Source organism: Anopheles ziemanni, chromosome 3 (assembly GCF_943734765.1).
Source record: "Anopheles ziemanni chromosome 3, idAnoZiCoDA_A2_x.2, whole genome shotgun sequence".
NCBI classification, from domain to species: Eukaryota; Metazoa; Arthropoda; class Insecta; order Diptera; family Culicidae; genus Anopheles; species Anopheles ziemanni.
Genome location: NC_080706.1, coordinates 49878878 through 50017585, shown reverse-complemented (window position 1 = coordinate 50017585; position 138708 = coordinate 49878878). Strand labels below are relative to the sequence as shown.

The window sequence follows — 138708 nt, the reverse complement described above, 5'->3', positions numbered from 1 at the left end:
AAAAAAGGGCTCTGCAGCAGGAAGATAATTAAATCCCTGCCCCGGTTCGTGCACTTCAAACGAGCAGCCGGCGTTTGAGCGACCGTCTGTCGGATTTGCACAATGTATCGTTCCGTCGGCGATTAGTGATCGTGAGTTACGTGCGTGTCAAGTGCAGAGCTGTGGGGAAAAATTATGCTTAATCCACTTGTGCAAATATTCCACCGGCCGAAGGGCAAAACTCGGTCCGTGTTCCATGTGCCGGTTCCGTACTTGGTTCGTTTACGAAGGATCACCCCTAAGCCCGCCTGGAATGTGGCAAATCCAGCGGCAGCAGAAATTATGCCGGACAGAAGTACCTTCCGCAGATGACCGTCTGATTTCCCCGGCGCGGGAAATGGGTGGGTGGAGCTAATGGGGGAAAAAAGGGTGAATCTCACGCCCGGCATGGTGGGAATATAAATAATAAAAAAATATGGATATATCTGGATGGCAGCAGTGGCAGACATTAAGATGAGAAACAGGAGCCAACGCGGCTCGGGTAAGATGGATAGATATGAAGGGATCCCGGATCCCGGGATTAGAATAAATTCCATTTAAGCATCCCACACCGGGCGAGCCCCGTTGCGTTCCGATTCTACATCCATCTATTTTGCAATCAAGCGAGAATGTGTGTGTGTGTTTCTGTGTGTGAGGATATATGCCCATCCAGCTCCAGCGGCTTGTCTTTCACTAGCATTTTTGCGCAGCAGCCTCTCCCTATCAGTCGACTGCTTCCATCACGCGTTATAACATTCTCGATGAGTTGAGAGCCATGTGCATGTGTGTGTGTATGTGTGTGCATGGACGCTGTGTGCAGTGGAAAAATAATATCCTCGAGCGTTATTATTTAATCACCGGGAGCTTCGAAATGTTTCGGAAAGATATCTCATGTGGCATACTTCAGTTCGCTGGAAAAACGACTCCCTCCGTCCATGGTGGTTCCGGTTGGCCCCTGAATGGGGGAGGGGGGTGGCAAGATTTTGGCAGGGATGATTAGTTGCACTCGAGAACGAACGAAAAAAGAGACCAACAGTTGGGAAAAAGGGGCTCCACTGCGTGCGGCTTGGTGAAGCATTTAATTTATATAAATATAGATACATCCTTTCGTCAGTGAGTAAGTTGCTCGTTTCAGCCGACTCGTGGGACGTCGTTTTTCCTGGAAGGTTGCTGCAACGATGGTGATGGGCATGAGGAAAACCGCCGTCGAAACCAGTGGCCTCGGCGTCGAGATAGAACTTTACCCCGCACTAATCCGGACGGTGGATGGTCACGTGCGGAACTAATGAAACAAGAGATCATCGGTTCAAATTTCGGCAAAGTTCCCGAGAATCTTCGATGCGCTGAGTGTGTGTGTGTGTAGGAAAATGTTTGTGTACATAGCAGGGAAGCGGAGAGTTCTAACTTCACATTGGACAATTGAGTGTGCTGAGGGGGGAAAAAAGAATACCGGAAGTTTTCCACCGAAGGATGCAGCTGGAAAAAGGCGTCCGCGCGGTTTCGGCTTAGATCCTGTGGTGTGCAGCCTTTTTGGTCGCGAGCCGTTTGTCTTAGTGGGAGTTCGGCAGACACAAAACGGCGCACCGGTGCTTTAATATTCGGCGACTTACAGAAGTTCACAGACGTGAGGGCGGGGAGAATGGCTAGGTTTATTATTTTGCTTTTCCGCACTGGGCACTCCAACAAACGGTGCTCAATGGAAATAAAGTCCCCTGGAAGAACTGAGCCGGCCACGGACCAGTTTCGGGAGCGAGGAAATAAAAATCGGCTCCATAAAACAAATCGCCAACTGAAAACCGAAGTACGAAGAGGGAAAGCAGTGCACAAGAGAGGTGAATAAAATTGGTTTCGATTCGTGTAAGAATCCTCCGATCGCATTCGCGGAAAAGCTCTTGATAGTTCGACCAACTGAAGGGGTGAGATTGTGGAGGGAAATTTCTGCACTACCGTGTGGATTTCTGGATGTCAATGAGTTGGAAAAGTTTTTTTTCCGCAACCGTTCCGAGACGTCCTCGATCGGACACGTGCGCGCTAGGATAGAATTGAATTAATTCCGCCCCAATGCGGGGGGTAATGTACCAGACATCTGGCATGTTCAGTCGTTGGGTGTGAAATCGTGCAAGAATCATTATTTATTTCGACAGAAGACTCTTTTCACATGAGAACATGAGATTTTATTCACGGTGATGTCTACGAAATATTGTTTATAAGTGGTGTAAAATACTCTGATATGGAATAGGTTTAAGTACTATCATAGGTTATGTGTTGAATGAAGCCTGGAAAAATGAAAAAGTTATTCATAAAGTTATAGTCGTACTTCGTCGTGAAAAAAAAAATTAAAACAAGAAGACATTTAAAATATAAATATGATGATTTTTTTCTAAGAACTATTGGAACCATCCATTATAATGATCGTAAACTTTATGCTTTAAACAAAATACCAACATTTAAAAAGCTGTACAAAATTCAATACACTTGTGCCGTATCCTTTTTGCAATTCCACTTTTTGTTCCACCATCGATAGCACTCGACCTTCCGTGCATCTTTCAACGGTGGACGTATCTTCAAGTGCTTTCGACGAAAAGATTTCGGCTCAGCGTAATAAGAAAAACGAACATAATTTAGAACTTTAGATAGGATTGCACTGAACGGCCACCATTCTTTCTCCCGCACACAGACACATTCAGTGCCCGAACGGCCTTCCGCTAGTGGGAAAAGACATAAATTCTCACCATATCGAGCACCGCGACAACAGTTTCCAACCGTTGGGCACGCGCTAAGACGAACGCAACTGAACCGGAAGCAGCGGCAGCAGCGCTTAGATTGGCCTCTTAAGACTCTCGCTCGGAGGCGCCAATGGCGTTCGGGACGGCCACGCACGGGGGGTTGGAGTGCACGGGTTCGTGGAAGACTTTAATGGAACGATTTTCGTTTTTAATTAAATCGCATTATTTTATTGTTGGGAAATGTGGGGCTGCGAAACTGCACGCTGGCTCGACTGACACCGGGAAAGTGCTGCAAAGAAAACCTCCGGGGAAGCAAAAGAAGTGTCCGGGGGAGAAAACAAAAACAGAACAAAATGAAACAAAAAAAAATGCTGAAACTGTAATCTTCTTTAATTAAATGAAATCTAATTTAACGATTCTCGTAGCATCGGAGAAACTGGGGAGAAAAAAGTTGTCAACGAATCGCAATGAATCGCGCGCCCAACGATGTCTCCATTTAGTGGCGCTGGAATGCCCGAATGATATGCTCGAGAGGTGTCTGCCTTTTCCGGTCCGTGTCGCTGCTGCAGAAATGGGGGGGATATTTTTATGTCTCCACGACCCAGTGGTACGACGTTCGGTTGGATCGAGTAGTAGAGGGCGGAAGTGACTGCTTTCAAGTGGTGATAATTGAATGCAATAATTGTTGCCCACAATGTTTATCACCATCACGAGGAGGAAAAATAATACACGGAGAAAGGAGCGAAAGAATCGAACCAGGTGTGCCAAATGGGAGGCCATTTGATCTTCTTAATCGAAAACACCCCATCCATCACCGGTTCGGTATCGACGGGAAAATAATCATCGGAAGGCGAAAGCCGTGGCTGTATGCACTTTGCTGGCGGCCCCCTTCATTAGGTGGATCCGTTAGATTAACTCATCGCAGCGGGAGCGGTTCGCAACCACGACGATCCAATGTTGCCGCTGACGATGGTCATGGTGTCCTGATTGATGCACTACGTTGGCCAACGGTCCCATCGATGCGGTCGGTGCTGTGTGAGGTGAATACAGTGTCGGTGTCAGATGGTCACTTTTAGGACCCGCGGGGCGGCGAGAGCCGGCTTTAGCCCGCGGTGTTAAGTGACGCTCGGATTGCAGGGATAACCGAACCGGAATCGACTCTTATCGGCTCCCGCCCGACACACAACGTGCAAATGGGACCGAGCCCTGAGGGTGGGGCTGGCTGGGAACGGTGGGAACATTTTCAAATAAAATCGAGAAAGATAAATGATGCCTCGTTTATCAACGAAACCTGCTGCGGCGAGGCGTGGCGAGGAGGACGCTGTGGCTATCGTGGAATGTGCCTCGTGAAATGTGGCTCAGCTTCTGTGCAACGCTGTGCCTGGCTGGTCCATCCGTGCCTTGAAAAGCGTCGGTTTTCTGGTCCATTTTGTGTTTGTTTGCCTTATTCTCAATCCCCATCCGCCCCCCACCCAACTCGCCCTTAAAGAAGGGGATTTTTATGCTCTTCACTTTACTGCCACTGGTCGAAACGGAGGCTCAAGGAAAGTTCGGACTTCCGGGAAGCAGTTCTACAAACCGCAAATGGTGACGGCGTTGGCTTTCAACTCCTCCCACAGCTTCCCGGACTGGGAGTGTTGCGGCAGGGGGGTAGGTAGTGAACATCGAGTATTTTCCCCCACACGCGGTACAATGTTGAACCACAGGAATAAGATTAATGAATGTTTAATGAATTGTTTTATTGCATGGTAATCGTGTGATAACGTCTTTCAATTGCCGGATGGCATCTGGAAGCCATGAGAGGGGTGGAAGCCTGAAGCAAACAGAAAAAATGAAGGAAAACGACGATCGTAATCATTGGGATGCTGGTATGGTTTTACCGGAAACAGATACCGTTTTGGAAGCAGGGTGCTGTTCGCTGCCTATCGGTCATTAGAGTTTGTTTTATTGTTTGTCATCCTTACACGGTCTCAAAGAAGGAATCAAATGTCACAAATTTTCCATTCTATTGTAAAGAAAATCATGTGTATTAAATGTCAAATTAGGCTTGACAATTTGACCGAAATGCGAAACTAAATAGTTTATTTTTGATTTAACTAAAATCAGCCCTTTTTTAGCATTAATTGTTCTCGCGATAATCGCTTGAACTCTTTTATGTGCGTTGAATTTTCATTTTACTGCAAGTGATGCTGGCTTTCCCACGTTGTGATTACTTTTTATCTTCTTTTTTTTCATTTTTTCTTAACTCCTTTTTTCTAGTTCGTCTATTATCCGTTTGTTGTGTACTTTAATCTTGCGTACTAGCAAACTTATTTTTGCTACGCGTTGCGATGACAGTTCTTTACTGGTACAGTAAACAAATGCCCTATAAACGTCAACAAACAATTCGAGCGTAAATAGTGTAATATTAGAAATTTCGGTTTCTTTAAGCATTTTTATCGTGATTTTTTCGTTAATCTTGCTATTTATGTTTTATTTCTGTTATTTCATTCTATTTGTAATTTCTGCAGAGGAAAACTTCCTTTTTATAGTTTGCCCAACTGACAGGTATCATTTCACGATGGAGCCGCCTGGTGTTTTGTAGATTTGATATGAAACCGCTCACCTTTCCCTCACATCCAATTTTCCTTGTTCAATACGTGTATCGAAATGATAACAGCTATGACGAGGAAGCCCGATTCGGTGAGCTTGCTGACAGGTGTATCGCAGCCATAATAATAGCTATTAGTCGAGGGAGCGATGCCATGTTGAAGGTGGGATTATGTTCGCCATCGGTGATATACACCATTGCTACCGATAACGGTTGTGCCGAGCAATCAACAAAGGAAACAACGAAGTAGTCAGGTGAGGGAGGGAAGCAGCGTAAATACAGACGAAGCTTGTCAACAGTCTATTGTAGTGGCAGGTGGAAAAGTGGCAGCCGTAAACCGATACACGGGTACTTATGGATTTCGTTCTGAATATTACGCAGGCATTCGGCGTGTGTAGGATTTTACCGGAAGAGGTCAGAAACTATCCCTATCTCGTTAAAGAATCCAGGATAATGGTTCGATCGATGGTTTCTTCTTGACTAGATCAGAAAGATAATTGCCCGTCTAACGGATACCAGGCTTTCTTTGCTACTCCTTCGGTTTCGGCCAACCCAGAATGCTTCTTTTGGATCGGGATAAGAGGCTTAAAAATGCCGTTTCTTATAAGCTTTGCTCTTTGCATCTTATACTCTTTGAGTGAATTATGGCATGAAAACCAATTGAGTAACATCTTAGTCATTACATAATGAGTGAGATTATAGGAACATTGATAGTAGAAAGGTTTTTTTTATTTAGCTGCATTTAATCTGTCTATGATTTTGTTGTAATATTTTTCAATATCCGATTTAATAACTTATACATTATTTTGGTGTAACAACAGTTCTTTGTTTTTCTTCTTTGAATAGCCAATTTAACACCGGTCAAAGTATCAAGAGCTTATTTATTCTCTGTTATTTAATTTTGAGCCCATGTTTCCAATTTCCATGCGGCAGTTCCAATTTGTGGAAAGGTGTCAAAGCGACACTTACTCGCAACGATTTTTTTTGCAATCTGAAGAGCTCCAACAAGCTTAAAAAATCTGCTTTCAAATAAAGTTCTGCTGCGTTTTTGCTTCCCCGTCAACGTCATAAGAGAAGCAGTCTTCACAAGTCCTAAAAGCTACAACCAACCTTCGTTTTCGGAGCACTTAAATCGGTTGTTTTCGAAGAAAACACTAAATGTCATAACAGTTTTAATTTTAATTGCTTTCGGATGGCGCTGATTCGGTGCGGTTTCGTACCGACTCGACCGCAATCTTCAAGCGGGTGTTGTATGGTCACGTGCTTCACCTCGGAGTGAGTGCCGTCAGGTGGAAACAGCCTACGACAGCCGGCTGGCAGTGGTGACGGAAAGTGGAAAAGTTTCCGCTCGACTTCGCGAAACGATTCTTGTTCCAATTTACGGTTGGCATCGGGTGGCTCCCCTCCGGATGGCCCGTGTTCGGCCACGGGTTGGGCCAATTGTCGAGCAATACCTGAAGCAATACGCGTGAATTGTGATTACAGCTGCGCCCGGCGGAAAGTGAACGGGGAAGGACAAGGGGCCTGGTGACTTCGAAGAGGCCTGTACAACGACAAAAGCGTGGTACCATTATTGTGCACCCCCGATAAGACTCGCCCTAAGCCCGGTAGCAGACGAGGTTCGCAAGGCGTTCGAATAACATACGGGAATTAGATATAAGTCGTCGTAATGACATAAACACAAACACGCACGCTGCGGCCTACACGAGGAGCTCTAATAAACACTTTGGCGGACTGGGGCAGGATATAATCTTCTTACGCCCACTGCCGTGACCTTTACGTTGGAAGCCGACGAGCGATAAGATGAGAAGTGGGTCGGCAAAGAATCGATAGGATGGGTTGGCGGAGGGGTTTAAGCGGTCGAGAAACCGGGGCGTAAGCCTTACGAGCAATTAAATCACAAGAGCCCAACAGGCAATCAAGAGTCGAACGCTTAACCGGGGGGAAAAAACGATGGTCAGAACGGTTGAGTAGCTTTAAGGGGCTTACTATGCTGGTATGAAGCATCGTACTGTTACCTGAAACTTTTATACAGTGATCTTTGGTGTACAGTTTAAGTGCTATTAACGCATGTCTTGAATGTATGCAATTTATAATTAAAGCCAATAGCTCTTACCAGCCTTTGTCCGTTCATGAAGCATCGAGTTCTGGGATAGGAAGAGTTGTTAATACTAATCGGTTTTCCACACTGGAGTCTATCTCAAGAATTAAACGTATCGATCCCGGAATGTACAAATCAATCGTTTGTATTGTCTGTTATAAGCTGACGCCTATGAGTCAATATCTCGCATACCGGATAGCCACAAGAGCCGCCAATTAACGCCATCTTTGTACAACCGATCATCGATCAAAGCTTCCAGTTTAATGAGGTTGGTATCTTTGGGATCTTTGAGTCAATTATGAAATAAAAAAGAATGCATATATTTCGTCAGAAAATGTTTTTGGAAATCTGGATTTTGTACAGAGTTTTGTTTTATTGTATGATTGACCAGTTCTAGGGCGTTAATAAAAAAAACTGTCTAGCTCATAGCACTAGCTTACTTTACTATACAATCCACTGGGGTGACATGATACACTTTTCATAATGCTAAACTAATAGTTACGACTCTCGCTGTAATAAGAGTTCGGTTGAATCTTATCTTGGCTGTGTTTTATTCTTTGATTCACTCTGATATCGATTTGTTGGAAGTAATTCAAGGGGGTTGGATCAAATATCTTTAAAATATGGAAATGGCGCAGCTAGAGGGCTTCGATCCGATTTCGATCCGATAACGGTTTGCGATGAAAATTAACTGTACAACGCATCGACGATGCCATCGCTGATCACCGGTTTTGCAAATCAGGGAATCCACTTTCCACGGCCTCTTCATGGTGGCTCCAGCAAGCGATAGGTATAAAGGCAATGAAAGCGTTTGTGCTCCGGCGGAAATCATAACCATCGTGCTATCCGTGGCACTTTTGCACTTCCTTAGCGGGAAAGAACGCGGCACGCACATCAAAAGGAATAATTCAGGGATGGCGGGAGTGTTGTAGGGAAGGAAATTGTGAAGGTGGGGTAGGAGATCAACAACAACAAAATAAGAAAAAGCTCCCATTCCGTTCGCACGACGCACTGATGATGACTTTCTACCGTAACGAATCCCATCATTGCATGAGTTCATAAAACCATTCCGGGAGAAAATAACAAAATCACATAATGATGTTCAAATTAACTTTGTACGCGCAGTTTTGCAAGCAAGGCGAGAAAAGGCTCTGGAAAAAAAGAGGGAGAATCAACTCGACGGGGATAAGTATGAGCAAAATGAGTGTACGATTGGAACATTAAATCTGGACAAGCGGATGTTGAGAATGCTCCGGAAACTTTAAGTATCGTTGACGAACTTGCGTCACAGTTTGATGGTTTTTATGAAATAAATAAAAACTGATTGAATCAAGGAAGTTAACCGGTCGGTTGCGCGGCTGAGCGAAGTAATATTTATGTTTTTCGGTCAGTAACACAATTTTCTCGCTGTGGTCTAGTCAAAGGGAGAACATATTTTCATCTCCGATTGGTTTGTTTGGTAACAGATTGTGTTTTTTTATTTGACGAAGAGATCCAAAGCGGCATTTGCGAGAAGCTTTATTTGATTGTAGGAAAAGGTTTCCGGAATCTGTGTTTCTTTTATTTGTATAAGATATTCCCGGAACATTCCCTTGGGTAGGCTTGGGTCAATAATCTCTTGACTTTCGAGTTGGTCAACCCCCCCGCCATTCCAGAGTCAATACGTTACGGTTGAGTTCATTCTGAAAGCCCGGTTAAAGGGCCTACCTACACTGAACAAACGTTGTTGAAGATTTCGATAGTACAAAACCCATCCATGCTCACCGGCCGCCCCCTTTCGCTGGCCATCCTGGTTGGATATTAATAGAAAGCGATTGGAGGCATCGACGAAAAACAACTACGAACCCTTTTAATAATCCTTTGATTACCTTCGCGTCGAGGTGAAGCTGACGGCAGATAACGGCTGCGAATGGCGCTGAGTAAGCCGTTACAGCCTCGGGCGTTGGGCTGTCCGAGCAGGACTGAGTTGGTCCTGGACGGGAGATAACCAATTCCGTCGAGGAATCTCGGCTTAGAATATCTGAAGAACCATTTATCAGCCCGAGGTGCGGTTTACGGTGAGCTTCCTGGAATTGCTATTTCGCATCCTTCGCTTCATCCGTGATTTGCAGGTGAATCCGGCGAAAGTTTCTAAAGCACGAGCTTTGCAGAGCAGGAAACAGTTCTGGACAAAATACACAAAGTGTTGTTGATCCTGGTGTAAAATATGTTCTGAAATAGATTCCACACATCTGTTTATCAGTTTTAGCTAGAAGATCAAAACATTTTATTGTACGAAATCGTAAAAGTGTTTTTAGTCTGTCTTAAATATCTCATCGAGTATCTGTTTTGAGTTATTTCGCAACATATGAAGCGGAATGGTTTTTCGGCTGGTTATGCCCTCCCTCGATACTTCCCCCGATGGTGATTTTCTTTCCATCCGTTGTTCGGAATCATCTGAAGCATGATGAGGATTTCGGTAGGGAACGAAAAAATCTCCATAAATCTTGCATCCATCAAGAAACATCAGACCTGCTTGGAACACATTGCCCAACCGGTTGGGTTCTTTTTTTTTTGCTTGCTACCTGGCAATGGAAGCATCCGAACCGACAATATTTTGGGGGTTTTGTTTACCACTTTTTGCCCTAATCCACACCTTTTTTTTGCATTATTCTGTCAGCCCACCGCAACGGCGTGTGGCCATGTTCGGCATCTTAAGCACGCGTGCTGGCAAACCGTCTGCGGAGGGAACGAGAAGATGAACGTTCACACGCGAAGACTCACTGTGTTTTTCACTTTTTCGATGAAAAGATCTAAACGTGCCCTCTTTAAATCCTTTACACATTGGGTTGGAAGATTTCCGGGTTCTTAAAAACGTTTCCAAGCAGAAGGTGGATCCGCTGCTGGAGTAGCAAGCAGCCGGCTGGAGGAAGCGATATCGTTTAAAATTCAATTTATCATCGTCAAAATTGATTTTCTCCGGGTACGCACTTCCCACCGGTGAGGCGACGTACGATTTGGCCGGCAGGAACTTTGAATTTTCCCGAACTAGTGGGAGGAAACCAATTCTCGCTCGTCGTTTATCGTACGAGGAGCTGGTTGCTTTCTTTTTCAACGTCAATTTTTGGCCAGCTCCGATCTTGCGGGCCTGAGATGGATTTTTATGTGACATCTCCGCGCCGGTTCGAGAACACCGGGTCCGATTGTCATCAGGAGCGGGTAGGAATGTTAATAAGAAAGGGAAGGCACGCGACGCGAGCGAAGGTGGGAGGAATAATATGAGAATCTCCTTTTGTCATTTATTATTTCGCCAGCATTATTATGCGGCGGGTGGGTACGGTGGCGGCTTGTGATGGTTGTCTTGTCAGCGCCCGGCAAACATTGTGTGCCAGGTTGGTTTCGTCCGAATCGCCGTCGGACGTCGACATATTGAGTGACACGCAACATTGTTGCCATGCCCGCTGGCCGAGGGGCGATACCAACTTCCCAACACGGGTGCCGTAGGCAGGAGGTTGGTGGTAGCGGCGAAGCTTAACGGATCCCCCGTTCGAGTGGCGGATGTTACGCTTGCTGTCCCATAATTCGACATTGAAGCGATTAAACTTTCCTGGACATATGGAAGCGCGGCTGTCCAGCGAAACGGATGTGCGGATTCCTGTGGATTAACAGTATGTGTCGAAATTATATGATGGTTTCTTTTCACTAACTGTTACGAATATCAACCTCAGATCATTCATCAGATGAACATTATTACATTGATGCATAATAATTGAAAAAATATAATAGTAGACCTAACGGCCTAGTAGAGAAGATAACAAGCTGGTTTATAAAGGAACCTAATGTTATTAAAATATAACCGAAATTAAGAAATGTTCCAGTACATGAATGACATGAGAATATCACATAAACAACTGTTTGAAACAGTTTAATGTGTTAAACTTTATCCAAAACTTCAGGAACGTCAATACAGAGCTAAATTTTTACCAACATATTTGTTTCATCGTTGTCCAGCTTGTAGTTCAACATGTCCTTGGTCTAGGCTACCCAGCATAAATTGAAGGTTTCTTTTTCAAATTCCTCTACATTAAACTGACCACTCAGCATCTCCGGAGCCTCCTGCATCCCTCCATCATGCGTGAGGCCAGTATTAGACGGAGACGGAGCCACTCGCTAGCCGAAATGTATGACGATCATCTCCGAGGGGTTGAGGGATGATAACGCGGAACGGCGGGAAGAGAGGGGAAGATCGGTCGAGGCCGTGTCCTCGGTGAAGGAATCTGAATTTTAAATCACTCGCAATGTCGCATCTTTTCGGGCCACCGCCGGGGGTATTTTGGAAAAATGAGAACCACATTTACATAAAATATATTATCCTTCCCTTTTGTTGAGCGCTCGGTTCTCGGACTCATGCGGGTACGGGGTAGGGTTGGGGGTCTTGCACGTGACGCTAGTGTATCGGTGGCCTGGTTTGGTTTGCTTTTTTGTGTTTTGTTTTTTTTCCTCAACATTCCTTCACTCCGCACTTTCGTTTTCCGTTTTTGCATGTTTGCTTTTTATGGTGCCTTTTTGTGTGAAAAAAATAAATAAAGTTGATGACAGACTTTACCCGACAAATGTCTACGATCATCTTTGAAGCATCACCCGGATTTTGCACAAGTGGAGTGAAGTGGTATGAATAAACTAAATGATCTTCAGTATCGGCATAATCGCTTTATTCTATTTGTTGAAAGCCCACTATCATCCTTAAAGCAATATTGTTGAAAGAGAGAGAGGCAGAGAGTGACTTTCTGTTTCTGATGAAGTTACTTTTATTAAAACTTGTCAGTTTCGAATGTGCTGGGCAATTTTATGCCAATTGAATCATAATAATAATTATTAAATATCGCATAGTTAAATTCCGCACCGTAGCAAACATAAAATTCCACTTTGAGTGCTGTATAAACATATTACTTTTTTAAATTGTTACAACCCTTTCCGTTCGATCAGTTTAAAAATAATACCGCCTGCAGCTCCGGTACCCCCTCCGGTTCTCGTATTTTCCCATACCGTCGCAGCATGTCGATGCAAAATTCAATTGATCTCCGCCAGAGCATAAAAGAACAATACTCTACGTGACGTCGACGAAAAGATGCAAAGCGCTTTGATGTGGTTAGCCTTTGGGCAGCCTCGTCGATATGCATCATGGCAACCGGTTACCAACGAACCATTCGTGGACCATCACACGCTGGGTTGGTCGATGTCGATGCAATTGGCATTGGCTTGCGTTTCGCCTACCGGCCGAGGGTGTTTTTCCTCAAATTTTTCCGGAACGGAGTGGAGTATCAAGTTCGCAGTTTCGGGGCAGAAAAATTATGAGTTTCATTTATGTCCGGAAAGGTTTATATTTTGGGAAATTAGGAAACCAACTTTAATAAATCTATGGTTGCCTTGGATTATATAAAAAAAAAACAATTAAATGAAAGCTTGTTAGGAAAGTTAAACAACGATTAAGCGAAATAAATTTGAGAAATATTCATTCAAAAATATCCATAAAATCGTTTCCTTGCATGTATCTTCTAAAGCTACACCGATAAGAAGTGAAGCAATGATCCTTAATTTTTCATATTTTCTGTAAATAATATATCAGAAAGGAAAACATCAACCGTGCAGTGCAAAACGGAAAGCAAATATTGACCATCGTAGAGGTAAGTAATTTGAATAACAAAAGGTAGCGGACGTGGGACTAAATGTGGGATGAGCTGTTGTGGAGCGGACCGGAAGCACGGTTTTTCCTTCCCATCACATTGCACGATAGCAAGGCTGGAGGAGAGAGTGAGAGGGTGACTGGGCAAGAGGCATGAAAGATGACTACAAATTCACCGTAATGGGATGCGATCTGATATGGGGCTCCTAGGAGCCCGATGTTTGCCGAGCCTTGTTTTTCTGTGGTAATATTGAAACACATACCGTTGTAAACGACGATAAAGCAGATATGATGAGAGTGTAGGAGAGGTAGGCAGACAGAGATACTAGCCGCAAGGCGCATCACCGGGAGGGAACGAGATTTCTGGGGAAGAAAATTGAGCCATCATGTGTTAAATGGGCTCCAAGGATGGCGGGAGGGTAGTTCTTCCGAAATGTTTGTTTCTTTTGCGTATTTTTTATTCACTCGCACACACACACACACATACACACCATCGAGCCAACCAATGGCCCTAGCGTGACGGGAACTATTTTTTCATTAGCATCAAATGCCATCTGGGTGGCACAGGGCTACGGCGAGATACGCGACGTAAACGTCGAACATCTGGCAGGTCGAGTCATATCTGTCGCAAATTGCTCCCTGATTGCCGTGGAGTGTTTTCCATCGGAAAGGAATAAAAGAACGGTTGCGTACTGCCCGGAACAGGATGGTGTTTTCTTTTCCATTCCCATATTGACTCCAAGCGAAACATCACAATAACGGTGGAGCCGGTGTGTCGCGTTGTGTTGCCCGATGAATAATGCTTGTTTGGTGCGTCATATGGGCTGTTGTTGTTTTTGCGATGATGATGATGATGATGATTTCGTAGAAAATTGTTGTTGTGACGTCCGCTACATCCAAAGCATTTATTTTGTGTTCAAATATCACTAAACAAGTTTGTTTTCGAGTAAATTGCTATTTAATTATATTATTAACCAAGTGGTTTGCATGATTTGTATTTATTTATTTATGTGTATGTTATAAAATAAAAAAAAATTAAGACCGACTTGAAAAGGTGGGGAAAATGTGAGAAATTTACGACCATCTCCAAATCAGCCATTTCTTGCTCAGCCCGACTTTAGTTATATCGTTTTAAGCAGACTGCTCGCAGCAATTAAACGAGGCCAATTTTAAAACCATGCAAATTTGCGCTCGTTTTAAAATGTGAAAATAACACGGGAAGAAATAAAACTGCAACGAAAGTATGGGTAAAATCAGCCTAATTAATTCCTAACCTTTTACGGGCCTATCACCCTTATACTTTTTTGTGGTTTCGTATTAGGTTAGAAGATTTTTTGTGCGATTGTTTGTTTCAAAAATATGTGCGTCATGATAACATTACAAAAAATGAAAAAGGACTTAAAAAAAATCAAGGTTCGTAACAAAAAGTTTAACCCTTCCAAGATGGTGCTTTAAACCTCGGCGGGAAGATTTGTAAACTAAATTTAATTACTCGATTTTTTCTTCAACCCTTCCCATGTTCACTTACTGGGAAGGTTTGTTTCGAAAAGCGTTAAACATCAATTCTCGTTGTCTTTGTTAGGGCACAACTGAAAGGGCATGTTTTTCGCATCTTTCGTAGCGTTTGTAACCCGAACGAAAAGGGCCGCTTGCTGTGCCTTGGCAGTGCACTCGAGGAATGAAAAGCGGGCTCCAGCTCGTTGGATTCAATTAAGTGGTTCGACGGACAAAGCCGTCTTTGGCTACGGCATGTAATGTTTTTTTTTGACCACCCCCACCGGAACCTTTGCCGACGAGCTCGGGGTTTCCGGTTGCGTTACGAGTTTGACCCAAGCGGCGGGTCGACAAGGGTGGGATCAGATTTTCCCGCTTAAGGCCCATCCTAAGGCCTTGAGGGCGTCGTTTTGGTGAAAGCTAAATCCCGGTACAAGCGTTAGTTGGAAAGCGACACAAGCAGACGATCGGGATGGGAAGAGAGCGTCGGAGAACCGGAAAATAAAAACAATCAGCTAAAACGAACCGGCCAAATTCCGATCTCGGATGAAAGTGCTTTAATTTTGTCTTATTCTCTAAGACGTACAAGTGTGTGTGTGTGTGCGCCCCGAATTCCTTTCAAAAGCCTTTGCGCTTCGTCGCGTGTCATTTTCGGAGATTTGGCCGTAAGTCCCTGGCAGCAATGTCGGTTGCCTTGGTCATTCGGCAACGATGATTTTACGATACGAAAGGAGAAATAAAACAAAACAAGTAAGAAAGCCGCGCCACCAGCGATGGAAGTCGACGAATTTTTGCTAATTCTCTTCGGCATCAATTTAATTTAGTAAAACTGGAAGCAATGGAATTTTGATTGGGTCTTAATGTGTTAACAGTGTATTAGTAGGAACATTCTGGTGGGATTTTGCAGTCATTGTCGTTGCTTTACATGGTGCGCCATGGAAAAAGGGAGAATCCCTGACAAATTCTTCATTGAACTTCAATGTTATTTCGTCATCTTTGGGCAGCATTTAGGCTCGGTAGAAAGATAATTTAGTTAAGGTCAAGCTAATAGCTTAATATTGGCATTAGATTAAAAGAAAACGTAGCCTCCAGCAAATGGGGCACTGAAATTGATTCAAATTTGATTATAATCATTGATTTCAAAATGTCTCTTAGCAGCGGTAAACTTTTAACATCAATGTGTGGAAATAAACTAGGAATAATATAGATATAGTCGACTCTCGATAATTCAAACGTTCGATAATTCGAAACTCTCGATAATTCGAAGTATATCAGTAGTCCCTTGGAAAACTCTCACTATTTCGAATAAAAACAATACGATTTGGTACACTCGATAAAGCGAAGTAAAATTCGAAGCTAGGTTGCTCTCTTCACGCGATAATTCGAAGCTGTACCCACTCAACTCGCAATAATTCGAAGTTCTGAGCAAGTTGAAACGTAATAGAATGCGTCACATTGCGAGTGCCCTGTAAAGCAAGCAAAGGAAAGGAAAGGAAGATATAAGAGGATATCTGCTTTGTAGGAAGGTGCACAAAGAAAAAAAAGGTGGGTAAAGGCATAGCGTAAATCAATACACGCATACTTATTTCCAGTTCATAACTCAGCAACCGTTGCTGCTTATTTCCTACCACTCTTGATAATTCGAACTCTCGATAAATCGAACTTTTTTCTGGGTCCCTCCAACTTCGAATTATCGAGAGTCGACTGTATTTCATTTAATTTCCAAAACTATTTTGGATTAGCCAGTGAAGTGAATCAATAAAATACTAGATGACAAACAAAACAAAACGAAGCATGAAAATGTGAAGGGAATTCTATCCCACTTTTCAAATTGTTGAGTTTTGTAAAGTTTGTAGCTTAACATCACACCGTATTGGTAAATAAGACTTGACATTGATGTCAAAATAGTATGTCATGCTGCATTTCGGAATATTAGAACCTACTTATAACGAAAAATCGTGGATTGTTTATCAACATTAGAATATCATCAGTCAGACGGCGAAGGAAACGTTGATAGATCACTGTCCACACGTGCACGCCTAACGATCGTGAACGGCTGCACACACGTGCCGTCTGCAGTGACACCCAGTAATGGCGAAGTGTGGTTTCCCTTCCGAGCATCCTCCTGCTCGGCTGAGGCTCATCATCATCATCATCAGATCGGTGCCAGGGGTATTTTTTGCACCACCGGCATCTGGTCTGGTCATGTATCTCGGCGAATTGAATCGACTTCGAGCAACGAGCTGTCGGGACGTTCACCAGTTCGCCAGTTCATTATTTTAGGTAGGCGACCGTCGGGGGCTCCACGCCCCGGGAATGGTGGGCCTCAACTCTTCATCTTTCCCACGAGCAGTACACACACTGCTCCCAAGAGGAGCCGGGAAAGCTGCGGGAAAAACATACGCATACGGTCCTTCGCACGCTCGCAAAACGGCAAAGCTCATTCTTTTTCCCTTATTACCGGCCATTATTCGCTTTCATCTCTTGCCGTCTCGCAGGACGACATTCGGTGAGTGTGTGCGAGTGGGGTATGGGGTGATTCCGTCGCGTTCTGCGGAAAATAAATGGCATTATAAGTATGTAATTTAAAATGAAATAAAGTTTCGGGCCGCATGCTCGTCGTACGGGGATGCGGGTTTTTTTTTTGTTCCCTTTGAAACACAGGGACGCGTTGAGCGGAAGTGGTGGTGGTGGAAGAGTGGGTCAATTTTCCAAGACCCAACGCCGGTTGGCTCGGTGCCGACGACTCGACTTGGAACCGTTTGTACACCAACCCGAGGGCCTAAAAACCCCAAAATTGAGTATGTCCGCACGACGCACTTATGAGCTTTTGCTCGGCGAAAGCACACACACACACACACACACACACACACACACACACACACACACACACACACACACACACACACACACACACATACGAAGGTGAAATTCAATTCCATCTTCTTTATTTTCCCCTGCCTTACCTCCGGATGTTCTGGCTGATGAAGTTGTGCCTCCCAAGGAACGGTGAATGCCGAGTTCGTTGTGAATGGAGTTTCCAGCGGGCGGACTGTTGCAAACTTCGCCGGAGGTTCGACGACGAAACCGGGGTGCAAAAGTTGTTAAAAACATTCCTCAGCAGGAAGTTAAAACAGTCCCTCGTAGGTATCGGTGCGCCGGTACGAACATGGGGGTCTCGTTACTGTTATTGTTTTGCTTTGGCCGCTCCCTTTGAAATGCAACACAAATCATCTGCATTTGCTCGTGCTCGACAAACATGCAGCTGTTGAGGGTAATGAGCTCCGGAGTGGGATCCAATTGTTGGGTTGGTTTGTTTGAAAAAAGTTTGCGAAGTAAATGAAGCAAAGGTTCGTAGAAGGCAAAGGGAAGACACGTACATACTGTTTGTCAGGGCGTTTGGAGTTGTTAAAGAGTTTTCAAAAGGCAGATGATACCGAAGTTCGCCTCATTCTAAAAACGTAGCACAAAAGATCTTTAAAGAATGATCAATCAAAAGTTGGGAACCCCCGGAGATTGGGCTAAATTTTTTAATCTTTCATCATACGTTGACGAAATTGACTTCATGCCGTTTTGGGGGCGGATCTAAAGCCCCGCTTGAAGCGCCCGGTGAGTGTCTCCACTCACCATTTTCGACTAATCCCAAAGGCTAACGAACGATGTGTCCGACACCAGCCACCAGTATTAATCAGCATACCGGCGAGATTTTGGCTTTAGTCCTGCCGCAGACGAGGTACGAGACCCCGAAGGTGATGCCCACGTAACCGAATCTCCATGTCATTAGTTCTGACTATGGTGCCGAAGAGGGCGGTACGGTGTAGGGTTACTTTTCGACCGTTTTCGTAGGAAACATGTGGCAGCTTTCTTCCTTCGGAGCACATGAATCTCGTGGTGGGATCAAACGCATAAGGACGCGGATGGTGGAATGAGATGAGTCAAGGCATCGACCGCATGGAAACGGGCAGAAGGGCCATGTGTCTAACCGAAACCGACCAGCTTAAAGGTGAGGCGGGACCGATACGTGAGGGATATTTGCTCCGGAAGATTTCACCCCCTGAACGGCATGGAAACCACACCGACTGCCAGAAGGAGCTAACGAGAGGAGAACTCAAATCGAGCATAATTTATGTAAATAGTGCGAGATTAGTCTGGAGGTCTTTTGATGGAGTGCGGGTTGGGAAGGGGGAGATAGACGAACCTAGGTGACAGGCCACGGTACTCCCCGGTCGGTCGATGTCGCGAGGCTTAATGGCAATGGGGCCGGATCCGGTACGGAGATCTCTGGTTTTTTGTTGGGAAAAGTCGAAGCGTTGTTACTACGCACCTAGGAAACGTCTTGACGCCACGCTGAGTGGGATGTTCTCGGTTCGGTGTCTTCCCCAAAAACCTATTTGAAGGAACGTACGCGAAAGCCAATAAAATAGCTCTCACGTGTCCCGGGGAGTTACCATGACGAAGAAGTTACCGTCATTTTTCACCTGGCCGACTTTAAATCCACTCTGTCGAAGTGAAATGGTGCTGAAAGGATCCGATCGCGCTCGCCGAAACATATGACTTCTGGCCGTGGGGTTTGCGTTTGAAAGCCAACGAGGACGCCGAGTGGACAGTTGAGAGGGAGAGAGCGAGCGAGCGAGACGGTGTTGATGATGGTTCCAGCGTGATGGTGGATTTAAATTTAAATTTCTCGCCTGATTTACGACATTTGCGAGTGGTTCAATAGAATCGCGGGCTCCGGGAAACTTTTTCCCATTTCCCGTGAACAAAAGCCTGGCTGACATTAGAGCATCGATCGAAGTTCCGAGGGATTCCCGTCTGGTACTTTCCTTCCTTGAATCGGTTGGTGTGTCGTGCGAAAATGGATAGAGATTCTGCAGAATCCTTTTGGAGGCAGCAATTCTTCGACGAGGACGTTTCGCCGGAAATGCATCGCCACCAAATCCAAATCGATGCATTATTACTGGATCTTACGAGTATTATTGACATTCGGCGTTGATGGATGAATGGCACTGGGAGCACCCGGCCGATGTCCGTGTAGAAGCAGCCACCGTTTGACCGAAGATGTTCCAAAAAGCGATCCATCGGCGCAAACCGGCGCATCTCTTTGGGGCTGATTTACAGACGGAATTCCTTCACGAACGTTCGCCTTGACGCGACCGACTTTTCGGTGTCGGGTTTTCGCCAGTGTTTCTAACTAGAATTCGACCGACGCGGACCACCATCACCCACGTCTGCGACGAAGCTCCACGCGATCGGCACTCGTTACGAATTCAACGGATGTGCAATGTGTGAATTTCAATTTAATCGAAAAACGGAAAGATTTATTTCCCCGTGGCCATAGGCGGACACCGAATGGTGCCAATCCGTTTGATGTGTTGGTGGTGCTTTGCGATTTGACTTTCTTTTCTCCCCGAATATCCAATGCTCGTGCTCGAGAATCCGGTTGAATGAATTTGCGAGATTTAGATCCCGGCTTGTTTCCACTGTTTCCTCTATGTTTGTTTTCCAAATGATCACCATTTCGAAAAGCTTTTCGACGAGATTATCCAACGAAATCAATCCGAGTGTCGTAGGACATTACATTTAGAAAACTTGCAATGAAGTATGCATTATTTACTGTGCAAACTTGTTTTGTTACCTTCTAGGACTATATGAGACAGCTTTTAATATTTTTAAAGAAATCACAGTCAAAATATCTTCTTCAGTTTTCATATTTGAATTCATCTTTCAATGAACACAGCTCTATAAAATATAAAAAAAAAACCTTTTTCGCCCTGAACTTTCCTTAGTCCCTAGAATACGTTATTGGATTGAAACACTTCGTCAAGAGAATCAACAGAACAGTGCTAGCAAAAGGTCAAAAAGTAAACTCAGAAGTACAAAACTTCAGGTACGTGCTGCAGTGTCTATGAAGTATAGACAAATTGGAAAACGTATTTACAATGTTGATCCGGTTTGGTTAGATTTGCTCTTGTTAAAAGAAAAATGTAGATAAAAATCTGAAATATATGACTTTTCTATCAAGCAAGACAACCACACACCTATAAGTGAAGAATGAAACGACAAATAGACACAATTGGATGTTTTTAAGAATTGTGTTTTACCACAAAGCATTCATCAAAAACCACAATTAAAACGGTAACAGTTTTCTTAATAAAATGTCATCTTCCACTTTCCCACATACCGACCATGCAGGAGAAACTGAATCATATTTCAGTACAATTAGGTTTACGGTTCATGATAGTGACATATTTTCCCAGACTTGGACATTCTTGGTTAGTTTCAAAAAGGGTTCGTCCGCCTACAACCCGCTCGTGAGCCTACGTGAACGGTGTGCGAAAATGACGAAAGAAAACTGGTGGAAAAACTTTCTCACTTGCAGCTTGCACCGCTTGCCATTTTCCAGGGCGGTCCGTTGAACATTCTCTAATTACTTGTGAAAAGTAATTAAGATAAATACAGTTGTCCTAGTCGAACTGGCCCTCGTGACATACTGTGGATTCGTCACCTTTCGGTGTGTCGAGTTTGGGAGGTAAGAAGCTAGTCAACCTACCCTCTTCCAGTTTTTCGTCTTGGTTTCTGTTACTTGATTACCGATCTGTGAGGTAGAAAAAAATACGTACTTAGCGTCGTCAAACATTCTGAAAACTTTCGACCAACACTTTTCAGCTTGCGTTTGGACACCTGAAACATGGGATGGGTCTGTTTGTGTGTAAAAAGAACGTTCCAGCTCACTTCCAATTAGTCGAACAAGTGCTCGTTTTGGAAAGCGGAATCGAAGGCATGTGCGTGCCGTTGTAGTAATTAGTTGCTTCCAACACTTCTGCCGGATATGCCTTCATTAGGTTCGGCTCGTGTTTGCTCGACCACGGTGATACGCACTTCGATTGCGTGAGCGATTCGCGCTGTTTGAGCATCCGATTTGTTTTGGCTGCCCGATTTGGCTTGGTGGTGGTCTTTTTGTTACCCTTCCGACAGGTGAGTCGGTGGGCATCGACCGCCTATGGAATGCAGGCTCAGGGTTTTATGCAAATTTATTCACTTACTACAAGTGGACGGGACTCGGGATGGGGTGAGGAGGATGATTAGATGCACTGGTGGTCCCACATGATTTGATTTACCGTTCAGCCTCATCGCTGCACTGGGCCGCGGTTAGTAACGGACTGTTTGTTATCGGTGTAGTTAGAACAAATAATTTATACTGTTCATTAAATGAAACCATACTGCCTGCAGGGGTAGGACGGGTCCGGGAAATTCGTATCGCTTGATTTGCAAAAATGTTTCCGGTGGAACATTCCAATGCCAGTCGGTGCCGGCCTTTTCGGTGTCGGTTGAGCATTAGCAGATTTGATGCATGTATCAGAACTGTACACTCCAGCGCATTGCTGGGGCGGGATTGTTTTTCCTTGCATCCGGACACGCGGTCCGTTACAGGGTCGGCACTCATTTCCGGGCTCGCGCGCTCACTCTGTTCCGGGCACAAACTAACAAAGTAGCCCCCAGGTGGGTAGGGCCAACTTTCCGGTTCGTGTCGGGAAATGAAATAGTGCACCAATCGACCAAGGCACACGTACACACACACACTTGCGTGCACATGAAACCGTTTGCGAAGGGAGAGAAAGTGGACCCGGTGGTGCACTCTCATAAATTAATTGACGCGAAATGCTGGATCGTTTGTGCATTTCGCGAAGATTCGTCCGAGTGGAGCTACATTTTCCTGCCAAACATGTGCAATATATTCCGATAGGCCCTTGGCTGGTGCTATGGTTTAATTGAACAAACATTTGATAATTTTAAAATAAACCTGGCGATAATAATCAACGATGTATGTTAGATTATTTAAACCATGTAATACCTGCTAGGTAGTCCAAGTTTAATGGAACACATATTTGCTCATTTTAACAGTTACCTGATGACAACAACCAGCGATGCACGTTTCGTTACTAATACAAAGAAATTATTTTCGGAAAACCATAATTTTATTGTAACTGAGATAAAAGGTTTGATTTCTGAAGGTAATGTTTGCATTAAAAAAGAAAATAGACAAATTTTCGTCGGCGATAAAATAGACTTACCAAGCTAAGTTAACATCGTTTTAGTACTTTTAAAAAACATTCCGACAGTCTGTAAGGCGGTCTTACGGTTCCTTGGCCGAACCTTAAGCGATAGCTGACAAAACCAGTGATGTAGGGAAGTTCTTCAGTTGTTGTGTGGTCTTCTGGGTTTTAAAATACTGAAAAAGGTACTACCTTTAAGAGTTGTGAATGTTGTTTTTCGATTGGTTGTAGTTGAGAGGCAAAAGGAGGGTTAGCAGTAACATGCAACGTGTGGGTCACGTTGTCGCAATTTTACGAAAACATATTTAACAGGAGGTCTGAGCCATGTAGTTTGAGTAAGTGGTCTCAATCGAGCCATCTGCATAACAATGTCAATCTTTTCTAAGTTTTTCTCAACTATAAAAACACATAAAAAGGCACACAACATCAAACAAGTTCGTTCCACGATGAAGCTGGAAGGTTTAATGTTTTGGCCACGCAGATTTAATTTTATTGATACAGTTGTCAAACTTGTTTCAAACAAATGCCACTCGTTATTTTGCTTTCAAGAGAAAGTTGCTAGCGTTTTCCGTTTTTGCATGAAAATTAGTTAAAATTTTTCTATTTTTGTTAATGCAAACGATACTGCAATTCAAATAAAAAGTTTATTTTGCTGAAATATGTTACTGAACGAAACTTTTATCGTGCTGCTGAAAAAAAATATTAATACGATTAATAGGTGTGTTCAAACTTTTTTATTATCCCGTTGAGGAGATATTTTGTTAATAATTGTGATTACCTGGGTGGATTGTTCCTCCAAAATCGTGGCCAATTTTGACATAATGCTTTCACTAATGTTCTTGAAACTATTTTTATTACGCTTAACGATGAATCTGTGTATACTTTTTATTTGTTTTCTTTTGCTTTTTAAAGTGTAGTTTAACAAACCAATCCTTTCAGTTGCTAATTGCTCCATGAACTAATTTAAACAAACGGTTATAAACATTTTACTCGCCTCATTTGCGATGCCACCCAACGCCCTCGTTCCGTTTCGCCCTTGTTGACCGATTCCTAGCGACCACATTGACTGACAGATTCTCGGCTCCACTGCGGGTAATGGGTTCGGTTTTCGGAATAATTTAATTGATCGTAATCAGACCGTCGGTTCCTTCGGTGAGCTCCACTGGTGGCAACCGCGGTGCATCCGTGGACTAGCAAGAGCGTCCCGGGGCATGCATCAATCTCGTGCCGCGTTCGATCGGTGGATTGTTCCGTTTCCGTTGGCTTGTCAAGCCGTTACGAAGCTCAACCGCTCCGGCTGGGCTGCCATCGCGATCGATGCACTTTTATGCGCACCCGGGTCCTTTGCCGAAGCGAAAGCGAGTGCATTCGGTGGCACAGAAAAGGGAAATGGAACGCGGTGGAAAATCGGGACTGAAAGTGGCAGCTGCTTGCGCGGCCCGGACGGCGTACGATGTGATTTAGCGTGAATTTAATTAAATTATTCAAAACTGTTTACAAAAACCGTCCCTGCCGCTCGCCCTGCCTGCCTGGACCCTTCGTCTCTGGGGCGCTCGAGCAGAGCTTTACAAATGAACTGACGCTGACGAGAAAGTTGTGGAAAGTGTCTATTGCGAAGAGTTTATACACAATGCACAATGGCGCTTTCACTGTTCGTTTCACCCGCCAAACGCACCCCCGCCCTGTTGTATCATATTTCATTTCATTCTGTCCTCACGCTTCACCTCCGCCCAAATGCTCTCGTTCCAACCGCGAACCTGACGTTCGTTTCCATTCACTCCCATCGTCCTTTCTTCCACCCTCGGTTCGGTACGTGAGCTTTGCGGTTTGGCATCCAATTTTGATGGGGCATGTGTGTGACGTTTTATTATATCGATGATTGTAATGAAGTTTCTAATTAAGTTTTATTGATTTACTGCGCACCGGCGGCGCAAGCTGCGAGTAGGGACTGCGGCCTCATGTTAGGTACGATTCGGATTGGCCTCAACGAGGCAAATGTTTTAAAGCCTAAATTAGGCAACAAACACACGCCCCGAGCGGGCATTCGCTGGGATGGTTCGCGGGGAAGGAAGTCGAAAGGGTGGAAAAAGAGGGACTACGAGCAGATTGGCGTTTAATTTAATAGTGTCATAGATTAAAATAATTCATTACACCGCCGAAACGCCAGCACGCACGAAACGGATGTTCCCGACGCTGCGGTTTGTTTCCGCTGTTTATGTTGACATTGGATCGGTTTTTGGGTGGCGTTCGGGTGGCGTTTGTTTGCTGAAAGCTGTTGATTGCGAACTGACATCCTGGTGTCAATGTTTGGCTACAGCGCAAACCATTGCTGAGGATAAATAAATTTAAAAAAATAAAAGAAAAACGTAACCGGATGCAAGAGCAATCAGAAGCCAAGCTGTGGAGTATCTGTTGCTTTGTTTGTACCACTGTTGCAATATTTTGATTTGGTCAACTTATTGACTAGAGTAGATAAATTTGTGCATAAATTTGTGAAGAAGTAAAAAAAGCAAAATGAATAAAACAAAAATGTGTTGAAACAGAAGACATAAAATAGTTCAATTAAAATTAGACGCTTTAGTGTTAAAACCGACCTGAACGATTACGAATAAATGGTTACAAATGCTTCATCGAAGTAAACTGTTTCATGAACGCATCTTTCAAAATGTCGCTTAAAACCCTAGCTTGGTTGATTTTTGCGTTACGCTTCTCTTCCACAAAATAATGCGATGTTATTCAGTTTAGTTTCTCGCAAAAAATAATTGTTTTGCTGTTGTGTAGCTATTTTGTGAATAGTTTTCTGACTTTATGAGAATTATTTGATCACTTTCGATTATTTTCTTGTGTGTTTGAGTTGTATAAAAGAGACATTAAGTATATATGATGTTACCTTGTATCACAACGCCCTGTTTAAAAACCAGCATTAAAGAAACTTTAAGAGAATTGAAACAAAGATGTTACAATAATTTCAGCTTTGAAAATATGTCATGAGCAAAACTAAGAGCTTTATATAGTAAGCAATATTATTTATGCTCCAATTAAGACGAAAGAGGATTTGAAGATAGGAACTTTACTTACTTCTTATCAAACTAATACGAACAACTTGTTGGCTAAAACTGGGTTGAAATCAAAAAAATACTTTAAAGATCTTTTCACTGTAGCGTGTTGTTTAAGGTTGGTGTTTCTTTTTCAGTTTTTAAATAGTTTCAACTCACTCCATTGAGTGCCAACTCGTGTCTCGTGGACGTGGACCCGTGGTAATAGTCCTTATGTTGAAACACGCGCTAGGACTTGTTATCCCCAGGCAACGGGTTGGAAAAGCTAAAGGGCTGAAAAAGGGCCCTGGACAACGAGACGTGCGGCCTGCTTTGGGTCGATCGAGTCTAAGATGGAGGTTTGCGGCAAGGTAGCGGGCTACTCCCTTGGAGACGTGAATTCCATTACCGGTGACAACGGTAATGTCTGCCGCGTTGCTATCTTGTGAGCTTATAATTTCGTGCCTCTTTCACATCCCGCATCCTCCGGAAGGCGTTCAACCAAGGGGAGCTCGATCATGGCCTTTCGGGTGGGAGGAAAACTTTGATGTGAAAATTAATTGCATCATACCACGTACTTTTTGCACCACGTGAGGCGGGACGGATGGAGATAGGTTCCTCCGGTTTCCAGCGTAGATAGGACGAAACTAACAGTGTCTTAATCATGTGTCTCGATCGGAAAACGTTGGTTGTTTGCCGAGCTGCAGCAACCTCCTTGCGCCAAGGAGACACAATCGAGCACCGGAGAAGAACGAGTGATTTCTTATCCCCAAGCCGTGCTATTCTTACCCACCTTCCAACAGGCACATCGTGGCTGGACCTTACGGATAAGGTTTAATTAGATTTTGAAGTTAGTACCGTCATCATCACCATCACCGAGCCAAGGGGTTTCGGCAAAGCATCTGAAACGCATCATCCTTCCTTGGGACTTGCAGTTTGCACCCGTCCCCGGGTGACCCGGGCGATAAATCAGCCATCTTCCAATCAGGGAGGCAGGCCATAAGGAATGCAGGAAAATCCCATTTCCCAGTCTATCGACTCGCCACTCGTCACTTTCACTAGCCCAGTCTTTTTCCCGCTCGTGTGAAAATGGATACCCGTTTCGTTAGCAGCCCTTAATAAACTTAGAGCGTCAAACGAAGCGACAGATTAATGTTTTTAATTATAAAGCAATTAGAAGGCGCCCTGGCAGGCACCATACCGTCCCACACCGGCGTCCCATTGGCCAGCGCTGCTGTTCATAATTGGCTAATATTGTTTATCAACCGCCACCGTTTGTCATAATTTCTTCCGTACCGGTCAAAGGGCAGATTGTCTACGGCGGGCTTATGAGAGAGTGTTCGGTGAAATGTTGTCGGTTTCGATAACGGGAAGCTTTTCATTAGGTCACTATTTATGGAGTTAGGGTGGTTTCTTTTAGCGCATTGAAGGTTTTGAAGGAAGCATTCATTTTTAGAAGATAAATAATATACAAATAAACTTCAAAAGTGGTTGTTCAAACTCATTTGATAAAATTAATTTATATATTGTAGGGATCGATTATAAGGTAACAGAAAGACAAGGATTAGTTAAAGAAAAAAGGAAGGAAGAGGAAGCTTTGAATTACAGTATGCCCCAATGATATGTAAATCAGGGAAGATCCCAAGCGAGTTGAAAATTTATAATAAGAACAGGTGAATAAGTACAGTTTGAAATTCAAAACGAGGCGAATTAGCGAGCGAAAAGATAGGGAAAATGAGAAAAAAAGACAGGAATTATGAACACAAGCAGCTCGTCTTGGAATCGTTAGTCTAGTGCAGGGGTCGGCAAAGTGCGGCCCGCGGGCCAAATCCGGCCCGCCAAATGATTTTATCCGTCCCGTAAATATATTTTAGTGCTTCATACTAAAAACCCATCCCAATTTTTATCGGATTTGTTCACGATGTCATTTTTATTTTCTTTCCAAAGATGTTAATTGTTTAACGAGGTGTTACTGTTATATGTTCATCGACAACATTTTAAATATTTTATCTTTTACCACTTTTTATGCAACTTTGCTATTTACAAAGTTCCACGCTCCATTACAAAGAGTATTACTTTGAAAACATTGAAGCATCGTTTAATTATCCGGCCCGCGCCTTCGGTTTCTCTTTAATCATCTGGCCCTTTTTGGAAAACGTGTACCGATCCCTGGTCTAGTGGTGTAGAATTATTTAAAAAAAGGAATAATAACAGAGTTACTAGTGATTTAAAAATATAGTAATAACTAATAACAAAAATAACATAACAAAACAATAAGACTTATAAAAGGAAATTTATCGATAAACAAGTAAATCTGATGCATGACAATTTGATCTGTTCTAAAACTCCATAAAAAGTGTCTATCATTCCTTCATTGTTTTCTTCCGAATAAAAGTTTTCCTCAGTCGATAAAACCATGTGTATCTTCCATGTCGGTATGTTTATATGATTAATTGCGAGGACCATCTTCATCCCGACCGGCATAATGCTTAGCCTCAAATCAATAACCGAACCACGAACCCGGGGTACGCTCCGTTATTCCGTAACATCCTTCGTCAAAACAACGGGGAAAAGTTTTTCAGAAAAGCCACCACTAGCACCAATTAATCATTGATAAGCGAATAAATCTGCTCGGACATCACGGCTCGGATTGCGTCAGTAGATTTCCACCCCACCCAAACCTCCATTCCACTTCCGGGGTTTCCTCTTTGCTTGTCTCCAAACGTGACGGAAAGTAGTTTCGGTTTTCGGTCGCACGTTTCCCGAAAGTGAGGCATGATTAATTTGTACCGTTACCCAGGCCGAGGGGGAGAGGGGTGGGGGTTGTTCGGTTCCCATTCTAATTCCGGGTGATTGGAAAAACGAGAGCAGGACGAAAGAGGGTATTGTATTTTCACTCTCGGAAAACCTGCCGGGTAAAAGTTGGTACCGATAATCGCCACTTCGGATTCGGTTTTCAAGCGTACCAAAAATGATCCAATCAGTCCATTAGATGTTGTTGGTGGACCAGACTGTCCCCGAGAGAAGGAAACTTGATGGAAAACTTTGATAGCAGGGAACTTCCTTATGGTTGCAATTGAATATCTTTCTCTCTTTCTTTCTTTTTACCAAGTAAAACGGAGCAAAGCAATAATGCCCAAAACAAACATGCGGTCGGCAGAAGCGGATTCCACCGAGTAAATCCCACCCAGGACCACCTTTATTGGTCCCTGGCGTAAACACGGACGACAACATCGAATGCAACGCTTCGGCAGACGCTCATCTCCGGCCCGACCAGGGCCGGCACAAGGAAGCACCGCGGAATGGGAAGCTCATTAGTATTCCTTCGTTTGACAGTCCTGAAAAATTACTTCCTAGATTTACAGTCCCCGATTGCCAGACCAGCAGCTTCCCGACTCAACTCGACACATCCCTCGTCAACGCGGGTCTGCGGGAGACGATCCCGCTTGCGCTCGAGATCCCTTGTCCGCTTTTTTTTGCCACCGATAGAGGCGTGGACACCCGGCACCCTCGCATCGGTGGAAGACAAGTCAAACGGAGATCAAACGCCAACGCAAACAGTCATCACCAGGCGTTCGCCTCGTCAGTCGGAGCCGCGTGTTGTACGGCCAGGGCGAGTGCCAACCTCCATCCCAGCAATGGTTTCCAATGGTGTGAAAAATCCATCGATCGAGCAAGCTTTCGTCACCGCCGGAAGCGCTCTTTTCTTGTTTTTCCTCCACCATTCGAAACCGGGTCTCTCGTTCTAGTTTGTATTTTTATGCAAATTATTTGATTTATGAGCTTTTCATTAATCAAAAAATACCCATCGAACCCCTTTTTCAATCCATCTACCAGACAAAAACCCCGGATCCGGGAGGGAGTGTCAGGTTCACGTAGCGATTGATGATGATTTCCATAGTAGTAACCTTTTGTGGTCTCCGTGTCTTTAGCCCACCGTCCGCTTCACTGCCTGCCGATCTCTTCAAGCTTTAGGGGGCCGTTCTTCGGGTATTGTTAGAATGCAGGGAAAAATGGGTCGATTTGCATTTCATTGCTGCAAACGATTTATCCACCTGCTATCGCCACAAGAAGAGGTGAATGCGTTTTTCCTCCTTCTTCTTCCCTTCTTCCCAATGGGTTGATGATTGCAACGGGCGATTGCTTTGCGAGAATGAGTCAATTTGCGGTATCTTGAAGAACACTTCTGACTTTTCCTTTCAGTTTCCCTGCTCTGAGCCCTTTTGTGCAGCCAATCAATCACAATGCAGTTCATTTCTTGTGGTTACAAGTAAAGCGGACGAAGCGGTTCATGGGCGGTCGCAATCAAACTGCTTCAGTGGAAACGATCTTGATCGGAACTGTCCTAAAATAGACGGGTTTCGGTTTTTAGCACTCCTGCTCAAGTCGCAATTCCTGAAATTCTTCCACTCATCGACTTGAGTATTTCGCTAATGGCTTTGATTGTTCGCAAAAATGCCTTTCCTATATTTTAAGGGAATGTAAAAAGTGGCCCAAGGAGTAGATGATTCTGAAGCTTCTCCTCGAGACGATGCTACTCGGTTTTGCTCGGTTGATTGATGAAACGGGTTCAAGTTTCCAGTTACTTTACGGTTCGATTTGCCAGTTACTTGCACTCAGGCCGAATCGTTTTTTTTTATTAACTCAACTCTAAGTGTAAGTTCTCGAACGGTACGAATTGGCCCCGACTAGCCGGGTGGGAAAGTAAATTTAATAGATATACGCCGAAATGGAGCTCGAGATTGCCGTTTGTTTTGGACAGAGCGAGCGAACGAGTGCAAAAGAGTGTAAATTTATTCCATTCCATTGATCCCGGAAGATGGCACGCGTATGGAGGTGGAGCTTTGTGGAAATGGTCGGGTCGGCTTTCCTCGGAAGTGAAATCCATCCCATCACCATCGAGTGAGCGGAAGTAATCGAAAGATAATCATAACTTTCACCTAAAATTCATGTGCAGCATAAAACCACATCCGCACGGAGCACGCAGAGGCTCATTCATCTAGGATTGGCACAGTTTAGTTGAGCCATGTCCAATAAAGCTCGTTCGCCTTTCGCCCGGTTGTCTGCAGGATCAAGGAGAAGGCTGTTGGAACGTTAAACCAGCTTGGGGGTTGGTGTGAGGGGTTGAGGACTTACCCGTTCTACGCGCGTTCTGGTTTGATGGTAGATGATGATATTTTTATAGATTTCCTGCAACGAGCTAGAGAAATTCCCTGATGTGCCAGGAGGATATGGAATTCTTTCAACACGAGAGGGACACGATTGCTTTCCGGATAATACCGACATCGGCTTAGGGAGGATTTCGATTTATCAACTTTCGTTTAGTTTCTTGTTCAATTTGTTTTATTTTCGGCTCTTTTCCTTCTTCTTTCCCCTTCTTCACACACTCACACACATACTCAGACAGACTGGCTCAGTGGCCGTAGTTCACATTTGATCGGGTTTTGTTGTGCATCCACTTCATGGTCTTCCTCTTTTTCGTTATTTGGTTTGTTGTTTTGTTTTATTTCATAACCTGCCGAGCCAGTTTCCACCCATTACCACCACCGGTACCGGCTGACACGTGCTCGGAAAATGAAAAGACGGGCTTAACTATTCTGAATTCGTCGGCTTGTGCTGTTTTTTCTTGAACTCTGGGAGTTATGTGTCTGGATGAATGTATTTCCGTGTATGTTTGTGTACTTGTGTATGTTTATACTATTAATTGAATGATCAGTTGTTCTTTTTTTCTGCTTCTGAAACTACATTTTTACCTACTGTTGCATGTGTGTGTTTTCACTCTTCTTAGCAGGTTTTCATGAACCGAGTGTTTCGGGATGTATTGTTAGGCATTTGCTATTTTCATTGTTCATTGTGACATTGCTATAACAAACCAAACATTATTTTGCATGATTTTGGAGGAAACCTTTACGTTGTGTCTCGAACATTTTGTCACGCTCTGAATCTGATAAATTTTGGAAAAAAAAAAACAAAAGATATGTAGTTTCTTTTGGAATTTCGTCTGGTTCCCTAGTATCGGCTAACGGCTGGGAATAGAAAAACAATACCTTTTGAGCAGGAGTTGGTTGTGAACAGTTTAATATAGTCTATGTTTTAACAATCACTGGTGTCGGATGGCTATAAAATGTTTCTGTGGCTTTACAACTGCTTATGGGTTTATTTATTGTGAGATCATTTTCTACTTTCATTCCGTTTTATCGTTACACGATGCGGTGATTTTTCTTATGATTTCTATATAATTTCTTAAACTCATCCAAAGAAGCACAGGCGCGTTACTTAAAAAGGTTTTGTGAGGCGCAATGGAATGTTTCCGTTTTCTCCTTAGTCTTTCGTCTGCTTTATGGTTCTAGATAGATCAAAAAGGGGCAAACAGCAACAACAGGTCGAACCACAGTTGATCGTTCAATGGCGATCATCGTTAGACGGATTTAGAAAGTTCAAAACAAAAATACTTATCATTAGTTTTAATGAACTTGCGGGCAACAATAATAAAGTCAAACGGGTATTGCTGTCGTTATCCTCGTGAGAAGCCCCGCAGATTGGAGTCGTGGGTTTTGTTTTATGTACGTTTGTTTCCAGTGTTGATATCGATAATGGTGCCTTGATTACGTTTCCTCCATGAGAGTTTCGTTAAACTGATGAGTGTATATGTATGTCTGCAATGTGTTGATGAGCAATGATATGTGTTGCAGCGCACATTCGTTCCGTATGGCTTACCAGTAGCATATCTCACGGCTTTATTCCCGCCGAACCCCTCACCAAATCGATAATAAACGATTTAATAAATTTCTTCACTCATGCAGCTACCACACCACCGTCTAAAATCCCAAAAGTATATGCTCGTTTTCCTTCGTTTGTATTATACATGTGAATCTCTCTCTCTTTCTTTCTCTCTCTCAGTGCTCCTTCCGTTTTGTTGGTTAGTTGTAGTTTGGATGCTTTTTTATATATTTTAATGTTTTTCCATTATGTATGTATATATTTACACACAGCAGCGGGCCCCCCCTCACCGAACGTGGTGCCTCGAACTGTTTGTGTTGAATGGGTTTTTTTCTTTACTTTTTATTGCTAACATTGTCACTAAGAATCCTTTATCAGTAGAAGTTATTGTTGTTGCTTTCTTACGTTTACTTTCATTTCCGGCGAACATATGTATAGATTTCAGTGTTTAGGTTTCTTTTGTTATTTTCTTTTTCGAATCGTTTGTCTCTTTTTCTGTTTGTTTGTTTGTTTGTTTGTTTATTTTTCTGTTTTTTTTCCATTTCCTAACATGTCGATAGTATAACAGATCAGAGCTTAGCGTTACTTATACAATCAATCTACTTCACTACTCCGATGCAACCGGTTCGATACACTTTACCCGCTCAGTACTCAAGTACCGGCCCATGGCTGCATAATGGTTATGACGCATCGAACTACTGCCTCACCAGATTAACATTGTCCCTAAACTATCTTCACATCTCGTTTCACAAATTGCATTGTACAGTAAAGCAGCGATGAGTCCATGTGGTTGTATTTCTTTTGCTTTTGTCATGCTCAATTGTTGAAATCTGCTTTTCTGTGTTGTAATGTGATCTGGTGGTTGGTGTACATGTTGCTGTGTCAAAGTCTGGCTGCGGTCAGTACGATACTGTCATATTAACTGTGTGTTGTAGGTGCACGTGCACTTCTTTTCCCCCCCTCGGATGGTCTGTGTGTTGTTTGTGTGTTGTTTATGTTGTGTTTGTTTTTTTAAGGAAGACATATTTTTATATGATTGTGAAATCATACACTTCGTGCATACCGCGTTTCCGAGTTTTTAGTTCTCTCGATCATTTTTCATCTCACCTCGTCAAGGGGTACCCTTTCCATGTTCGTCGAATCCCGCCAGTCACAAGCTCATTATTGCACTAGCACACAGATTGCTCATTCATACATACACGGCGGCGTACATGTAAGCCGGGTTGCACACACTTCACACACTCCCACACGCACTCACTACAAAGCACATTCACGTTAATGCGGAGGACTGCACAAGTACGCCACAAAATGGGAATGAGGACGATGCATGGAAATCATAGAGCAAGTGTAGAACCGAAGACGAAACGCATTGCCTAACAACCTCTATATTTCTTCTTACCATTTAACTACTAACAACACAACTCTAGTTGAACGCTATTGTCTCTACTACTACACTGGTACACGGTACACTTGGACTTGGTTTTTCCCCCACCTTTTTGGGGGAAAGAATGGTTGCCATAATAGCATAGCATTGGATTCTATCAATCCCACGGCTTGGCTAACGATATGTGTAAGCTTTCGCGGTTCGGTCCGTTCCGTTCGCGTTTGCATGTGGCAACAGTTTGGTTCTGTTTTAGTTCTGGCAAGCAGCGGGAATGGTTCTGGCTCAGCCCCTCTTGCGTCAAAGCAAAACGTTTCCTCATAACCGATTTTAAAGATAATTTTTTTCTAATAAAATACCATCAGACATCTGCTCAACAAGCCACTCAGCAAATTCGGAGCACATGGTAACAATCCTATCATACTCTGATGGGGGGTTTGAGACAACGCTCGTCCTCTGGAGTGGTTGATCTTGTTAGCACTCGTTGACGGGATCGAGAAAGTGTCAATCGACGCGGTGGGTTCGCATCCGTCCCGACGCTGCACTGTTGTGTCGTTTTCTCTTGGCAAGGATCATGTCCAAGCTTCCTTCCCCCCTCGGGAGCAGCATTTCTGGGGATCGATGTTTTCGAATCCAATCGACGGAGCGAAGCGGAGAGGAAAAAAATAGAATGATGGTGAAAAAAGAAGGCAATCCAATAACACTGCCCCTCGGTCGCCTAAGGTGTGTGTCGTACAAAGGCTATAAAAATCCTTCCCAAACGAAGTCTTCCCCGGAGAAGAACTTGGTGTCGAAGTGCAAATCGTCCACCATCCGTTCTGCGTGGTGACTCAACACAAAAAAAGAGGGAAAGAAAACCTGCACGGTTGTGAAACGGTTGTTCCACCGTCATTGCGTCTTTCGCGGGAATATTCCGGGCCATTTTTTTTTTACCTTGGTGCTTCGCTCAAATTCAAAACCAGGGATTCAGGCGTACTGGAGCGATTCCTGGAACCATCGACCGTTTCCGAGAGCGACCGGGGAAAATGTGATTGGTACTACAATCGTACAATGGGAGGCAAAAAAGGAAGACCCTTTCAAATCCCTTGCCAAACATTCCGCGAATTTAGGAGTACCATCGCTGGACAGGCAGGATGAGTCGTTGGCAAATTCCTCCCGTTGGCGCCGGTTTGAAGCGTCCAGCCTGCGGTATGAATAATAGCCATTATCAACGGATGTCCAATTCTCAAATTATCGATTCTTTCTGCTGGGGGTGATTTATGTCCCTACTCCGAACAGCGCCCCGGTCGGCAACAGCCGTGTGTATGGCAACTGTAGATTATTCTGTTTGTTGTTTCACCGTTGTTGTGTCCTTCGAAAGAAAACAAAAAAACCAACCTCCATCCAAACCATGGGAGAATGCACTTCGCTGCTGGATCAGTTGGTGGGTTCGCGTTTGATCCACCATTAGACGATCCCGGTTGCGAACCAGAGACCCGTGTCCATGATATGGACCGTGCTTGCGTACTCTTGAAGCTACCCGCTGGGAATGGTGATCGAAAACAGAAACAGCGAGCGAACCGGTCGGTACAAAAACAAACCGAAGGACACAAAGCGCGTGGGGTACGTTGATGAATTCCCACCGGAACTGACACGGTCGGTCTGGGACGGGACCGGCACACAACGACCGACATTTAGTCGAGTGGCCCACTATCGGTCGTTCCGCTTGTGTGCACTTTTCCACCCACTGTTGGGGCGAAACAAATGCATTAGATTTGTTTCAAGTTTTATTTCCCCACTGTGCCGAGTAACAGCCGATACGGTGCAAGTTGTCCGGGTGGCGTGTGCTTGCGAGTATTTTGCGCCGACACACGTTCTGATTTGAAGACCCAAAACGCTTCTTAAATGTCTTATTTTACCATGATGGGGCATGAGTTTGTTTTTCGATTCCACACAACCGGTTCCTACTCTTCGATCCTTTTCTCATCGACCCAATGTATGGTTAGGAATACTGTTATTTGACAGTACTCACATGACTGTTGCCCAACATGTTACTAAAAATAATTGAAAAATTATTTTAAATTCGAATCATATTAACATAGCAAGGCAATGTTTTTGTTATTCTCAGGAAAATCGAATTTTAATAAAGGTCGTATCGCATTTAAATTACTTATGAAAATTCGTCAATTCCGCGTTCGACACAACTGAAGCATTGTTGTATGAAGATTGCTTAAGGTAAAAACATATATGAGGAATCGTTTGATTTGTTACTATTTTCCGCGACATTCGCAGACCCATTCAAATATTATTAGTTCAATGTAACACTGCGTACCTACCACATCCTTGTGCAAAGCCAAACAAAATTATGATTTATGCTTTTCGGCTCAAGATTTCTCATCACCTGCTGAACCGGTTTGATTCCGGTTACTTAACCTTTCCGATTCACTCGCTAACAAATACAGTCGCACTCAACTACACTCACGCATTCAATCATTCACACTTGCACAAACACACACACAAATCACTTACAGAAAGGATCACCGGCTACTAAGATGCTTACGGGCAACCGAAACACTCCCCATGTCATTAGCTCTGATGCGAAGCAAACGTCCTTTAAACTATCAAACACAACCCATTCATCCTTTACCTACAAGCAGTCCTTCGATCGGTGACATTTACACACACGCACACACATACCGGGTTCATTTTCAAATGTCGCTTAGTTGCGTCCCGAGTTGCGTCCGTAGTTCAAGCCCTTCCACGCGAATTGGTATACCAAGCCCACTGTGCACAGTGCTACACCCCATGGACTGGAGCACGGACAGTTCATGTCATCGTCGGACGACGTATGTTCTATTCTGTTCGTGAGTGAGGTACTGTAAGTAGTTTTGGGAAAGAGGAAATGATAGCGTAACAGTGGATTTGGTATGGTTTTAAGATGTAGCAATTTGTGTAATCAGCGCGATTAGTAGTTTCGCAGTAGTAGGCGTATAAGTAGTGGTGTATTGATAGTACTAGTAATGTAGTAATAATAAAAGCATGACTAATAGCACCTTTCGAGAGCATGTCAAATGTGATTCGATTCAATTGTTGGGTTTGGTTTGGTTTTTAATGCTTTGATTTGATTTATTCTTACAATACTTATTATACCGGTGATGTCTCCGATTCCTCCTCCTTCGGGAGCATATCTCAAAGTCAAAGGAACTCAAACAGATATTCAACGGGTTACTTGGAGGATCCCGCAGGAGCCTTGAAGGTAAACTACCATCTTACACACGTACACTGCGCTACTCGTCGATGGAGGGCGAGGATGGAATATCTGAAGTGATGCTCGGTGAATGGTTGATGAGCATGGTAGTGGAATAGGGAGACGACACAACTCGACACACGTCGGTGGCGTTTTACGACGATGGTGTCGAACGTCACGTAACTGCCCTCGGAACGGCTGGCCACGGTTGGTGCGGGCGCAACCATCGGACGGTCGGGGGTAGCAGGGTCCCGCAGAGGGTGAGCAGGACCGTCAGCACACCGGTACCGATGCTGACCGCCACGGTGGGGGTCGCGTGCCGCCGTCCATGACTCACTTCCGGCCACACGATCTGCACCTCGGCCATCTTGAAAATGCTGAGCAACCGATGGGCGGACAGCTCCACGTACTGCGTGTTGATCTGGTGACTGATCGTCTCCAGGATGCGGGTGCACTGGTCCTGATACCGTGGAGTAGATGGAAATAGATGGCACGTCGTTAGCAATAGCCCAGGGGTTTTTCCACGGGAGAGCTTCTTACCTTTTCCAGCTTAAGCAGCTGCATCGATGTGAGCTTCGGGTCGAGCGGCAGCCTTATCGATAGGATGATGTTTTCTTCAGTGATATTGAACAGTGTTAATGTACATTGTGTCTGGAAAGAGGGATGGAAAGGACCCGTTATACTTTTTGACGCCCTCATGAACTGTGTAGCTCCGAGCTTACCGAATTGTCAATATGATGCTGAACGTACTGCTGGAGGGCACGTACGGCATCCTGTACTCCTAAGTTAGTGTGCGGTCTTAACAGTGCTTCGTCGGTTGAACTATAACCTAGTAAAAGAAAGATGCCACCTGCAGGAGAGGGTAAATGTTTGGTCAGTTTCAGGGGTTCTAAAGCGGCAGACTGCAAGTTGGGAGTTCGTACCTGGTAGCTGATATTCACCCGGCGGAGGTCGCATACAGATGAACCGCCCCGAGTAGCAGAGGCATCGACCCCGGAATGCCTGGTACGCCGGTGCGGCGTGGCTGTAGTACGCCAGCGCTGTCCGGCACGGTGCCAACGGAACGCACAGCGCGTGACAGCTGAGGGTCAGTGAGTCTCCACCCCCGCACGTGCAGAGTTCGCTGCACTCTGCATCGTCGAGGATGTACAGCTGAAGGGAAAGAAAGACACGCACGTTACACTTAGGCACTATTTGAGACTTTCAAGGTGAGAAACCTACCCTACGGCTTTTACCCTCCGCGATGAGCTGATCCGGCTGGTGGGACCTCTGGACTACGCAATATCCTGCAAAAGACAAATAGGTTCTTTACCCTCGTTGTTCTTCGAGCTCCCAACACCACGCGAACTTACGGATCGGAACCGGCGTAGTCGTGGGTTCAGTCGTAGTCGTTGTGACGGTCGTCGGTGGAAGCGTCTCCATCTCCGTCACTTCCGTGCTGGGCACGTGCAGAACTTGTTCGTCTGGTTTTTGGTAGATTTTGTTGTGGACCTCCTCCTCGTCGTCCCCATCCGGTTCGACCGGTGGAGGTTGGTAGCGGGACTTGCCGGTGTTCGACCGATCGTACTCATCCGGCTGCTGCGGCCGATGTGGCTGCAAGTCTGTCCGTTCGATGAGCTCGTTCTTGTGGAGCAACGTTTCCGGTCGGGTGTCGGGAGTTTCGACGTAGTTCGTCTCGATCGTATGCACCTCGGTCGGCTTCGGGCGATACTGAACGGAAGGGAAGGTTAGAGTTAGAGGTCGGTTTTGCAGTCGAACAGTTTGTTGGGCCTACCACTGGTTTTGGTTTTGTGGGGGGTTGCGTCGGGGGTAGGGTAATACGAGTGGTTCTCATCGTGGTGGTCGTGGTGGTGGTGGTGGTGGTTGCCATCGTCGTGGTTGTCGTAAGCAACCCCAGCTCCGCCAACCGCTTCAGATGAAAGTCCTTCTGCGATTCAACTGGTTTTGTGGGAGTCAAAAAGAACAGAGGGCAGTGTTTGATGAAATGTTCTTGTCTGCTCTGCACCGTGAAAGCACTCACCAACACAAGGATTGAGCCAGAGAAGCCGCTGCCAGCCGAGACAGTCGTACAGCTGCTGCATGTCGGAGCCCTGGCAGGCGCAGGTCGTCCTCAGCGGGGTGCCCAGAATGCCAAGCATAGCCTGCCTGCAAGCGCTCGTCTTTCCGGCACACTTCTTGGTCACACTGTCCACCGCGCAGGACTGCTCGAACACCTCCAGCCGGGCGCGGCAGTCTTCATCCTCCCGGCACAGCTCGGCGACCGCATGGCACGCCGGTGGCGCATTGTACGTCACCCCGTTGCCGGCCTGCGATGAAGACTGCTGGGCGAGACTCTCCGGCGGCCGCTGGGCACAAACGGGGTGCAGCTTTTCCTGGGCGCTCATGCACATGTCGTGCCGGTTGGGCGTTTTTCTGCTCGACGCAAGCCATACCACCAGGGTGAGCGTGAAAGGAAAGAGATAGAGGCAGAGACGGTAAGGTCCCGAGTCGTTCAGCCAGCTGACGACAGGTGCCAGCCTGTACCTGCACAAGCAGAACGCAATGTCCAGACTCAGATCGTCGTGGATGCTCTTGTAGAAGCTCTGCAGGGACTCCATGCAGGCGTTCCGGTTGCACCGGTGCTGGTCGCAGTGCATCATCACCGTCTTGAGCGCGGACGAGCAGACCTGATCGTCCCGGCAGGAGTGCAGCGCCAGATGGCAGGTACTTTGGAAATGAATAAAACTCATCTCCGCCTCCTTCTCCTCGATATCGTCGGACCCGACTGTGGGAAAATAGGCAATAGGGTGGTTCAGAACACGTTTGGAACCAGAACGCTAAATCTGGAAATCTGGCTACAAAAACACTCTCGGTCGGTAATCATCTGCACCGGAACCTGGGTCTTTCGTTTGGGTTTCTGTTAGCGTCGTTGTCAAAAATTGGTCAGGTGTATAGTAGGCTATGGGTCGTCTTTGGAAAAGTATTGCACCGCGTGTATAGTACGGAGTGTGTTCGTGTTTTCCCAGAAGTAAAAAATTTCCCACCCCCAATATTTAATTACAAAATGGAGCACACCGTTGGAATGGAGAAAAATGGAAGAAAAAAGTTTGACGAAGGACAATCAGAGAACGCTGCTGAGTAGAAATGAGATGAAACATACAAAGGTAGTAAAAGAGAAAAAGAAGGAGCTAGAGAGAGAGAGAGAGCGAAAAATGTAACAAAGAGAAAGTGCGAGAGCGAGAAAGAGTTATGACTTGAAGTATGACTTCCGCCTTTGACGATTGCTGATAGACGATCGTGATGAGTGTGTGTGTGTGTGTGTGTGGAGGGAAACGAAAATCGAATATAACAATGCAAAGGGGCGCTGAAACATGATGGAGAGAAGATGGCACAACCGAGCATGGCGGAGTGAGAAACACGACCAGTGGCGGGCGGTCAGGTTCGCACACGCAGTAATCCTTCGAGAGCTTCAGTAGGCGTTGCGAGGTAAGTTTTGATTCAGTTACAATGGTCACCTTCGCGTAGGCGGGAAGGTGGTAAGCGTGGAAACAAGATCTATATAACCTATACGCTAAAACAACGGTAAACAAGGCTAAGAAACACAGGCTAATATATATAATAACAAACGATAACAACAAGGCAAAATGCGAAACGACTAAACTAGCATAGAAGCTTCTCTAAAGTGCAGATTAGTTTGTAAATGATGAAGCGTATGAATGATCGTTGTTGATGGCTTGGTTTTGATTATTCAGTGGATCTTTAAGCATGACTTCGCATCAATTTAGTTTACATATTTTTAAGTTCGCTATTGTTCACCCCTTTTAAATGTTGACACCCCACATGAAACCTCATCACAACAGACGGGTACCAGTCTATTTTTAATGCATTCATTCCTCTACAACTGTTGCATAACTCAGCCGACGGCAACGGAGATGCACTTGGGAGGATGCCAGTGTCGGCAAAGTTTCCCACCAAACACAACAACAATGCTGTATAATCAATTTAAAGCCAATCGCTTTAATTGCCATTAAACCAAGAGGCTGAGTGGTAGAACGGGCGATCAAGTTCTTGTGGCAACCGGCAAGCTTCACGACCCGCCGAATCGCAAGCGAAGCAGCCAAAGCAAAGACGTCTGTGTCCCCTCTTACTCCACCTCCCCCATTCTCTTCACACTAACGTCCTTTTTCACACCCTCGATTTTCTCAACCCCGCCGGGGCGTTAGGGTGGAAAAATATTAATAAATAAAACATAAATCTGAAATTTAGCTGCAAATTGTTTGACGAAATGGAACGGGGACGACCTCTGGTGCACAGCTGGGCTTAGGTTAGGCAAGGAGAAGCCGAAGAAAAAGGTAGAGCGAGACAGAGAGATAGAGGGAGAATGAGAGAGTGGGAGCATTTGGGATGTTTGAGTGGAAGAAATTGGATGGAAGCGGTCGTTGGAGATTCGCAACGTTAATGGCTGTTCCGACGGCAGCGTGGAAAATCGCTCGCATTAGGAGGCAATGGTGCTTGAGGAAGGCTGGATGGGTGGGGTCGGGAAGGGGGGGGGGGGGGGATGAGTTCAGCGTCGACGGGAAACGGAACACCATGCGGACGCAGCTGACGTTTCCGCGAAACGACGGATGACGATAATTTGCAAGTCGTCTGCGAAACCCGACTCGACGAAAGCGGAAACCGGCTGGCGGTCGATCTTGCGAGCTTTCGAAGCAACTTTGCAGGCATATGAGGGTGTGGCTGAGTGTGTGTCCGTGTGTGTATGCGAGTGAATGCTTGTGACGTGTGCGTGCGCTGGTCAAGAATTTCCACCAGCGTGGCAGATGTGGGTGGACGCTCTGCGGAAGCGAGGCGGTGGAAGGAAAATCAACTAGCTCCGGAGGGCAGCGGTGGATGGAAAACCAGACCGGGCGACGCAGCAGCACTTTGCTCTAATGCGAAAAGTATGCACGGATAGGCAACAGGCCGGGAGGTGAGCGTGAGGGTAAAAGCTGAGCGGGAAAAGAAACCCGAACGCGGCCAGTGTAGATCGCGAGCGTGCGAACGAGGAGCGGAAAAACGGAAACGTGGCAACGTTGGGTGACAATTTTAATGAGGAGAAAATTAAAAACTCAATAAATAAATTTGCATTCAAATCCGCGACCGCAATTCTCCCGCGCCTGAAGTGGACGAACAGCGGGCAAAGCTAGTCGGTGGTTTTTCTTTTGCACAGTGGGATGAAACTGCAATCACCTTCGCACAGAAAAGAGCTGCTCCTTTCTCGGGAATGTTTCGGTTAGGAGTTTAATTAAATTAAAAGGCAAAAAACAACCAATTATAAGTCGCTTAAAGTGTTCTCAGGTAAAGATTCCCTGCCTCGAGGAACAAAATTGGTATGCAAATTGAAACGAATACAAAGTCAAAAACCTGACGTCTTCCGTACGGGAAATCAGTAGACAGTCGGCTTCATACTGCTTTTTTGGCTAAAAGCATGTTTGATGAAAAAAGGCATTCATGTTTTATCCATAATATTTTATTCAAGTTGTGTTTAATGGCGTTTAAAAGAATATTTTTCTGAGGAAGTGCTCGTTTTGCAGGGAATATATTCAAATGAAATATATATTTGAATATATTCAAATGAAAAATCAGATCATTCTGATGTAATGGTGCAACTTGAAACGCTAAAACTTCTTCCAAAAAAACGCGCAAAAACATGTTCATTCGAGTGTTTTTAAGGTTGGCATATTTATGCCTTCTAGAACAAACACACAACCAACCAGCAAATCCGCCCCATTTCGATACTAGACTCGGAAACAATAAATATAGGATTTGGATGTAACGAAATAAACTGAGTAACGTTTTGCCACCGAGCAGACTTTTTTCATCCCCATCCAAAGTCCTTCGCCTTCCAGCAGCGCTAGCAATCAATAAAAGCTTGCGAAATAAAATTATCGTAAATCATGGCTCCGGGGGGGCAGACAACAGCGCAACTGACTCGAAAGCGAACCGGAAAAGCCGCCGTACGCGGTCGACGATAATAAAAACATTACCGGAAGGCAAATTTTCTTACCCGTCAGGGTAAACGTGTACAGCCATATCCTGAAGACAAATTTACAGCTGCTGAACTTGCTCGGTTTCCCTTAACCGGAGGTGAGGGAGAGCAAAAACCAAAACTACAAAAAGTCGGGCCGTATGACCGCGGAGTGCCCGGAAACCATCGCCAAACTGTGGTTGGCGATGTAAAACGTCCCCGTGTGTTGCAGACGTGGTGGCGTACTTTGACTTGGTCACCGGACGTTCTTTTGAGCAATGTCTGGATAGTTTTTTGTTCGCTTATGCAATCGATTGACTAAAGTACTTAAAACGGAAGGTTGCCGCTTGTACGGTCTGAGATTCAAAGAGTTATTTACGATACGAGGGAACATATCAAATAACCTAAATTGAGAGATCCACCTATAATCGTTATTTTATATTCAAAAGTCATTTGGAATTGCAAAAGCTTATTGTTAAAGTACCTATAATCTTTACAGTTGACTTAATTTATTTGCACTGCAATTAAAATATAAAAAATACGGTATAGTATAAGCATTATTTCTGCTTTCAAAACTTGATTCTTTTAGTTTTCATGTCAAACTTCAATTTCTAAAAAAATATGTTGTACCTCTCATTTTTCACTCACTTCATTTTTCATCTCACTTTTCACTTTCATAATGTTTATATTATCTGTATTTTCAGGAATCGTTTGGATTCTCTTTTGATATTACTAACAACTTGATTTATTTGTTTCTGTTTCAACGATTCATCATTTGCATGTGCACAGGCCGAGAGCTTCTATGTAGTATCTAAGAGTACAAAAACAAAAACGAAAAAATGCGCAAGTCTCATTTTACAGTGATTTCTTTTGCCTGTATCAAAACTAAACTCATAAGAAATAAAGATTTAGTTTCTTACTACATAAAAATTCACATTCAGTTTGCCTCGTTTACGAAAATTCCAAAAAATGCTACCTTCACGCAATCCACGGGTTTCCCTAGGGAGGAAAATAAAATAATAGTTCACAAAATACCCGCACACGAAAGTAAACAATTAACGGAAAGGCTGTACTGCAATCGTAAGGTGTTCTTTGGCTGGATGCAAAAAGTGTGTTGAAGTGTTTTAGGTGTTTTTAAAGATAAAATAAAATAAACGAATCCATACTGAACGGAAAATGCAAAACCAAACAGTTAAAAGATCTACCCAAGGAAACTTACCTTCCCAACACAGAAAATGACTAATTGTTTGTGTTGTAATGGAAAATGGAGCTGTTTTATGCTGTGTGCCACGTTAACGCAACCCTGTGGGCATGGAAAGCTCGCGGGGTTCGGTGCTCACCCCAGTATGAATGCTTAACGAACACAACTCACTTCGGCGACACCGCCATCACTTTGCTCGGGTGCTTCGTTCCATTTCCAACGCCCGATTTTCCATTGTTTGTGTTTCTCGATCGAAGGAAAACTGTTTATCACTGGCTTGATGCGCTCTATCTACACTGGGCACGCGAAAGGTATTATTCACTCACAAGGGACAACAAAAATCGTCCCTCTTCACCGGCGAACGGAAGGCCCGCGCAGGTGATGCCATAACCACGAAGGAGCGGGGCCACGTACCAAACACTGAATCAACAGATCATCGCCGGATTAACGGAATGGTAATGGGAATGCCTGCTCACTGAACTCTGGTGGCATCCACCCGGGTATGGGACACGTTCCGGGGAAAACCACAACGCGATGCGCGCGGATCATGGAGAAAACGTCATTCAAGTAACACGGCTGACGGGCCTCACGGCGGATTTCCGTAATGAAGAAACCGCCGAAGCCCGCTGGGGACATGTTTCGGTCTGTGCCGGGAAGGGAGGATCAAATAAAAATATCAACATTTAAAATTATTCCAATGAACCTGAACAAGCATCCCGATTCGACAAATAAACCCCTCGACGCGTGGGTATATGGTCTGTGTATGTGTGTGTGTGAGCGTGTGTAAGAGGGAGAGAAAGAGAGAGAGGAACAGAGATTTTGTTTGTACACTGAACCACACATCAAGGACTCGAACGTGTTCCGAGTAGAGCAGACCGAAATAAATTGTGGATGAAATTCGAGCGAAACGGAGATCGCATAAGAGGGAAAATAAATTAAGACAGGAAATATAAATATATATTCGTTGATCCTGCTCCACGCTCCAGCGCACGTTTCACTGTGGTTGATACTTCCAACGAATAGCGACAAACACGCTATGAAAAAAAAAACACCCTGAATTCAAACCCACGAAAGAAAACATCAGCGGAAAGGAGACGGAGTGGTTATAATTTCCATCCAAAGTGATTGGAGGATGCTTTTTTTGAAGTTACTTCATGGGATCGGCCGGCTTTGAAGCGCCCAGAAGTGCACGGGTTTCTGTCATAAATTTCAAAGAAATTGTCTGTCCGCAATCGCATCGAACCCGACTTCTGTTTTATGCGCGGTGCCATCAAATAATTTTCGAAAGCACTTGCTCGTGAAAGAAGGGGAAAGTAAATATTTGTCTGCTGAAGATTTGCAAAGGGACAAGTCAGAATAACAAGGACTTTGTAGTGTAGTTAATTGCTTTTACTGTAGAAGAATCTGACAGAGAGAGGGACGTTTTTGGCAATTCTTGTTCAACAGTATCGAATATTACTTTTCCTAGTATAAACTTTAATGCAAATGGCGAACGAGTGAGACAAATTTTAAGAGATTCGTACATAAACCAGCCAGTCATACTTTGAACGGAAGCATTCTTACAAGCTTTTCAAAACGTCACTCATCACTTACTTAATATACCGATAGCTTACTGTATTATTCTGAACTTCTTCATTGATCAATCCCTACAAGGGACATTCTTCAGTCCCATCACATTACATTTCTAAAAGGACTCAGCTTGGATTCAAACTTCTATCGTTACTACTAAAAGAGCATTAAACATTGTAAACGAAATGCGATTCTTGTTTGTTGTATTCGCAGAAGCTGGTTGTTTTCACTTGTTTGAAAATCTAAGATGCAATGTTTCATATTTGCTTATTAATTTTAATTTTCTATTTCTTGCTTATTTATTTTAATTTTCAGCAAAATATTGAAATATTCTGGTTTTCCGTTATGACAGCTCTTCTGTAATTTATAAAAAATAGGTTCATCAAAACTGTGACTTTGATCACTCTACCAGATCAAATTATCCAGTGATGCAAACTAACAATTCAAATTAATATTAACGATAGAATTCGTTACTAATATAAAGAACGAGAACTTTTGAAAAGAAAATGAGTTAGATTATTTTTGAAGTAGAAATAATTGATACGAGAGGTTGTTAATTCGTTGATCGATATTGTGTGTTGCAAGTGGAATGTGTTTCAAGGTGTTTATCGATGGAGATTGTGTGACGCCGATATGTTTACTTCATACACCATTTCTGGATACGCGCAGCCACCTGAAAAACGCACAAGGAAAGCCAACGAGAGACACACAATGGAGAACACCACAATGGAGAACACCACAAAGCGGAACGTTTAACAGGCAAAGGATACGACAGAAGGTTGTATAACACTCATCAAAGATCGTCAACCAGCAACAGACAGGGTGAGTATTAGGACTTCGCTCGTACCAGGGATCGACAGCGAGGGGGAGGACAGCGAGAAGAGGGACACAGAAAAGAGGACACAGAGCGTGAGAGGGGGGAGAGTTCCGGTGGTGGCTTGATGTTGGGTTACCTACATTGCTTGTCCACCGTGTGCTCGTAGCTCGAGCCTTCGAACTCGATGGCCGCGTCCCCGTTACCACCGTTCAAACTGATAAGAATATTGTCCACCGGCGCGGAACCAATCGAAGAGGCCATCAGGCCCCCCGCACCGTCATCGAACCCACCACCACCGGCACCCCCGAACCCACCGTCGTACTCGTACGGATGCTGGGCGTGCTGGTGGTGCGGATGCTGGTGCGGGGGGCCAAAATGGCCACCGGCTCCGTGCTGGTGCAGGTGGTGGTAACCGCTGACGTTGTACGGATACAGTGCCGTCTTGTAGTGCTGCGGAAAGTAGGCATGCGGTGGCGCTACCAGCGGCGTCTCGATCAGTGCCATATTCTGGTCCAGCAGACGGTGATAATTATCGTCCACCCCCATTGCCCGGACTGCAACGACGGAGAAAGTGGAGGAAATGTTTGGTGGAGAACAGATAGATAGAGAGAGAGAGAGAGAGAGAAAGAGAAAGAGAGATAGAAAGAGAAATGAAGAGAGAGAAAGAGATAGAGATTTATAGAGTGATTGAGTGCGTGGGTGGTGAGTTTGTGGGTGGCTCGTAGCGCGTGTGGTTTTATATTATTTGTTTTCGCGGCTCATTTTCCACATACATTTTGGTTTACGCGTGCAGAACGGAAACAGAAGGCTAGTTTGCGAGTGTTTGGGGGAGCGAGAAGTAGAGAGTGCAATGAGTGGAATTGAAATCAAAATAAACAAAACACACGGGTAACCAAAGGAGAGGGAGAGAGAGAGAGAGAGAGAAAGAGAGAGCAAGAGCGCGAAAGGGGCAGCTGCAATTAACCCAACGTAAGCCGTATCCCAGACTCCATTTTCTTCGTCCAGTTAGTTCATTATAGTTCATTGCTGTTTATTTTTTGGGACTTGATTCATGACCGCTGGCTGTTTAAAACAACCCAAAAAAAAAAATATACCAGACAATAACTATTGCAGTATATTTGATACAACACGGACGCTTTTTCCAGCCATCAAGAATAAATCTGGAAAACGACTCATGAACGAATGCGTCATTTTTGAAGAGAAAAGCTACCCAATTTATTGCATACCCTTGGAGAGGGAGAGAGATAGGGCAGGGAAGACGGTGAGCAAGGAGGGGCTTTTCCATTGCTTATTTCACGTGTTTTCAGACCTCCGCATCGAAAAAAGGGAACAGCGAAAAGCCATAAACCGTCCAGTTGACGTGTGGCTTTTAGGTTTGTTTGCTTGGCGGTCGATTGCCTTTCGGAGGTTGGGTTTCAACGCCAATGATGTACCGAGGCTTAATAAGGGACTGCCCCGGTGTGTGGTTTAATTTAAATTAAAACTTGAACGACACATCAATTCAAATTAACCTCATATGCGCCTCTGTACTGTGAACGTATTGCAAGCCAAATGTTTATAGCTTGAATATTGGTTAATTTGTGATTTATTTGAAAGATCCATTCAAAAGTAGAGTGATTAACAAATTGATTGATCAATTGCTCTTGTTTGGGAGGAGGAATTAACGGAAAATTATCGCATCAATAATCGTTCAATTAGCATGTTTATCGATGCATCCAGCGTTTTCATAACAAACGTCTTTTGGATGTACATTCAACAACATTCTATAGCGGACCATATTCAAATAGATTCTACAAACCATGCATTTGGGCCTAATGACACCAATTTGCCTCAGAGCTTTGTTTAGGAAGTGGAAGATAATTTACATGAAGTGTGTAATTGTTTCATTACCCACATGGAAAGCAAGTCAAGAAAGCCTATCAACATGCTGCCGGAGCGACTATTTATACGCTCGTAACGGGGATAATGGGGTTCAATCGATACAATCTTGATGACACTATCGATGTATGAAGCAATTTGCCTACGGGCGGGCAAGAAAAGGACGACGGATTAATACAGTAGGACTGAAGACCAACGCTCATGTGCGCTGGGTGGAAATATTTGTCGGATGTAGAAGGTACCATTTTTCAGAGAAGTCATTGATGGCGCATGGTATTTCATATTTGTCGATGGAGACGCACGGTACTTCACGTGTATCGATGGAGACGCACGGTACTTCACGCTAGTCGATGGAGGCGCATGGTGTTTTGTAAAATTAATGGAGGCGCATGGTGTTTTACGAAATCGATGGAGGCGCCCAGTGTTTTGTTCAATGAGCACTTGTCGGTTTGCAATGTTTCGTTTCTTTTCGAATTAGACGAAACCGCTGTCGAATACAACAATTATCCTTTCATGTACCCTTGTTGCCTCATTCATTTTCATTATTCAATCCCACGTGAGCCTGAAAATAATGTTACCGGTTAATGAAATTTAATGCGTATTGAATGCGTGGCGGAATGAGAAATGTGTTGTGCTCGGTGCCATGCTCGTGGCGTGCTGGCGTGCGTTAGTCATAGAGTGCACAAGGTGGGTGTAGGTGTGTGAATACAGTGTGCGGTGCGTCGGAAGAGTGCTAGTACGGTGGTCACAGTCTTGCGTAAGTGCGAGGTTTTATTATGGTGGTAGTGCGTCAAACAAATGTGTTATTTTTGTTTTACTTTGCAGATGGTGCAGGTGATTACATTCTGAAAGATACGAGAAAGAGAAACTAAGTGCATTGCCACGTTCTTGGCTGTGATTGTGATCGCAGAACGGATTGTTCGTGAGAGCTGGGTTGCATTAGCGAGAGTATTACCGAAGAAATGGGACGGTTCTTTTTGAACTATTGAGTGGGTATTTCTTGGAACTATTTCAAAGAGCCTTCTAAGCAATGTTAAGTGACGAGAAGAGTTTTCTCAAGAACCAGAGGTATACAAGCAAACAGTATGAAAGTACAATAGATTTTACGATTTGAAGAGTAAACTCATCCCTTCGATTTTGACACGAATTGCCTTCTCGAATGCAGTTGCTACTTGGGAGCTCTTTTCGCCATTGTTCCCTAGCGTGTGGCTGGTGTGTTCGATCACACCACACTTAAGAAGCTCACGGAAGTGCTACTCGGGAAATGATTGTGAATGCAACAGCAGCTCTCACGCCAATCGACAACTTAACCCATCGGTTTGTTCATCCACTTTCTTCCGCCTGCCGCAAAGGAAGGAGAAGAAGAAAATGGACACAAAACGAAGAACACGATAACGAGGTACTCTCACCAGTCTCCGGCTGCTGCTGGAGGTCCGATGGAACCGACATGCTGTCCCACCGGCCCACCGTGCCGAGCTCGCCGGAAGCCGCGGTTCCGTTCCGGCCGTGCTGGTGCTGATGGTGCTGGTGCTGTTGGTCGGGCGGGGAGCCGTGGCCGTGCGGTTGGTGCTCGCCGCTAGCGATCGGTGCATTGTGCTTACTGTTACTGTGAGTGGTACTTGGGTGCTGGTTATGGTGCATGCTGGTGTCAAAATTGTGCTCGTATCTAGTGCGATAGTTGCCGTGCTCGGTGCCGGCATGGCTTGGCCGGTGCGAGAAGGTGGAAGAGTGCTCATGATCGGTGCCGTTGGCGTACGGGGAGCCACCAACAACGACGCCACCACCGTCCGGCAGATTGATATAGTCGACGGTGGCGTGGTAGAGGGTGGCAGACCCGAACGCCGAGGGGGGATACTTTTTCGAGGGAAACAGGAAGTACGGGTACGTGCTGGTGGGTGGAGGGTCTTCGATAATATCGGAGGGATAGAAGTTCGGGTAGATGGAGTTGGTGGCGGTGCCAGAAGATGTATCGAGTGCAGAGGGAAGCACATCTGGAACGGAGAAAGGATGGTGCAAATATAGAAGAAAGACAATAAAACAGATAACACACACAAACACTCTCTCTCATACACACACACATGAAGAAACTATTCGTTTCAATTGATTTATGGTTGGTTTTGTTGATTCGGAGTTTGCCTATGGATAGAGTGCAGCAGAACCGATGTATATTTTTGATCAAAACATTAAGTTGACTTTTTTCGGAACTATCAAGGGTCTTCATCATAACTATCCTGTTCATTCTTTATTTTCATTTATCTTGAACAACCGAAAGCCAAACCACGAGGAAACACCATTTCATCGTAATGATTCACTGCATAACAGTATATTGTCTATGAATATTTTCTCAACAAGTATAATATTAAATCATCAAAAATAACGTCGTAACTAAGGAAAAGTACATGTTCGAACACGTGTGTGGTATCTTGCAATTGATAACTACTAAAGCAAAAGGTTTGGTTCGAATAGGTTTAATTCCAAAGATATGAAGAGGTCTTGCTTTGTTTTTCCTCTGAGTTTATAATGAAGAACATTCAACACGAAGATTTAAACCCAAACCAACAAGAAATTTTTAGGCAAATATTTCGAAAAGCTTAAATTTTGTTCAAGGTATAAAACCCCATTAAAAAACATGTCCGATTCATTTAAATTGTTTGAAAACAATTTGTAGGAAATCTTTGCAATCCACCCATGACTTTAGTTTATTTTTTCCATGCAAAACTGAAGGGAGAAAATCTTGGAGCTTACAAACAACGCACACGAATATGTGATGTTTGGCTTTAAAGTTTGCTGATGCCAGTAACTCCATCATGGTTACTGCAGTCAACCCTCCCTCCTTCCTGCTTTCTAAAACCACAAGAAAAAAATTAAAAACTTGTCTGACAATTTGGTTCTTGAAACAAATTTTGTTATTAATATGATGCTACTTACTGCCGCTCGTAGTTTATTGCAAGTAAAAGTTTTCCAACAGAGTTCATTTTCAGCATCCCTGACTTGTGGACAACAATTCGTCCAACCGGAGCTTGGTCGAGGACGAGTGAGCAGGATGAAACAAATCTTGCCACGTTCATAATTCTCTGTCAGCGAAGTTGAAACCCATCGTGTGGCAAACGAGGTGCACATACGTCGTGCTCGTCTTCAGAATTTTTCATTGAAGTGCACGATGCTTCTTTTAGTAAGAAACTCCTCAACGCGGGCCCATCATCGTGGAGTCGTGTGGTCTTCCATCTTACGAACTTACGGGTGTCGGATGTTGTGGTGTTTCGTCTTGAACACACATAAAAAAAAACATCACACCACTGCGTCGACCACCATGCTTTCAAAAACGCTATCATCCAATAGGGGGACGTCAGAAAAACGATACCCGAAGCCTCGGGGCTGCATTTTACTTGCGCTCCTTGCGCCGTTCAAGGAAGTGAACTTACGCCCACCGTAAGGGGCATTCTAGCGAAACTACAAATTACTTTAATAGATCACGTCATTCTTATGTGCCGGGTCCGTGGAACAAAGTGTTTATTTTTTACCGTTTCTCGAAGATCGTCGTCCTCCCTATCGACTAGGGTATCTGTTTCGTTGTAGCACCTTCACAAGGGAAGCGTTTGTTTTGTTCCTTGTGGCAACGAGGGAAAATGTTGCGAAACTCGCCCGGTCGAACCCAGCTCGGCCCTCGGTCTTGGGCATGGGATTCGCTTTCGTTTGTTCATTTCCGGTCGGTTCGGAACGCTTTACCTTTCCGGGACGGGTTTGGTGTTGTTTGCCTCATGGAAAACCTTCATAAAATTCATTTCTACCCTTCATTTACGCTTGGATAGATGAAAAATGGATACACACACACACACACCCAAACCAGTAGCAGACAACCGGGCGTGCATTCTGTTTGTTCTATGGTTCCGGATCTTAACACATCCTTTCTTGAGGAGGCTACTTCTTGGCCATCGAGCACGGTCGAAGGAGAAAGTTTCTTCCGGAATATTTGTTTTCCTTTGCCTCGCTGATTCCGAGAAGCAGTGACCGGAATGAGGTGTTTCTTGCGTATGATGTTTGGTTCTTCGTTCTTCAGCCATCCATCCTTTCCACGCCACGGTTTCACTATCAGAAAACTTTATCTGGCAACAATTCGTCGGGTGAAGTTTGTTTTAATTGGAAAGTAAACGGTTCGATGGGAATGTTATGCCTTTAAGGATGGCACGTGCCCGATGCGGATGAATGGGAAAACTTTCGGAAACGAGCTGATGTAGGCCCGGTTATTTTTCACCCTATCCTATCAACAACACTTTTCACATGATAAGCAATCTTTTTTTTGTCTCGTTTGTATGATTGGTATGAAATGTGAATATTGATTGTCTTTTGCACGATTTGAGGAGAGCATTTTTCAAAGTAAACTATTTTTCATGAAAATGCTTTCCTTCCTATTTCAAATGGATAACAAAACATTGTGCTTTGATGTTCCACAGAGGACATTTTTCAATATCATTATCCAGTTCAGGTTCGCACATGAACAGGAAGCGGCCAGGCACGGCATGAAACGTGTCTAACCAAATGAAAATCATCTCCTCCTTCTTTGCCCAACAACTTCTAGTATGACTTTCCTTTTACTTGGCATTCGTTGAAAAAAATAGGCAAAAAAGTGTGTGAACGTTTGCGCCTGGTGCCTATTGTTGACCGTTTTTGTCCGCCAGAAACGAATACTCAAGCACCGCAGCGAAGCATTTCGCCTGGGAAACGTGCCTCCACCGTTACCGGCCACAAGCTGCGTGATTTCATTCGCTTTTGGGTAGACTCTTTGCTTCGAAGCGCGCACCGGAGGAAACCGGCCAGTTCCTTTTTCGGGCAGCATAGTGTCCTCCAACGGCTTGGTCGGTGCATCGTTTCATTTCGTCATGACATTCCATTTCACCGGCATTCAACTTATCACCTTGACATTTCGCTGCTCGTTAACCTCGCTTGGCAGCCAAACGTGCAATCGGTGGAGTATATGGTTCCATTTTAGCTTTCAAGTTTAAGCGTAGCTCCATTCTTTTCCGTGCCTCTTTTCAACAACGCTGAGGTGAGAAAGATCTCGAATGCGTAACATCAAACGTCGTGATGCATTTCCGGATACGAATGTACACTTTAGTAGATAAGCGTGATTTTGAGAAAAGGGGTAGAAAACTGTGTTTGAAGCAAAGGAATTTACCTGCAAGGGGTTTATTTTGTCAGAAAACAATCAAAAATTTTATAAAATGACTAGCTGACCCGTTTGATGTTGTTAAAAATTGGTTTAAAGGTCACATTATATTTCTTAAGTACATTAATTTCATTTTATTTACACTTTTTACGTCGTAATAAGCTTATAGTGAGGCTGCTAATGATTATCATCCTTATTTTGTTATTAATCAAGCAGACCAATTGAATGAACGATGTTTTATGTACGCCTGGTAACATATTAGTTTTCTAAATCGGGTTTCTATTAGAGCTTTTTAAGAATCTGCTAAGGTGTATTGCCGATATCTAATAACTGTTTGGAGAAAGTAGAAGCTGATGGATCCTGTAGCATTTGGACGTGCCTGTTTATGCTTAGCTAAAGTTTTTCAAAATTGCTCCACAACACCGATGAGTAAGGCAAGTTCAGGTGATCTTATCAGCATAGGTGGATCGTGGCACTACCAGCATAGGTGGACTGAACGCAATAGCGTATATCGAATTTTCGCGTATTGTGGATTTCCTCTGCCATATCGTTTATACTTCATATTGAAGAGTTGACACTGAGAGGGAACCGCTTATTTCACATATCTTCAATCCAAATCACTAAAAAGTGTTCCATTTTTTTTGTATCATTATAGGGTAAGTGCACCCATAGTGGAGCTAGTACCATTAGTGGATGTAGTGGAATAAAATCCTAGCTCTACGCCGATATATATACAATGGAGTTATTTGTTCTTCTATGAAATGTTCTTTGATCTTCTACGGAGTGTTAAAAAGATGAACCATCTCATTCTGTGATATAGAAGCTCCAAAATTCATATTTTCTAAACAGGTTGTCCCAACATGCTGCATTCATTAAGAATCTATAACGAATATCATGATTTCCTTAAGGTTATAAATCACTACAAAATCATTAAAACCATATGATTTCGCTACTGACATACCCCAATATAATTGATTTATACGAACTTAGTGCATTTTAGCATAATTTTATTATTTTTTCATAGCTTTTACTATAGTGCCACTATAGGCACAAAAACCAGAGTTGTTCCTATAGTAGCCATAGATTTTTTCACAAGTATATTTTAGTTTTATTCCGGTTTTGGCCAACATAATCAGGTAAATTTAGAGATTTTATTCTGTTTCTACAAAATAAACAAAGCGGAACTGGAGAGAAAGCTCAGCAGAAGAAGCAGAGGAAAGAAAAAAGAAAGCGACCGTAGGATACGCTATAAAGCATATACTATAGCTTTAGCTGTAATATTCAGAGCATTTTTTATTAATTAAAATTGGACATATTTCGGTAAAACAATACAGTCTTTTCAATGACAACGCATTGGTCAAGGAGTATTTTAACGTTCTGTTTGAAATATGCTTCAAAAATAAGTAATAGTCAAAATATATTCAAGTTTTTCGTACTACCACCACTATAGGAACACGATACCACAACTATAGGAACCATACCACCATAATAAGAGCAACCGACTAGGAAGAAAATTACGTTTTTTTCGTGATTTTTGTATGGTTTACGGTGAAAATAGATGTTTTTCAGAAGAAACGTCATGTTTCGATCATAATTGATTCAAATATGTAGAATATTGTGTTCTTAACACTCATAAATTACACCTATTTGGTATTTACAGTACTAAGTGCACCACTATTGGTACAGTTACCCTATCTCTGTTAAAAAGTGCACATTAAAAACTTCATTCTACCAAAACAAAGTAAAATTGACTAATCAGAAGTCGAGCAACCCTATGAGCTGTCAGTTGTAAAAATTCGCGAATTGCGAATTCGCGTATATCGAGTATAGCCTACTACAGGGACCTACTGTATTACTGGAACAATCTTTATTACACTTCACGTCTTTGAGTGTTCTGTACAGCGCCTCAAGAGAATGCTTCTTTGCCATGGTGCATTTTTCCCAGATAATTTTATTTTCACTGTTCCATGACCTAGGCCATGAGTGATTGATTTTTGATGTTTCATACGGCTTTTGGGTTCCTATTGATGTTTAGAAGTAGCTTAATGCGATAATGCGTTCGTAAACATATGCTTGTTCATCAGTCAACATTGATACGTTGTGAGAAACGATATCCAACATGACTGCAATGTTATGCTGCAGTTCACGACTTATTTCAGTGTCCATCAAATTAGATGCACTTCGATTCGGCGAACTTAAAACATAATAATAACTTAGCGGCAAATTTTCAATTACCATCCAAAGATCCTCGATACTAATCATAGCGTGTTGGACTAAATACATGTAGTTTTGTAATAGAGTTTATCAGCGACATTAATGTTTGAACACACGTTTTATTAAAAAAAGTATAATGTTTCCAGACTTGAGGTATAGTTAAAAACTTATTCTCATGCCTTAGAAACATGTGTGCAAAGTTTGATTAAAATGGGTTCAGCCGTTGAGGAGGAGCTTAACCACTAACACCGTGACACAAGAATTTTATATACACAGAAGAAAGAAGATATACAAGTGTTTTTTAGGAAATAGGACCTAATTCGTTCTTGATTCTCGATTAATTGTAATTTGCTTGTCTCAACAAAGAATACTTTGGATTTTGCTTTTCTATATTTATCAACCTATTTCATATTTATGCATGCTTACTTTAATCCTTGAAAGTCATCTCTCTATATTAACACCTACTAGCATACCTTGGAATGTTTCTTCACCAATTTCGAACGGCAACGAGTATGGCCAGACCGTTTCGCATCGCCCCATCAGTTGAATTGTCACTCGGGAGTCTACAACGATTACTCGTGTCCAGCGTTGCACTTGAAGACGACATGCTTCTTGCACACACAGATCACAAACACATCCATGCGCATCTTCCTCGGGCGAAACTGCAGCAAAGGGCCAAGGGCCACCAGCACAAAGGCGTACTCCCTTCCGTCTAATAACTTTCGCTCGGCGTCGCCTCGTGCAAACGGCGACACTTTACCGATCGTATCCTGTTTACTTTCGGGTCCCCGGGACCGCCCTGCTCTCAACCAATTATTTTCCTTGACGGGCAAAGGGCGGTACGTGACACGGGCGGCCTCACGCTTCATCACGCCCCGGGGCGTCGGTGCCCGGCGGACCCGGTTGACACATTCCAGCGTCTCTAACGTAATCGCACGTTCCGGGCGTTTCCGGCGTAACGACACTTCAAGCGAGTGTGCCGAGCGTCGATCGATGCTTTTGAGTGGATTTAGCCAACCAACCAAGCAACCAACAACCGCTACGCACCTCGTCCCAACTACCGGCGCGTGACTTATTGCTCGGCCGAAGAAGCTAAGCCGTCCGTTTCGGAAGCAAACTACACAATGTCGCTCGCGCGCATTCCATTCGGGATCCCGGGGACCGAAACCAAATTACTCCCCAAGCCGACGAGGAACGCGGAGGGTGGATGGTGTAAAATGGCCCCGGTTACGTTTGGGAGATATGGGAGCTTAAAATTTTCATTGCTTCAACCACCCGCACAATCCAACGCCGGAACATTCCGGCCAACTCCTTCCCCCAACCAGGCCAAAGGTAGCGGTATTTACGCGCCTAAACCTTTTGTGGTGGGCCTCCCGTGACCCGTTAAATCTTGTTTTTATATACCCACTATAGCAGGAACTCAATTATCTTCCACCCGCCCCGCAGTGCCCAACGCATGGAATCCCCCGTGCCAGAAGAACGAGCGAATCCGAGCGGCAAACGGAAGGAAGTGGCTTGAGCCTTTTCTTTTATTTACTTGCATCAATGTATTTTTTTCGTGTTCTCATCACCCCCATCAGCATCCCACAAACGCTTGCCGTGGTGTTGGTGGACGTTGATGGAAAACAACACGGTACACGCCCGAAGCGTTCCGTTGTAATTGATTCACCTGCGTGTGCGTGCGTGTGGACCTCCGGCAGATCCCTTCGCTAATGCGCTGGCCGTGGGACGATGCGTTCTGGGAGCAACAAAATGGGGTACACAAACATTTGCAAAACATACACTCCCACACACACGTCGAAACCACACGACCTACCGGTCCGAAATCCGACCCACGGATCTCCGGCGCACGGAAGATACGGTCCCGGTGGGAATGTACGCTTGGCTGGCCGCGGGCCGGAAAAGGATTCACTGTCGGAAAACCGCCACCTCAATCCCGCCCCCTCCCACGCAGGCCAGGGCGCACGGTTTGCGTGCCCGGGATGTCGTCCGGTGGGTGGAATTTAAGAAGCCCATAATTCCACACGTTCCATTATGGAATGTGTCGCCCGGTGACGGAGTTGCCCCCCGGGTGTATGCGTGTATGGCCCGAACCGGAAAGCGACGGTCACCTCCCACCTCCCAAGGGTTGCCAAAGGAAACCAACGGTGGATCTATTATTTTGCCACGAAATAATACGGCCGTGGAAGCGATGAATCTCCTGCTCAAGAACGCCCGCCCGCGATTGATGTGGTGGGCTGTAGGCACTTCCACGTGCGTGATGTTTGCGACAATGTGTACTGTACTTTAAGCCTTACACACGGCATAGCACCTAGCACGGCTCAAAAACTCGCTCCTCCGTACTTGACATGACGCCTCTCAACTCGCGCTGGGTTCAACAACCAACAAACCACGCGATGGACGATAAAACGAAACTAAACAACGCCTTCGACCACCGGGGGAGGGGGGGGGGGGGAAGGGTTGGGGGCCGTGCCGGCAGTAAAACTCATCGCCAACTCACGGGAAAATCAACAATACATCTTCATCCGCTGGCCGATTCAATAGAACTAATTGCCCGAGGCTTCAGACGGGAGAGGCCTTTCGCGCGAAAGGATACGCCACTTGTCGCCAGCCCGAGGGGCTTGGGTCTACTTGAAAGTTTTGCTTAATTAGATCGCGTGTACAAGTGGGTGTATTTAGTAGCGCTGAGCCGGGGCTCGAGAAAGGGGTGGGGCAAAAGAAGTGAGCTTGTTCGTACGCTTTCCGTCTTTTTAAAACGAGCCGTGAAACCGGATTTCGAAGCAGGTAGATGCTGATAAGGATGTTGTCGCAGCCATGGTAGCCACATACACACACAAACAAACCATGGAGCCACATTTTTTTTGCTAACTGACATTTGCCGACGACGTAAATCAAAAGGGTTTTTTTTGCCCCCGCAGTTTCGCAAGCGATGAAACCTCCGGGGTTTTTATTTTCCGGCATTGTATACACTTTTGTTCGTACCGAACGATGGAAGCGAATGGTGTTTCCGGCGGGTTTGACTTATGGTTCGTTCGGACGCCTCGCCATGTTCGTTCGACGTATGCGGCCAATTTTGCACCATCGACACTCACTAAATTGTTCGCTGCAGCAATAACACATCGTACATCATCGACCGCAAACACAAGCGCCAGCACATTGGGGCGCAGTTTAACACAGTTTACTTTGAAATTTATTCTCCAAATTTAAAGTTTTAGAATGATTTTTGTTTTGATATTTTTTCTAGCTTTCCTTCCGGTGGTTAACTATTGCTTGTTACGCTGTTTTATAATAACTGTTTTGGCAATCGTTTATCTTATCTTTAAGCTAAAAATAGAATAGAATGAGAGCTACATATTTTATCCATTTCATGCACCGATTAGTTTCGTGTATTATACATTACAAACGTCATTCGTTTAAAATTTCTATATTTTTTGACTGAACCTTTTCGTGACGTGGGGCAAACGAATCATTAGTAAAGGTAGTTTCTTCAGTAAAATATCTTGGTCTTTAAATTGGTTCACATTGGTTTATGAACCATTAACACGCATTTCTACAACCCTCTTCAAACAGGTGAGTTTGCAAACGTAACACGTTTTCTCCGTTCCGGGTGTTCGCTAGGAGAGGGGTTAACCATTTTTACAAAACACCCGAAACAATATGATGGATGAAACTCGACGACGCAACGTAATCCCTACAGTTTGACGCGTTTTGTTTCACATTCCCTGCGATGTTATTTATTTTTCTTAATGCGCCATGCTACCTTCCTCCGGTTTAGGGGACAGTTTATGGAAATGGCGCGTTTTGTGTGTTTCACAACCCGAACAAAACAACCCAAGACATAATGGAAAACTGAGCAGGATGACGGATATGTATGTGGTGCGATTTTTAAGACGGACTTTTCAACACCTTCCCCACCGATGGGGCCATTTCCGGGCGGCGGGTAATGGCGATAATTTCACGCAGAAGGGAAGAAAAATAACACACAAACCATAATGGAGGCGTTTGCATGGTTGAAAGAAGTGTTGCGGTGCGGTGAGTGATGAAGGAAAGCTACCCGGAATAACAGGCAGGTGAAATAACACAGATATGGCAATGCATTGCCGCTGTAGAACAGGTGAAAAATGATATCCAGCAAAGGAAAAAAACATATTGATAAGAAAACGAAAACAAACGGAAGCGTTAGCAAATGCAAAAGAAAACTCGAGATGACTTTATTCCAATGCGCTGGCAATGAATAAAAAGCAATCCCTCACTGACAGCTGGTCGGGAGGCATGGCCTAGAAGTCGGATGGTGAGTGTGTAAACAGTGGCCAAAGTAGAAAAACAAGCACTAAAACAGCAAGGTAGTCGAACGGGACCAAGGAGGAAATAGGGAAACAGTTTTGCTAAGAAGTGTTAAAGAAATCTCGTAAATATTAGCCGGTAAAGTTTGCTCGCGCGAATCGATGCTCGGCGCTGAACGGGATGCAAGCGAGAAGAATGGTATGGTATGTACGAAACTCACACTAAGCATTGACTGAAGAACTTAGAAGAAGAAATCGGAGGAAAAAAAAAAGACCTCCTTGGGAACGAAAGCTAACGAAGAAAAAGTTGTTCAATAAGTTTGGAAGGAAGGAAAGATTTTCCGTTCCACCGAGAGGATTTTCTTTTCCGCGTGGATGTGTTTCACACATCCAATGAAAGGAATGTTTTGCACGCGGAGCCATGAAACGAAAGCATGAAGGGAAGGAAAAACATATAACAAAAAAGAAAAACAACAAACACACCGAACGAACAAGAAGGAAAAGCGTGGAGCAAAAGAAGAAAGACACACAAAATCCAATGGTAAACTTTAAAACAAAGAGACAAATCATCCCGAACTGCTCGAAGTCACAAAGTTCGCACCAAAGTTTGCAAAACCGATGGCAGGCCAAATCAGGCATCGGTGGTGGTGATGGTGGTGATTTGGAAGGTGGAGGTGTTTAAGAGCGCGAGCAACTTAATACCATCGAGCCAATTGGCACGGGAAATCGGCCACGGCCGTTTGAAGTGTTTGGTTTGCTTTTTTTCCATTTCGAAAGTTGCTTTCCACGTGGGAAACAGCTGTCCGCCGGGTATGGAATGGTGTTTTTGGTTTACCAGCACAACTTCACCTACGTCCAAGCCCACCATCACGACCGCAACGCCGGCCAAGGTGGAGGGAACATTTCGAGCGGATCGGGACGATCGCAGAACGCAATATGCTGTTAGTGTGGTTTAGTGGAAACTTACCGACGCAAGGATTATGGTTAACAACGCTAAATATTTTATCACATCTACGCTTCATGTGATTATTCGGGCAGATGCAGCCGAACATCGGCGATAATCTCAGATTAGTCCACGCCTCGTAGCACAAATCCCTGTTGAATATACGGTATAATTAAAGAAACACGGTTGAGTGATCGTGAACGCAGCGCTGGTTCGGTGTGTTCCGTCTCCGGTGTGAGCGCCGCACCACGGTCTCGTCGGAACCATGGCGTTTGGCACGGGCCTCGATTTTCAGGCATGGAGTTGGCTTCGGTTTTCACTGCACATACACTTCATACATCGGAGGCCGCTGGCAACGTTCAATGCCAAGCGCTGCGTTTTGTTTGCAATCGAGATGGAGTTGGAGAAACCCAGGCTTTATGGATTGAATTTGAACTGAATTCGATAGGTAAAATTATTATTATTGAGTTAAGTTTGAACGGCCAGGCCTTATTAATGCTGTTTCAGCATTCTTGCTTGTCTTGTTCAGTCACTTAATGCCTGATACTTAGCTTGGTTGAATTATGGTTTCTTCGAAATAATTTCAATATGAAATGAATAGTAAAATTAGTCAATAAATGTTCTATGAAACAAACTGCTATTTTTCAAGCTGTATTTTTTTCTATACCTTATGCAGTTTTCAAAAATCATATATTGAGTCTGCAACTAACTTCTCGCTGTTTGTAAAAAAATATCACTTGTAATGGCAGTTTTGACGTACCTGGATCGTCATAATTGTAGCTTAGACATATAGTAAACAAACTGTATCGCCAGATTGGTGATTTCAGTGTTACATAAAATAGTTTTATTAACTGGAAAATGTTGAATTTCGAGCTTAAATTATTATTTCTTCGAGTAATTGACTTTGAATGAGTAATCTTTTACCATTATTTTTAAAATAAACAAACATTTTCATAGAAAAACAGAGAGAACTTAGTTGCAGACCTAATACAAAAAACCGCTTTATACAAGGTAATTTAGACGCTTGTAAAATGTTGTCGGTCCTTAATTCTTTCATTAAAAATTTAAAATAACAATAATCTTCGTTAGTTTACGGAACTGCGGAGTTTTAAGAAATGTTTTGCCTCATGAAGTTGCAACAAAGGAGAACAGGATTCAACTTCAAGTAAACATGAAAATAGTTCTTGCGCATTCTTCACCTGTTCTTCACAATCGTATTTATATTGTCTAGTATAATTCAAGATAAAACTTCAAGAGACGTTCAAATTATGCAGAAACAAAAATAACAATTGTTTTCAATCACGTATCACCACGAGTGATTGACTTTCATTCTTATCGTACAGAATCGGAAATTAAATATGTTGTTCCCTCTGTTCGACCCAGCATGCCCGAGTTTCTCCAACTCCCCAGCGCGTTACTCCTTTTATCTGCTTTTTATTTCATCTGCCACGCCACCCAACCCATACCTATCTTCCATGCGGCACTTGTTTTCCCGCACTTTGCAGTGTTGTTTGAAATCTTCGAACAATTTTATGCACTTTCGCTCCTGCTGGCACACGGACAGTGCATGGTTGCACGTCGGCAGTGCATCCACCGGGTACGGGTCTTTTTCTGCAAAGAGAAGGAGGAAAAGAGGGAGAGGGGAGGGAGGGCAGAGAAAGAAGAGATAGAGAGAGATAGAGTGAGAGAAGGGATGGGTAGAATGATAAAAATAGGTTAGTTGAGGTACAGATAAGCGGAAAATATGACTAAATAAATCCCTCATACAGCCCAATCCTTCCCTTCCGTTGGTCGACGTTTGGACAATGTGTGCCCGGAGGGCGGAAGGCAAAGATTTTTATATTTCTGCTTCATAAGAAATTCATTAATACCATCGACCGTCCAGTTCGTTCCGAGTGGACCGTTTGTCCACAGCACATGTCGCCGATTCCGACGCTCCAATAGAAGCTTAGGACCTCTCCGTGTGTACTCCGTTTGAGTTAGAATGTGTCTGTGTATGTTTGGTTTGATGTCTTGGAAAGAATATCAGAAAAGCAGCTCCTTCCCGGAGAGACAGTGCTGCCCTGATTTGCATAATGTTTGCCACCCATGTTTTCTACCGATCGCTTCCACTAACCGTGCAGGACACATGTTTTCGGTGCACGGGAGGTTGTGGATAGGTTTTACGAGTTCAAACAATCGATCGACCATCTCGGGGGAGGGAAGACGAAAAACGACGTCCATACGCCAGATCGGCCAGACGCTGGGAACGTTGTCTTGAACGCTGGCCTGATTTTTCCTTCACCGAACGTGGATTATTTGAACGACTCAAGGAGGGCCTCCGCTCGAACGGTCTCCGCTCGTTTGGGACTGCTACGTTCTATTGATATTAAAGATGTTTAGCAGTTTGTAGTGCGCGCTCGGAAGTGCTCTTTACTCTTCGCCAATGGGATCACGAGAGCCAATCTCCAAGTGCCTCGTCCCGGTTCGATTCGTCCCGGTTCGGAGAACGGCACTCGATTTGCATGCCATGCGCCCGTGCCCGATCGGGGTGTCCCAGATGCATGACATGCATACGATGAATCGAATCACTGGTAACAAGTTCCCGGGGTGGATGTTTTCTTATACCATTTTTCCTTTTCATCCTTGTTTCCGTAAAGATAAGCAATGCGGTTGCATTGTGGTCTGATGAGGTTTAAACAAATATGCTTCTTCAAAAAGGCGCTGGGAGGTCAACTGAGGAAATAAATAACAAACGCAACAATCTAGTGGCTTTGGAACTTTTTTTGCAAATGTGTGCCTCCTATCGTTGGAAAAAATAAAAATTGACGAACAATTAAAGCTTTTACCCTAATTTTCCCTTTTAAAATGTAAAATTCTATTTGACGTCACGCAGCATAATAAATAATGGGATAATAATTAATTCTATTTGAAAAGCATGTACTTTGAGTACCGGAAAACTTCATACGTATTGTATGCGAAAACCTCCACCAGCTGCTTCGTTGTTTTTGTTGTTGGAACATCAAATGCGATTGTGGAGGAAAACATTCAACCATCACACACCCGGAAGCCCATTCGGTCTGGTCCGATTATTTTCAAACAATAAAACCCCTTTTCCTGTGCAAAACCCACCGGAGAAAGGGCTCGCATTGCTTTCCACGCTCCCGGAGGTCTGCAATTTTTGTCGCATCGCCGCTCTGGGGCAAGAAAAAAAGAACGAAGAACCGAAACGGGAAGGCTTTCGAAAAATGCACTTCCGGCGTTCGTTCGAACGCTGTGCAAAAGTTGAGCCAAACAAAAGAAATTGACCCGAGCGTTGTTCTTGCCGCTTACCTGTGCGAGGAGTGTGCATGTTCAATCCGCTTGGGGGGGGGGGGGATTTTTCCGGGTTTTTTTTCTTTTCCGGCTCCTGCCGTTGCGGTTTCTTTTCTTGCCAAAGCCCAGCGGAGGAGATTGCAGTCCCCGTGCAGCTGTTATTTGCAATAAATTTCTGCTTGAAGTAATTTACTATGCAATCTGTTCACTAGTCGCCGTCATCCGGTGTGGTTGTGATGTTTTTTGACCCCGCGTTTTACCCTTCTCCTTCTTGGTGAGCGCCTTTTATTACTCCCGACATGTGGGCGAGGAGACTTCGGGCAACCATTTTTTCAACATTCCTGCGTCCGTCGTTCGAAAACGAGCGGGAGGAGAAAAGTCTTTCGCTGGAATCTGTGCCCTCTCAAACGTCCTCTCAAACCGGGCAACGACGACGATTGGCCCCGTACGGTTTGGCAGCGGTATCGGCCGGCATGATGATGGAAGCTCCCGGGCGAACAAAGCAATCTTTCATACATTTCCGCCCGCGCGAGGGCGATTTGCTTCCACAAAGGGCGCCATTCCGCGTGCCTTCCGTGGGCCAAACTCGCTCGTTCGGCTGACGATGGTGGATCGCTGGGACGATAATGGCAGCATAAAAGTAATCATATAACGAAAAGGGAAATTTGTTCAAGCACGATTAAACAGTGCACACGCGTCCGGACGCTCGGGGTTTCCTCGGGTGGATGTGCACCGAAGACACTAAAATAACAATAAGCGAGCAAAGCGAGGAGAACCCTCCAAAACGGAGCCCCCCGGTTGATGCTGCAGTGGAATCCCTTCCGTTGTGGTACGACTTTGAACAAAGGGACTGTTTGACCGTATCGTATTTCATGCCTTCCTAAACGGACGGTGGAAGATGGACGACGTATCCTTTTGGTTGTTTGATTTGTGGAGTCATGGGGTTTCTTTTTCTACAAACAATTTAGACTCGTCAGCCATTCTGAGGTTGATTCAATTCATGGGAATAATTTTACATTTCAAATCACAGCTTCAAAGAAATTACAATATTGTGTGATAAGATCATTAAAAAGGTTATCAACAATATTCGAATAACTGAATGCATAAAACTCTCTATCCATTTTTGCTTTCAAGTTTCACAATAGGAGAACCACAACAAGAAGATTGATTATTAAACTTAATACTAGAATTCAAATTGGGGTCATCAAAAAAATAACGCTTTTCTTAAATTCCAAAGCTATATCTAAAACAAAGATTTCAGATTTTTCTGTTCGATCGTTTCCGATAACCAACTTGACTATCCCGAGACTGCTTTTTAGGGATCATTTTTACCAATACTTTTAAAACGCTATAACTTCACTAGTTTTGAAGATTTTTCAAATCCGTAAACTGTTTCGTTTTTGTATATTTGTTGACTTTTTTTACATTTCTGGTTTTCATGCATTTCTTCATAATTCCGCTAGCTCGGTGTAAAGCAAAAACGGTTGAAAATGAGTTTGTTTTAGCTTTTATTTATTCAAAATCTATAATGTAAATCCAGAAAAAAAATATGCACTAGAAAGTTGGTATATTGAGGAACATTTCAAAATTAAAATCATATTTTAACAATAACAAATTATGCTATAAATCGTGTATAACGTTTCGAAATGCTCGCGTAGGGATAACAGAACAAAGCACAGGACCGAACAACCTATGGACAATTTCTAAAAATCTACATCTTCAAGATCAATTTGTAGCGTCATTTGTTATCTTAAAAAAATGAAATACACGTTACACACTTTTTCTCTGGATTTACACGATAAATTAAAAAAAAAGCATTAAAATTCGATTCACATCGATCTTTTTTGCTTTGCACCGAGCTAGCGGAATGAAGAAATGGTACATTAAAAAATCAAAAACGTTAAAAAATAGTCAACAAATATACTACAAAGTAACAGTTTACAGATTTGCGAAATCTTACAAAATAGTGAAGTTATAGCGTATTAAAACTAGGGGTCATAATGACCCCTAATAATCATTCGAGCAAAATTCCAAAGCAATATATTCTAGCGTTAAGTAAATGTCATTGTTTGTACACATGTAATTCTTATTGAAGAATTAATTTAATTTACCGTCTATTGCATTCAAGGCATTCCTCTCGCTTGAGTCTGCTGATTGCGCGCCTAATAAGACGACGAGCAAAATCCGTTCAAATAGGTAAAGTTCGACTTTAATGGCCAAAAGGGCCCCAGAGGCAAAAACCATCGCGTTTTACTGCACCCAATACGGTCGGGTGCAAAGTGGCCACCATAAAATCGCATTTCTTGGCGCAAAGTTAAATGCGGACGTCTCGAGGTCTCCCGGTGCGGACGGAGCACGATTGAAGAGCGCAGGCAATAAAAGCTTTTTCGCTGCTCTTAACAAACGTCCCGTACGTGTTGTCTTCCCCGGTCCAATGCTCTGCCTGGTTCCAACTTCTTGGGGTTCTCTGCCCTCAGTTCGCGAAAAAAGGGGTCCTCCAGAGCGAGGTAGCCTTCGAGTGCAGTCGAGTAGTGTATCGAATCCCATCACGTCCCGGTTGACACTAATGCCTCTTAGTCGCATGTGAGCTGGTTTGCGTGTAGGACAAGTGCAATAAACAGGAGCTCATTCACACATTGTCGTTTTGGGGGGATGTGGTTTTTTAAAAAGAAAAACACACCCAGAAATGCTGCCCGTGAAAAGATATTAAGGAAGCTAACGGGTGTCAGCATGTTTCGTTAATTATTTTTCTCGCTTGCTCAACCAACCCAGGGACCGGCATGCTGCAACGCGGAAACACCAAGTGCACATTTACTTTTCTGGGTGTGCTGCTCTCCTCCTTATCGGAATCGGCATCGTTGGGGTGAAGAAAGAAAGGTGCCTTTTAAAAAACTCCCTTCATCCGCAAAGGTCTTGTGCAATCGAGGTTCCTCGGCGCGTTCCAGTGTTAGGTTAGGTTGAACGGAACGTGATTTGAATTTGCGCGCTGCACGCTGTCCTTGGAAGATCTGGCCCGCTCCTGGCGCATATGGCAACAGAACTGCTTCCACGCTGCGCTAAACCGCGCACGGGAGAGCAATAAATTGGAGCGAAAAAATTATGCTACCAGCGCGAATGTGGCTTCGCTTTGCGAACCAATTCGTTTCCGGGTTTTCCTTAAGAGGGTTCTTTTTCAATACTCGCGCGGTGAAAAGAGTGCGAGTGTCCTTTATTCAGCACTGATGTGTTTGCCTACCGTTATTGTATCATTATGATGTTGAAAAAGGTACTATGATGCTGATTTATGACAATTATGCATGTGGAAAATGATTTGTAGCTCACTCACTTCATGTGCTGAGCGAGTGATGAAAACTCTAAAGAATCATTGTGCAATTGAAATAAGTTTACTGAAATAAATTTCAGTTTTTCTTAGAAATTGCAGTGTTGGGAAAAAGTTTTATAAATTGTTCATGAATATTCCTGCAGTTCCATTTCAGGCGGAATTAATATAGAAAGGATACAAAGCGATGTTATTTTGTTTCCAAACATTTTCCGTTTTTCGACATGAATTCCGCTGCAAAAACGCTTACTTTGGTTGCATCTTCCACAAAACCATAGTAACATCGACGGAGAACCAGAGTCGACTACCCTAAGCAACCCAAGAGCAAAGACACAAAACTTGCACTCGTAATTTTCCCCCGTCTGGTTGCATTCGAAAATGTGACAAGTTCAAGAGAAGTGTGATTCCTTCGGGAAAAACCAGAAGCTTCCCTGGCAGCCAAAAGAAGTATACGGTGTCCAATCGGCCGTCAAACCGGTGCCCAGAACCACCGTGCAATTTTTTCCGCTTCCTTACACCGCTGAAGAATTACGAAAACTTTGTAAAGCCAATGCGAAGTCTCGCTGGGTGGAGCGGGCAGGCGGGAGACAAAGTTGAAACTTACAGGCTTTCCATTCGCCACCGGTTGATCCGACCAGAGCCGTGTAAAACAGCGTAATTTTGTAGCGCTGATCGATTTCGAGAAGATAACCAGAGCCGGAGCTCTCGGTCCGGAGAACACGGTTACTTGAAGCTTCCCGGCATCGGAGTTGACGGGAAAGGATTACCCGATTCTGCACCCGGCATGCGGCGGGATGCATGTGTGTGTGTGTACGAGTATGCGATTTTTTGTCCCCGTCCTCCAACATTGCCCTTTACTCAGCCTTCGTCCTTCGGCTCTTCGGTTTGCCACCGGCTTGGAATGCCATCGCCCCGAAACCATAATACGCTGTCATGTTCAGTCTACTCGTCAGTCAGCTTTTGAGAGCACTGAAAGAGTGGAAGACCTTCCTTTCAGTTTGCTCGCACCGTGAGAACCTTCCTCCTTTTTCCAGTTCTTCCCCCGGTCTGTGAAGAACTTTTTGTGAGCTCATAAATAAATTGTGCTGCCGTGATCCAGTTATCTTTTTTTTGTTTTTCTTGCGTACAAAGAGGACAGCAGGAAATTATATGTTTTTCCAGTGTTTTTTCGTGCCCTCGATCTGCAGCGTAAAAAGTTACGAGGTCGAATGGGGCAGTAACCTTAGAGAATAAAGCTCCCCGGAGAATTTGAGGATCATTTTGGGAGAGGTTTATTCAGATCCTGCATAAGCAAAATATTTTGGGCGTAAAATTATACTTTTCTAGATTATCGATTAGAAGTGGCTCTACGATTCGGTGAACGATAAGTAAGACGAGTGAGTTTACCAATAGATTTATTTAACAAGGAATCACAAATGATTACTTTACTCAGCACTTGTAGATCTAACGCAAGATATTTTGAAAACTGTTGCAGTACTTAAGGTTGCATAATGCTTTAAGTTAATTATGTTTTGAATAATCATTGGGGAATCGTCGTAATCATTCGGGAAGGAGTAAATAAAAGCACTTGCGATACAAGGCACCAGAAAAAGCGAGGCTCTAACGATGCAAAGCATCAGTGAACTGTGTGCAACATTGTTCTAAGGTAATGAAGTCTCGAAATGCACTTAACAAATACAGCTGGCATCATCTCGTCAGCGCTCGAGCGTATCTGAAGATGCTTTTAAGAACAACAATTCTGTTGTTTTAACCTTTGACCAGCGACCGGGTTCAACATTCAACGTGCACCCCGTTTCCGCGCACCGCCGGAAACGTCCCGGGAAAACGGTGGTTTCATCCGCACGTCGCCGAGTGCTACTAATTTTCCACCACAGTTGACACCGGCGTTCTACCTCCGCTTGGGTGGAAAACTTTCCCGTTTGATGACGCGTGTCACCGCGCGCACGCTGACGTCGCGTCCTTTTCTGACGAGCAGATAATTAGATCTTTGAAAAGTCACTCCAAAACTACTCCCCAAGCGGTTCGCTCGGGTTTGTTTGCCGCTCGGCTCTGAAGTGCATGTTGGCTGGTTGGGTTTTCGCGAGAGGAACACCCGTTTTCCGGCACACGGTGCGATCTAACGGTGCGTGCCGGAAGTAATGACTATGGGTTCGATTTGGAACACTAAGTTTAGTTGTATCAAGTTGAAAGGTTGGTAAACGAAGAGCATCCATTTGCAAGGTAACATTTTTCGACCAAAGAAGAACGCTACAAACGCGTCAAATAGTTGCAACTAGTTGCTCAAGTACGTCATTAAACGAAGTTGAATGGCAGACTGAAGAGGTCATTCCGGTAAGCAGTGTGTGGTTTCCAGTCACCGGATGAGAGCAGCACTTGTATTCTTCGAAGCTCTTCATAGTTGGATTCAGTTAGTGGAAAGTTTTGTAAGAAAATGCATCAGCACTTTCTTTCACTTGTATCAAATGCATTACAATCAAATTGGTAGTACTTGAACAAAGCACTGCTTACGAACCGTGGTTGATCATGTTTGAAAAAGCTTCAAAGAACATTCGCTAAAGGCCTGTTTTTTAATTGAACACATATTTTTTCCTTCCTCTCCTTCGATGCTTGTCAAAACCAAATCCTTAATCTCCTTATCCTCGTACGTCGAGGCGTACGGTTCCCTGAGGCTAAGAAAAAAAATGTGTTCAATCAAAATTTGACGTACCCTTCGTACTCTTTCCGAAACCCGTCACTTACCTTTCTTCGACACGAAGCCGCAAGGATGATCGAACAGGAAATCCCGAAAATAATTACAGTCCGGATCGATGCCCGGCTCCTTGCAGAGACAGGTGGGCCGGAAAAATGGGAACGCCTGCAGCGTCCGGAGTGCGGCCTGGCATTTCGTAACGGTGACGGTGCTGCAGGCGACTGGAAGGAAAGGGGAAAGAAACATTAGTGTGTGGCTGATCGGTTTAGGGATAGCTGGTTCGGTTTGATTATTTAATCATATTTCCACGTCTTACGCAGCTATTATATTTTCTTTGCGGGCTTTTGGTTTTTGTTTTTGTTGATGTACCTGAAGGAAGTTGAGAAGGATTGAAAAATAATTCATCGGAATCCGGGATGAAGAGGAGTTTTCAAATTGCGAAGGCATAGATTAACCGAAAAATTAAAAGAAAAACAAATATCCTACACCCTCACATACCCTGTTCAAGTTCCTCGAACGGTTCGAAACGATTTTGTACACTTTTTCGTTCGCACCTTTTGGCTCTGCTTTCCCTGTTGCTCGAATCGATATCTTTGCCCTTCCCGTGTCTCGTTATATTGACCCTCCGTTTTTTTTTTTTGGTTCGATCCTTTTTCCGAACCTCATTTTTTCCCCTTCTTACCCTCTTATCGACCACTTTGTTGGCAACCCCAAATGTGTCAATGAATTTTTATGAGTGCTCCCCAGGAAAAAGTTTGGGTGAGGTTCGGGTTTGCTGAAAGGAAGGAAACGCGGTTTTGCCCTCCTTCGCCCAGTCTGCGGATTGAATTTTTGCGGTTTATCTTTTACCCGGCACAGGTGGTGGAAAATGAAAATTTAATTCCTATTAAAAGCACTCCACTCGGTCCACTCCGTGCTGTCAGAGCGAAGTTTTTCGTCTCCCCTAGCCGGACCGGACCGAAGGGTTTGCAAGCGAAAGAAATCTCCGAAATGGTTTTGGCTTATTTTATCAATTACTCAGTTTTGTGCGTTTCCGTTTTTATCCCTGTAAGGGTATCCTTATTTTATTATCGGAGCGGTAAATGATTTTTTTTTTAGCAAACTATACCTTCCTATCAATTGCATGCCGAGGGATTTTCACCAAATACCATTTTTGCTTCCAGTTTTTCCTCCACGAAAGGACTTGTCATTTGAGGTAATAAATAAAAAGCTTCTTCTCGCACCAACGTCGCTGAAGTGCTGGAAGGACATTTTTATGAATAATTTATCCACTTCCGTTGGCCATTTTGCATAGTCAAGGCGAATGTCACTGGAACCCTCCTCGTAGACGTACGGTTTTCCCGGGGTGTCCATCTCTTATCCAACGAGTTCGAGCATAAATTGTGTACCACTTTCACCAAGGATGATCTTCGCCCTCTTTCGCCTGAGTGAAAGTTGTTCTGCAATGTCTATTTTTTCATCCCCATTCAGAACATCTGAGATAGTGTGGAGACGGGAAAAATTGTCTCGTTATGCAGCTTGCCAGTAACATTTTTAGCTTTAGCTTTAAGTTTCTCGTGCTGAAAAGTTAGTACCAGTACCGGTCGAAAATAAAATGACCTCGAGAAGAACGTGACTGGTGAAAACTTACGTGTCTTCAAATTAAAAAATAATACACCTGTTGTAGAGGCACAATGTATTATATTTTATACAGAAATATTATACCATCAGAATGAATATGATTCATTGCTTAACCCATTGTAGGACAGGGCATCATAATTATGTAGTCCAATAAGATTATTCACGTCACATTCTTAATGCTGGTGCTGGTTATTTCGGAAACTCTTTATTTAATTGTAAGCGTGTGTTCTTTTTTGCTTATAAAAGTCAAAGTGAATCCTTCATCGGCCGGGCGAAGAGCAGCGCTAAAAGGAACTGCTTGACCGTGGAAGTCCAAAGTCACTTAATCAACTCCAGCGATGGCAGGATGAAAAATGATATTTTTATCCTTTGCCCCAGCCGTATTCATATTATAATGCCATCATTTCCCTTAGCCGCGTTTCGAACACCCTGGCAACATTAAATTACGAGCGTGCAAAATTAGGGATCACCTCCACCACCAACACCACCCCCACCATCACCGTCAGTGGGATCGAAAACTACGTCAAACGTTCAACGGGCCTCGGTCAATATGCCCGCCAGTTCATTACGTTTTTTTCCTTCGAGGAAGGAAAGAAACCGAAAAAATACCCCACCAAACAGTGACCTTCGTGCGGCGGGGGCGTGGGATGGGTAGGATGAATGAAGTTTTGGTTAAGATTCCCACACACACACACACACGCACACGTTTTCGACCCACGACCCCCAGAGGACATATGGTTGGGGCATTTTTCACTCAATCCTCACGACCTGCTCCTCCCTTGGCCCGGGGAGCCTTGATTTTCCCACCGCAGGCGGGAAGGCAATTATCGGCCGATAATAAATTATTTACAAGCCATATTTATGAGCTACGGGCGGGCGGTGGAAAGAACAGGTGGAAGTGGTGGGGTGTTGCTGCCGTATTTCTAGATTGCGGTTAAGAACCTGTTTGCTCGAACGCGTGCGTACGTGTGTGTAGGTGTTCGTGGCGTGGCGTGGCACGAATGGAGGGCAGTTGGAAGGTTTCACTTTATTTCGTGTCTTTCTCCTACTTTTTTCCATCGACGAAAAATATGTGCTCTTAAGTATGTATACGTTTCGCCATCGATGTGTAGCCTTTGAATAGTTTATGGGTCGGGCATGGACGTGGGAAGAAAGCTTTTCATCATACTTAGTGGGCGAAGGCGAGGTGGTCCAGAATTTACCTAGTGGGTTTTAAGCGCCGTGAGCGGCTGGGGGTGATTTTTCCAGCCATAGGTTTATCGAACTATTGCAGTGAACAATTTTTATGGAATTGTATCTACATATATAAAATTCTTATCTAACGGTGTTAGTGGTTAAACTCCTCCTGAACGGCTGAACCAATTTCAATCAAACTTTGCACAAATGTTTCTTAGACATGAGAATAGGATCTTGATTATATCAAATGTCCGGAAGCTACATACTTTTTTAATAAATTACGATTTTGTATCATGGTCATGGTTTGTTTGTTTACATTTGGGACTGACATATGAAGTGCAATCTCAACTCGCAAGTATAAACGGTTAAAGCAGCATGCCTTTTCACAGAGCGTGGTGAGTTGATTTTGGACAAATCGCCTCTTTTCAAAAGCTAGAAAACTAATTTATTGGTAAAAATTACAAATTTTGTTAAGTTTTATTGTTAAGTTAACTACTTTTTGTTAAGTATTTTGTTAAGTTAACTTGGGTCGGATTTGATATAATATATTTTCATCGATCCAGTTTCCAACTCCCACGAAGCTGTAAGGTATCCAAAAGAGTTTTGAACTCTTTGATTTTTACAGAGCATGGCACCTATGCAATAAACAATCAAAATGTATAGATAAAAACCAATAATTTTCAACAGTTGTATGTTGTTAAAAAAATATTTAACCGAGTCATCTAATTTCTTAACATATTTAGAAGTATGACGAATTTTAGCCTACTCTATAAATTCAATTTCAAACAAAGCACATGATTTAATGAATGTTTTAATCTTCATGTATAATGAATTCTTTGGTTTACCATTTTTCAAATCAGCATTTTCCTTTAGACATTTCACTTTTTTTACTATAAAATCATTTTATTTGATTGCGCAAATGCTTTCACATTGGAAATGATTATGGTGACCAGGTACAACTCATGCAAGAGGAATGAAAATGTAAAAGCTTATAGAACTGGCAACAATGGCAAGTTTCGTGTACATTCCGATTCTCATTTGCTCATAAAAAGTAGAACGATTTCTCCACGTCCAGCTAAGCGAACAAGCGGTGTAGCTGCGACGACGTCAAGCGAACGATCGAACAATTTTGAGTGACTTGCGAGGTAGCATTTTCCCAAGCGAGCCTCGTCGAGTCGGCCGTAGCGAACTTGCGGGAAAAACGGACGGAACGTGTAATTATACTTTCACGTCTATTCTTGCCTTCCCTTTCGTGCCGTTTCAAGGTAAGCAACATCGTCCGGCATGGCATTGAACGCTTCGACCAAAGAAAACGTCTCTCTCTCTCTCTCTTCCTCTCTTCCTTTCTTGTATCTGCCCCGAGCTCCACACAACCGGCCGAAGGCACACGGTTGATCCTTTTGCGGAAACCGTACCGCCGGTTATCGGTTCGCGAAATCTACAACTGGAACGCTCCGACCGGTGTTCGTGTCTGTTTGTGGCCAGGGAAAAACAGCAGGTTTCCTTTCCACGTGCCCCTTTCTAAGCAAACGGCTCCCATCAGGGAAAGCATTTGATTTTCTTTTGATTTGGCTTTTCTTCGCCTCGAAACGCCACGAGTTTCGGAACAGATTTGCCTTTTCCTTTCTCTTTCTTTCTCCTGTGCCTGACGCGATGGTTACCGCGCGAAGCCAAATGATCAACCACGGCGATAGCAGGGGGTAATTTGCATGGATTTCGGATGGATCACTACCACAATCGCCGACCGGCACAGGTATGCGGTGGATTGGCCCTTTGCTGGTCGCACACTGCCATGGTTCGCACACTCACTCCGGCTGGAAGTCGTATCGATTAGCACGATTGTTTCGCGAAGTGGAACAAATATGCTCACCGGTATGTTTGGTAGTTCAGTTGATATTCGGTGTCATGACTGGCATTTCGTAACCACTATCGGAAATCGGAACATTTTTCATTACGAGAAATATCGCGATTGGCACTACTCCAGGGAGGGAAGTGGTTAAACCGGAGATGATATTTGATTAATAGTACAAGTTTTGGTTTTATTAATTTTTACACGATATTTAACGCAAGAAACTCTTGTAAAATTATACCTTTTTAACATTTAGAAAAGCGTCTCAACATCCCGATAAAACGTGTTGAATATGTTTGTTGAAATTCAAAACAACAACTCTTCAGAAAACATTTCCAACCGTTTCAGATGAGTACTCAACCCACTCAAAACTGCACCTCGCCCGCCTCACCGCAGTAATAAGGCCGTAAAATATGTTTGTAATTGTGGGCTAACGAAAACTAGTTCATAAAATCACTCCGTCCATAAAAGCAGTGCGCATTTATCTCGCACCATCGTTGGCCAGCTTAATCGATGTCATTAATTTTGCCCTGACCGAAATTAACCCTTCTCAAAGCGGCAACCCCGGCAGGGTAGTTCGGTTGGGGGCAATACTGGAGTGAGGCACCACTAACACAGCCTGTAATCTGCCCTTTAACCGAGCCCCAACTTGGTCGATTGTTTTTTGCTTGCCGGGACCGAAAAATTGTCCCACAAACCTCGAGCGAAGCTCATGAAAACATTACCACAACGCAACCAAGTGGTGGGAAGGATTCGTTCAGATTAGGTGCACTTCTTGTTGGGGGTAGAGGGTAAAGGAGGGTCGGGGTTTATGGTTTCCAATACCGCCCGACAAACATTTCGATGGTGACAGTAAACACAGTGCACCCCATGGGGGAGGAAAGGGGGGGGGGGGGGGGGGGAGTGCTTTAAAACGGAAAGGTGCCATCAAACGTACGAAAGTGCGTCGAGGGATTTCCGAGCCCTCGGGTAAGAATTTTTGTGCTTTAGGAAGGTTGATTACTTATGTTGAAGATAATGTTTTCACAAGAACCTTTTTATGAAGACATTACTCCCGTATTTTGCTTGTCCATTTGAAGTTTCATACTGTTTATCGATCAATTTGTCTTTAACCAGTTATTAAATTATTTGAAACACGATCGTTTTAATTTTACTATCACTCCATTCACTATTTATTGAGCTCATGAGTTTAGTTTAGTTCTATCTTTCGATTCTTTTCTTATTTTTAAATGGCCTAGAGTCATCTCCTTACAATGATATTGTATATAAACCAACTAGTTGCTAATAATCTGAAACTTACGAAAAGACTAGTTACAAGTCTGTATCTTTTCGACATTGATCATTGTTGCTTTCGTTTTTTTCCTTGTTTTTTGGTGGAAATAAAATGATTTCTGAAGTGTTTCAACATAACGTTCCTTTTCGTTTTTATATCCACATCATAATGTCAGCCTCGAAATCCCGATAACAACTCGGCAACCTGATTTTTATCGCAGATTGAGCCATCTTTTCACCGTTTTGCTCGTGTCCGAATCCCAAACACGGACGACGAAAGATCCGTTTTTCCCAGAAACGGACCGCCGTTCCGTCACGGTTCGCTCCGCGAGTGTCGCGTAAGCATTTTCTCTTTTCTGCACCTGATAATATCTCAACTTAATGTACCGTTTATCTTCCACCCGTGGGGGAAAACGCGGGGACAGCGAGGAAAGCACGCTTATCGTGGCCCGTGCGTTTCCGATCGCACCCTCGTACGGTCCCAAGTGAGATGTTAAAAAGTGCGCTCGGTAAGGAAGCGGCGAGAGGAAAACAAACGGTAATGCTGAACAGATGCCAAGACGTCACGCGAAAGGAAACTAGAAAGAGGAAAACTCCCGTAATACAGGTGTGCTAGTCCCGTTGTCATCCCATTTGGTTGCTTGCCGGGAGGGAAAAGAATGTCATGTTAGCGCTTTTCCTATCTTTCCGGTGGCTGTCCCTTCATTCGTCATCCGCCAAACCAGCCTTCATTTGGCTTTTTCTTGCTGTTCGTCGGCAAAGGGAACAAAAAAAACTAACGCTCCAAACGCCAATGACAAATTGCTATTTACGACCGTTTTCCGTTTCCTGGCGCATCATCGCTCTCCCGACGCGGTGCGATGCTGTGCGGCGTAATGGGACACACTGACGATTACGGTTCCCCTTGGCAGCTGGTCTGCCGCCGCGGGAAAATGTCCTCCGGGCGGCCGTCGGACGGACGCGGCCCAGATGGGCGATAATGAATTAAGGGAAAAAACAACGGTCGCCCGAGCGGGGCGACGGCGCACAATAATGAATTTATTTTTGGTCAATTTCTTCCCATCTAAATGAGTTCTGCCACTTAATTTTCCCGGCCCAGTCTCTTCGCTCCCGGGTGGTCGGTGCGATGTTTTTTTTTTTTTTTTTTTGGGAGGGTGTTTAAACCACATTTTGAACCATCCTGTTTTCCCTCTTGGCCCTGGGTTGCTTTGTTTTACAGCGCCAATCGTCGTTTGCAGTTGTTTCTCTTACGTTTCTTTTTGGCCCAAGGAAACCCGAATCTGCGGGGAAAAATCGCTGGGCGGGCAAATGGAATGAAGGAATTTCAGCACAAACCAGCACTGAACAAAACCGACACAGCACTTCGATCGGTTCCGGTTGGGCGGCCGAATGGGGGGATGGTGGTCGGCTGGACGGATGGCGTGATTTGATGGTCTCGAAAGATGTCTTGTCTTTCCACGCTCATCATCTGGCTCCTTCTCTGCATCATCATCGTTCCCATCGAAAGCGGCGCGAGGAGTCTAATGACGTGTAATTCATTTCTTTCAAACCACGACACTTAAAACGGAAATCGGTCCAGCCACCGGTCGCCCTTCGGTATTGCGATTGGTGGAAAACCGCGGAAAATCGAAAGAATGAAAACGCCCCAGCACAGCCCTAACACACACACGCACAGAGGAAAAACGCGGCGTCGAAGCCACATTTGCTCGACGCCAATGTCCGTTCGTGGAACGTCGAACGGAGATCTTAATTTCCCTAATTGAGAAAGCCAATTTGGTTTGCGGTTGGTGCGAGGGGTTGCGATACGCTGCGGAGCTGGAAAACCTCCCTCCCCACCCCGTGCCATCCGGCATTCCCAGGAATGTTTCGCCCGGCAAAAGAAACATACTTTTCCCTCGTCGTTAAGTCGTTTGCCACCGAAGTCGAACTCGAAACCGAACTCATCCCGACGGTAAGTTTTACAGCACATCATCATTGTCGGCATCATCATCATCATCATCATCAGCCGTTCGTTTCCAGCGAATCGCGAAACCGATTGAATTCCGGTGGAAGTTATCGTCCCGGAAATGGGGTCCCGCTCTCTCAGATTTCCCCCCCCCCCGAAACGGGGCACATCCCGCGGGAAAAACGGGCACCACCGGAACCACGTTTCTTTGCCCCCTTTCGGCCGAACGGAAAATCCGAACATCGACGACCGGCGGGAAAACTTTTCCCGGCTCGGCGCTTTGTGTGATTTTAAATTAACTTCTTTTGTCATCGACGACAACGGCGGGGACAGTGAAGTGCCGGGTGCTTTTTCAAGGAGCACATGGGTTAAATATTTGCCGATTGCATTAGCGAACGTTCGACGAATTTCTCGGGTTGAAAAACGGCTCGTGAAGAGATTACTTGAGGCATACATGTCTCAGAAGAAATTCGTGTGTTTAAACACGCGTGGTAAGAAGAGTTTTCTTCAGACGGTTCGACCATAAGCATGACAGCACGATTCGAGTCATCAATCAGGGTTACCCAGTGGTGAACCGATCGCTCAATTTAGCTATTTAAGGGAAAAAATACCCACCGCTTGGTTCAATCCGGATTCCCACGGCCTCAAGTGCCAGCTTTATCAACCTCCGCAGATTTGCAGTTCCTAAACGCTTCCGGGAACTCAAAAAAGAGTGATCTGATTTAGGAAAATTTCGCTCAACTTTTTTTGTTCGCTTTGTGGCATCGGACCTCGACCTAGGCGCGTTACAGTGGCATGAAAAGATAGGCGAAGAAGAAAGAAAGATTCCACATCCAGAGAAAATCACTAATGAGGCCAAAGCGTTCGCTTCTAATGATGCTGCCACTTTGAGTACTCCGAGTTCGGTTCCGTAAGCGATGCCGGGGATGGTAATAAGGGTTAATGCTGGGGAAGGGGGGAGGGAGGGGTTGATGATTACATCCTCCTTCCCCGCGGGGGTGTTTTCGCGTTAAGTGAAACTGATTTATCGGCTTCGATGGCGAAGCAAATCGGAAAGAAGTGTAGGATGACAAGAAAAAAATTGCCTCAATCGCTGAAACGTTTATCGATACACGCTGAAGAGGTTTCGATTTGAGGCAATCTTTGGGAGAAAAGCGTAACACACAGGCTGATTTCGGTACGCGCGAGTAATGAACCGACGGATCACTTCATGTCAGTCGAGGCAGAGCAAATTGCGTCTTACCGCATGCTAATCGCCATCGCAATCGAAGCAAATCGTAACGAAGATGCCCGACTGCCGATTCTTTCTTCACGCGAACGGTGATCGTCTGCAGTGTGGCAGGTGATGAACCGACAGTGTTTAAGATGACGACTACCGACGAGTCTTTGTCAAGTCATTGTATCCTATTTTAGTCCATCGATAGACTCGTAGGTTCGCTTTGATCTTACTTCTCAGCATCCTCTTTGCGAAAACAGCGAACGATGTGTGTATGTGTGTGTGTGTAAGGGATTAATAGAGTCGGAAATGTGTCACACAACAATCGAATCGAAGGGTGTTTTTTTTCCTCCCCGAAACCATCATTACTGTTGACGTCCCGATCGAAATGGAAGACGAAAAGGACGCGTCCATCCATGACCCTTTGATCGGGTACTCTTTCTCCTCATCGAACCATTGACCCATCTTCGAAGGACGGATGAGGGCAATCTTATTCTGCCTTTCGTTCGGGCGCACAAAACACCTCCACCGTTTGACGCAACTCTGGTGGAAAATTCACTCGTAAGTGGCACCGTTTTAGGAACCGATCCTTTTCCGTCTGGTTTGACTTCGAATCGAAGTCATCTTCCTGTCCCGGTGTTGCACTTCCTCCTTTCCAGCAAAAACCCAACTGTAAACATCACTTTTCGATCCCGTTTTCCTTTGCCACCCACGCAGGTGACGATAAAAGGTGACGAACCGAACCGGAACCATTTATCGACATTTTAGCGCCACCATAAAGGGGCTGAAGAAAACAACAATGAACAAGGAGGAAACGGATTGTCATCGCACCGTATCCAACGTGATGTAGAAGGGCGACGGGAAGGAGGGGGGGGGGGAGGTTCGACGGATGTGTATTAATAAAATTGTCACTGTCACGTCTGTCGCAATCAATTTCGACCCATTGGCGAGGGTGAAACACGGTCGTCACACGGATTGCTTTGATTACATGCGTCCAGGTCCAGGTCAGTGCTTTGGTTGTTGTGTCGTCTTAAGAGTTTTATGCGAAAATTCGAGGTCAGCCAGGGTCAGAGCGTTGCGCCATCGTGTCTGGTCAATTGATTTTATTCCCTTGTCAGGAAAATCAGGTCCCGGGTGCTGCAGTGCAGATGCCGATGTCGATGGACGCCATAATTGACAGCAGCGAATGGGGAGGGCGGTGGCGTAAGGTTACTTAGAAGAACGCTTTTATTGCGTTGTTTGTTTCCTTGGCCACGTTATGGGTAATTTATGCCTCAATACACCTCAATTCAATTCGGTTTAAAGCCGTTTTACGATGACATGTCTGCAGTGTTATCTCTAAACGCTTGGGTTTACACACCGAAACATTGGTTTCTAACATCATCATAACACTGTTAAGGCACAGTTTGGCGGTTCCTTAAGGAGATATTAAGTTAGCAGATGCCTGAATGCACTTGCAAACCATAATTTTGGATTCGGGAAATTGTGCGTTAATGTTTATTGATAAAACAAGGCACAGAGAAAATAATCTTTATCAAGAACACAAGTTAAAAATCCAATACATCAAAAACTAAGGACATAATCACTTCGTATCGATTTTGCTTGCGCCAACTGCTTCACGGTGTGTCCATCAGAAAACTTTATTGAATTTCCAAATTCATCACCCTCACCTGGTCGAAAGTTTCCTTTTCTCTTCCTCAGTCAGCCTCGGGTAGACGCAGCTTGTCCTTTGCTTCCACCAAAAATCCCCATACAAAGCGTTCTTCGTTTTCATTTCGATTCGAGTTGATATGCAAATGTATGCTCGTAAAAGTTTTGCGATTGTAGCAAATAAATGCCCTCCAGAAATGCCGCCCCCGAGTGAACGGTTGTAAAACACGGGTGACGTTTCCCATCGAGCGCCGAGAACGGTAGAAGACTCTCCCACGCTGCCGGAAAACGATTGCTGGGGGCAGCAAAAATCGAAGAATGGATGAAAAGCAAAAACCGAAACATGCCTGCCGATGCAGTTTTCCCAGCGACAAAACATAGATACATCGCCCACGAGGCATCTTCCATGGCATCCGTCCCGTTCATCTGGTGGCCCAATCAGAACCTTGGCATACCGTTTTCGAGCGTTGGTGTTTGTGAGGTAGGGGGGAAAAAAAACTACATCGACCCACCAACACAATGAAGAAACCAAAATGGACTTAATACTGCAGTTCACTAGCGGACAATCGTTACATAAGCAGGGGGTGGGAAAAAGCAAAAGTCCACCAGGATCACCAGCAAAGGGGGTTCCAAGGAATACCCAAACAGCTATGAATTCCCTGTGAGTTCCTTCCGACCAGGGTGAGGGTCGTAGTATCCCTCCGGGGGCGCCGCAAAGACGTAAAGCAAACAAAGCATACCCGTTTTACGGCAGCCGGTATTGAGGAGGTAAAATAAAATCGATACACCGGGTTGGCCAGGTATATTGCACGTTGGTGGATCCGCTGCTGCACCCACTCGGCCGCCTCCTGAACTGCAGCAAAAGTCAAATGCCGTGGGCATTTGAAAAACGACCCAACGTAAGCTCCCGGGAAGAGCGCTGGCACAATAAAAAGTAATAGGCAAAAAACAGGCGGGCGGACATAACTAAACACACAGGTTTCGAACCCGGGTGCGGGTTGGGTGTTGGCGCCCTAGTGCAGTGAATGCAGTTGCATTGGCTCGGGCAAAGCGAAAGTTTGTGATTTACGAGGAGCGTCTTCGAATGTTGCAAGTGAACCTTGCATTGAAAATAACGCGGCATTGTACAGCGTTTGGAAGGGAAGTTTTCTGTTTTGATTGGAGAATGGAGAGCATAACTTTATTCTAGGAAGGTTTAAGTTACTTAAACTCGTTACGAAATATCCCTCTTTCGCGAAACATTTAGGAACAGAAAAGGCGCTGAAAAAAATAAAAGGGCACCTTTTTCTTGCTACATCTTGCAAATTCGTCACCTTTTAACTAGAGTTGCGTAAATCTGATTCAGATTCATGAATCTGAATGAATCTCTGCTTTATAAGGGAATTATGAATTTTTCGTCGAGAGGTTCATGAATCCTGAAGACAAACCAACTGATGAATAGTCACCAAAAATAAGTTGAGGGACCTCCTTTTTGTTTTTGGTCGCATTGTCCACGCCTATGAAAGAATCGGGGAGATTCGTGAAGATTCATGAAGATTCATGAAGGTTTCGAATGATTCATTAAGCTTTGAAGATTCGAATCCGCAAAGATTCATGAATCCATTTGAATAAATCTTAGGTGAAAGATTCATATGAATGAATCTCGCCAAAAGATTAATTAAGCACAACACTACTTTTGACCCTTCGCAAAGACAAGAAACTATACCCGATGGATCAACTTTATATTAAATATCTGGGCACTCATCGGGCATTCACTTTTAATCCTTCATTTTGAAAACATCATCAACCCGGACGCCACGTAGTTCAACAGGTTGCCAAAGCATACAACCTTTATTTTTTGTACTGCTGCTTGCCGACATAAGCTCCCATTAGGCATTGTTCACTGGTTGTTCGAACCAGTGGCAGAGAACATCGACAAAAAAGCCAATGTAACAGCTTACATGGTATTTCGCCCGCATTCTTTCGTCTCGTCTCCCGAAACCTCGAAACCGAACGGCGGCTTCTTTTGTCGATGAAAAATTCGTTCACTTCGGATTACGAAGGACGAGGGGAGTTAGTTCCGCTATCTGAAATGGTTCCAAAATTTCATCATCCAAAGATTACATTTAAAGGCAACCCCGCGTTCGCCGGTTCGTGTCCCTCGGTCGAACGGTGCTGGAGGAAAATTGGGGCTTGATGATGTTAGATATTCCGTTCTCTCCGATGAAAGACTTTTACAACGACAACCATGTTGACTATGATGATGATGATGATGACGGTGATGGTTTATTTGCATAATACTCTTCCAGTGCGATATGGGCGCTAACAACAACGACAAAAACGAAAGCAATGACATGCATTCAGCAGTTTGACCTTTTTTGCCGGCTCACACAGGTAGAGGTGAAAAACTCGGAAATGAACCCGGAACCTAATGTTGGAAAATTCCGCGTGCCTACGATCGAGCCGCAGCGTGGTGTCGCCGGGTATCTCATTAAAATTTTGCAAACGACATGAAATGTATCACGTAGCGTCCGAAAGCGTGTTTCGGCCGGTTCCGTTCGGAACGACTTTGCAAAAGGAAAAGTTGACAGCCGAATATTACATAATGTAAACCCATCATATCCATTCATGACTTCATTCGGTCAGCACGGGGATCCTTTTTTCGTGCCCTTTTTCCTTGCGTCCAGTGGGCTCATAGAGTCGCTTCTCACTTTTCTACTTTCGTCCGCCTTTTTCCTCCCGTTTCCGACGCCTGCAGCAGGTCGTCGTTCCAGGCAAAAGTTGGGCACCAGATTTTCGTGAGCATTTGACCAATGAACCTACCGATTCGTGTCCCTTCACCCCTCCCGCCGGCGTTCCACAACCTTGACTGGTTTGATCGGAAAAGTTGTCCCGCAGCGCCAGGAAAAAAAGGGTGAAACGTTTCGGTCCGGAAAATTCTGTTCGCCAAGATAGCCCCGTCGCTTTCGATGGTTGGTAGGTTTCGATGGAAAAGAGGCGCCGGTGAGTTGGTGCATAAATTTGCATACATTTACCCCTTGCCTGCATACACGTATACACGCACACACCCACACACACACACACACACACACACACACGGACATGTGAGAAGCGCGCCTGCAGCGACTTCCGGCCAAAATGCACACGCGGTCGCACGTCACCAGGCGCATCGCGTTGCTCCCTTTTCCGGGTGCGGCTCTTCACGATGGAGAAGGTCCTCCTGGGAGGATCGACACTTGAACTTGATACAGTTTTTCCCGCGGCCTTCTACCCAGCTAGTCCCGCGCCATCCTGTCAACTGCCGTCGGGAGGGGCAAACCATTGTGCCGAACGGGAATGCCTTATCTATGCCGATTTTCGTGTTCGAGAACGATCGGCCTCTCTTCCTTAACGATTTTCCTACTCGCCGTATACAATTGTTCCAAAGGCACACAGCTGTGACTCGCGCGTGTGTGTGTTATGTTACCAGAGGAGCGTAATGTTCTGATTTGGCCGAGACGGCGGTGGGATAAGAATATTAATGACTTTCCAAGTCGTTCGGTACAAGCAGAGGGGCCGTTTAAAGTATCGTTGCACTTTTCAGCTGCACTTCAACGATGCAAAAAGTGGTCTCTTTAAGCTTTGAGCGCTTTGTTAAATGGTTTTCGATTGTGAACCATTTTAATATCGTTGAATATTTTGAACCAATTAAGGAACGGAAAAACGTGTGGAGTTTAGTTAAATATGCTTAATGCAAGTAGTAGTAACAGAGAATATTTATTATTCCTAAATTTACATACTTCACTTACAATAACTAAAATTAGAGTGATATTGGTAACCTCGCTAGTGGAACCTTAACACAATATTTGTGAAGTTTATTGTACTGTAACATTATGGATAATCAATTTTAAATGGGGAAAAATAACCCCTGGTACTTTTCATTTGCATTTAAATAGGAAAAGATAATAGAAAAAAAAAAACAAAAAACAGAAGAAAACTAACAAAACCAACAAATCTATCTATACAAAAGAAAAAAATCATAAATATAGCGTAAGGTGGGAAATTTTGGGAGAAATGCTAAAATACTAATCCTTTGTGTCAGACAGTGTCAAATGTCTCTTCCAAGTAAAGTCCAAGACGTAGGCCGGTAGACTTTTTAGAAGAGCGATGAGTTTTAATTGTTTAGGTCAATCTATTGAATTGGTTCTTGGTGGATAAAATACGTTGAAAACCAACTTAAAAAGAAGCTATGTTGCTGTGATTTAGAAGGTGTTTGAAAATGCGTTTTTAAAGGAGTTTTTCTAGAATTTGGGAGATTTTTTGAACAACATTTACTAAGCCGGTTAAATCCCGTGAGTTTTATTCTAAAAGAAATAAAATATTGTTTTGTATAGGAAACATATATGCAAGAAAAAGCTTCAATAAAATACGACCTCCATAGGGAAAATGCATCCTTCACGGTCGCGTGTAATAAAGTCGCACGCTTCATGCGTTCACCGAAACGTTTTCCTCGCTCCGGACCGTACACCCATCCCCCGCTCCTGATGATCCCATTTTCCACCAAGTTTTGCATCGTTAACGTTCCCAGAAAGCAACCACGGAAAACGGCCAAGAAAAGATCCTCCGGTCGCCGCGTATTGTACTGCCGTACCGGTGCATGTCAGGGTGCATGTAAACACCCCCTCCTGCACCTCCTCACCGGGAGTTGTTGCACCGCCCCGCCAACCGCATATGTGCGATTCTCCGAAACGGGGCCGACTTTATGGCGTCTACTTTAATTAAACTCTCGTTCCACAGTGGGTTGTTATAGGGTGGGGGTGGTAAGGGGGCGGAAAACCCGTGCTCACCTCACGACGAGACGGAATGCACCGGGCCAACTGCCGTGAGGCGACCGTGTTCCTTCGGGTGGCATGAACAATCCTCTCCACCGCTCGCCGTTGAATGGTGGAAGGATTTAAGGCAAGGTCCTTCGCTTGCGGCGCTTGTTTCGTGCATTGAAGTGGTTGAACAAAAATAAGCACCACCAGCCTTGTTAGGTGAACCAGCCTGACGCTCCCTCCAACGCTTGCTTGCTTGCTGTATTTCTTTGCAAAAGGAAGCAGTTGCATTTGAAATCCCACCACGCCATCATTACGAACGACAAATAGACTGTCCCCGGGATGACATACTGGCGGTGGAAAACCCCGTCACCATGTCCCATTGACCTTTCTTTTCAGCAATGAAACAAACACCAGCAAATGTCACCTTTGTGTCAGTGCAAACGGAGGGTGAAAATTGCAATTAACATGAAGTCATCAGGCAAAGCGTCATCGGGCCGCAAATTGAACAAATTTTACCAAACAACTTAAGGACAAATTACGAGGAAAAATAACTTAGAAATAGGAAAACTATTCTATCGTTTAGTGCGCCGGAACTTACCTGGCACTGGTCCGCAGACGCGCGGGATGATCTCTAGGATGGCTGAACATGATGGATCCTCGAAGCACAGTTGTCGTGCTAATATACAATTTAAAATAGCTATTGCAGTCTTAATATTCGATCCTGTGGGAGAGACAGAGAGAGAAAGAGAAGACACATTAGCTACTTCCACCAAATGCGCGGTACATTTTTGAAGCATTCCAGTGGAAATGTCCCCCTTCGGCCGGATCCCGTTCCCGGCACGTTAGGTTGGGCTAAACAAATTAACGGTCTTCCCGGATGGGCCGCAGAGTGGCCACCGTAAATGGAACTTGTTCATTAAACCACCCGACCCGTGCACTTCGGTGGAGTCGGTGCAGAAACTTCACCGAAACGGAACGGAGCGGATTTGCATCCACCATGACCGTAAGTGTGTACGTGTATGTGTGTGTGTGTGGGGTGTGATTTTTCCCTTCGAAGGCAAACGTGAGCCGGCCACCTGGGCTGGTCCGGTAGGGCCTGTGGAGGAGCTGGGGGGACCCGTTATTGCGTGCGATATGTAGCGTTCTTCATCGGCCGCCACGGAACGGCATGGAATGCGTGGAAGCACCACATTAGCGCCGAGTGCTTTCACCAGCCCTTAACGGGAGGCCCATTATTATGTGACTTTCGGGCTCTTCGGGACGGATTTGTCGGCTCGAGTCACGAAAATCCCACACGCGGTGGGTGGGAGGGAAAAGGCGGCTTAACCTCGGCCAAGTAATCAATTCGAGCCTTCGTGCGAACGGCGCGCTCACGACCGGAAGGACGGAGGTTTGCTGTTGATTGCCGGCGCTAAATTAATGCTGCTGGCTGGACTTTTGGGGTAATCGTGTGCGTGCTTGTGTGTGTGTTTATGTGTGTGCGGGTTTCAGTTAAGTTGCTGTAAGGAGCTGTGCGGTAATCCACGAGAAACAATGTTTTGAAGCCCCTCGCGACATTGGCGCCCGAAAAAGGTTGGTACCTTTCCGTGCTCCAGATCGGTCTTGGAGATCCTGATAAAAAGCTCCCGGCTCGTATGACGGACGGGAAAGTTGATGGAAAAATCAATAAGTGTGTGAAATAGTTTTAACAGGGGTGAAAGAAAATTCGCATAAAGTTTAGTTTTTCCTCAGTCAACAATCAGACGACAAATTTAGTAGAAACGTAAGAGGTTAATTTGTAGCATTTAAAAAATATAGAACTAAATAGTGTAAAAACCTGGAGAAATTTGAATTTTTGAACAAATTGAATGAATTTCAATCAATTATGAATTACTCTTTTACTGTCTTTTAAAATTTTTATCTTCTCAAACAGTTTTTCGCCCAAAAAGTCAGAGTTATTTTGGAAACTAAAACGTACAAAACTCAACACTAAGACCAGATTTCCTACCATCGTTAGGGAAAACAAACACCAAAATATTTTCGCTTTATGCCCTAACAAGTATTTCACACCACCGTTAGCAATTCAGCAAAACCAACACGTACCGGCTCCCGTTTGTGGCTCGCACTGTAAACATTGTAAAGTAATACATCTCCATAATTTCACTCATGATTAGCAACCGTGCGCCATCTGTTCTTCACACAAGCGCGAAATAAATATAACGAGTCGCACATTGTTTACGACGAAAAAGGGCCCACTTTTACGACTGGCCGGGGAGGGGGGAGGGAAAAATAAAACAACCCCGGATCGATGCCTGGGCCGTGGCCAAGGTGACGGAAAGGTGAAATGATCCGAAATCCGAGCCCGAACAAAACACGCGACTCCCGCAAAACCCCCGGCCGGGGAGAGAGGCGGTTGAGATTCCGTCCGGATGTTTGAACCGGTGGATGGAAGATGGAAGTGCCGCGATAAGACGCAATCAGCCAATGGCCTCCCGTCAAGGTGGCCGATTGTCGGAAAAACCAAACAACACACTCCACTGGTGCGTGTGGAATTTGACTTTTTCGTTTTCGGTTTGTTTTCACACTCGTCCGTGAAGGAGCCTTTTTTCCCTTCGTTGTGCTTTGCGCTCGTTTAAAAGCTCCCCAAACCGACCCAAGGATGATGCACGGGGGGTGGGGGATGTACTTTTCGAATGACTAATTGATTTGGGACTTCCGTAACAGCACGCGCAAACAGTTTCAACTCCTTCTCGCACATCCTTCCCTGGGAAATCCGGCTGCGAAGCAGAACCTTAAATGTCTTCCCCACGGAGCGGCCGGATTATCGACCGTACGAATTACAGCTAAACAACAAGCAACCTTGTAAACCGTCCCACCCCCACCAACCCCACCGCCCTGGTAGACAATTTACACGCATCCCCTTCCGAGCCCGGCGTTCGTCGTCTTTTCGCTGGCAAACGGTCGAACGGAGTCTCGTCCCTGAAGACTTGCCCTGCATGGGCAACATTGTTATCCCATTTGAACCACTTCATTACATCAGCTCAACACACGAAAGCATACACCGCACACACACACACACACACATACATAAGAACGATGACTACGATCGGTGCTCTAAGCGAAGCTCGAAGCCCGCTCGTTTCCGGTTTGTCTCCCTCTGTGTGTGTGTGTGTGTCTGTCGTTTTTGTTGCCCGTGTGCCACATTTCTGACAACAGTTGAGCTTTCGGTTCATCCGTTCCCTCCACGTCCGGAGGGCGGGCACGGGAGTCATGTTTCCCGGCGGGTGGAAAAACTTTTACCTCCGCCCCATCGTACAGTCGGATTTTCAGCTCGTACGACTTCTCCGTTTTCCAACGAACGAACGCCGGAGCCGGAGTGGGTTTTCAGTTTTGTAGTGAACTAAATTCCCAGCAAACTTCCCCCCCACCGCGACTGCCTCGTTGCCTGTATGTGTGTGTGACCTCCTTCCCCGAACTATGCACAAGAGCCGAAAGGGTAGTTTTGTAGCAAAAGGAGCTCATTCAAGCGTGTAATAAACATTTTATCACCTCATTAGAAATTGGTGTGGTATGGTTTTTGTCTGTTTCCGGCTTCAGCACCACGTCGACTGCATGGCGACCATGATTTTCCCTCCCAACTGTGTTTCATCGACGTTGCAATCTTTCCCTTTTTTTTCGGCAGCAAAGCGTTGGCCTCCGAACCATGGCGAATGCTTTCGTCGGAAAATGGGAAAACACATATGCACTGGGCCGGTGCCACTTGCCTAGCAATGTCCTGCCCGATGCCGTTTTGTTCATGATTTTTCCTAGGCACGTTGTTTTCCCGAAAGCATCTCCCCACTTGGTTCGCCTTACGTCACTAACTATGGCTTTGCCTTTGGCCACCATTCTATTCTTTTTCCTTGAAAATGGCACGGGAAGCTTCTCATAAAGTATGCTTTAGCTCACCCTTGGAAAAGTGTTTGGCACCAGATGCTCCCAGGCAGGAAGTGGAACAATGCTGCGATGGTTGCAGCAGTAGTACTATCTGCAGAATCCAACACTGACTCCTTGTCGAGGTTATTTGGAAAACTCTCACGATGTATGTAACGAGGTAAGCTACTACACACTGGAATGAAAATGTGTAGCTTTGGCTAAGACGTCGTAAAGCGTTGGATACAGCTTCGTTGAGAGAGTCGAATCTACCAGCTTTAACTAATTCTTATTTATCAATATTTTTCCAATGTGGCAAAAACCGTGGTTAACATCTAAAATAAGCATGTAAACTCCTGCAACGATTAAAGTTTTCTAAATCTTTTAAATACCTTAGTTCTTGTTTGGATTGCATTCAAGAGAAAGAGAAGTCAACAATGGAATCAGTTGCACAAAAACAAACTTTGAGTTTAACTTTCCAGAAAACAATCCCCCCTCTTTCAAGCTACTCGAACTGAGTTTAACTTTCGAAAGACAACTAGCAAAGAAAACATAAAGAAGCACAAAGCCCAAAACAACCACAACATAAAATCCTTAACTCCTACAAGTATGACACGTCGGTGTGTGTCGTTTCGCTCGTGCCAAAAAGTGGGATCATGTGCTTTACCCGCTATTGTTTCTTAGTTTCAAAAACAAATTGTGTACACCGGCTTTCAATAGACACGTGTCGTTCGCGGATTTCACGGTTCAGTCAACCGTTAACTGCTCGAAAAGAAACAAAGGAAAAACGACACCCCGCTCCTATACCCGGAACTTCTCGCCCTCGTATAAAATCCGGCAGGCTGAAAGCATAACGACAAGGCTCCCGGTTTGCGGCTGGGGGATGTTCTAGGGACACTAGAGTGAAGCGCCAAGCAGGTGCAGCAGAACAGTTGCGTTCCGGGAGAGCGCAGCAATGATGGTGAGGAAGGGCTGCTCGAGGTGAGTGGCAAAAAACTTTCCCTCCGAATGGCTAAAAACATCATAAAGTGAAAAGGTTAAGTGTGTTTTCCTGCCCCTCCCCGTTCTGCGTTCCCTGTTCCATATTTTCTCTATCTCGTACACACTCACACAAACTGTCCTCTTGCAAGCACCTACTGTACGCCTCTCGGAAGATGGAAGCTGCGGTGGAAGCGTTCTTCTCCTGCCTTCTGACATTGTGGTTGGCAACGAAGAAACGACTCGAAGGAAGAGAGAACAAGAATTGCTTGCTGGAAAGGACTGGAATGTCGTGGCTCCGTCCGTTGTATCCGGTGGAAAACTCCCGAGCGAAACGGTAAAATTATAGACTACATTCAGGCGCGTCGGTTCGCACTTTTGCCCTACTTTACGTTCACGGGTGACTCATACTTTCTGCCCCGTTCGTCCGTTTGTGCCGCTGTTTGGCCTCCCATTTTAAACTGGGGTACCTTCCACTTCATACGGAGACATCTCGCAACTATGCACCGGCACCATGGGACGATCCCCCTTTTGCCGAGCGCAGTACAATTAGTTGTTTTAATGTTTGCTTTATAATATTTCCTTCTGCGCAATTTCGCTTGAGTTGTTCATTGACGGTGTTCGCGTTTTCCAGCCTTTGTTCTCTGGTTTTATTTATTTTTATGAATCCCATATTTAACTTACTTTACGCAGTAACTGGAATTCAAGTGAAGCGCCTTTTAAATCGCTGAGAAATTAATACTGCATTTGCAGATCACTCTATATTTTCTTTCATTTTTCTGGTGGGGAAACTCTATTTGTAAAGGACGTCGATCAAATAGTTTATTGATATTGACGATTATTTAAAGTAGTGCCATAACGTAACAATATTGACTTTACATCTTTCGAAACCTTCTGTTTGGTTTCAAGTTCTTCCAAGAATTGTGCAGTTTTATTGACTCGGTGCCTCTTCACTAAAGGGCGCGAGAGTAAAAATCAATTAGGCCAAAGCAATCAGTTGCCTCAAAAATCATCTCCATTACCAGGATCCATGTTCCGCGTACCGTTCGCTTCCTGCGGTGGTGGGCTGGAAATTACGCAAAGGATTTTCAACCCACCCCAACCACGGTTGCCCCGCTCCCGAACCCTTTCGAACGAATCGACCAAACTGTAACCTGTAAACCTGTGCAGGTCGAGTGCTTTTTGATTTTGGGACGTTCAGTGAGGGAAGGGGGGTAAACAACGAGCGGTTTTAACACAATTGGCTGATGACCGCCGACCAACCACCGACCCCATGTTGGTGGAGGTTGTTGTTTTTCTTCTGTTTTCTCCCCCGTGAAACAACAACTCCCAAACGTAAAGCGCTTGTGTTTTTTGCGTGCCCCACTTCCCGCGCGAGACCGGGACGTTTGGTAGGGCAAGGTCACTTCGGGCTGGTCGTTAAATAAGAATTTAAATAAAACTTGCCCTTCCAAGTTCAGCGGTTCCTTGTTTGCCTTATTGCCCCGCTCGGGCCTCCGCGAACGCATCGCTGCACGGCTGTGAAATGTGGCTGATTTTCCGACCCTTCCGTCGGACGGCGGTTGCCGGTCGGGTGGGGGAAAATTTACGAACCCGACCACCGCAGGTACCGCGATCTTCCGGGGCGTTTCTTCGCACCGTCTTCGCGCCCCGTTTATGTTGGTTTAATTTGATGGGATGGTATTTTCTTGAGTGGTGCGTTCTCCTGAAGCTTCCCCCGCTTTCAAAGGCACACCGGAATTGGGAAAATACTGCCAAAAGAACAAAATAAACACAATAAAACATCCATCCGCACACACCGACACGCATACATACGCTCTGTATTTTCGTTGTTTGGCAAACAGAAATTCTTCCGAGAAACGGATTGAGCTGATGAAGACGACGACAGGAGGACGATGGAGATGATGATGATGACGACGACAATAAGGATCGTGCAGAACCGAGCAGCATGGCGAGGGACGCGAGGACGTTCAGTTAATCAAAGAAATTGAGGTTGAGTTTTTTTTCCTTTTGTCCTACCGAGGGCGAGTGTTTGATGATCTTGTGAATTTTAAATGCCGGTTCACTTTCACCACCGTACGTCTGCCATTGTTTCCACGGGAAACTTAACAAGATGGTGCACATAACGACGGGTCGAGGGAGAATCCAAAAAAAAGGAACTCTCCTGCCGGGAATGTGGTTCCGCAAACCCACTGGGCCACGGGAATGTTCTGCGTCGGGTGCGGTTCTATTTGCCCAGGAAACCCCGGAAAAACACCGGCCCCTTCCCCACTTGGGAGCCCCTGGCACATTCGAAAAACCCCGGTTGCGAAACAGCGGGACGAAAAGAAACCCCGAAAAGGTTCACCCAGAAGTTGGGTTATTGGGAGAAAGTTTCCAGCTTGGCGTACCTAAACATTGCGCCCTTCTGCGAAAATAAAAAAGAGAACAACCTTAAGAGCCTACGGCGGGCCCACGGAGCAGGAGGAAAAACGGACCACGGGTGCGGGAGTGTGCAGCACAGTTCATTATGATTTCATGCAGGGCCATGAACAATCCGACTGGTGAGTTGTATTCCCGTTTGTTTAATGTAACCAAATTTACAACTCGAAAGGATTGTTTGAAAGGTCGAGCGAAGGAACGGCCGTCAGCGCAATCGATACTTTGTGTATTTTCGTCGTTCCCAGCAGTTCGTTACGCAGTCACACTGTACTTTTTATCTCGAACTCGGCGCAACCGGAGGGCGGAAAGGACGAAAGGTACATTTCAAGGACAACGATTTTCCCCCCCCCCCCCCCCCCGGGAGGGTAAACAGAAAGTACAACGAACGTTACCAGTTGGACACAGCTCGAGCAAACATGATTTATCCATTCGGAGCCAATAAAAATACTAATGAAATTTGTTAGTGTCCGGAGTTTAAAGGTCACTTTTCCTTGGTCAATGGCCCGACGGTCGTCAGAATGAAACATGCACCGGGATGGATTGTTTAATGTTCTTTTTGACCATTTTCAAATTGATTGTAAATAATTTTATTGCTTTCCACTTCAACGGTTTGTTATAAAGTGAATAAAATCACATAGTTCATTTCATAAAGCGTCATCAACGAACCATTGACGAATCAACGAAAGATGTTAAAACAAACCAAAAGAACTGAAAAACGTTCGGAATCAGCTGAAGACGATTCAAGAAACAATGAAACAAATGTAAGAAATGGTTAATGACAATTTTAAATAAATGGTCATCAAGAAATGCTGATAAAGTTTATAATAGTGCCATATTGTAAAAATGTAATTTTATAGAGTTTTAATGTATTTAAATGTGTTGAAGAGAAAGAGCTAGCTTCGAAATATTTTATTTAAAATCAATAAACCTTGCAAGGATGTGACGTTCGAAGCGAAATTATACTGCAATACATCTTGACGAGCACCAAGATGGCTTTACTCATATGTTTTCTACGGCTTAGACCATTCTCTGCTGCAGCTCCAAACAAACCAATCTTAGTAGGCCGATCTTAGCAAACCGCACAACCTTTTCCGTAACCCTTGTGGCAAAAGTACGGGAAGAAGCACTTCAGGCATTTTCATTTCCAAACGTCACTAGTTTTCCCTTTCATTCGCCCTCTACTCGGGTGGCGGGGGGGAGGGGGGGGAGGACCAAAGTGTGCACAGCATTTATAACTGTGGCAAACAAAGATCGAAAAGTGGATGAGAAGTTTCCCATTTTCTCACCCTTTCCCCCGGTCCACCGTGCGATCGGTCCTCCAACCGATTCCGTTCGGAAGTGAAATCGAGCGAAGAAACAAACCGAGAAGCCAACACAAACCAACTTGGGGCGTGCAGAAAGGGAACCCCAAGGAAACATCTAGCTTCCATCTTCCAGCACTTCAACCAAACGCAGCCCTCCCATCGCCACCCCAGTGTTCCACCCGACAACCCCTCGAGAGATATGAGCAATTATTAACTTTTGTTTTTGCCAATGCCACTTTCTCTTTATCAAGACGCCGCTCGGGGACCGGGTATGAACGTGAGATGAGTTTTGGGACAAGAAACCCCCGCCTCTCACCTCCGCTCTCCCGAAATGCTGTCCAAACCGCCGGGGGTATCCGGCCGTTTTCCGCCAAGGTCGGTTGAGCCCCGGATGGTGTTCTTTTGCCGGCCGCATCCCGGGACTCCTTGACGGCTGGAAGTACTTTCGGTTTTTGAGAATGTAGAAACTTCTTCCACTCACCGTCATCCCGCAACGCAGGCTTGCGGTACGGTTTTGCCAAACGATTGTGCTGGAGTTTTCACCACCCACCGTCACAAAACGGCTGCGACCCGCGTGAGGCCAAACCTCTCCGATTGCTTCGGGTAGTTTTCGCATCCGAATGGAAAACTCATCGAACTGCACGGGGGAAAGCGTTGGTGGTGGGTACGTTTACGGTAGTTGACGGGAAGGCGGGTGGAGGGGGGCATGAATTTTGCCATCCAAAGAGACACGTTGCCCCCAGGAAGCTCATCTTGGATAATAGAAAAGTTTTCAAATGTTCTCTAAACGAGGGACGCGCTCCGGACGAGGGTGTGTGTTGTGTTCAACTTCGGCGGGGCAGGGGAGACCGGGCGGCTAAGTGGGGACAAAGTTGGGTCGGCCGGCGGTTTGCTTGGGATGAAGCCGCAAAGGGCCCGAGGGACACACCCTGGATAGGGGATCGGGTCCGCACGAAGGGCAGGATGTTTGGTGTGGCTTTTTTGTGTTTGTAAGCACTAAATGATAATTGCTGATGTGTTCCCGCTCCAGCTCCGGGGTCGGATGTTGTTGTGTGTTTTTGGGGGTAAGGGTGAGGGGACAGTGATCTGGAGAACCGGAAGCCGGAAAATGGGCCGGTTGTTGGTGTCAAGATTTTTGTTACGGAATCGGAGCCGGGTTGTTTACCGTAAGCCCCGAAAAAGGGGGTCCAGAGGGTGGACTGACGGGAGTTGGTGGTGTTGCCTGGGCTCGGGTGAGTGGATCGCTGTGAAATGTCACCGCAACGGGATGTCGTATAATAGCGGCTAACGGGGCACGGCTTCATAAAACCAATTATTTCACAATGATAGCTTCGGAACCCTTTTTTCTCCGTTCTCCTGCCCCAAACGTCCACGTCCATTTCCACCCGTTTCCGCTTTGGTTAATGTTTCTCATCATCCTCATTCGAAGCAAGCTCACTTCATTAAAAGAACTACACCAGCACGGCTACAAATATGGCTCTGGGTTGCTTAATCTAAAACCAACCGCTTTCCAAAATGGCTCCATATTGTGAGCTTGTTTTATTCGCTGCTATTTCATGAACGAAAATGTCGACGAACGAACAAAAGTCAATCTAAAGCAACCACTTCGACCAGTAATTTCTTGCTTGTTTTTTTAAATCGAATAAAAATGTGCGGTTGACTATTTTTTGAAACGAGCAAAAGCAAAAATTAGCTTTGAATGAATGAAGAGAAAATGGTGAATCAATGGACCACGGTGGAATAGCTGGCAGGTAGTCCGGAGCCTAATTATGACTTAATGATCTCGATGAGTTATTCTTTATACAACGTTTAAATGACGCTGGCAACAGCATTAATTCACCGTTTACAACTTCTCCCACAACTTTTCATGATGAGGCAACGGAAATGGAGGCAAAAAGAGAAACAACTAAATTAAAAAATACAACATTGAACGTAATGAACCTACACTTACGTCAAATTAACGGAAAACGCGAACGTTGAGAACAGATTTACGGAAAAAAGTGTCGGAGAGGGAAAGAGCAAAAGAAACATCCCAGCAGAAATACAAACAAAAACATTTGATAAGCGTGCAAACAGTCGGTACGCTGCAGTTTTATATGAAAAAATAAAATGAAAGGAACATGAAATTTGCAAAATGAAAACGTAACTTGCACGTAATGAAGTTAGTGACAGCAGTGTGAAGTGGCCGCGGCATCCGCACGAATGGAGCAATAAAAACTCATCCAAACTTCGTTGCAAATGGAGTGAATTCCACAGTAAAATGGACATTCCCGTTAGGCGAAGCAGGAAGAGGCACGTTCGCAAATAATTCTGTGTTTCGATGTGACATTTATGAAGGTGCACAATAGTTTTGTAAATAATGTTTCAAAACATCAAACAGTCTATATTAATGTCGGAAAGATTAAATGGCAGAGAAGATGCTGAAATTTAATTTGATATTGCCCAAAAATACGGGAATATTCTAGATAAACACTATTTCTAAAATCTAAAACTAAAACACAGCGATTTGTGGGCCACGTATATGTTAATACTAATAATTTAATAACGCCTATATTTTACATATTATGAAACGAGCCCTTTTCCAAAATATGCTAAGGACACACAAACCCGGTTCCGTGCATTGGTACTCCGATGACGTAAACGAACTGCACGCAACGATGTCGACCAAACCAAAAGCTTGTCGGACGCAATTTTCTGCTGGCGATGCTCCAGCTCCAGCAACGCCAAGTCGCCTCTCAATCAAATGTGTTCCGTGCGCGCGCCTTCGATCGGGCCACAGTAATTATGCAATCCAAACGGGACGCCCGGACGCGCTTATCAGCAAAATTTCACGATCAAAGCGTCCGGCTACGGTCAAAGCGCATTTGGTTTCAATTTAGCGATCAAATCGTTGATTTCTGCTCCGGTCTCCATCCGCAGGAGCTTCCGAGGGTTCGCCCGGCATGCGGCCTCCCTTTTTGTCCCGGCCCGGCGTTGGAGTTGCATCGCGGTGCTAGTGTTGGTGCGTGCGCAAACAATCATGCGACATAATGCGGGATCGGGGAAAATGGCGAACTATGTACGGTTGCACCGACGCACCATGATTGTGGCGTCCATTCAATGAACCTCATTTTTGTTCAACGACCGGATGGCCCCGAGGGTGGGTCCGAAATTATGGCATGTGCAAGCGTGGAGAATACATTTCACCATTCGAAGGTGAAAGTTGATGGATTGCAAAGGGAAAATGGGAGGGTCGTTGGCAACCTCCTTCGTCTCAACGTACACAAAACAGCAGGGCTCAGGGCAGCTCTGGGTGAGCATTTGTAAACTACCGTGCAGTCACATTGTCATCGGGTGCAGTTACCGACCGAGAAGTTCCTTCACTGCGACGTTATTACTTTGACTCCCGGTGACTCCGCACTTCGTACGTTCGCCCCCTTTTGGGTCTCTCGGCTGAGGGCCCTCATGCACCACAGATCCCCCCGGTCACGTACCGGGCGAATCTGGTCAAACATCAGTCGAACTGCGCTCCGAACACAACCGATGGCGGTGGCTTTAGGGACGGCCAGGTTAACCATGCTTTCGGGAGTGCTTTTCCGAAACGTCCTAGCTCGGTGCATGTCCCACTCTACGGCGTGACCGTCACTCACCGGTACTCACCTTTTCGGGCAGTGATTTTTATCATCATCATCATCATCATCATCGTCGTCGTCATCGTCAAACGGTGATGGTACCGGACGGTGGACATTATGGTACGGTTCTATCACTCGCCACTGCCACTGCGAACACACCTGGCAAAGGATAAGCTGCGCCGGCCAGCACAAAGGAAGCTAGCAGCCCGAGCAGCAGTTGCCAACAATCCATTTATCTTTCCAGCAAATGACCCTGCGCCCGAGTTGCCTCCCGACTGTCCATCGACTTCTTTTACATGTTCCGGGCCTCCGAAGCGACTCCGAACAATCGACCAAACCTCCGATGTCCACAGTGTCCGTCCTGAACCGCAGTTCCATTCCTAGTCGGGGGGTTTCGGATTTAGGAACAGTGGCCTACGACAACGTGCCACCGTAAACCGATCCAACGCAATTGCATGGGGCGTGTGAAACCTGGTTCGGGGTGAAACCCGAAAAAAGCACCGAAAATGTGCGGCTTAGTTTCAGCTCGCTTCCGGTACAACAGGATCGACATTTTTTTTTTTTAATGTTTTTCCAACATTTCCCCGGGTTTCGCTCACCCGAATCGAAGGTGAACGGCCGGTTTCGGACATGCATGCAGCGTCACCAGGTTGCATAGAAATGGAAAGACTATGTGTATGTGTGTTTCTATGCTGCCCATCATCTCGGACACACGTACGTTGCATCGCGGCCCTGGCTCGGAAATGGCATCCGGTAGTCACACCCCGCCCGTACACCGGCAGGAGAAAGCGCTTTATCACTTTACAACCGGTGGTTTACATCGGTATTGATATGCAAATGTGAACCTTCTGCCTGGCGTTCGGTTGCGGTGGAGCTGCTGCTGCTGTTCGATCATGCTGCACTTGGGTCGGTTGCGATACGGAATGGAATCAGCATTTGTTTATTTCACCCCGAAAGGGGGGTGCCGTCAAATTGAAACCGAACGGAAGTGTGGACGAGGGAACGTGTCGGTACGTGCCTTGACGACATGTTTGCTCTTTTTTGAATTAATCAAATACCGGTACGCCGTGAATGACTAGAAGATGGCGAGAAAAGGTTAATCCCCCCGGGATTTGTCAACAGATTAGTTTTCTGTTAAATCTCAAAAGAATAATACATTTAAAACAATGGAAACTTCATTTTATTTATTTCATTGCATTAACTTTGGTTAGTACATTGTGTTCGAAGGCAAGACCTAACATAATGTTTTCCTTGTCTTAAATCTTTTTTCAACATCTTGTAAGACTTCATATCTGACAGCATAAGGTAGCATGTAAAGCTTCTGCTAACAAAGAATAAAAGTAAAACTCGGCGAACATTCTACGCTAAATCCACCCTCAAACTTTTTCCAACCGTTTCCCAAAAGCGCACCAAACAAGAGTCGGGTCAGACGAACACGGAGCCCTCCAGACCGGAGCGCATAAACTTTGGTTCTCGGGCGAAAGTTGATTGATAGCTACCGCGTTCAAGAGCAAGACGGTGTAGACTATCCGATCCACGACCTCTAAAACGGGTTGCTCGATTCCTAACGAGCCTTATATTCTCCCTGCTTTTACTGTTGGCGATGCACTTGCAACCACATGTCAACGGTAATAAATCTGTTCTCCGAAAAAGAAAACACACAATTTCAAATACCGGGTTGTAACATTACTACACAGTTCACACAAATTCACACACACTGCCATCCGGTGCCTTATCTAAAGGACAGGATGGAGAAAACCTGATACAAGTAAAATGGATACCGAAACTGACTGCTAGCGTAGGCACTTTGTTGCATCCGTTAATGCAGTTTCTACTCATAAACTCACTCGATTTCACAACCACCATTCATTGCGCTCGATTTTGCGTTGATAGGTTGAACTTTCCCAAAACGAGTTCATCTTCCGCTTCGGGAAATTAATATTACCCGCGCAGATCATCCTCAAAATAGAGTGGAACATATGCACATCGGTTGAGATGCATCAATTGCAGTGAAAAATGCTGACAGAATTGCCCGCAAAGCAAATGTGCAAGCATGGTTTGAACCGAATCCAAAAATGAAATTTATTGCGCTTTGCGTGCTCCAGGATTTTGCTCTGATTTCCCCAACGACAACGAAAAGCTTCACCGAACCGATACAGCATGTAGTCGAAACATGCTTTCTCAACTCCATGATAAGTAGAGTTGTTTGTTGTAATCCTCCTTTGTTGGTTCAGTACACTTTGGGCCGATGTAATAACCGTTCGGTTGAACCGTTTCATTAATGGTTGTTGGTGCAACTCTTGGCGGGGTTGGGAATCAATAAACAACAGCCTGAGATGGCCAGATGACGCGCCTCAATTATGGCACGCTGTTGAGTTTGTCAAACTTGGTTAAAGTTTTCTCACCATCCTTAAGGTTTCAACCAAAACAAAAAATAAACCCAAAGCATAAAAACATTTTTCCAGACAACCTTTGATTCGTCCACACAAAATTGAATTATTACCAACAAATTTATGAAGCCTGTAAAAAAAAGAACATTCACAGGACGATTATAGAAGAAGGCAAAAGGGACGAAGTGTATTAAAAACAAAAAGAAACTAACGATGTAAACGGTCCTGTTGATGAACATTTGTCTCAGTTGCAGTTAACTGATCGATAAAAAAAACCGACACAACGGTTTGCCTGCAGACAAACTCCCACAAGGAGAGAGAAAGAGGGAAGTGGGTTGTGACTTCACAAAAGTTAAGAATATCCGCTGTGCATGCCATCAGGTGACATTGGACTGGCGAGGGAAAAGAAAAACAGCTCAAGAAACGCATCGAACTCGACTGGAAACGTACAAAAATGGCGTGGGTTTGCGGCGGACGGACTTCAGCGTTAGCAAAAGCATTGAGAAAAGCGAGAACAATCCGCCACAACCGAAAACACGAAACGATGTTGGCCCACCCACTGTTTTGCCTTCCACACCGCCCCCTCCCGGCCACTTTATGATTCATTAAAATTCGATGAAAAACTGCTCTATTTGATGGGGTCATAAAATTGGTTGGAAAAGTTATTTTTTTGACGTCCCATCGGTGAGCGTCCGTTTTGGTTGTGGCTGGGTGGGATTTCTGTGTTTTTCCGTTTCGGGGTTTTTCTCGCTTCACCTCCATCGAACCAACCGCCCGCCAGGGATGCTTTTGACCGGATGGATTATTGTTTTAGCTTATGCTTCGGTTAAGTGTTATTAGTTTTTGTTGTTTCGCCGGGCTTTACAGCCGGTTTTGAATTGTGTTCAAAGTGTGTCATTGCGGTAACGGGCAATTAAAATGAAATCACCGACAAGTGGCGGAAGTAATGACGCACCGGTCGGGTGCAATAATGGGTGGTTCAATGGCCAGGTGAACAACGTGATCCGGTGAATTAAAAGGCACTTTATAAAACAGAAACAAACCAAGGGAAAACTGGGTTACATCGTTCGTTAGCCGGTGACAAATATGTGCAAAAAAATTATCGAACTCCCATAAAGAATGTCGTTGCCTCACACCTTCTTCTATCCAGACTCGAACGGTAGAAAAGAATAAATCTTACAAACCGAAGCAAAAATCGAATCACAACCGAAACCAATCACGTTCGGTAATTTCTCGATTTATCACGTAACACTTTTATGACACTCCGTTCCCGCTCGCGTGGCCCCATTTTCCCCGGGAATCTTTGCCTCCCACGGCGGGTGGCATCGAGTTCATTAATTTTGCCTTCGAACGCACTTTTTACCTCGAGCCTGACGTTCGTTCTGACCTCGTTAGTTCGCTCATCTGCAAACGGTTCTTCATTATCCTGTGCGTCGTCCCTCGTCGAGGCTGGGAAGCTGGGAAAACCGGGAAAGCCAGCCGGAAATATAGCGGCCTGACGACGCAATAAAATCTGGTCCGTATCTCGTCCATCTTCGGCCGGGAGTCTTGTTGGCGGTTGTTCGTACCGATTCTGATGCTGGCGGTTCGAGTTTTGCCCGATTTTCCTTCGTCTGCCGATACTCTTCCTCTGGTGCCGTCCACCTCCCACGGTGAGTTCTGGGTGTTGAAATTTATGGCCACCATCCGCTGACCGCCATTAGTTGGTCGTCGTTGGTGAAGAAGTCGTGTTTTTTTTGCGCCGCTTTGGAAGCAAACGAGCGTCACCAGTATTTTCGCTTACCTTAAGCCAGCTTCCAGCGACCTACCGACCGTCGGTAGATGAAGTTAACCCAGGAAAACGTAACGATTGGCGAACGTCGGTGATCATCATTATTGTTATCGCGTAACAGCCCTCCAACCCCCCCTGCTTACGCCGACTCGAAGCAATATCGATTGTCCGGACAGATAGTTCCCTTCTAGAACCTTCGGTTTTCCCCGGTCACCAGGAAAAGTCACCACAAACAGCGGAGTCGTCAAGACGATTAGCGCCATTTTCCCGCCGCCTTCCGCCTTCCCACACCATCAAGACGGGGGTCAATATTTGCTTGCCTCACACACATACACCCACACCCACCCATCCAGGACGGGTTTCCGAACCGTCTCGCCATTCGTGACGATTCTGCTTCAATTTCGCCTCGTGCCCCAAACGGATCCCACTATGGTTGGATTTGCGTGAGTCATCGGAACCAACTCCTGTGGGTGGACGATGTTTGCTCGCCTAACATGTAACGGTTTGTGTTTGCCAAAGGCTATCCACTACTACTATCCGTTTGTGGGTTTAAAGTAAACATTACCGTCCGCTGGTGAGCGAAGACGGCGACCCAATGAAGGTTTTCGTGAGATCTGAGGGACCAACTAAACGATGGTTTGATGATCTGCGTACTACGTACAACTTTCCGCCCGTCTGGGACTAATTAGCGAGGGTCATGTTTCATGTGAGATTCGCAAGAATAGCATTACAAAGACGAAGCAAAATTGGGCTCAAGACTCTGCTTCAATTATTTTTTATTTTTGGTCGGAAAAGTTAAGAAAAAGAAATGTAAATGAAAAGCAAGTACCTCCATGAAAAGCAAGTACCTTGGATCCAAGCATCCAAGCTTTTGAAATAACCTTCGGCAATCTTCCAGCAATAATTAAAGAGTTTTCCCAAGCCTAGAACAAATTAGACCAAGGCAAAAAATACACCAACATTTGACTTCCTCTCAAACAATCTCTGCCCCCCCTCTCGCTCGGGGGGAAATCGCTGAAGTTTATCGAATAACTCAACATAAAATATTGATCTGCCTTTATGGGCCTAGCAAAAATTTCCCACCCTTCCCCGTCTGGAACTCGGGGGCGGGTTAGAGTGGGGGTGGGTTTGTATAGGGAAAAGCAAAGTGCTGCAATAAATACTCGTGCCGCAGCTACATTTCGTTCGATAAACGACGCGTGCCGAAATAAAGCGCCCGCGTAAGCTCACCGGATTCACCCGGCAATCCGTTTGGCGAGGAAAAGTTCTGTGACATTCCACGGCAAGCGCTTCCGGCAAGCGATAATTCAGTACGATCAGGAAGCAAGCAATATACGCTTTGCCGTTTGCCAATACTCCGGGGTTAGATCGATGAGTTCGGATCTCGATTATCGGAAAACATTTCCCCTGGTCCAGTTAGAAAGTCCAATTGTGGGGAGTCAGCGTGGATCTGTTTAGACATAATTTTCCCCGATATGCCCACGAGCTTGGCAAACGTGCGGGATTAGCCTTGACTCAAGGACGAGTGTATTTAGGAAACGTGCAGGAAATGTTAGCATAACCACAAAGCGCTTCTTGCTCGCAACCGCCTTGGGAAAACCGCCGATGCTATCATTGGCGTGATGAGTTTTCCTTGTCTTCTTTCCGCTTCCATGGTGCCCGGTTTTTTCACCGGCGAAAGGAAAACCCGTTGAGAATTGCGCAGATTTTACACAACCGACCGGCGACCTGCGGTATCGCGAGGTGCATCGCCGCTCGTTACTCTTGAACCGGTTCGTTGCCGGGGAGAAAAAGCTCCTTTACTGTCACACACCGTGTTGTACCCTCACTCTACCCAACCCGAGGGGGGGACTAGCAGCTAGCCGTAAACCCGGGGAAAACACCCGCCGCGGGCGAATGGCATGGGAAAATTGAATCAAATTAATTAATTTTGAAATTTATGTGCTCATGTAGCTTTGCCGAACGAGACAAGGAAAAATACATCCTTATACGTACACCACCTTCCCACGCCTTGCTTCTGGCCAGTTGGCTCATGTGTGCGTGTGTGTGTCTGCCTTCGGTGAAAGGGTTTCACGCCAGCCAGGGTGGTGTCCTTGCTCCCTGGGCGCGTTACGGTTGAGAGCTACTCGAAGCAGTAAGCCGACGCCTGAGGTGTCTTCAAAGGCTCCTTTTTGCCGCTAACTGTAGCACCCTGGTGTCGGAGGATGGATTTCCCATGTCTCGTGCGGGCGAGCGAACGCTCAGAAACACTTGCACTGGATTAACTTTTATCACCCCCTCTTTACGTACACACACACACTGGCACATATAAACACATGATATGTATCTCGCCCTTCTCCCCGTTGAATCAATTACGATAAATTACGTTACACTCATTTTTGTTCCATGTTGCGTTCCGTCCGTTCCCTTTTTTTACCACACCCTCTTCCACCACCATTGAAAACCCCTCATCCTTGCTCGGTGATAACCTCCACATCATTCACCCTTCCTTGCAGATCATTACGGTACGCTTCGTATTAAGCATCGTGTCGTTTGGAGGACTCCCCGGAACATCGAAACAGCTGAGAGTGGGCTACCGGGGACAGAAAGTACCCCGATGGTTTTTTATCATACCACTACGCCAGGTTCCAGTGGGTTTGGGAGGAAATGGAAGCGGATGAGAGAGAGCATCGTGAGCGACATCATTTTTACGGAAGTGTGCTCAAATGGAATCAAATAAATTACGTTTTAATGTCGTACCGATGTAAACATACATTATTATGGTAGTTCTTGCTAGTATATTGCTTACAAGGATACACGTTCAATGTGTAGCATTGTTTTTATATCCACCATGTTTAAATGATGTTTTAATAATTGAACAACAGGCAACGATTCCTGCCTTCAATTTAATGCTATACTCTGATGCTTTAAGTCAAGGAAGTTAAGTAAATTAAATAAAAAAGTAACGAATGCAAAATATTTTCATATCGTTCACAAATCTAATGTGTCCATTGCAGCACCTTCGCCTTCGTCCACCACAAAGAAAAGCGGAAACGTCAGGCCAGAAGTTTCGTTTCCCGAGCGCATCAAACATTCATTGGCCCCAGACATTCTGTCTGTCAGTTGCTCAATTTTTAATCAGTTTTCGTATGCCACTTGCGAGTGAAAACGATGGCTCCGTGGTTCCGTTATTTTTTTTTTCTTTGCTGCTGCGTCGGGTGGAAAATCAATTCGTGTCTCCGCATTACCCGCTTTGCCACCGGACGCACACTCATTCGACGTCAATCAGCCGTTTTGTTGGTGGTATTCATCAACCCACACCAGCCATGGTGGGTCGAAGGTATGAGATTGATTTATCCGAACAAGAGCCGATTTTCCGACCGTTAGCCAAGCGTTTTTCCACTCGAAAACCCTCCCCAAAAAACAAAGCGGTTTCGGTTTCTTTCACAACATATTCGATCATTAAATAGTAATCAAAATACTTATGTTCAATAATTCGTTCGCTTTGTTTAAATCCAAAACTCTAAACCGACGCTTTCCAATGGATCTTTGACCGGACTTCAATGTCAGATGGATGAAAGTTTTCCCCATAGCGTGCAAGAACGTACTTTTTGGAACTTCTGTGTTAGTTATTGCGAGCCTTGACATTCTCTGAAGCGTATTCCCTGTCGTGTGCACGTTTTGATTGGCAGCTGTAACCTGAAACCGTTCCATTCACAAAACAAATTTGGCTCATACAGGCGGTTCTGCATATTTTAATTATTTATGAAATGCATGCTTCAAAAATAGAGATTCCAAAATTGACCGCTTGTTTTTTACATACGTCGGGAAAAATGGAGAAAATTGGTAATCCTAGCTGCGACTCGTGAGTTGTTTCCGAAAGGGATTTGTGATTTTTTCTACGACTCGGAAAAGCGCTAATGGACTGCTCTCGGAAGGTAAATAAATGTGTACGCTGTGTTAAATGCAGCCGGTGTGAAGAGTTCACGGCTTCTGATGTTAAAATTTCGCTTCCCAGAAAGCTGTAAGACCCGGTCCTGATGCTGTCATTTTCGATTTCCTTCTAAGAGGCAGCTTTCCGTGGTGCACCCGGTCCGAAATGTTTGTACCGTCTAGCCATAATAAGGCTCGGGGCGATCGATTTCTTGGAATGTTCACCACTCCACTTTCGATTGAGTTCACCCCGGCATCGGGGGCTTACGCTCGCGGCACTTCTGCCCGGTGGCCCGAAGCGATAGGAAAATGAAGAGGTGAGACCCGAACATGTGTTTCCAGCGCGTCCTTATCGTATCGAGAAGATCCGGAGTCGTCTGTCGAAATGGCCGCCCGGGTGCAGACCGGTTTCGATAACCCTTTTCGCAATCGGCCACGGGCGTAAGCAAGCCTTTGAACATCGTGGAAAAAGCAGGGAAAAGCCCCCTCCCATTACCATTGTCTAATCGAGGACTTACGGTTCGGTTCGTCACTCGATGGTCCGCTTTGCTGCTCGTTGTTTCGTCGACGCAACGAACTGTGTGTAAGCCGAAGGAAAAACCGAATTCTCCCGACTTGCCGTTCGATGGATCAATGCGCACCGCTTTTCCACCTCGGCATGCTTTTCCCCGCCCCATCACGAGGGAAGCCGGGCAATGCACCTGGCCGGGACGTTCCATAGCGCTTCTGTTGGGGTTTTTTCTGGAAGCGAAAATTAATCCGACCCCAAACCGATCACTCCGGCTGATGGCAGCTTACGTGTGTTTGTTGCGTAATCTTTTCGCTTTGATCTTTTTCCACCTTTCTGCACTTGCGAACCCTTCACGCTGTCTGTTCTACCACCGCTTTTTTTTTCTTCCTTTCTGTTATTTCCTTGCCTTGCGCTTGAGCTTTCCCACTTCGATCGCTGTTGCTCGCTTCGGGACGCGTTTGCGATTTTCCGGCTTTTGGGTTTTGTGAGCGAAGGGCTTAGGCGGCAATCCCGCTCGGAGCGAGATTCGGAGCCGTCCTGGGGCCCGTTATCCTGACACTTCGGAGAGATTATCGCTAAACATCGGGATTATTATGCCTCAAGTGAGCGGTCCGCCTTTGCGTGTGCCGTAAGACATACCGATGGGTTTTCTTTTCCAGAAGAAACAACTTCGAGGAGCATCTCCTGTCTTTCGGATGTGTTCACTCTGATAAGAATTGTTCGGCGCGCATACCAGGACGATCGTTCCGAGTTTAAAGCACACCAACCTTTAAAGGGGTGTCCGGAAAAATAATCATACGCCTTCCATCATCCGCTCGCAATGGCACATCGCCACGGCATGAGCACCTTTAAAACATTAATTGAGTTACGAGTAAATTAGCACCACCCCATCCCAAGGAAACCATTCCGACCGGGGCCCGGGATGCCAGTGTGATTCATTATCCTCCGGCCGCCCATTTCGGTTTGCGTTAGCCCTCCACCGCCACCCACCCCACCTCTCCCGGGGAACCTTTTCACCTGGCCTCGGGCTCTTTCCCAAGTAATCAGCGTTGGCTCATGTTAAATTTACCGTGAATGCCGGGTCGATCTTTTGATGTTCCGCCGCCTGTGTAAGAGGGGCCTCGGTTTCGATGAAGGAGTTTTCGGTGCATTGCGGCTCCGTGGAGTCTTCCGACCGCTGACGGACTTTATGCGGTGACACTCTAAAAGTCCAAAAGTGCTACCTACCAGCTCGTGACGTCTAGCGTCAGCTCTGTGAAACATTCGATCGAAGCTCGTGTGGGTGAAAAATAAGAAAAGGTTGACATAAAGTCTCGATCGATCGGCTGAACATTGACCCAACAAACACGATATTGGTACATTTTTATTTCAATCCTACGCACTGTTGCCAGTGTTTTCAGTTCAGTTGCAGTTATTGGTCGATACAGTTGAATTATTTATTTACCATCGAGCCACTGACCTGGCTCGAGCCAGTTCGATTATTGATTTCAACTGGACAGCCTAAGAAAGGCTTTAAAAGGACGAAAGATTTGCGAAGATATTTATTTTTTATTTAATAATGTTGCTCAGAAATTAAAAGTCCCCGATTGTCCACTCAAAATACTTAATATTTTGATCCGTTTCAAATTCAGCCCGCATTTGTTTTAAGTTGATGCAATTAAAATTAGTTAGGAGGGTTACCATGGTTTTGAAGTAAAATTGATTAAATTTATATAAATTAAATCGTTGGAATTAAACGAATCAACCTCCGACGTGTAGGAACAACAAACTTTTCTTCGAGTTTAATAAATTTCTAGTGGATTATAGCTGAGCGTAAAACTCTACAAATCCACGGACCCGCGTATTTCCGCGTAGGAGTTAGCAAACTTTTCCATTTACACGTTTTGTCCATGGCAATTTTCCAATGGATGAATCGGGTTTGCAACGGGTTTTTGAAATATAAATAATGTTTCGTAGCAGATTTAACAAGACCATGTTCTAACACCATACAAGTATAATTCCTATTAAAATGCATTTTCCGTTCATGAACCATGAGGATGCTAACGTTTCCGAACACGGATTAACGTCATCCTTCAGCTACTTGTGCCCTTCAACAGCGCGAATAGCTACAGCTGATTTTAGTGAGTGCTTACCGGAATCCTTAAAGTTCGACAGGTGCCGATGGAAACTTTTCCTTTCCAGCACTCGTTGTGGATTCTGGGGCAGAGAGTGAAAAACTGGTTCATAATTCATGCGTGAAATAAAAGTGCCAGAACGGGGAGGGCATTTCGTCTGATGAGCTTCGGAAAAACAGCACACGAACGAGCAACGGTATTTCGTTAGTCACAAGCGTCAGGCGAAGGGCATGAGTGCGTTGGCAAAGTTCAGGGAGTAACAAAAATAATACCAGCAAAATAATACCACATGGCGGTGGCGAAAACAGGGAAATGTGCGAAAGAACCACGCATCCCGATGCAGTACAACGGACTGCACCAAATCTCGTTTGATCCGATTAGCTGCACGGTTCTGCCTCACATACAACCGTCCCATTATTAATAGAGCACAAGTGCAATAGGGCAGTGGCGCCAAGGTGGTGCACACATTTTCCACGCCGAAACATTGTACTGCCCGTTGCACTTTTGGCCATCGTGCGGCGGGAGTGCGATAGGAGTAATGAGTTCCGGCCCGCCGTTCCGCAGCGCACAAAGCGCTTACGAACAATAATAAATCCCATTTTAAAGTTTATCTCACCCCTCACCGCACGGCTTCAGTGACTTCGACCTTTCCACTAGGATCATCCCCTTCGGTCGGATTCTGTTGCAGGAAATTGCAAAAAAACAAACACGGCTCTTCGAAGTCGAAGTTGCGTTTCGCCACGGCTCGAAGGTACCGAAAGGATGGACTTCCGGACCGGCGGCTGCAAGAACCGAGCCGAATGCGACACCGCAATGGAGTTTTCCACAGGACACACCCGCCTGCACTTGCACTTTTCCCCAAACCCAGCGTACGGATGCCACGGAGGAAGTGGCTTCAAGTGGAAAAGATTGTTGCCATTATTATCCTCCCATTGAATTTCTCCAAGGACCTTAACGCCACGGGTCGGCCAGAGCAGAATGAAAAGCGGGATGCTTTTCCGGACGCATCGGAGGGGTGAACGAGGCCGAAGCCAAACATCGTTTCTTCTCGAGCATCTAGAACGAGCTTAACACGGACCTCAACGGGGCTGGTCGCTAGTTTACTTTTTGCTAGCATCGATCATGCCCTACTGCCCCGAGCCTCGAGAAAAACCGTGGAAGAAACACGAGAGCTAAAACTCTCCGGAGAACAGCGGAGAAATAAATAAGAGAAGAAAAACCCCTTACCAACGAAAACATCCTTATCCCTCGCTTTGGCGTGAGATCACAGAGCCGGACCACGAAGATGGTTGACCGTACGAATTGTTTGGGAAATCGGCAAACTGCGTCCATGGGGGGGAAAGAGTTGGGCACGGAAAATAATGGAACGCCACGCCATGGAATGAAGTGGCTTCTCGGGAGGTTTTGGAGGTGGACCTGTCCTCCGAGCCTGGACAAGTGTTTTATGGTGCCTTTTATCCTCTTCCCTCAAGAATCAAAAGATTTTCTCAAGAAAGGATGTAGATGGTTCGGGTACGATAGTGGTTCTCCTTAGTGCCAAACACACACAGCGGACAAAAACTATACCATAAACCTAGTTCTCTAAAAAGAACGGGCAACGGGCTTGTGCTCCCACAGGGATATTTGGTTATCGGTGTTCTGTTTCTCGTCTGCCGTCTGTCTTTTTATCCGAACCGTTTGAAAGATTTCGCAATGTTAAGCTTCTCGACATCGGCCATCCGAGAGGAATCAATTTTCAATTCCTTTCTTGGGGAAACGAGATTGTACTCCGCCAGGAAGAACAAGTGAAATTCAATCATTCTTCCACAGACGCGGCCAAAAAATCAATGCTCATCCTCGGCTGGGCATATTTATTACTTCAAATTTATTTCGAGCCTCCGTAAGCGGCTCTCGGATTTTCTTGCAATTTATTTTCCCTGTTCCTACCGGAGGGGTTTGGGAACTTATCGAAGGACGAACCTCGAAGGGCGTAATGAAACGCAGCCGTATCGATTTGAACCGTCAAATTTCCCACCAAGCGTGGGGTGAGTGACCGAAAAGGCGTCCGAGTGGAGGGAAGGGACGGCTTTTGTTTTCCTTTTTTTCTTTTGGTAGGCGCGAATGAAGGCTGAGGTGATCGTTTATCATAGAAAACTTCGTTGCCACCTCGAACGTCTCAGCGCCACCTAACCACCCAATGCCAATGTTGCTTGAAAAGGATATTCGTCAAATCGATATTTTCCACTGGAAGTTCATTGCGCTGGGTACAAAAATAAAAACAAAACAAAAAAGCGCCTTCTCGTCAAACGCCACGCAACCGAAATCCAACCAACTTACTCTTGGCTACGTGTTGGCCACAACGAACCACCCCGAACGGTGCGTCACGCGAGTCAGGGTGGATTTTCATTCCCACTCTGTTTTCTAATTCATAATCCAAGCCTCTGATTGACAATCGCCGTGCGTGTTTTGGTAACGAATCGTTTGCACGATAGTTGATTGAACTCTTTTTCAAAACCGTTCAATCACGTGTAGGAATTAAACTTAAACTTGAAATCACAACCAATCGACGCGGTCGATGATGGAAAATGATTGTCTGTCATCTAAAGATTCATTTCTGTCGATTAGACAAGCAACGAATCAAATGTCGATTAATGAATAGCCAGTTTTTAAAGCAGGGCTCGGCAAACATTTCCTAAAAAGGACCAAATGGTTAAAAGAGAACCAAAAGCGCGGGCCGGATACCTAAACGATGCTTAAATTTCTTTGTAATGCAGTGTTAACTTTCTCAATAGTAAATTTACATAAAAAGTGACAATAAAATATTTAATATGTTATCTATAAACCAGTGGCGGATCAAGGATACTGGAGGCCTTCAGCGGTAGGAATTTTTAGGCCCCCAAATAAAAAAAATGTATGTGTTTTTTTGGGATCAATCAAACTTGGAGCGCGAAGAGCTTTTTTTATTACTACCACATATTCTAAATTCGTAATTTCTCACTATCACATAATCTCAAAGCAAATTTATACCACATACAATGGTATATTTCAGTATTACAAATAATCCTAAGCGATACAGGAAAGTTTTATAATAAACTTTATATTTAAAATTTCTCTTTGAAATATTTTTTTTTTACCTTTTTCTTGCCAAGTCATCTATTATAGTTGAAGAATCAATAGAATCCATTAGTTCTTGCTCTATGTAGAGAATGGTCAAATTGTTAAGCTTTTCTTCTAAAATTGTGCTTCGCAAATAATTTTTCACTCTTTTTAAAACTGAAAATGATTGTTCACCTGATGCGTTGGACAAAGGTTATGCTAAAAATATTCAATATTTCTACGTTTGGAAAAGTACATGACATATTCCTAGCTATTTTATATATGTCCATTATATTTATATTTTTGCTATAATAAGTTCTACTCTCATCTTCTCGTATTATTTCAGAAAAGTGTTTTGATTCTGCCTCTAATGTAGGGCCATCAATATCATTTTTATACCTATTTTTTAAGTATTGTAATGCCTTGCTATTGTCTTCCAAAGAAATGTGACGATCAAAAAAAGTTCTAAAAGGTTCTAAAGCTTCCTTGTATGTTTGGGCTCGCGTGGAAAGTTCTTGTCTTCATCACGAAATGTCTGTAAAAATTGATTCAACGATTTAAGTAACATCGAACCTTTAAATAATTCACATTCTACAGATTGTAGCGACTGACTAGTAGCATTGAATCGCTGCAAAATCTTGTTCCAGAGAATGGTCATTAGGATTGTTTCATATTTTTCCATTTTTGATATTAATGATTTTGCTTCTGTTTTTGTAACATTGTTTTCGTCTTCTGAATTTACGATTACTTACATAATATGTAATATGTTTTGTTAGTGAGAGCAGCTTAAAAAAAATTTTAGGCACAATCGCTGCTTCGAGGCCCCCTAACAGCTCGAGGCCCCCCGCGGCCGCTTACTTTGCGTACCGCTTGATCCGCCCCTGCTATAAACATTTTTAAAAAATTTCATACTTATTTTCGTTGCAATTTGTTTGTTTTACAGCATATAACAGGAACACCTTGTTGAACAATTTTAATCGTAGCATTGAACAATATCGTGAAAAAAATTGATAAAAACTGGGATGGGTTTTTGTATGAAGCAACAACATTTCCTTAAGGGCCGGATAAAATCAGTTGGCGGGCCGGACTTTGTCGACCCCTGGTTTAAAAAAGGCGTCTATGGGCTAGTTGCAAAATCACTGTCAAATGCTTATTTCTATGTCACCTGAACCGGTTCGTATCAATCCAATATAGCGCCAACGTTTTCGCCTAATGAAACTCACCTGCAAATAAATAACAAAGAATCGATATTAGTCGCACTGTTGAGTATTTCAATCTCCGGATAAATATTTTCAATTCCGACACATTCCCTTGCAGCTAAAACAAACAGAATGGAATTTCCCGCAAATATCTGTGCACCGGATCGGGTATCAAAATAAACGCACTCATTTCCTCCATTAATCGAATCGTCGATGTCCTTCAAAACGCCAACTCCACCGGAAACGTTGTGAAAAATCGAAACAAACCCCACCCGCCGCCACCAATGCCTCGCTGCAACCCATCTGGCGACTGGCTCGCCGATTCGATTATTGCCGGTGTAATCAATGCACCGGGCTCGAATTTCCCTCCTCGAAGCAACACGAAAATACGGCCTACGAACACGCGGTGAAACATTAATCACTGTTCCTGGTACGATTTATGCACTCGACAAGAGAGCATAAAGCATCCGGTCGGGACCGCAGGCGCCCGGTTTCCAGTGGTGAACGGAGAGCAAAGGATGGGTGGGGAAATGGGGAATTTATGTTGATAGAGTTACAGTTATCAATTGATTCAATTAATACTCCATCGATACGCCCTTCGACCCCGGGAGCAAGGATTCGTTTATGCAGTCGAGCTACGCACCAAAACAAAGCTCGCCTTCGGGGTTGTGGAAAGTTCGCGGCGCGTCCGGACAGTGGATTATGTCGTTGTCCTGCGGTATGTTCCCGGTGCGTTGGCACGCTCACACCGACCCTCAAGCCGACGTTTCACCCGTCCGGGGAAGCGGCCAGATTTTTTTTTTTCATCTTTCCCCTCCGGAAAAGCGACCGTACTGCCGCGAGGACGATTGTGATAAGCCGTTCGGATGGGAAAGGGATTTGATGCCGTAATCGAATGCAGATAGATATAATCACCCGATTAAGGATGCCGGTTGCAACGCTCTAATGCAACGAAGCACCCCCCCCCCCCTCACCACCACCCCCCAACATTCCAACATCCGGTTCGATGCGAACGCGAATTGATTGATTGATTGATGGGCTGATTGATGGTCGGTTCGCAAGCGCAACAATACAACGGCGCGTCAGCTACCCCGGAATTCCATGATTTTACGGTAGTGTGATCTGATTCCAGCCTTCGGTCGGTCGATGGTTGTCTGCTGGGAAAATTACGGCCCGGAGAGCCTTTCCCAACCAGACGCAGAGGAAAGGCAGTTTGTTTGAATCTACAATACGCTAAGCCAACTACCACCTCTTACTTCTCCCTCCCTGGGTCCTCGTTTTCTTCCTCGACCCCTCAAAATCTGGATTTTGTTTGACTTCCCACGAGGATCGTAAAATCCGGCGTTCGTTCGTCGAATCGACTCGTTGTTGTATTCATAGAATTTCCATCTCCATCAGCTTCCCTCCATCCGAGACGTTTCCAAGCGTGTACGGAATTCGTCCCAACTGGCCTTGCCACCCGCAACCCCTCCGTCTCACTCCCCGCCATCTCGGTTGTTAATAAATAATAGACAATGATTGAAAGAGAAAACATCCGGGCCGTTTCGCTGCCAGTGGTTCGCTCGAATGCACACATATTTCGGCGGCTTCGTCTGCTCGTCTTACCATCCAAAATGATGCTCCATCATGAAGCATCGCTACCTCGACCGATCGACTTACCCATCCCACGAGATTGTGTGCGGGCTGAGTGTGTTTGCTCAATGTCTTACAACTTTCCCACCTGGTTAACGTGTTTTTTTTGTGTTCGTCTTTAGGAAGGGATTTTCTACCACCTGCTGCCGGAAGTAGGTAAGTGAGCATCACACACACACACACAAACACAGAAACACCCGTACACTGATGCCTACGGTGGCAGATGGCGAGTGAAAATTCGCACGTTCACATTCGGCGCGTCAGTTTACGTCTTCATTGGATCGCTTTTGGGCGAAGGCAAAGCGGGCGACTTTCCTAAGCGAAACATCCACCCACCGGCAGGCCCCATTCGGTGGCGACGACGTGCCGTGCGTGCAGTTTTTCCGACACCGACCTGCGGGAAAATCCTTTCCAATTTGAAAACCGTCGCTACCATAAAGGGAAGACCCGTGTGCGTTAAAAGAGCAACTGAGCACGATTGAAGGAAAACGAAAAGAAAAAAAAAACAACACCCGGTGGCGGAGATGGGCCGGAAACAATGACACCGCCGCCTACCGATGAAGCTTATCGATGATCGTTCGATAGGAAGGATAGCGAGCGAGGAGAGACACACACAAAAAAGTCAAGGTGATTGAGGCACACGGAAAGGGCGTGACGCGCGTGGGAAGCGCTGCCGAAGGAAGTGAGCTGACAAATTTGTGTCAAAGCTGATTCCGTGGAATGTCACCGCCGACACAAACGACGCCGTCGATGGCGGAAATAGAAATCGATGGCTTGTTCCGGGTGCTTTGCTTTATGGCGATGGTTGGCTTTTGAACGATCGTTTGCTTTCTTGTTGCTCGCTTTGAAGCCGGGCGGTAACGGGCTGTTTTTGGAGCGTTACGGGTGCCAGATAATAAACCATTCCGAAAAGGTAAACATGAGGATGAGAAAATGTCGCCTTTGTCGCGGGAAAGCCATTGAAAACGGGGAACCCAATCCAATATGCCAAAGATGGTTTCGGGAGCGAGTTTTCCCCCCAACAAAACCCGAATGTTGATCTCTGATCACCGGTCGATAATTCCATTTAACTTCGGCAGAGAACCTCAGCACGGTGGAAAATCGTGAAAAAGCGGGAAGAAATTGGGCTTAGGGGGGGGGAGCGCAAAAGCGGCCCTCAAAAGCAAATTAACGAATCGAAAACCATGAATAGAATTCTAAGGACGCTTTTGCTTCCAGCTTGCCGCCGAACAGAGATGTTATCTTTTCCGTGTAAACGAGTGGAAATGGAGTTTTTCCCGCTTCCTCCCGACGCACACGCACACACACACACACACAAACCCAGTTTGGTGCCCTGGGTCTTCGGCGTCGGTTTGGGAAGATTTTTCTTTTCCTTCGGGGTTTTCTTTTCACTCGCTTCCCTTTCTTCTTTCGGCTCGTTGCGGTCGGTTTTTCGTTTTCGCCCGTTTCGGCGGGGCCCAATTTCCACACTGATTAGCATTCATGACAGCGACCGCCCGGTTGAGGGCGTCGAAGATGGATCCATTTCATTGCGCGTTGCCGTTTTACCTTTTTTTTTTGTTTGTCAATTCCATTGGAACTCCGTTCGTTCCGGGGAAAATAAGGATTCCCCTCGTGGTGGACCGGTTTTATTTGTGGCCTTCTGGAGCATGGCACGCTGCGTGATGATTGATCTGTCTGCTTCACGTTGGTTCGCCGATGGCCGCAGCCTTCTAAATGGTGGCGATAAGGATGGCCATCGTTTCGCGGAAAATATTCATCGACGCAACACGTGCCGTGCGAAAGCGTTTAATCGCAAGGACGGACAGATGATTATCGGGAGTTTGGGAGGGAAAAACCCCATTTATTCAAGTAATTAATTTTCGTTGTTTTTGTTTTTATTTAAAAGTTGTACAAGATGTAAAACCTTATGATCCATAAGAAGGAAGAAGAGCTTAAATAAATTTAAACATGTGTTTCTAGACATACACAAACAAAGCTGCCAACAATCATTAGTACAGCTTTGTTTCCTTTCGCAGCAACAATCATCCCGAAGTGAAAACTCGTAAACGAGTTGTTTGTCGGAACGAACCGCTTCATATGCTTTCAACGTATCTTTTCTTCCAATTTGAACCACTTCCTGCGACCGGAGTGAACCATTTCTTATTCATGAACAAACTTCCGCATTTGATGATAATTGCGTTACGGGAAGCCTTTTTTTATTTCTTGCTTGTAATTTGAATTACTTCTCGGAATGAGTCGTTTCGCACGCGGCACACATGTGCAGCCGCTCCCAGGCTCGACGCTTGTTAGCGTCGCCGTCAAAATGGCGCTCGAACGGATCGAATCGAAGCCCCGGATCGGATCGACGGATGTGCCAATCCACCGCCTAGATGGCGGTTTCCCCAAGCAACAAACGTTTGGCGCGCGGTTGATTGTAGTTGAGCCGATGGTGGTCAGCACACGCAGTTTCCCACCATAACTTACCACACACACACACACACCGACAGAGACACGCACCGGTGGAAAAGGTAAACGAACGAGAACCACACGTACACCCGTGCCGTGCGTGAGGGGGAATCGCGCCGTTGCTCATTCATCTCAAGCACCGTTTCGCTCATTAAAGCGTAATGAAGGAAGAGTTGGGCCCCGAACCGAGAGGACCCGCTCCGAGCTGACGGGGGGAGGAAACACGGAGTTTCTGCTGCGTTCGTCGTAATTCTCGGAAATTGATTTTCTTCGTTTGCCCGCCCGTCCGGAACTGATGACACCCTTGTGGGCCAAAGTCTTGCAAAGGAAAGTGGAGAAGGAAAAAATAGGCATACACACAAACACAGGTATAGAAGAGATAAGAGGCCGAGCGGGACCACCACCGGGTAATGATTTTCTTCGACCCCACGTTTCTGGTGCCCGTCGGTAACCTTTTGGACCGTCGGATCCGAACCGATCCGGTGCGAAGGTCCTTGCCGCGGAGCCAAGGATTGAATGTGTACAACACAGCATTATGAATAATTGAATACGGAACGATTCCGGTCGTTGTAGGAGGGAGGGGGGGGGGGGGGGCGGCCAAGCTTGCCAAGCCAGCACGTGATTCTGGTGGATGTGGCCCTTTTTTTATTACCCCGCCAAAACCACCCTTACGCTTCCCGTAGTCCGGAAAGTCCCCCTCCCGGAAAAGGCTGGGGAAAGGAAAACAGAAACAAAAAGCGGATGAGAGTTAAGAATGGTTCAAGCAGGCATTACCGTTTCCGCACCTCCCCCAACCTCCCCGGAGCCAGTCGTAAGATCGGAGACGTATGGGATCCATTCCGGTGGAAAATCCTGACCTTGTCCGTTCGGTGTACGCTCTGTTTATTTTTATTGCGTGAACCTCGGCCTGTGGCCGGACGGAAGCGGGAAAGGCTACTCCCAAATAAACATCCGAACCGTTCACGTCGACCAAGTCTGCACCGTAACGGATCACCCGTTGAACCTCGAAGTCCTTGCGCTTCTCTCGCAACAATCCGTTTGATAGTGGTAGCGGTGTTTTTTTCCAACGAATTAATGTTTGTGTACTCTTTGTACGGTGGAACTTTCCCCGACACAGTTCACCGCACTGTTGCATCCGAACTGAACACTGTGCGTACATTACACGAACGAAATCTGTACCCCCGGTGAATATTTTGTTCAATTAGCTGATGAGGTACTCTTGAGGTGTAAGCCTTTGTTGCGGTAATGAGTTTATTGCTTCCACACACACACAATAACTACACACGCGGACGCCCGGTTCGGCGAGTTGGCGTAACGAGCATTCTTGCACGTGCAACGGTTCATATTTAACAAACAGTTACAGCAACTCCTGTTTTTCCATTTAGGTAGCAAACAGGGTTGGCAAACTTTCCACCTGCCCTTCCTTTGCGCCAGAAATTCGCTGCTCGGGGGGGCGTGAAAAGATAACAGCGTGCTCGACTAATAGAACCGGAATGAAAGTTAAGCCAACATGTTGGTCCCGAGCGAACAGCTGAGGTTTGTGCTGTTTCGTTTAGTTTTTCCTACTTTGCTTTTCTGTAGTTTGACTGTAGTTTGGCCAGACAAAACTCGATAGCTAATAAGATAAAATAGCCGAAAGGATCAGACCAGATGGGGCGGAACAGCGTAGCAAATGTTGTGCAGAGGTCATGAAACTTGACCAATATTGGTTGACCTTTTAATTTTTAAACGCCTGTTAGACCCTAAAACATACCGTGGAGTAGTTAATCATAAATAGAAGTTAATTATTATAAGTGACCAAACAGTTTTCTTAGAAACGTAGTTGATTTTGATAGCAAAATGTCAGTAGCTTGTTTGTAACAATGCTTCGAAATTATAATGAGAACGTTTTAAAGGGTAATTTGTTTTAAATGTTTTAAAAACGATGCTTGATTACAATATATTTAGTTTTAAAATCATCCATGTGTTACAATTCTAGAAAAACGTCTTTAAAATGTCCAGGCGTAAGACTCCGGGTTCCTTCTTTATCATCCTGTTTCTGTTTCATACTAGTGATGTGCGTACTGAGTAAGAATGAGTGGTTGAAGTGAATCTTACTATTGAATGGTTGATTTAAATTGTTACGGATGCTTTTAATTACTCCTTTTTGATTTAAATCCTTCAAGGGATTTGAATCCCAACAAAGCGAATAAGTGAATAAAAGAGTTGCTAGTAGTCATAGAGATTCGAATCCCAATTCCAACTAGAGATTTGAGTCCCAAGTAAGGATTTGAATCCCAAGAGTGAGTAAAAGAGTCACTAGTCTCAAACTGTGGATTCGAATCTCAATCAGTTTGTAATTCGACTCTCTATGGCGACTACTAACTCCTTTACTCACTCGTGGGATTCGAATCTCTATTTGGAATTCGAATCTCCATGACGACTAGCAACTCTTTAACTCACTCATTCATTCTTCTGGGGTTCGAATCCCAGTCTAGGATTTAAATATCTATGACAACTAATAACTCATTTTCCTAGAGAGTGACTTAAAGATTAGAATCCTCGTGACGATTGTTTACTCTGATTCCAATCTTTAAAAAGAGTTGAGAGTTATCACTATTTCAGACAGACTTAAATAAAAACCTTTCATGTTTTATAACTATTTAAACCTCAAGGATAATATCGAGAATCATCTTAAACGTCGGATTGGTCAAATATATCACTGGCAAGCCAAGAATAATACATTGAAATTACTAATAATTGTTAAAACGTTTTGATTATTAAGAAGCGACTATTAAAATTCGCAAAACGTTGCATCCTCATTCCATACCAACCACGTGTTACCATCAATTGTGTGGAAACATTTGATGACTGCGGTCTTACTGGGCAATTAAATGGATAGCATATGCGTATACTCCACCTCGCCAACACATCCCGCCTGTCTCCGACAGCCGCCAACAATCATCGCCAACACTGACAGTCCTAAAATGCGTCCTGAAGTTACGCATCCACAGATGACCACTAATGAAGAAGAAAGGGTGCCCGGGTTCGGTTGGGTACAAACATTGCCTCGTAAACGTACTGTGGCCCACGGATCGTGGTAATTAGGGGTGGGAAAATACCAGCCAACCAACCGACACAGTACATTACGGTCCCCGGCGACGATAGATGGGCACGGAGCGTGATCCTTTCACCTCGGGGAGAAGCTTTCCGCCCCCCCCCCCCCCACCCCTGCCGGGCGTGCGGGTGAAAAAACCGAACCCAAACTCGTTCCACGAAAGTTACGCTTTCCGTGCCCCAAGAACAATGTTTCCCGTGTTCCGGTCCATCTCGACCGAACCCTGGCCGATCTTTGTTGCGGACTTCCTCGGCAAAAGATGAAAGAGAAAGTTTCCCATCACACAGGCATCGCCTTCGGGAGGCATGGAGTTTTTTTTGTATCTCAAATCTGATTTCCTAGTATTGCTTTTCGTCGTTCGGAGGACTTGGGGTCAGCCACGGGAACCGGGAAAATGCCGTGAATATTTTCACAAAATACCGCCCCAATCAGTTGGAGATCCAGCCGCGGTTTAGCGCTCTAATACACGCCGAAAGGGGGCCCGAACAAGGTGACGAAAGACGCTGACCTGTCCCGGTACGGGAACTTTGTGTACGGGAAAAAGTCTCACTCGGCCCGGTTCGGTGCAACAAAGCCTGCCCAGACGAAGACATACGCCAAACGCAAGGGAATATGGTAGAGACGGCATCGAGGCCGGCATTAAGGTGAGCCGGATGTTGCGAAAAGGAAAAGTTGCTTGCTTCTTCGAGCGGAGGCGAGCTGGCGATGAAATTGGACGCAGCCAGTTTTTGCGTGCCTTCTAACGAGACTTCCTTCCGAAACGGCCGGCCCATGGAACACGGAGCAAACAACGGCCATGTGTGTGCATGTTTGCGATGCGTTGAGGTTGCGCTCCGACCGACCGTGGAAAACAAACACACACATACATTTATATGCACACACAAGCCGGGAAAACTCGAGCTAGCCTGCGGAAGAAGTGACGCAACGACACGAAACACCTTCTCTCTTCGACACCAGCTGGCGGAAGAAGTGTTCCGAGCGGAAGTTTAAGGCTACTTCGAGCAGTTCTTACGCTTGAACGTTCTGAACACCGTACGGGTAATGCTTTATAAACTAAATTCAAAGGCTTTGCCAGTGGTTGGAAAAGAGTGTTTACACTGGTGGCCTTTAAAAGGAGTTAGTAACGTATGTTTCAACTGGAGCAGCTGGAAAATCCATTTAAAATTTTATTTCCAACCCAAAATCATTCCCAGGCACAACATGCTGTCACTTTTCCTGCGCTCTTCTGTATGTGTGTAATTTCAACGAGGTACAATAATTAAACTTCACCCAACACTAATCGGCCAGCGAAGCAATTGAATAATGTCCCCCGCCGTAAGATTTCCCCCGTTCTCTTTCAACACTTAATTATTACATAATTCCACCCAATTCCTATAATTAAATTGTCTCACGTGGTGAGACCCATCCACACGCACACAGGTGCACTTCCGAGCCTTCGAAGGGTTGTCCGTTTCCTAGGTTTTTGTTTTTCTTCTATCGTTTCGTTTTTCCTGCCCCGTGACCGAAAGGGACCGTGAATTACAAAAATACTAGGTCGATACTAGGACGGACGACATCCATGGGTGGGTTTGTAAAATGTGTGTACGTGTGTGCGTGCGTGCGTGCGTGATAGAACGCACCGCCCCGACGTCCCAAGCGCAGAAGGTGTCTGACAACGTGTGTTTGACACTAGGCGAAGGAAATTACCTTCGACACGCAATCGAACGCCTGCCGGAGGATTTCCTCTGTCATTCGGCGCGTTTTCCACTCCACTGGCCATTCGTTCGTTTTCACCCGGGTTCGAGTGCGTTGAGTGACACTTTTTTTCTACTTCTGTGTCTTCTGTCGCCGTGGAAAATGGAACTTTCTTCCAACCTCCCCCAAAAAGAAAAGTTGTCCTCCGGCTCGGTGGGTATTAGCATGTCATAACAATAAATGTCCCAAAGGGGTTTGCCTCCTACTGGCTGTCGATTTTCAACTTCTTGCTGTCGAGGACCCCCTCCCTTGGCTCCAGGTTAAACACGCTGTTCGATTATTACTAGTTTCCCCTTTTTACAACATAATGCTGCAAATTATTGCTCCGTCGAGTGGCATCACGATTCGGTCGCATGCTCGAAAGCGTCGAGGAGGGTTGTGCCCCGTTTCTAGGTTGCCCTGCACCGGAAGGATGGTGGTCATTACAAGGACATTAGTGTCGTGCAGGCGAGGCTGACGTTCTTCGTTCGTTCGTGCCCGGGGGGGTTTGGCGTGAATGATGTGCATGTTACCTTTCCGATTGTGCTTACATCATGTGCCTCTCGCATCGTAATGCTCCACAAGTGTCGGACAGCACTTAGTTTCGAATGATTTAATCGGACATTTAAACAGTTTCTCTTTTATTTTGTAACACCTAATTGACGGATGGTTTTGAAATTACGTGACACAAAATGGTTCGAAAACGAGAGATGCATCATCGAAGTGGAATATAAAACGATTCAATTAGTTTTCCAATCAATTGTTCGTCTTAAAAAAGCGCTTAGTATTTCAAAATAGAACTTTAAATGGTAGGAATTGATGGTAAGTAAATGTTTTACAAGCTCATTTCAGTTTCTAGGTTGTGTCACTTAACATGTTTTAGCTCACACTTTCGTAGTTTATATTATTTCTCAACTTATTTCATTGCTTCGTTTATTTGTCTAGTGCAGGGGTCGGCAAAGAATATTTTAGTGCTTCATACAAAAAACCCATCCCAATTTTTATCGGATTTGCTTGGGATGTTTTCTTCCCAAAAATGAAGATGAAAATTGTTAAACGAGGTGTTCCTGTTATATGTTTATCGATAATCTATTCTATATCTATAATCTATCTATATCTATTTTCGATAATCTATCTATATCTATTTTAATCTACATCGATAATCTATCTATATCTATTTAAAATACTTTATCTTTACCCACTTTTTATGTAACTTTGCTATTTAGAAAGTTCCTCTCTCCATTACAAAGGGTATGAAAACATTAAAGCATCGTTTAAAGTATCCGGCCCGCGCCTTCGGGTTTTCTTAAATCATCTGGCCTTTTTGGAAAACGTGTGCCGATCCCTGGTCTAGTGCCAAAGTATACTTTTAGCGATAACTACTACTGATATAGGTTCATCCAGATCACATTTTCAAGGTTTTGGTTCCTAAATTACATTCTATTATTTAGTGAAGGGATTTCATGATTTTTGTCTTATTTCCTTTCCTCTACATAGGCATAAAGTAAGAACTTTTCTTACTGTCGGAATATACCAAGGTGCTACTACATGATTTTTTTTTCAGTTATTCATACGCACCCTTTTTGCTTTTGGCTGTACTTTATTGAAATTCACGAGCAGGACAGCTTTTGTGAGAACTTTCCGTGCAGCTTCGGGAAAATAAGATTTGAATAGCGAGTTCTCGCTAGAGTAGAGCCTCTTTTCCATCGTACGAAACATTCGGCACATTCCCCCCGCACTACTCAGCATATTGTCCGCTTTGCCTCCCGGAAGCCTCACTGACAGCCAAAGGCGCGGAAGTGCGGAAATAATCACGAACAAAAATATTCTAAGCACCATGACGGGCACAAAACTTTCAATCTGCAAACTAGCCTCCGTTCGCCGAAAACTTTCCATCTAATCAGCTCCAACCGGATCGAATGACAACAGACCCGGGGAGCTGAAGAACGACCGACGAAAGAAAACAACAAGTCAAAAGGCAACGCCACCTCCCACGGCGCTCTCTCGGCCCTTCGGTTTCCGGGTCCGTGCCACGCCGCACGTTTCCCGGTTCCGGTTGGCATTTTTTCCTTCGGTATCTATCTCGGGTTATGGGGGTTTACGCTTTCCCTTTTCCTTGCCGGGCTGCGGGGCGTATCATTGCATCGGGGAGACAAATGGCGAACAGGAAAACATAAATCGTGCCACCCCGGCCCAAGGATCTCTTATCCTTTCCACGCCCCCTGCACCTTCCCGCCTGAAAGGAAGCGACGGAAACGATGCGACCTTTTGCAATCGTCATTCCTCCTGGGGGGATTTAGTTTTTGCCATTCGACGCCCGAAAGAATCAGTTCTTTCTTCGCCTCGCCTTCCGAACGTCTTTGGAAAACACACCCACTCACACACACACACATAAAAATGTGCGTGTTTGCCGATTCACAACGGTAGGACCCATCCAAAGAGCCACTTTCCGCCATGACGTATGTTTGCTGTCGCGTTCCGTTCGCTTCCGAGCGGCAAGAATTGTGACGACCTTCCCCCCTCCATGACTTGCTTCTAGCCACAACCTCCCCTCCCCCCCCCCCCCTCTACACTTCGCGCAACCTGCCCTCGCGTGGAATGTAAACGAGCCGGAGGTGGCGAGCAGAACGCACGCACGGAGCGGATAAAACCCTTCACCAGTTTTATTTGCACCGATAAAACAGGTCGCCATTTCTTATCCCAACCTTATCCTCTTTCTCCTTACCCTTATCGTACCGCCCCGACGAGTGGAAACGAGACTTGCTTGGGTATCGAGTGGGCTTTTCCGGGACGTGTTTATCCGGCGGCAGCTCACTTTTCCCGCTTTTCCCGGAATGCTCCTCCGGGAGCAGCAAGTTAAGTGATATTTGGGTATTGATTTTTCGCCTTTCCCACGAACGAGAGTGAATTGGTTGAAAGGAGTTCTCGCATGTAAGGGAAGAAGAATGTCGCGGATTACGCCTAATGGAGGTGAGCATTAAGATACGGCAGTTTGTTACATTTGTCGCTTGAGGTCGGTTCGTTTTTTTTTATATTTTGCTTTGTTCGAATGGTGTCGAGAAGGGTTGGAAAAACTTCAGCTGGCATTCTGCCAACACCCGCGTCGTGCCAAATTCGAGCGATCGATTTCTCGACAATTATTGGCAATGTCGGACAACTACGATATGATTGTGCAGTTATGAATATGAAACCATTTAGAGAATCATGTTTTCTTTCTTTATGTTTCCTTTTCACTACCATCAGTTGATTGTTTTGCTATATTCAGTGTTGTTATGAGACCTTTAACACATTATACGTTTGTTTTCTTCGACGTAAAGATACGCTGCTTCGTTGGGTTCATATTTTCATTTAGTTTTGCGAACAATTTGTCCGCCCCTCCCTGCCCTCAGTTCGCCAATCCGTCCACAGAATTTTCCAGCATTTTCCGGTGCGCAACCCGGTCGCCGGCGGGAAAGCTTTATCGAATAATTCATGATGCCCGCCGAGCGGAAAAGGAACCCACCTGCTCGGGCTCCCGCGATGTCCCGATTTTGGCTCCGCAAAGCGCGGAACACAAACGGAAAGTACGTACACGGGTCGACGGAAATGGAAAACCTTTTCCATCAACCGACAAATTCGGCTAACCACACGCTTTATTCTCCCTCGTCCGGTAGCGGTCTCGTTTTCTGTTTCGCGCCCGTCCTTATTGTGTCGGGGTTTTTCTTGCCCTTTCCTTCCTGCGGCTACGAAGCTGGCCGAAGCGAAAGGAACCACCGTGCGTCGTCCGCTCGCTCAAATCCTAACGCACCCGTCGCACCCTCCCTGGTGGCCTGGTTTCGGTCGGCAAGGTTCGGAGCGCTTTTCCGATCGAAACGCCACCACCTTTTGGCTCCCACGCCAATTCGTCGGCCACGGTGGGCCTTACCTTGAGCTGATTAGGCCATCGAGGCCGAAGCTTGGGAGGGGTTAGGAAAACGGGTCACCGGGTTCGAACAACCGGGTGGTTTTGGGACTGGAGTTGTGGCGATTGATTAAAGCAACCTCGATTACTGGTTTGCATGCCGAAATGTGGCGAGCGTTACATGTTTGGATTTGTTTCAACGAGTCTGTTCATTATCTTCGACGGGTTTTGGAAGGAGAGCATTACTATATTGCAAAGCGTATACCAACCTTTACATACAAAGGGCTAATTAATATGCTGTCCATTAATTTTCTTATGCTGTGAATTCAGTTTCATTGAGCAAGTTTTGAATGTAATTTAAAAATATTTTAATTAAATATGATATTCTTAACAATTTTGTATTACATTAATCCTAACATTTTAAATTTAAATTTAATTTAAAAAAGAAAATAAAACTTTCAAAAACGCTCCCCAAGACCATTTAACGCAAACATTGAAGCCAAGCTGATGTTAAAACTCATGCTTTCAGACATAACAATCCATGCAAACAATGTGTAATTATATCAAGCACCGGAACGATGGTATATCACCCAGCTTGTACTAATTATTCGCTCACAACCCACAGCGTTTTGTTGTCAAAGAAAATAGAGCGCACGGCTTTTGTGGAAAATTCCCATTTAAGCTGGACTAGCTCAACCTCACGTTCCGCATTTCTCTCGACATCCAGTCGTTCGTTGCTGTATATCCCTTTTTTAAACTCATTTTCCAAATACTTTTCCCTCTCACACACATCCTCACGCCATAGAGTCATGTCCTGCTCTACGGCACTTAACATCTCGTTCGGCGGTCACAATCGTATCGCAGCGAGCAAATCACTCTCTAGCCTTCACTCACCCTTCACTAATGCCACTTTGCACCACTCGACCAACGGTTCGACTTTCCCGGCGAGCATACTGGACCCCCTCTCCCTCTCCCAGCCACCCTCCGGCAGGGTGGTAATGAAAATATAAAGAGAGATTTAATGCAGTCCCCAAACAGCCTGTTGATAGACGACGCTCGACGAGAGCATCATGAAGTCCGGCACGGAACTGAAACACTCCCCCTCCCCCCCCCATGTTCATTCTCCCCGCGGCTCGTATGTGTGCCCTTTGAAAACCCGCCTCGACTAAACGTCGACTTGACTGGAGGGGTTCCCGAATCATCCGGCTCGTCATCAAACGCCACCAGCGTCGACCAGCTTCGCACTGGGAAAACGTCACTCGAAATGTGAAATGCGAAATAGAATCACCCACGGCTACGGCCAGCTCGACACGCCAAGGACATACATTCTGTATGCGGAACGGCGGACGGCGGGACGGAAGAATTATGTGTATTCAATTAAGTCTCGACCGCGGGTCATTTCGATCCACGCGCAAAGGAATGCCGCATGAAGCAGGAGACTTGCTAGAGGGGAAGAGAGAGAGAGAGATGAACCGGGTGTAGAGTAAAGAGAAAGCGGCGAAGCAACGGGCGGCGGTGGGTGAGCTGTGTGGCTGGAGAACGAAAATTCCTGTTCATGTCCATGTTTTGGATGATTGAAGCTGGCCGATTTCGTAACGATGTCGACGAAGGGCTTAGGGAGAAAAGGGTGCAGGAAGAGATCTATGATTGTTCATTTCTGGAGCATAGCCAACATAATTGCTTGGTCACAAAGAAACTGCACCGTTATGTAATTCCGCTCATATGGATTGTGGGTATGCTGCTAAGTATGATTGGGATCATTATGAAGCTGTTCATTCTGCTGCAATTGAAGCGTTTTGATTGCGAAAGAGATGAACCCCTGTCACTTCTATTTATTTTCAGTTCATTTTAATACTTTTGGTTTTGAATGAAACATAAAATACAATAAGAGAAATTTCTCGATGGCACGTTAATTGTTGTCAACTGCAGAATGCTTCGTTTTTCTGTTTAAAAAAGTTTCATTTTGAATTTTAACTGAAACGAAACAGTTTACGCAACACTTCAAAATGCTTTCTAGAGTACTCTTCATTCCAGAGGACTTTCCTGAACCTTCAAAAGCTGGGTAAATTTCTCTCTACTGCAGAATTTCACCTTTCTCCATTTTTAAACTGTATGTTTTGATAACAATTATAAAATGAAAATTAAATAGTTTCAAATACCTTTTCATTCAAAACGTATTTTTCGAAACTGTTTAAGCTGAGTGAGTTTTCACAATTCGTAATATCACATCTCGCGATGCTTTAATTATTTCTTTAATCTGTAAAGTTGCAAATGGACGCGAAATTGAGCCTCGGCCTCAACCAATTGAACCGAATCGGTCTCGCAAGTGTCTCGGCCGTTTTAAAACCCTTCCACAAAAAGCTCACCAGAAGCGAGCCTCTGGGAAAACGCGCTGGCCATATACTTTTCTATCACGCAGACATTTCCATCCCAACGCCATCGAGACCCCTTTTTCCTTTACCGTTGCGAAAGCCAAACTTTGTCATTTTGTTTGCTTCAACCCGTTTGCTTTGCGTACCGCTTGTAAGGTCGTCGATGCTGCTGAGCTCAAAATGGGAAAAAAGGAAAAGCGTGGAACAAACTCGCGAAGCGTACCGGAAAGCGATCGTCGATGGTCAATATACATAATTAGTTCATTCCGGGTGGTTTTTGAGGCCGACGCCGTCCTGTAGGCGTTCGCTTCCGGAACGGGGGGAAAAACTCCCAACCAGAACCACAACCCTGACCCCGGGGGTAGGGCGGAAATCGGCGAGTTTCCCCGGAACTAATGGGAACTAATTTCCCACTTTTTCCCATCTTTATCGCCGGCGAAAACCTTCCCCCACTCCCTCCCGATGGCGAAATCAAAGTGCGTTAAAGTGTTTCGAACGATTTCGGTTTCAATATTTTGCACCCTCGTGCGCCTCAATACTCTCTTCATCCACTCTTTTTACGTTTTGGTTGTTTTTTTGCGTGAACCTTTTTCGAACCTCCCGGCTCGGGAGCAGTGCACGCATTTTTCCGTCCCATTGATGCCTCAATCTACCATTAAAATTATCATAAATTCTTGCAGGATTTTCCGAATGCTTTTACCCGGCCGCGCGCCTTTCCCCGGCCCGGTTCTGGGGTGTGGAAATTCCTCTAGAAATACCAGAAATGGTGCTGGTGGAAAACTTCAAAAGCGAGAGGCGGCAAAAACGAACGCAAAACAGTAACCACTCCCAAGCAAACATTCCACCCGCACTTTCCAATTGGATAAGTACTATTGACAATCGGTTGGCGTTTTTTTATGTTTTTCTTTTTCCTTTACCCAACTCGAGTTCGCTTTTGTTATGATGATGATGGTGATGATGATGATGCCGATGACACACTTCCCCGAGGGATCATTGATTGCCTTAATGACATTACTTTCATTTGGCGTCCGTTCGCTTCTACGCATTCTACTTTTGCACTTTTTTTGCCTCAACTCGAGCGACCGAGTTCGATTTTCCTCGCAACCCGAAGGCCCAATGGAGTCGAAGTTTTTCCTTCATCTTCGAAGATAGAGTTGTGCCAGGGAGAGGGATATTTTCCTGGTGGGTTTTAGGGGCTCCTCTTTGGGGCTTCCAACACAAATACAGCGATGCGAATGGAAGGCAAAAGCCAGCACAAACCGATAACGTCGGTCGCGGAGCCGATCGTTCCGATACGATTGAAGACCATACTTCTGACCGCCCTCTAGACCAATTCCCCGGACGCCTTCCTCCGGTCACCGTTAAGCTGGCCGGGTCGGAATAGGTTGACGGCAGGCGTACAGAACGTCGTAAATATTTGACAGTTTTTCCTCCCCCGTGGTCGAACTCGTGCGTAAATATGGTTTTCCCTTGTCGTCGCCGGCAAGCGCGTGGCCGGGGACGTCGGAAGACAAACTCGAAATATTGCATCTGCTGGTATCATCCCCGCCCTAGTTTTGTCTGTTCACTTCCTTCCTCACAGCTAGCGCTCCGACGGGGTTTTTTTATCCTGCTTGTGAAATCAATTGAAGCTCGTTTGCGGAGGATTGCGGAAAATTTTCCCTTTGTTTGACGAGTGCGAGCGTATCCTCTTAATATTTTTTCCCCCCAATACAGCATTGTTGGGGATTTAGAGAGAGAGAGAGCTTTTGTTTCACGATGGAGGGTAAATGGTTATGTTTCCCTTCAATTTCTTTATGCCGGTTTTTATTTTTTGCACCCCCCGATAGCGCTCGTGGAAACCCCTGCCGCTGGAAAATGGGCGGCAAGCTAATGGAAAAGAAATGGCCTGCAAGCAAATCACGATAAATGACTCGGGAAAATTGGCCCGTCGCGCACTTCGTTTTTTTTTTTTTTTTGTGGCACATTAAACGAAAAGGGAGGGAGGCGAGATGGATGAAATAAAAACATCTGCCGCGTGTAGATCTCAACAACAAAAAAAAGGTTTCGCGATGAGCCGAGCCTTCCGGAGCTTGTCGTCGACTCAATTAGGCTTCATAATGACAAATTTTCAATTTTTGGACTCGAATAACATCGTCAGCATTTATGACATTTTCGGCGCAGGGAGGTGGTAACTGTGGGAATGAGTTTTTCGCTACATTTTTTTGTGTCAATTTTCCGGTGAAAATTGCTTACCGACATGAATTCAACAATTACCAGCCTTCAACGCGGTCGTCACAAGGAAGCACCATTTCCATACGAACATTACCGGATGCCCTTTCGAGTGTCGCGTCAGAATCGGTTACTATCAATCAATCCGAGGCAGATAGTTAGCCATTTTGTTAGCTCACATGCCAATTTCACACTCGGCCGATTGGCTGCCCTTTTCCGTAATGGATGGACAAAGTGGATTGTGCAGCAGACCGTAGGATAAGATTTGAAGGCCAATGTGTCTAATGTTTGCATCAAACGGTGCGCTGTCACAAAAGGTGACATTTGTCGATGTGTTTGATTGAAGTACGTCACCAGCACATTATCACAACGTTTGAATGTCGATAAAATAGTAAAAGGAACGCTTAACAAAGCTACAAAGTTAATATATTTTTTCTTGAAAATGAATAAAAGATTTAAAAAGACGTTGGGCAATAGTATTAATAGAGGTTTAATATAATAAGATGCAAGCCAAAGTCTCAATTTGAATTGAAACAGAAAACTTTTTACCTATAAAGTCAACATAGTTCTCAATGTTATTACATAATTAACAAAACAATATGGCTAAAATTACGAGAAACATGTTAAAAAACGCTTTCGAGAGTATGCTTTTTCAATCCAATCAAGTCCATTATAGCATTTTTATGTTGTTTGCCCGACACTATTCATCGTATGATTGAATCGCTGGCACATATCAGTATCCACAAACGCAAAGGCACGGAAAAAGTCCTCTATTTCTCCTAACTTTGCTAGGAAACCAAATACCCTAGTTTTTCTCGCAAATCACATCCTTGCCCCATGGCTTCGCTTTGTTTGTTCATTTTTTTTTGTTTTTTTTTCTGTTCCGGCTTCTCCCGTCGGGAAAACTCATGCATGACCAGTTCGATGTTTATTTTACGACAAAAACGAAAACGGGGAAAAAGAGAGGAACAATTTGCGGCAATCAGAGTTTTTACACCCATTCGGCACACCGTTCCAGGGTGCAAAATGGTACGTCGATGGGTCGTGCGAGAGCATTCTCGTCTCGTAGTTATCAGCCTCGATCCTAGGGGGGAACTTTGAACCCGTCGGCATTTGTCCGAGGATCAAATGAAAAACCCTAGGAAGTTGGGGGAAATGCTTGGCGAAGATCCGGTAGGTGGAAGGGAGGCCTACGCCGGGCGTAACCTTTCCGGAGCATAACCCGACCTTTTTATGTTGGGAAAGGGGCTTTGTAAGGCAGGCCACACACACGCGCACACACACATTTTTAACACCGGGTCAGCACGCCGCCCACCTGTACACATATTCACACTCGATAAAGCCAGCTAAAAATGAGGGTTTTCGAGGCCTTTTAGCACCTGGAACGGAGGCACCCGGTCGACCTCGTGTCGGGTGTTGGGGTTTCGTGCCCCCAGACCGTATGGCTAGCCCGGTTTGAGACAAAGCACATTTGGATGGGAAGCGAAAAAAAAGCACGCAAGGCAAGAACAAGAAAAAAAGGATCCTTCTACTCGGTCGGAAGGAAAAAAGCTGCGAACCGAGGAGCGAGCTGAAAACTAAGGTGAACAAATATCCGAACCGAATGACCCATAAACATTCGGAGGGTATAATTCATAAAAATAATCGCTCGCAAACGCCAACCCGAGCGAAGGCGGTACAAGGGGCGAACGTATTAAAAATAGATGAAATATGATACAGGTCTGTCCTTTCGCCGCTTTGTTGGTAAAAGAATAGTTTGTCGAGCGAACTCATCCGGGGTTTGGGAAGACATTGCAGCAAAATAAAGGGCCAATACCATGCGAGATAAATACAAGGGTTTCAAATAGTTTGTTTTATAGTAAAATAACATAGCTTGCAAAACATTCTCAGCACTACCAGGAATAATTTTTCCTTAGTCGTAATATCTGTACCCAAGTTTAATTTGGGATATAAATGCAAACACAAATTGGAAAAATATGTAATTACAATTACAAAAACATGAGAACATCATTTGCTAGAAAATACAAATATCCTAATAGCTCTTCTAACATTAGTAAACCATTTAAACGTAAGATATTTCAACGCATAATACCTTGAACGTGCGCATCCAATGTATTTCTTCCATAACGCGCACGTTTTCATTTGAAAACATTTAAAATAATCCAAAGACAGAGACGGATGTAAAATATGTACCGAAATTTAATTTGGGATATGAATGCAGACACAAATAAAAAACAACATCATTACAATATCAAATCTGATGGAACAACATTCTTTCGAAAAGAAAAATATCCAAACAAAAATTTTTCTTCAGTTTTAATATCTATGTCAAAGCTTAATTTGGTATATAAACGCAATCACAAATTAAAAAAAAACATCATCACAATATCAAAAATGATGGAAAAATGTTTAGAAAAGAAAACATATCCTAATTGCTTTTCTGGCATCAACAAATCATTTAAAACATGAGAAATTTTAACTCATAACAGCTTTGTCGTACGCAACCAATCGGTTACTTCAATAACACACACGCTTCCTGTTAAAAACATTCAAAATAATCCAAAGTAATAAAATAAAGTAAATATTTGATAGAACTTGATGAGAAAAAATCAAATTGTGGCGAATCTCAAGAACAACATCTTACTGACTTCTGTCGAATGCCGATTTGAAGATGAATATTCTACCGTCGATCTGAAATAGTGGAAAGCGCTTCTGTGTACCACGTTTTCCCATTTGCCAACATGTTGTTTTTCTTTCTTCGGTTCATCATTTCCTCCCACCACTTATCGATTAAAAATGGCGCCTCCCAGCAATATCAACGCGTCCTCGGCGAGCGGGCGTGTAATTAGCAATTTGTGAAATTGGCGAAACTAATGGAGACACGCCGATGACGTCCCACCTCACCCATTTCCCTCGCCCACCAACGGCCCTTCATTCGTGGAAAACTCACCCGAGTAACCGATGTGCATCGGTCGCGAAGATGACAAATGATTGCCGGGCCCCGTGCCGGGCGGGCCTCCTCCACCGTGCTCACCGCCGCCGAGGGCCGTCCCACTGTCGCGCCCTCTGCCGCCTTCCTCGCCCGTCTGGCCCGTCTGGAACGATGAGGAGGAGGAAATCGTCGTCGTCGGGTGGACTGCGCCCGGGTCCGGATCCGGTTCGGGCATCGGTGGGTAGACGGGGTCGCAGCACTCACGCTCCGGGAACTCGCTGCCGCGCACTCCCAGCAGGGTCACCAGCAGCAGCGCCACGGCAAGCCCGACCGACATCCGCGGCCTCGGGCGCCTCCCTCTCGTCCTTGCACCGTGCGTCGTCGATCTGTAAGCATCTCCGCCAACACTCTCACTCCTCCCGCACACTTCCACACTCCCGCCGGCTTCACCACTCGCCGTGGCTGCGATGCTGGGACCCCGCAGGACCTCCCGTTCGGCTGCTTCTGATCGCTGACGGCGGCTGACGTTGCATCTGGTTCTCATTTTCCGCGGCTCGTCTTCACTCGATGCCAGCTCATTCTAGTGAGGCAAAAGGGGGCACACGCGGGCTTCGCTTTCGCTATTCCTTTTTTTTTTTTTGCTGGCCGCCGCTAATTCTATTCCTTCTTCCTTCCTGCTTTCACACCAACACTTCCGGTGAGCTACCCGCTTGGAAACGGCACGTCGCTAGACTGTGGAGCGAAACGGTGACGTTATTCAACCGGGGAAAGAAAACCACAACCCATCCGACAACCTCGACGACAACCGGCAGAGCAACAAAGACGGAAGACCGCAGAGAAAAAAGGATTCCCCGGCCCGAGAACCCACCGTCGACCGGAGGCCCATTACCATTACGGTAAAAGTTAATTAATAGAACGAACCGTTGGGAACGGGCGAGCTATTTCGGTCAATTTTCGTTTGCTTTCGATCGATCCGCAGGCCGCAGTGTTGGGAAAGCGCACCGAAAAGAAGGGCAACAGCGAAACCCAACTCAGGCCGTCGGTAGCCAGCTTCTGGGCTGTGGTGAGGGAAACCGTTCCGTTCACTGTTTCCCGGGAGTGGGTCCATTTTCTTCTCTTCCTGCTGCGTTTCAAGGCCACCGAAAACGACGACGGATAACGACGGGTGGACGGCACTAGCGAACACATTAAAAATAATAACCCATCCCCCGCGATGAGTGGGGAGGTTGGTTGGGTTTATTCCCGAACCCACCCCACCCTTTTTCCTTATCCTACCCGCTCGGGCTCGCCGGCCGTGACCATAATCGGGATCAAAAACGTTCGCCTCAGGTGCGAACCGCAGCCGGAATTGAGTCCGCTCATTACACTTAACGCAAAGATCGACGGCAAAACGCTACCCCGGGATTGGGATGGAGGCGGAAAGTAGAGAGTGAGGGGGAAAACTGTTGGGGGGATTGTTGGGGGCCGTATAGTTGTAACATAACTTTTACGTTGATTGCAAGTGGGCCCCATTTGGGCGTGGGAAAATCCACCCGCTTTCCGTCCGGCCCCGGGAAAAAAACAATAGGCCACTTTCATTTTATTTTTCCTTCGTCCCCCCCCCCTCCCCCCTTCCCCGTACGCCACCAGACGGTATTGATCTGCTTTTGCAATGGGTTTCTACAATATTGCCCGTTCGGCCGATAGTAGGCCTTCCTACTTTGTTGCGGCTCGGGTGCGGGTGGAAATGGTGGAAATGGCCAGACGACACGATTGTGTCGATCCGGACCACTAGCGAGATTTGAAAGCAAATCAAGTCGAAAGTCCGGGCAGTTCATAAATACGATAGCCCTTTTTCCCCACCATCACGACCACCTTTCCTGCGCCATTTTGGGGTAAATTGGTTCACAAAATGAGGAAAAACTGACAGGACTAGGTCAGTGGAGTTGATGGTAAGGAAAAAGAGGGGATCTAAACAAAAAAAAGGAAACTAAACCACACGACCACACGGGCTCCAGGCCCCGGGACAAATCTGCCTAAATCAACTGCACATTTTCCCGCGTCCTCGAACCCCTCGGTCGAATGTGTTGGAGTGTTTGTCACGCTGTCGGCGGGACGCTTTCCCGCATACGCTCGAGTGGAAGCCTCGACGCGTCGTTCATTATTCGTGAAGGGTCGATGAAAAACGCCTCTAATGGAGTGGAACCTTTAATGAACCCCAAAAAATCTTGCGTGAAAAACCTCGTGCCAGATTTGTTTGTTTTTTTTTGTCCCCCGTGCATGGGTTTTCCCGGGATGCACTTGACATGAGGGAAGGGGATTTATGTGACCCACACATACACACACGCTCGCATACGTTTTGGCCGACATTCCCGCAGACACGACCACAATACGTCACGTCAATCTGTGCGGCACCTGGAGGTGGGGATGCGTGCGGAACGGTGTGGACCCGCCTTTTTGTGACCTGCATTTGCCGCTCGGTGGGGGAAAATCGAATGCATGGAAATTCGCACGGGAAAACAAGGGTGGGGAAAGGGAAGGCATAGTGCAGAACGAGCCTTAAATGGCAGACAGTGGCCGCACTTCACTTTGCCGACTTTTTCAAATTGGCCACATTTCGGGCACATACAGTCACATACACACAGACACACACACAAGCACTGACGTATGGCCATGCTATAAACACATATTAACACGCGACACGTACGTGGAAATAAAAAAATAACAATGAATCGACGCACACGAAGCCCATGGCGCTTTCCATTTTGTGGGCCATTTTTTTTAACCTCACAATGGGGTCGAGGCAGAAACACACATACACTCACAATCGAAAACACAGTGGAACCGTTCAACTCGACCACCATCGAGAGGAAAGCGCCGTACAACGTTTTGGACGAGAGACTGGGTCCAAAGGACTCCTCTCCTTCCGATTGGTTTATGGTTTACATTTTATCAGCCTTTCGACGTTAAATTAACCCACCGCCACCACCGCCACCACCACGGGCCGGACACCAAGGGCTCCCAAGGGGGCCCTTTTTCGAACGGGTACGAAATTCCCATTTTCCCGACCTCGACCTCGTTGGACTCGCTTCGGAGGAGAACGAGTTTTAAAACAGTGGGCAGAAAACAGCACACTTTTCCAAGAATTTTCCCTCGCTGCAGAAAACCAGATCAGTGGAAAAGTGCTCCCGTCCAAAAAAAAACCCCCCGAGTGCATCGTGCTTCAGTTAGCGGCATCAGACCGTCGTTCTTCTGTGAGTGTTTGCGACTCTTTATTAGATTTTTCCGGGTTCGCGCACATGTCGCCATCGGTCCACGCTTTTCCCGGTTTGGGTTTTTGTTTTTCCTATCCTCCAAACGGAACGAATGAACTGACTGTGATTTAATGTGCCCGCACCTCGAGCGAACGGACGCCATCGCACCATGTTGGTGCAAAAGCGAACCGTTGCCAAAGTGTTTGATGAGTTCAGAAGTGGACGCGAAATTCGCTACCAGCTCCAGCAAGCAACAGCGCCACCCGCTGGCCTCCCTTGGCTCCGAACGACCTTCCCCGAGTGGCCATCGAAAACTGAGCCATCGACCGGTTTTGTCGTTTTCCCGTTGGATAGTAGTGTGTTCAAAAACTTCAATCATTTTGCCGTCACCAACTCTGCTCGGTGCTTTTCGAGCGCGAACCAAAGTCCATCGCGAACGGTTCATTTCGTTCGAAACTGAGCCGGGAAATTCCTGGCAAGGACTCCGACTTTTTTTGCCCTCCCCGTTCATTGGCAAACAAAGTCCCGCTAACCGTTGGGAAGTGTCTTCACACTCGACGTGATTGAAGTCGAGCGTGGATGGGAAAAAAGTAGTGAATGTAATTTTCACTCACTAAAACAAATGGGCGAAAAAGTGGGTGTGAATGTGTCCTAGCTGTTTTCCGATCCATCACTGATTACCGAGATTGACTCGAGTGATCTCGAATGAGCGTGGAGTGCGCTTGGGACGCAAATCAAAAACGAGTTAACCATTCATTCGACTGAAATCGCGAATTGGCGAGTTTTTCGAGAGAGAGTGAGTTGAAAAACGAGTCGCAACTACAAACAAAATTGACTAATGTCCCTTTTCGTTGACACTCAATTAGTACACGGAAAGGAAAAAAGAAAAAAAGTGAGGACCCATTAGAGGACACTGAATTAATGGGAGAAGATGTGTTTTGCTTGAACGCAAACTCACAATCGTTCCGAAAAAATGAAACACAAATTCCGCCAGCTGGTTTTATTCGTTCCTTTCGTCTTCACAAAACCTTAGTGAAACTCAATTTCCATGATTGTTGTTCTTGTTTCACTTTGCGCCGTACAAAACATGCCGAAACTAAATTGGCCCAACAATTGGTCCGCAATTCCAGCCCCCACCATCCGGGGTCCACTTTGGCGCCACGGAGACGTTATTTACTGGCCAAACTCTCGGGCGCACAAAGTTCAAATTAGAATAATAAACTAATTATCTTCGACGGGCACGAATTTCCGTGTTTGGCGCGCAAGGGGGAAGATACCGCCAGCACGGCCCCGGAGATCGGAGGAAAATGTTGTCCTTGAGGCAGTCGAACGAAGGAAAGGGAATCGAAACTCGAAAGTGTCAACCGTTCACGCTAAGGTGATTCCGCGGGAGGTGGGAGTTTTCCGGCCACAGTTGAATGATGTCATCATCCCGTGCAATCAACACACACATTCAGGCACACCCCCATAATGGTCTCGATGTCCCGGTCGGTGCATTCTATCGATCCGATCCAATCGCAACTGCACAATCCTTCAAGAATGCAATTAAAATTCCTCCTCACGCTTCGTGCCACAGGGTATTGAGGTGTTGAATAATTTGTGGCACAATCCTGCTAGCCAACACACACACACACACACACACACGTGAGGGCGCGTTTGAGAAAGTAGTTTCGAGCCCGGGGTTTTGCCGGTGGAACTTCATTACGAACGCCGAACGATGATTAATCAGCAACTCAATCATCGATTCCGATGGGAGCATACTTTCGTCGAAGGTGTCACAACGCTGGCCTTGACTGTCTTGAAGGATTTTTCCTTTGTGTATTGAAATGGTACCACTTTTCCCCGGAATCGACGACGTCCATTAGGGTTCGGGTTGAGTATTGCGTGCCAAAGAACCTCACCGTGCGCTCGTGACCTCGACAAGCAACGCACGGTTGTGCACGCGAAATTTGTAATCCCTTTCGAGCCGCCGCGCACCGAAAGCAGGAAGTTTTCCCACCTACCCCTAACATGGGCCACTGGTGTTTGCCTTTTCCTACGTGAGCAAGTGGCCTTATTTTCGGCTTAGGCTTGGTTGGTCATTCTGGAGCCGAAAGTGAAGTCGCTGGGGAGTCAGTGTGTTCCATTTCGCTTTATTTGTGGT

At 45.2% G+C, this 138708-nt stretch overlaps 1 protein-coding gene across 1 annotated transcript; it reads right to left on the bottom strand.

Annotated features, from left to right (window-relative positions):
• Window positions 1–37182: 37182 nt before the first annotated feature.
• LOC131284934 (uncharacterized) lies at window positions 37183–133669 on the bottom strand. The gene is made up of 16 exons (XM_058313793.1): window positions 133351–133669; window positions 86469–86591; window positions 70415–70585; window positions 62529–62673; window positions 61087–61214; window positions 49868–50449; window positions 46721–47134; window positions 39531–39771; window positions 39028–39419; window positions 38782–38945; window positions 38360–38717; window positions 38229–38293; window positions 37931–38159; window positions 37730–37857; window positions 37548–37658; window positions 37183–37467 (listed from the first exon to the last, which is right to left on the bottom strand). The coding sequence occupies exons 1-16, from the start codon at window positions 133667–133669 to the stop codon at window positions 37183–37185; spliced, it is 3855 nt and encodes a 1284-aa protein (XP_058169776.1).
• Window positions 133670–138708: the final 5039 nt, after the last annotated feature.

Bases quoted from the DNA above. Each gene is read 5' to 3' on its own strand.
- LOC131284934 (XM_058313793.1), bottom strand. From the start codon at position 133,669: ATGTCGGTCGGGCTTGCCGTGGCGCTGCTGCTGGTGACCCTGCTGGGA. The intron at 86,592-133,350 runs GTGAGTTTTCCA...TCTCTCCCACAG, and splicing joins GATGCACATCGGTTACTCGG to GATCGAATATTAAGACTGCA. The intron at 37,468-37,547 runs GTAAGAAGCTCT...CCACGGTATCAG, and splicing joins AGCTGCTTAAGCTGGAAAAG to GACCAGTGCACCCGCATCCT.